The sequence below is a fragment of the Numenius arquata genome, chromosome 6, assembly GCF_964106895.1.
Source record: "Numenius arquata chromosome 6, bNumArq3.hap1.1, whole genome shotgun sequence".
NCBI lineage: Eukaryota > Metazoa > Chordata > Aves > Charadriiformes > Scolopacidae > Numenius > Numenius arquata.
In genome coordinates this window covers 27,404,106-27,548,284 of record NC_133581.1, presented here as the reverse complement: position 1 = coordinate 27,548,284, position 144,179 = coordinate 27,404,106, and the positions used below count along the sequence as shown (strand labels likewise).

Below are 144,179 nucleotides of genomic sequence, written 5' to 3'. Positions count from 1 at the left end.
AAGTATAATTAAATTCTTCAAAGATCATAAAAACAAGCAGTGATCTATTATAGCAGTAAGTTATATGAATTTCATTATTCAACACATTATTATTACAGCTACTGGGCTCAGGATTGATTTTGGAACAGAAACCATCCAAGCACATTGACACTTTCTGGAATTAACATACCTTTCATTTGAAATGAGACAGAACTATTTATTGCCACATCATCATGTTAATCTCCTATTCAATAATATTTTATTTCAGTCAAAAATTATGATATAGAATAAATTCTACCCTATTTAAATCTCATCACCACTGTTGAATAACAGCCAGAGAGCTTTTACTCTTGCTGCTGAATAGGAGCAGTTTGCTGAACTCTTCGACGGCTTGTTTGTGCTCAGACCTAAGGCTTAAACATTATTTATGCCAATATATGGCATTTAGTAATTTGGGCTGAAGGGAAGTCAGAAGAAGGTGACTTTTATTTTAGGTCACCTTTCCATTCCTGTAAAGAGGTAAAGCAGGCAGCAATTTAATGATTTTTTTTGAAAAATAACTTGAATAAATAGCTGTTACATGCAATGACAGTCTTTTTGTGCATATATGTAATCAACAATATTATTTTCACATCATTCAACAGTAGGACTCTTCTGAGTGGCTTTTTCAGACCCATCCTGTAATCTTACATGTTTGTACATACGTACATATGTGTGTATATATATATTAAGTATAGGATCCATCTGTGCTGTTAGCACAGACCTGTGTGTGGATTCATCACAACTTTGATACTTTTTTTTTTGGTCCAGTAATAACGACTTTAAACTTAGATCTGACTATAAACACAGTCTTAAAAACACCAATGAATCTGGAACTAAGAAAAGTAGATTTTACATAGCTTCAAATTTTGGACTGTTTTACACCACAAACAACCAATTTCTGAATAACCCAGGGAAAGGCTTAGCTTTTGGAAAAGGAAGCCTGGAAATAAAAGTTTTCTATCTTGTAAAATTGATGGTACTGAAATACATGAATATTTGCCCATATCTGCATCATTCTTTTTGTATCTTATATGTTTTATGCACATTAAGGAACCAAAGCTTGTGAGGCGACCAAAGTGACAGCTGTTTTGGTTATTGTGAGACTCCCTGATAGAAGCAAAGAACTTTGTTTCTTAATTTCATGCTGTGGCGTATGCTAATGCTGTGAGCAAAGCAAAGCAACTTTCTACATCAGGGAACTTAACTGGCTGTAGGATAGTGTAAATGCTAACTCGGGGTTGGACAAAGATCTTCTGGTTTTGTTTTTTTCATCTAGAAATAGTGTTTTCTGAAGCACACCGGGCGTGAGAACCTCTCATCTTTGCCGTGCAGCATGTTTGTGGTTGCTATTGCCCACTTTTCTGTAACAGCCTGCCTGCTCTATAAATATGAATGAGCTACTTTAGAATATTGCATTTGAGTTCATAAGTAAAGATAATGCCATATAAAAGTTGTATAAAACAAAATCTACATGAAGACCTCTGCTTTAGACGTAGTGGGTGGAGATAAATAGACATTTCCTATGGAGTAATTCTTCCCGATGCGGAATATAAAGAAGATCAGAATTTGGAGATACAGGAGGAGTACCCCAAGCACAAAATATTACTTCTGCTATGAAAACTTTGTTACACATATCCAGGTAAAATAGGCTCAACTCATATGTCTCAATAAAGTTACTTTAGTAACAATTTATGATCAGCTCAAGCAGATCACATAACAGATGGCTTTGGGGTTTTTTTTAGCTTTTACTCTTTTTTTTCTAATTGTTGCACCTTATTTTTATAATTGTTATATACTACTTGCTTCATGCTTCTGAAATAGCTTTTCCATTAATGGGATCTGATAAAGCTCTAAAAAACTTTGTTCTGCTAAGATGATTTAAATGAAGCAAAAGACGGGTGCTTAGTGGAAGGGCTTCCTGAAGAGGAATTTGCTGATAATATCCACACAGCACTTTATTGTATTTTGTTCATTATTAGGAGATACAGTGCGGAATTCGGAGCACTTGGGGACCTCCTGAAGTTACACCACACCCGTCTGCTATTTTGAGTTTGCATAACATTCATCTCGGTGTGAAGGTTTAATCACCTGTCCCGTAGGGATGCTACCATATGCATGTGTCTCTGCAGTGCTTCACACAGAGTTTTGAAAGCTGGAAAATTCATCTTCCACTTAACTGTATGCTTTAGCAGCCTAGTGTGACAACGAAAATAAGATATTGTGTGTGCGCGGAGAGATTGTGACGCTAGGTTTCAGAGAGTGGCTCACTCTTAGAGACTTTGCTGGCTGAGCAGTAATCGAGCTTGCTTTTATTTTTCTATAAAGAGATTGATTTTGGGCGTGTCCCATCAAACAAAAAAATCAGCACGTGATACAAGCGACTTAGCATTCTAAAAGAGGTTTACTAATTTCTCAAAAAAAGAAGTTAATATAATTATACAAGGGGCTAGAAGTTTCATAGCAATGGAAACAGATGAAATGCAGCCCTGTGTGTCTGGGATATTCAATAGCATTACTATGATCTAAGAAAACCCTGCAGGGATGATCCTAAATGTTCTGGTATATCATTTACGCAAAGACGTTTCCTTGGTAGACGTATAGTTCACACCAAAGGGTATTTGAGAGTTTTCCTAAGGCAGTGGGATAATACGGAAGAAAACTCACTGCCAGGAAAAATTAACTCTTCTTGAAATCCTACACGTTATAGTGCTGTATTCCAGTGTTTAAACCTGTATTTTCACTCAGTGCGCTGGAGCTAACTAACCAGACAGCTGAATAGGTGGTTTGTCTTTGGCTTACGTGCAGCTCGAGCATCCCGGCTGGCCTGCTTGTTGATGCCAAGGGAAACATTTTTTGCCTTGGACTCTGCCAAGTACTATTTGCACCCACAAGTGCCGTGGGACAGTGGTGCACAATTTGCCACTGTAGCGATGACCTCTGAGAGCTTGGGTTAAGTTGGATTCTGTTGAAGTAAGCAATAATGAAACATGATTTTATTGAAGTGTAACTTGTTTGCTAGTTTTTACTTGAAAATTTTCCTAAAGCCAATATCAAGAACATGTTTGCTCTATCAACTCTAACTACTCTTACAAATGTCTTTTAGAAGGGTTTAAGCAACATATAAAGAATGTCACATAAACATATATATATGTATGTACGTACGTATATAGACTCTACACAAGATTCTTATTTTGAGTAATGCAGGGAGGAAAATGCACATGTCCTTTGTGCCTCCCTGAAAGGACACTGTACCCGGGGAGCAGCGGCAAGGGGAGTGCAGGCTGTTGACCTGTCCTGGCATTGAAAAACACAAATGCAACCACCACAGTTCAGTGCACACCCAGTATGGGAGGACTTTCTTTTAAAGTATATAGATGTATAAATATTTTTTTTAGATTCAAATCTTGATGGCAAAATTAAAGAAATCATGAAACTGGGAGAATTATAGATGTAAACCATTTCTCAGCATGCCCTCCTTTAGTTGGAAACACAAAGGTTAAGAATTCACATTTCTGGCCACTTTTTTTGCTGTTCTAATTGGGATTCTTTCTCTGAGCGTCATTATAATGTCATTTCTTCTGGAAGCTTTGTTATAGTTTCATGAGCCTGCCTATGGGTTTCAGAGGTTCAAATTACTGTCAAAGTATGTACCAGCGTATGCCAACATAACTTTAAAGGAGTCCATAATACAAGTATAAGTCACCACTGTTTCTTATCAGAGCAAAATAAGTTCTCACACACCCCTTTTCCCAAGGATGCCAAGCCATTTTGTAAGGCATTTGCACCAACTGACCAGAGTCAACAGTACTTTTCTCTCTCAGTAGGTGTATTTGTTGGTGTTGGGGGGAGAAATCATATAAAAGTTTAGGAATTAGTTACTGGTTCCCAACACATTTGCTGAAGAGTCCCTCGGGTGTCTCTCAATATCTCACTCAGTGCAGTACACACTGGGCATTCATTTTGTGGCTTATCTGAGCATCCTGAACCCTTTTCCCATCCCTATTACAAATTTCCTTTGCTGTATAGTTTATAAAATGGGATCACTGTTTTTTTCCACCATGTCCATTTGGTAACTATGATGTCAAGAAACCTACTACCAGGCGTTCTCCTCCACCTCTTTTAAGGCTCTACCATGGCCATGCAGGTATTTTGGAGCTCCTTGTCGATGTGCTCATGTTTGAGTTCCTTTGCTTTCTCGGAATTATACTCCTTCTAGCTTGTGGAATTTCTGTGCTGTCCTTTACTGTAAGCACTCGGTGTACAGTTTACATGCTGCTAAATGTTTATCTTCTCTTTGGAAGAGCTCTTCAACATCTCTCAGTTGTTCCTTGGAACCAAATTAATTTCTTATTAATTTTCTGTACTGAGACCAGTTCCTCTTTGTCTAAGGCAAAGCTGGACAATGCAGTGAAACTTCCTATTTGATTATCAGTTGAACCCTCCTACTTTTTGCACTTCTTCCCTTCAAAAATGTACTGAAGCTTTTTACTAGCTGTGTGTTTGTAGCTCACATCAAGTGTATAACAGGAAATAATATAGAAATCATCTATAGCAGATCTACATCTATTCTTTTTTCCTACTAATGTAAGTTTAGCATTTGGACTCACTTTATTATAACCCATTGCATCATTTTTCATAATGTTTATCATGACTAGAGACTTTCTTTCACAGCTTCACTAGAAGTTTATCTTACAGTTGAATCTGTTTCTTGTATACATGATATGAAAACTGCTCAGAGACTTGTATGACAGTCATTTAATTATTTTTTAGACCATTAATAATTTATTCTGTTTATGTGCTTGTATAACAGTGTCTGAGTTTCATGAATACCTCCAAAATTTTAAAAGCTGGAAAAATAACAGGTCCATAGGGAAGCTTTGTGAATAGCAGGCTTTTTCCTAGCCTGCTATTTAGATATGTCAAATCAAATTGGGGACCCAAATTTCACCACCCACATTTGAAAATGGTGTGTATTAAAAATATTCATATTTCTACTGAGGTAGTAGAGGAGCAAATCTGCAGAGTGAGGCCATGGGTGCTGAGGACATGATGTTAAAATGGGTATGCACTTGGCAGGGGATTTACTCTTGTCTGATTATGAGTTCTGATATGGAGTTTGCCGTACTATTAATTTTCTCCTCTAGACAATTCTCTTGCTAAGATCCCCAGGGACTAATCAGGCGTTAGTGCTGCTGCAGAGTAGCGTTACATGGTGGGGCTGGGGCAGAGGAGAGGAGGGGACGCCCCACCACCTGGGGACAGGGCAGAGGGGAGTGCCCGCAGGGCTGCCAGCCTCCCCAGTCCTCTTACTGGAGTGAGTCTGCGAGTCCAGTTGGAGCATTAGCAGGTGTCCGTGGATTTGAGGGCTTTGGTGATACTTCAACTTGTTGCAGAGTTTCTAGGTGTGCATCATCTCCCATGCAGCTGGGATTATTCTGGCTGTTCCCAAACCCACCAAAACAGGCACGTGGCTGCTTGGGCTGAGCTTGCGTGGGAGACAGCTGCACACCATCCTAAAAGTTTATAGCTTTTTTTTTTTTTTTTGTCTTGTTACTATTTTCTAACCTGCAATAACTAAAGAGTTTTACTTTCTCAGTGCTATCTTGATAATGAATAACCTACACTATTCTTGTCATGTACGATGCAGTTCTCCTCGCCCCCCACCGCACTGCACACACTCCCATGGGTATATCTAAGCCTACCACAAAATTTTTATTTGGGGTTCCCACCAGCCAAAAAACCTTACGGCCGCTATTGCTAAGGAGCAATGACCTTTGGATAGCAGTCAATTTATCCTGATAGGTTGTACTAATTATAGTTTGCGTTTTGTTTTTCAGAAGGAAAAAATGAACACATTTGATATTAAAGATACAAATTAAATGATGTGCCAAATGCATCCTCCTGTCATAAAGTGTAAGTGTACACATCCAGCAGTTTTTCCATGCCTGTATAGGAATGTCTTCACCTAAGGCAAATTGTTTCCACATACATCTATGTCAGTTTTACATTCATTCAACCAGAGAAGTTTAGGTAATGAACTTTACAATATGTAGGTGAAAGGTAATATCTAAAATATCTGGGGCAAATTATTTTTTTTAAGACACACTGATGTAAATCTGGAGTTATCTTAATGTCATAAACATCCATCTGATATTAAATATTGTAATTAATTGTATTTATAAGTAGCTGAAATTTACTCCAGCTTTTCCTGTCCTTTTACTTTAAACTGCAGTCTTCATAAATATGGTTAAAATTCCACAAATTAGAATTTTAATCCCCCCCCCCCCCCAACATGGATTTCCCTTCTTCGTTTTATGAAAAGTTTAGAAACAGATATTTTTCCCTTCAGCTTACCAAGGGATTAATAATATAAAACTTGGCAAGGAAATTGCCGTCTGCAAACTGGAGTGAATATTACTTGATGTAATCCAGATATAACAGTTCCTTGTGCAAGCTGTACCTTTTGCAGCATAAAGAACATAGGAATGGTTTAGTGGCCTGTGTAAATAAAGAGGAAGCAGCTTTAGTTTGTAGGCATGAAGGAGGTTTGGGGTTTTTTTCTCTGCTTTAGGCAAATTATATTTAACACTGAGAAAACAGGATTTAAAAATAGTTCAAGTTTGGGAAAAAAAACTCCACTTGAAAGAATACAAAATTTGGGGTTGGGTTATGTGTTTGGTGGGTTTCTTTTTTTTTTTTTTGCTGATGCCTTCCAAATTTATGTTTGCTCTGGACTGAGATGATTCAGATTTCCATGGCTGCCATGCCTGTTTGAGTGAAAATAAAGTTAGCAGTTTTGGACTATGCCTGCAGTGAAAGCACAGCAGTTGCAGCCGAAATCGAGAGGTAGACAAGATCTAGAAAGATCCACCACATCCCTTGCTTATAAGTACGCTTGAGCGGGGAGCAGGGGGAGAAGCTGTCACCATGCTTTATATCAAAATGCTGTCAGTGTGAAGTGTGAGTTCAGAGTGCAATTTTGAGCTCCGTCATCTTGTGTTTCCCTGGAAATGCAGTCCTAACATGGAGGCGTCGCTCCCTTGCACGCTCACTTGGGCTGCTCACAAGAAATATATGTCCTTGTAGTCCCAAAGGTACTTCCTCAGCTGGGGTATGCAAGAGGGTTGTCTACTACATGGTTGTTTATCTACCATCTTTTTAATCTAAACTTATCTTCCCTAATCTAAAGTTCATTTTCCCTATATGCACTAAATCACCTTTCTGAGGCTTTATATATATATATATATATGCTGATGCATCTGTACTTTCTTGTCTACACAGTCAGTGATGATGTGCACGGTCATTTGAATTTGATCCACGGAGCTCAAGCTCTGGTTTATACATCACTCATTTGTAGCAGCCAATATCTGCAAGGGGGGAGAAATGGATCAGATACTTACCTCTGGCTAAAGTCTTGGGTTTACATTTTTCTGGTGCTTAGCAGTCATTAATACAGGTGAAGAAATTCATCTCATCACAGCAAACTGCTTACCTCAGGGTGCTTGAGCAGCGGATACGAACCGCTACACAATGCAGTTGTGATCTCACCTCCAAAAGTTGACATTAAATCACTGCCTCTGAACCAAAGATGTGACTGTGTAAAAATTGTTTGATGCCTTCCCACAAGCACATTGCTCCAACGCCTTTGACCAGAAGCTGCCAGATGTGTGTTTTACAAACAGAAACCAATTCTCTGAAATGCATTCGCTTGCTTGCCCAGCAAGGACAATCTCCTTCATTCATGTGCACGATATAAATAAATAAAAAAGAGCAGCAGAAAGTAGTAAAATCAGCCAGACAAAAAAAAAAAAAAAAGAGGAGACCATGTTCCAGTTCTATCACTTCATAAAGCACAGATAGCCAAAAATGAAGAAAAGGGGTGCGCAAGGTTTTTTACAGGCTTTGGAGAATTTTGCTGTAATTTGCCAACAGATTTTGTAGGTTTTATGTTCACAAACACTCATCTATTCACCGAAACACGTATGCACTTTGGCAACGGGTACATCACCACATGATGTGCACCTTCCGTTGAGGTTTTTGGGTGCTGCCTTTAATAAAAGTTAACAGCAGCCACAGATAATGCTAACTGCTGCACTGCCTAAAATTGTAGATGTTATGTATGTATATACATTAGTTTCCTTTTTTCTACAAATAAGTCAAGTAGATGTTTAATGCTGCAATAAAACAGAAACAAAAAAATAGTCCTTGATTACACTCAGAGAGATAAATGGGAGCATATTTAAAATACTTTAAAATCAATTTAAGATTATTTAAGACTGAGCCCATAGGTAATAGAACTTTATAAGGATGTCATTCTGTGCTAAATACTAAAAGTTATTTTGAAATTTCTTTAATTCTCATTGATTATTATATGCTACACATTACTGGAACTCACAGTACATGATTTCTTGACACCTCTTCCATTAAATGCTACACTAAAAAACGTACTTCTTAAATTATAATTTCTCTTCTTTCACTAATTTGTTAAAATGTTCATGTGTTTAACAGGATGAAACAGATTTTTCTTTACATATATATATATCAATGGTTATAGTAAATCTAGTGTAAAAACTATTATAGCACATATACTGTGTTATTTATAGTATGTATAGTGTGTGAGTATATATATATAGTTATTCCAAAAATTTTGAGTTTCAAGAGGCAATGGGATCTTTTTTGTAGGTGTTTTTAACCATTTATACAGCAAAACTTTATAGTGTGGAAATCTCTTGAAGAGGATATCAGGAGGAGATATTTTCTATTAAATTCTCTAGGCTTTTTCTGGCACTTATTTGAACTATTAGATTTTGGGGTTTTTTTTAAGTCAAAACTGTAGAGTTGATTTTGGGCTAAACTTTCTCCAAATGCTATGTATAGTGGCAAATTCACCAAAGTATTTTAGTACATGCCCATGCCCACTTCCCATACCATTTCAACCACTGCTTCACTTGGACCCCTTCTATTCCTTATGCAATTAGTATACTCTGGTACCACAGTCGCACGCGTGCTTGCATCCATTTTGCTCTGACTACCCCTCTCCAAAAGGGAGTGCTCCACACTTTAGGAAACACTGAACTGAATACTAATTTTTATGTCCACAGCATGCAGAAGGAGGAAAAACAAACATTCCTAGCAGCGTGGGGGCCTAACTTTCCATCTCGGTGTCAGAGGGAGTGCTCTCCTATGTATAATTAAACATGCATCTGTCTTTGTAATGTGTTTCAAATGTGGTTGTATTGAAAGTGGGTTTTTTTTGCAGAGGGGTAATACCTCCAAAGTTAGGCAGAAAGACTTTGTTTATCCGAATGCGTTCTGCAGCCATTACACCTCGCTGTCCTTTCAAGCAGCTGTCTTTCCTCCTAAAGCATTTTCTTCTGCTGAGTATTGCTATTTTCTTTCTTTGGCACTTATGCTTGGTACTTGATCCATTCATTGTTGTTATTATTTGCAAAAGTAGCCTCTTCCACCTAAATTTTATCATCATCATCATAATCAAAACAAAGCATATGCATTTCCATAACTTACAACCGCTGTGCTTAATGCTCATTTTTCACTCATTGTTTGTTTAGTTTTTGTGTTGGCAGTTTGCATCCTCAGGCCTTTTTTATGAGTGGGCTGATAAATGTCCTGTGTGCTTGGGACAGTGGCTGCCTGAAAGTAATCTGGCAATAACCGCATAGCTGTGACTCTGTCTTAAAAAACCTACAAGAACTCTTTTTTCACCCTTCAGTTACATTTCTTTAAAAAACACAGCAGAAATACAAGGACTTGTGGTCAGATCTGGCATGATGGGTGGTTGTCGCTGCACTTTTAAGGCTGCCACTGTTAGAGGCAAGTTGGTGACCATGCTTATAACATGACCTTGGAAGACCTTCCATGGCGGAGAGATATGGATGCAGGCTGAAACCCTTCTGTTGTTTTGAATTTTTTTTTTCGTTTAGTTATTTTTGCTCTAATAAATAGGGAAAATTTTTGGTGGTGGAGAATTTTACAGGTCCAACAGCAATGAAATGAAAAGCAATGTCTTAAACTGCTCATGCAAAGCTCAGGATCGCATTTTGCCAAGACTGCGAGGCTGTTTGTGTCATTAGAAAAATTACAAGTGTGTAACTGAAGGAGGATAATCACACATATAAATTTGCTTATATATTTGAAAAGTGGTTTGTGTTGATAGTTATAACCATTTCTCGGGCTTAAAACTCCTCATGCTCTATCATAGAATCATAGAATGGTTAGAGTTGGAAGGGACCTTAAAGATCATCTACCTCCAACTCCCCTGCCATTGGCAGGGACACCTTCCACTAGACCAGGTTTCTCAAAGCCCCATCCAACCTGACATTAGATTTACAAGCTGAGGTTTTTGCCATATTGATGCAAAGTTTCTGAATAATAATTAAAAATATATGAAAATCCATTTTATTTACATTTAATAAATTCTCTTCTATTCTGTTTTTATGAAATCATATTGCTATATGTGACACAGGGTATTTGTAATGGAATGGCAAGTGTAAGATTTCACCACGTGTTAGCACAAGTAAGATAACTGTCTCCTACTTGTATCAGGGGTGTTGAGGGTGATCAGAGCTTTAAAGGAATTGACCTATGTGGAACCCAAAACTGCCTTTTTGTGCCTTCTTGTGTGATTTGAAAGAAACCTTGCTGGTCTCAGAGAGGGGAGGTATTATTCATTGGTTCATATATGCCAAAAATGTGATTTTGTCCTCCTGGGCTGAAAAACTTGTGTTGGTTAAATCTGTCTTGTCTTCCCTCCTACTCAAATATGTAAAGTAGTACGAGCTGAAAGGAAGGTCACTGCAGCCCAGTGAATTCCTTTAGTGAGTTAAATGAGCTTTGAATTAGGTCCTGTGGCAATCATAACGTGAATAGCAGCAGTTGCGTTGCTCACTGTTTGGTAACAAAGATGTGGTTCACTTTGTGGTCAAAACACCAGACTCCAAACCAGTCTGCAACCTGGATTGGGTAATTTAATAATTTTTCAGATATTTATTTGTTCAAAAGCTATACTTAAGTGCATGTGCCTGGGGGGGTTACATAAAATAGACTATGTCTACATTAGCGAGTAATATAGTGCAATAAATGAGCAGGCTGAAGTGGTCAGTGCAAAGGCTCCTAGAACTACACCATCAGCAATTTGTGTGTCAAGGCCTGGGCTGTTCCTAACTAAAATGCGGGTACAACCACGACAGAATTTTCATTAGATCCCCTCTGGAAACAAATGAAAAGGTTTTTATTTCAGGAGCACTTCTGTCCTTTTTGATTTGTTAGAGAGCTCTTCACAAATGCAAGGAGACCATTAGAATTAATTTTATATTATTTACAAACAAACTGAGCATCTTGAGGCTAGAATAAAATTTCTTTCAGGGTGGAAATGCCTAATATGTTGTGGGTGTAACAGGAAACAAATAACAAAAAGTGTTGATTATGATGGGAGAAACGTCCCCAGGGCATGTACACATCATTCTGCTCCTGGAGGTCAGTTAGCTGGAACAGAGGTAACAGAAAAAGCAAACCCAGATGTTTTCTAAAATGATTAAAAACTTCTGCTACTCTCCACTTCTTCATGCATCCTCTCACAATCATATTTCCTCTTAAAATGTCTGATACTAACTCTTTGACAGGGACTGTATTAGCCTTCCTGATTATCACTTTTTCTTCCTTTGCTTCAATCTGTTAAAAATTGCCACCAATTTTACCTCCCTCCCTGCTAAATCCACTATGCTTCATACTTCTGCAAACTTCTGCATTATTAATATGCAAATTTAAACTTATCATTTCCCTGTCGGCTTAGTACAACTGGTTTCTCGCCCTCGAGACCTTTGGTTGGTTTCTCTACTGTGCCATTACAGTAAGTGCGACATGGATGGCTCTAAACTACCTCTCATCTTCCCCGGCTTCAGGACCATAGTAATTCTCATTGAATGAAGGTGTTTGCTTGGCACCCAGAAGAGCTGCTGGTTTATGGCAGATCCAAAGGGACAGAGCAGGACCAGGCACCATCACCTCTTCATGCCACAGCTTGTGTGGAGTGGTACTGCAGTCTCTGGACACAGAACATGCTCTAGTCTTATTATTTTTAATTTACAACCCTTGACATCTTTGATGGGAGACTAAGGATCCCGCTTTTTCTTCTTTTGAAGCCTTCACTCTAAAGCAGTTTTTGCCCGAGAGCAGCCACAGAAAAAACAGAGGAATGTGCTCTGTAAAGCCCAGCAGTAGCCCAACGCAGTTGCCACTGCACAGCAATAATGAGACCTCAAGTTCAGAAACTCCAAAGTGAGTGTTTCCAGTTGCAAAATATTGCAGTCCTGGCACTTGGCCACCAGCCTGTGCTGGGGCTGTTTCCATTTGTGCTGAACGTCAAAAGAATATGAGGGTGTTTATTCCCCTTTTTTTTCCTGAGTGAGCAAGTCCTGCCTGTGGGGCTGCATTGAGGTTAAGTACATCTTTACTTTTTATTCCATAATTAGTGGAGAGTGGATCTGGTAATAAAAGGGGGGAAAGAAGAAAGGGCTGAGCAGTGCACGGTTCGCACGGATTAAATATTTACTTTGGCAGCGTACACAAGCATGACGTGTACTTGCATCACAGGTGTTTTCCCAAAGCATCTCGGCTGCCTAGACAAGATGTAATGGCAGCAACTCATCCGTGTGCTCCCTTTTGCTGGAGTGGGGCCAACATTTTGCTTAACCACAAAATAACTCATTCAGAAAATAAGAAAAAAAAAAAAAAAAAGAAAAACAACAAAAAAAGAAAAACTCCCACCATGCTGTACTCACAATTGTTTCCAATTACAAAAGTGATTCTTGGGGCCAGGATTATTCTGATTTAGGCTGTCAGAGTTCATTCCGTCATCACAGAAAACATAATCCTGAAGCTCAAGTCCAAGGCAGAGGGAGAAGATCCAGGGTCTGCTCTGAGCTTTAAGCGAGTTGCTTTCAACTTTAGCTTCTCCTTTGCAGAACGACTGCTGAGCTCCTGCCTCTCTCTTGTCCTTTTTAGATCATATCTGGGAGCACAACCTTCAGGGCCAGGGGGCATCTTTGACAGAGCCTGCTGTTGGCCAGTCTTCATATTGTTGGGTCTGAATGACCACTTCAATAGCAATCATAAATAGAAAGATTAACAAATGATGTGTGAAACTGAGGACAGTAGTAGGAACTGATGTTGAGGCTCATCATGTTGCTGTAGATGTCTCTAAAATCCTTGAATGCAAATTTGTATGGAAACTTGCATTATGCTGGGAATACTATCTCTGACCTGTAGAAGAAATATAAATGTACTGAGACAGTGCAGTGTGATAAGGTTGCCATATTTTAGCTGAAACAAGCACTTTTTGATTTGTTTGTTGCTCTGAAAGCAAAGTCAAATGCTCTCCTCTGCTGTTGAATGGGACCATTTGTAAATGCCTGACACATTAGTGATTGTTTTCTGAATCTATTCCAGGAATGACATCAATCAACAGTACATGCTTATGCATGAGACTTTAATTTGATTAGTGTTGGTGAACTGGTTTAGTGATGATGGCAGTTTATCAATTATTTGTAACTCATAATCTGATGTTGAAACAATTTTGCATGAGTACCAGGGTGGTTATTTTCTGTGGAGATTTCACAGCTCAATATCTTTAATTAATACGTGTTTACTGCCAAGTGGGAGATGGTTTGGGGCATAACCTTTTATGAAACAACAGAGGAAGTCACAACAGCTGTTAATAACCGAGACTGACAGACAGGGGGCTTTTGTAGAAAGTCAATATACCTATTTTCAATGGTTTGGATTTTTTTTAATTATTATTATGATGCTGTGATCCTCAAAGAGGCTGACAACTAAAATTAATTACTATCGCCATCTTTACTGTTTAGTATGCGTGTATCTACAATACACTCATCCAAATCAAACACAGAACAAAGGCATAATTTAGCACACATTCACTTTAACATAAGCATTCATGGCAATTTATACAGGGGATGATGGGAAGTTGCTGACATTAGATAAAAGGTTTGATTTGCCCCAGAGAAGCTCTGAAGTTGTTGCAGGCTGGCTACCTAATGCAAGCTCTGCCAGCAGCTATGTGGCCCATCCTGTAAAAGATTGAGGAGACTTTCGTTGGGGATCGTTATGCCAAGCTGCTCTACCCAGGGCTCTCTCACTGCAGCAGAGCTGGGATAAATCCAGCCAAGTAACACCAGCAGATCTTGACCACGTTCTGTGGTCCATAAAAAGACATTGGGAATTGCTTGCTCTGTTTTTAATGAATTTAGAAATCTGCACAATTAATTAGGACCTGAAATTGCAAATATATGTGAAATTTTACTCTTGTTGCCCTGCTGGCTTTGGGGAGATGGTTTCGTTAGGAAAGATGATATCAGTGTGCATGCTTATGTTATTGGGACCTTTAACCTTTATTGAATAATTTATGGCAGCCCTGTAGTGATATTAAATTTCATGTCATTACTTGTTCAATGCATTACGGATAACATATAATTGCATTGTCAAGGGGAAACAGTGCTTTGGTATTAGTTTCAGACTTTTGAATTCTGCCTTGCAACCCTAAAAAAGTGAGGTTTATATGTAAGCAGGAGAATAAAAAACAGACTTAGAACTCATTCACTTACATGTTGCAATAATGTTTTGTATGTTCCTGGGGAACTAGCAGTAAGGTCAGTAACTTCCCTGTGCCGTATCTTACAAAACCTAAACAACACTGCTAGAAGTGCTGTGTGTGCAAGATGAGTTTGAAGAAGGGTACATTCAAAAGAAAGGGATCTGCAGGGCTGATCAGACAGCACAACTTTGGCTTGAAATTGAAAGATAAAAGAAAAAGAGGATGGCACATAAACATGGGTTTCGCTTTCAAGTGACAAAGAGCACCAGGAAACTGTAATAAATTCTCCTGCAATATTAGAGAGTGTCAGTCAAAAGCATCTAGCATCTAGGAGGACAAGGCAGCTGTGGGAGCTCTTCTCACTAGACATGAAACAACTTGAAGAGCTGGCAACATTAAGGTCTATGTGCAGTCATCAGTTTAGCTGCTGCTGGGGAAATATCCTCTATGCTTTGGCATCTGGCCCCCGAGGTTGCTGGCCAAATGTAAGAGGATTTACCACTGGAGTGAGGCTGTTCGCCAGATGGATAAGCCCCTCCAAACTGAGCTCAGACTTTCTGACGTCTCCCACTTCTGCCTGTGCTTAGCTAAGAGCTGTGGCTGGGACCTGGTTGAAGGACCCATTAATGGGAACTTGAATAAGGAGAGTGTAGCTGGTACCCAGGGAAAAGCATGCAATGCCCAAGCATCTGCTCGACCTGGCTCCCGGGCAGGATTATGACACTGTCTTGGAGCTGCATACATGCAGCACTTGCAACACGTTCTGTACTCCTGGGCACTTAAGCCTGAACTAATCGCTATCCAATCTGCAAGGGTATTGAAGCCACAATATATTCTCTATAATATTGGGAATCACACATTATTCTCATAGAGAGTTCATACAACATCATGCGTAAACATATATGTATATATACGTATATATATATATTTTGGGGGATTACGACATGTTTCACAATTAATTATTAACATCAATTTACAGAACAAGGAGGAAAGGAAAAATAAAAGAAATCTCCCTCCGTTTTAAAGGAAGTGCTTTGGAATCAGATGCATAATCATACCCTTTACTTTGATAGCTCTAGCTTGTTTGAAAGAGGCATGCAAAACCAATTGCATAATACTGATTTTCTCTTTCCAGAAGGGAGAGTTGACACTCCTGGGATTTCAGCCTATGGTAAGGCTATTATAACCTCGAGGCTTAAATCACAAAGAACCTAATATGCTTCGATATGCTATGCAACTTTACCATCCCAATGGATGGCTAGAGGTTTGCAGCTGAGAATTAGGATGATATGGTTTCTTCTGTTATCCCTGTCATTTATGTATGGTTTCTTTTGCAAGTGTTTTCACTTGTTAAAGCAGCAGGTATTACTCTCCATATCATAAGCTTGGATCTGGATTTGGGCAGGTACTTTCACTCTAAGCACTGCTAGAAGCTTGCAACGTGTGCTTCTGTAGCCCTGCTCATTTTGTAATGTACCTCAAGTGACATCTCTCCTACATTATTCACAGAATCACAGAATGGTAGGTGTTGAAAGGGACCTTTGGAGATCATCTAGTCCAACCCCCCTGCCAAAGCAGGTTCATCTAGAACAGGTTGGGCAGCACATCTAGGCGGGTTTTGAATATCTCCAGAGAATATTGTATGTAATATTACTGTATGCTGCAGACTTGTAATAGACACATGCCAATTATTCTTGCTCCTGGTGCCATCTTACTTGAGAGAAGGAAGGAAGGTCATTCCATCACCATGAGGAATAAGGTATCCTTAAAGGCTAACAGTAAATTTGGGGCTCTGCTGGCATATTTATTCTCATATTCAAAACAGAGAGAAGTGCTAGAGCCAGTTTTTAAATTGTACTTGTTCTTGGCTGTAATGGAAAGCAAATACTCATCAACTCAATACAGAAAGCTATGGAACCAAGGGGGGTTCTCAAGGCTTTATACACAAAGCACTCAATCTGTATCAACTGTATCAGTAAAAAAGGCATATACTTACATTTCTCGTTTTAGGATAAAAATGTAATGTTTTGGAACCTTACCTTGATGCGCCTGCATGCAATTATTTTGATCATTTTATACGGAATTGAGGACCCAGGTCCAAATAAAATTTGAGCAAAATATTAAGTTGGTCTGTATCCTTACCCAATTAGATACTTAAAGGCGGCACAGACCTCACGCTAGGCATTTGATCTTCTCCAAATACTGCGGAGTTGTGCAACAGAAGGAAACAATCTCTTAAGATTGAAGCCTGATGGAGAGGAAAAAAAGAACAAAAAAAAAATTAAAGCTTTTCCATCTGATTTATTTATAACAAACTGTGAAATATCATTGCTCTCACTGCCAGTCACGGTCTTCTTCTAAAACTCTTTTAGGTTGAGACAAGTTATTTGAAGTAAGAATTTTGATTTGGCAGATAATATTAAAATATAATTGCATAGAGGCAAGGCCTATGGGCGTGTTGGCACTTCATGCCTGCTTCTGCACCCGACTGCCGCAACTGACACCACTTAGAAATGTCAAAACAGAGAAGGTTTAGCTTCCTAACCATTCTGCAGTAAAGTTTAATGACTTTAAAATACAAATAGAGCTGTTCTTTGGGCTTTGGGTGGTTGGGTTTTTTTTACGTGAACATAACCCAAAAACTATCCAACATATTACCATAGCTAAAGAGCAACAGCAGAGAGGAAACAACGTGCCAAATTCTGCCTTCTAACTAATGGCAGGAGCACAGTAAATGTGGCAAAGTAAGTGGGATCTGTGAAAACAAATTCAATCTTCCTTGCAACCACCATGAAAGGCTCTTGAAGGGTGATGAAATAAATTAAGTATAAAGAGTATCCCTGGTAAATTTAACCAGAGAGACAAAAGGTTGTAACTCACCACTGTCACTGCAAAGTTTTCACTCATACAGCTGCCATAGACTTAGATAAGACCCATCATGTCAGCATCAACTGAAGCACCTATTGCACAATTTAAGACATGCTATTTGACCACAAATGAAACCATCCGCAGGTCAGACTACACTGGGACTCCATGGGGTGTTAGCGATGCTGTAGGTCTCGCTGCAAGCTCAGAGTTTACAGGGGCAAACTTCTCCTCAGACTTTGAAGCGAACAGAGCTGCTGTCACAAAGGAGTGGAAAGAACATAAAAAGTGAGAAATCAGACAAATTTAGGCCTTGGTTTCTATGCGTTATACGCAGTTTTGTATCACAAGCAATTGGAAGAACACATACGCTGCCAGTGTAGTATAGCCCAAGAGGACGGGTGGTCCCCGAGCATCGCTGCCCTCCCCCTCTGCAGAAACTTAGGGTTACTTCTCAACACATCCTTCCCATGGGCGTCCTTTGGTATCCCAGTGCAGATGAGCCTTCCTGCTCAGCATAAGCAATCGATTCTTTATGCCGTGTGTGTTTTAGATGAGTAGTTCTAAATCTATCATCCATGATTGTTACAGAAGACAGCAACATTTCAAAAATATAAACCTGCATTTTCTGTAGGAGAGTTTTTGTTTGTTTTAGTTAGGTGGCCGTATCTTACAAGTTAGTAGAATAAACAGAAACTTTCTTATTCCTGTAAACAGTCTTGAAGTTTGAAGGCAGGCCAAGAAATGAAGGAATTGCAGTTTCTGTGACAGTCAAAGATGTCTTTAAGCTTGTGTTTATATGGAATCATAGAATCATTTTGGTTGGAAGAGACCTTTAAGATCATCAAGACCAACTGTAATCTGTTAACTCTATTTATATATGTAATTTTTATCTTTTCTACCAAAAAGCTAGTAACTCCAGAGTGGTCCTAGATAAGACCCCAGAGAGGACTTGAAAATAAGAGAGGAGCCTTGGAAAAGAGGAATTTGCTAATAGCGTAGCCCTTGTGTTTAGCTGGATCTCCAGCGAGAGGGGAGAAATCTCCCTCTGTTACTGTGTGCGGAGAGTGGGACGAGCTGTGAACTAGAGGGGCTGCAGGGAAACTGCCTTCACCTTCGTCAAAGGAATACATTATCATTGAAATTAAGGAAAATAAAGGACTCTTGTTTCTAACTGCTTTCCCAGTTCCAGGGGAGGAAGGTTTTATGGCTAGCCTGGAGGGATAAGCTTTCACCCTAAGGGGGAAATTGCCACAGATCTCTCTAGAGGGGGAGAAGATGCTGGAGAGTGGGTGGCTTCAGCAGAGAAAGAGCCGTGTGTTCCTGCATGCCACACATGGGTAGCGTGGGGTTTATGATTTGAAGCAATCTGTAGTATAAGCTTTTGTCTTGAGATTTTGAAAAGCGTTCACACCGATGTAATCACAGTGAGCTAATCTGAGTTACATTATCTTGGGCTGTGACTGAATCTGACCCCAGTGTGTTTTGCTTCCAAGTAGGAAAGGCGTAGGAATGATTAAGTACTCAAGAGTTCTTGTGAATTATGTTTAAAACTAAAGATACTGCTTCTACATAACAACTTACGTGCCTCGTTTTGCAGACATATGGCTCATTCTCCGTGTGTTATATCATGAAAAACGTGGCTTGTAGCTGTGCTGTGAAGCAAGATGTTTGTGATTATAAACACGAATTACTTAATTACATCAGGTTTTATTTTAAAAAATAAACTAAATTGGAGCTATCAAAATATCTTCTGGTTAGCAATGGTAAAGATATTCTGTTTTACATTATATATATAAATGTGTATGTGTACTTGTGTATATATATGTGTATATATGTATGTAGCATTCTCAGACAGCAGGATGCAGCTGGCTCTTCTGAATCCCAAGAGCTGGATGTATATCCTGCAGGCAAGCAAATTTGAGGAGGAGATGATTGGTACGTAGACCTTTTAAGGCTGAAAAATGGACCAGCAGTACAATCAGTTAGTGAAAAAATATTCATAAGAAACAGGTTATCTAAACCACAGCAACAACTCTTAGTGACAGGTATGGTTTCATCGATTTTCCGCATGTTACTCTGAAACCCAAACAAGCCCAGAAGGCTGCTAACGAAACTGATCCCATTTTCCTGGAAAAGTCTGTTCCAGGAGCACTCAGCACTGCCGACATTGGTGTCAGGAGGATCAAGAAGTAGGAAATATTTATTTGTAAGCTTAACCGAACCTTGCATGCTGCAGGAGGGCTGCTTTGGGGACTGGAAGGGTGGTACGACATGGTCCTTTCTCAGGTTAGCAAAAAACGGGTTAGTGGGACCCAGACCTCCTGAGTCTGCGAAAAGACATTAGAAATCTGACAGGAAAGAAACCTGCTGTATTTCATCATCTCGAGTTGCTAGAGAAACCCCAGAGGAACTTCAGCAACTTGGCAGAAAAGGTAGATAAGATGCAGCCAGGTACGTTAGAAGTGGAATGCAGTGCTTGGCCCTGGAGATGGGGGAAGGAATCAGAAAGCAGATATATCATTTCTTCAGATATACTTCACCTCTCTCTCTTTGCGTAATGCCTCACTGAGTATTCACTATGCTGGACATTCTCAGTATCTTGAGGATTAGTTGCCTTTCTCCTTTTCTTGCTAGTGAAACATGCAGTCACGAGTAAAAGGTTGGTTGTTCAGATTACTCTAATAACCAGAAATATTACAGCCCACACTAATGACCTTCAGTGTGAACCATGGTTTTCCAAAAGACTCCTACTGCTACATGAGCTACAGGAGGATCCTAAATAAATATAGGCACCAACAGGACTTTTAGCCTTTTTTGAAGATTTGCAACCCAGCCAATTAAATGCAGTATGTCCATCTGAACAAACTGCTAAGAAACTTGTTAAGACCAAGTTCTAGGACTAAAGTCATTTGATGTCTTTTGCAGTCATATTTTTGATAAAATGTTTTTTGTATTTTAGTCATGAGGTATTGTCCCCAGGCTGTTTAAGTGAGCCCCGGACACTGGAGTAACCGAGGTGAAATCAAAGCACAAAGTTGCAGACTAAAGCAAATCCAGGGTAGTAGTTCTGGTCCCTTCCACAAAGCAAATCAGTTAATACTGAATAAAATATTGTCATAACCTCATATTTTTTTTTCTCTAAGTGAGGGCAAAATCTACAAGGTAAATTACTTTAAGTATTAGATTTGCATTATCATCAATATTTTATTTAAAAATACTTTTTGTAAATATCTTTTAAGCCTGGTTATTTTTGGCAGTACATTTAAGACTGTCTACGCAGAAATACCTGAACCAAAGATTCATCTTATGTTCCATATATTTTGGTGTAATTTTGTTATCTTAGCAGCCAGGAATCTCTTTGCAAGAAATCTAAAGGAAGTGAAGAACTACCGAGAAATGAAACAGATTTGTTCTTCTGACACCAAGAAATAGCTTGACGATTAAATTACTTTTAACTGCAAATTTAAAAAATAAACAAAAACATTCCCTTTACAGAAACAAGAACAATAAAAAGAAATATCAGACTATTTTATTATATTTTCAATGAACAAAACATTGTATAGCAAATTTGTGCTTGGTTCCTGTTGTTTTGTAGTAATAAGGGAATCGGCGTTAAAATCATGGCTTGACTGATCAAACAAGAGCAACTGGAAAAGTTCTTTGGCAGAGATCAGTCTACATAGGAACTTGGCCTGTGTACAGTGAAAATACACTACAGATGTATAAATTACACAGGTTGGGACAGTGCTGGTCAAAACCTTCTATAGTGGAATCATGGGGGAAAGAAAGTCTAGACATCATAGATTAACTTACTTCATCTAAAATCATGCAATCTAGAAATTGCCTAAAACCACATCTGCACAAGTACACATACAGAATTTTGTAACCAGTTACGTTAACCAGACGTTTCAACAGGGCATAACCAAATGATTTTAGCCAATTGGCTCTATTGGTAAAGCTTACAAATAATTTTAGTTACAGTTATAGCTTTTTAAGCAACCAATGAATTAAGCCAACCAGACAGACAAAAACAGTCTACCTTTTATTACAGAAAATAGCTTGCAATAGTGTTAATTGTTACAGTCCTACATTTTCATAGCTGCAAACAAGCTTAATCAAACAAGAATCTGAATACCTAATTATTGGCATGCAAGGCCAAATCAAAATAATTTGATTTATTTAATAATTTTAGCCAACAACATAGGCTTTTCTTCTGGGGAGACAGCCAGGGTGGGAAAGGAGTAATGTAGGATTGTTCGCTCACTGTTGGGAAAGATAGGGAACTGTGTATGGAGCTACAGTCACATGTGTAAGGCAGAAAAATTGGAGAGCTGATGGTGAGATGGGGTTTATATATTATATGTTTCATATAAATCCCTAATGTATTAGCTATATGTTTCTAGCACCTTTGGAGTTAAATTTTCTTAGCTGTGCCCCTTTTGGTGGTTGAGGATAGAGAGTCTGTGAGGTTATGCCATGCCCATGCCCATTGCAGACAGTCAGATCATGACTGTCCTGTTGAAGCTACATGCTCAGTCCCAAGTGGAGATTTCATAGGGTCTAAAGACGTTGCCAAGGAAAAAAGCTCTTCAAGCAACACACAGAGTATAGGGAGAACAGAGTGAGAACTCCCAAATCTGCTCAGAACTCCCACAGGTCTGTCCGTGCTCTGTGTCTGCCCAGGAAAAGACTTACCTGGAGAGCCAGAAACTGGCTTGCATTTGGATATCCTCAAAGAACCACGTATGGACAGCAAGGCTGAAGTGGCTTGGTCAGCAGCCAGCGTGAAAGTACGGTCGATGGGAGCAGTGCCAGCATTAGCTGTATTACAAGGCAGCTATTTAGGAAGATTACAACAACTTTTCCAGGTACCATCTGTTTCCTTCCCTCTGGGTCAAGCCATCTCCCCCTGCCCTCAGCATGTACATTCCTGCTCCAGCACGATCAGCACAGCAGGCACATTGAAGAATACATGTGTTACACTCAGGCCTTCCTTCATAGTCTCAGCTCTTGCCACCAGTGGTGGTGTTACCCACTGCTGTATCCCCTCATCTCGAAGCTTCCCTGGCTGCTTCCAGGCAGCATGGTTTGGCTGTGCCTCGGGTGGCCTTCCCAGCCAAACCCCCACGAGCTGCCCCTGCCATCCCTTCTTCTCAGGGACCTGGCAAGGGACGCACAGTCACCTCCTCAGCTACAACGTCTTCTAAATCTGGGGTCTGAGGTTAATAATAATAGCGATGAGTAGTTACCTTAGTAGTATACTAATAATTAGTTACCTTCTGCTTGCCAGGCCAACATTATCTTTGTTTTACTCAATGCCCTACTGCTCTGGCTGCAGCATGTGGCTCTGGTTGAGGGGGGCCGGGTGTCTGTATTTACCCACTTCAGCAGTGCTCTCAAGATTTCTCAAGTGTTACGAGGAGAGGCTGAGGGAACTGGGGTTGTTCAGCCTGGAGAAAAGGAGGCTGAGGGGAGACCTTATCGCTCTCTACAACTACCTGTAGCAAGGTGGGGGTCGGTCTCTTCTCTGAAGTAACAGGCAACAAGACAAGAGGAAATGGCCTCAAGTTGCACTAGGGGAGGTTTAGGGTGGAAATTAGGAAAAATTTCTTCACCAAAAGGGTTGTCAAGCATTGGAACAGGCTGCCCAGGGAAGTGGATGAGTCACCACCCCTGGAGATACTTATAAGACATGTAGACATGGTACTGAGGGACATGGTTTAGTGGTGGACTTGGCAGTGCTAAGTTAACGGTTGGTCTTGATGATCTTTAAGGTCTCTTCCAACCTAAACGATTCTATGATTCTAAGGTCGATCTTCAGTTCAGATCAGAAGAGAATATTGATACCAGTTCTTCCAAATGTTTTAGTCACTAAATGATTTTGTACTCTAGGTATTCTGTGCTATAATACCTTTGTAATAAAACTCCCTATGCCTTTCAACGATGTTCCCCTGGCACTGACAGCTGTCACAGCACACACCAAATCCAAGGCACTTGACGTGGATTGGATCAAATTGATGCAAACTATGCCCAGCTCTGGACTCCATTCCTGTTGCACTGTAAACACAGAATCTCTCTCAGGTACACATGCAACCTTCAAAAAACAACATGCTACCTGAAAAATAATTTCTTTCACCTTAAAGTATGGTGGGGAAGATGTTTGCCAGGCTCTTTTTGACCAGTTTCCAGCTAATCTGGCCTCCATGAATACAAATATGAAACTGTTTACATGTCTAGACTAAAGCTACATTTTAAATTCAGAGGTTTTACTAGGAGTCATGATGGATGTACCAAATTTTGACCAAACATCTGGAAGAGAACTACAGTAATGCCTGGCTTGCATGGCAAATGAACATAGAAGGCAGCAGAGAAACAGATTCCTCCAGTATTTTTCTACATTTAAAAAAAAAAAAAAAATACCAGGCCATTACTGCTATCAGTTAAATCAGACATCGTACGTTTGTGGTATAGATACTTCAGTTTGATAATGTATGCTGAGGCTCAGTACGGTTTCCTGCAAAGTCAGCCTAAGAAAAAGTACATATAAGTATACAGGAACTGATTTAATAATACTTCAAATGTTTTGAAGCCTTAGTGTTTGGGTTGTTAATGCATCCTTAAATGTAATGTTTGTTCACCTGGAAATGAAGCATTGGTGAGAGGGTTTTCCACAGAAGATGTTGAGGGTTTACAGTTTGATTTTAATTCAGTTGAAGTATAAGAACCTAACTTACAGAATATATTGAAGTGTACAGTGTGAGAAAACTTAGATGTGAATTTTCACGGGCACGTATTTTCAAGATGAAGTCCAGGTTTTGAAGTCAAACAGTTGGAAAATAAGAAACACAAAAATGACAGATGTCATTTTCCAGCTGGTTTTCTAGCTAACTGTAACTCGCCTCCCCGTCCAGGCTCCTCCTGTCCCCTCTGCAGATGCCAGTCTGTGTGATACTATTTGCCCCCAGCATTACGAGGGTATTCAGCAGTATTAACCCTTGCCATTCATCCCCTGTACCGCTCTGGCTTCTCCACATGCCCTGGTGGTCACTGCTCCTCTGATGAGCCATCCGGAGTTGTTATGTTTTGCTGATAGGTTCCTGGGCTTTTCCTCCACTCATCAAAATGAGCCAGATGAGCTCAGCAAGAACCTGGGCCACACTATTCATCAGCCCTCTGGCTCATGGAAACCAGCTCCGTATTATGAAGGATAACCATGGCATAGAATTCTTTTCACGTTGAGTTGCTCAACCTTTGTTTCTGAATTGTTCCAATCCTTGGCCCGTGGTGTTTTACTGGGAGGGTGTTCAAGAACTTTTCTTCTTTGATGGCTCATTTCCATCCAGTTTATGTCTATTTGCTATATGTATGTGTGTATATATAGTCGTTTAGCTTAAATGGTTCTCATATGTTCCTAATGTTTAGCTCATAGTATATTTATGGAAAGCAGCTATATTGCTTCTCAGGCTTCATTTTAGTAGGCTTAATGCAGCTAGTGTCTTCCAGTCTCTGTCATAAGACAAGATTTTTCTGGTTTTATGCTTTTTTTTTAATTTGAAATAATCTTGCTTTAACAGGAGATTTCTGTTAACTCACTTCAAAATGCAATCCAACTAATACTTCAACAATCACAGTAATACTTATTTATTTCTGTCCAAAATATCTTGGTTGAAATACACAAGGCTCCACTCAGACTATTCCGCAGCTGCATTAGAGTGGTTTACTTATCCTGTGATCAACTAATATCCAAAGTTTTTTCTCCTCTTCTGCCATTTAATTTGCTGAGTTCCAAGCTCAAGGCAGAAATTCTTGCTCTCAGTTCCAGAGTACATGTTTTTGCCAAATTTCATTCTATTTCAATGTGCAAGTTATAAATTCTTCTTTATCCTCCTTGTATTGATAATGCCTCCCAGTTTTGGGGCACTATCATATTTTGTTAATATTCTCCAGGTCTTTGTTCCAAAATCACTAATGAAAATATTAAATGAAGTTAGTTCCAAGAACTAACTGGAAGAACTCAATAAATTACCTTGTTCAAGTTGGATATTCTTATTTTATTACAATACAAGCACTTGTGGACCTGCTACTTCACCTAAGCAATGCTTAAGTATTTCTGGAAAAAGAGACTTATCTTGAGTTATATAAAGTTTGTTGATGACTTTAGGGGTAAGATTTTAGCCCTAAAATCATAAATAAGCATTTGCTTAAAAAAATAAATTATAAAATCCTAACAATATAACGTGGGGGGGTTTCAGACAGCTGAGACAGGGTGACTATGCTGGAGACACAAACAAACCAAGAAGAACATCAGTCATCAACAAAAATGTTATTTGTAGTTGAAAACTGTCATACTCATAAGTTTGTTTAGATCCTGCAATACTTAATCTTTTCATTGTGAATCCCAATTTTTTTCCAGTTTTCTAACTCTTCTTAGGGCATGCAAAAGGTTTTTCAGGGATCATGAAGAATTACAATCTTTTGATAAATGTGTGACCAGCAGAAGTAGGGAGATGATTGTCCCCCTCTACTCAGCACTGGTGAGGCCACACCTGGAGTATTGTGTCCAGTTTTGGGCATCTCAATACAAGAGAGATATTGAGGTGCTGGAGCGGGTACAGAGGAGGGCAACGAAGCTGGTGAAGGGCCTGGAGCATAAGTTGTATGAAGAACGATTGAGGGAGCTGGGACTGTTCAGTTTGAGGAAGAGGAGACTGAGGGGTGACCTCATCACTCTCTACAACTACTTGAAAGGACATTGTAGAGAGGTTGGTGCTGGTCTCTTCTCACAAGCAAATAGCGATAGAACAAGAGGGAATGGCTTCAAGTTGCAACAGGGTAGGTTTAGACTGGACATTAGGAAGAAATTCTTCACAGAAAGAGTGAACAGACACTGGAACGGGCTGCCCAGGGAGGTGGTTGAGTCACCATCCTTGGATGAGTTTAAGAGTCATTTAGATGTGGTGTTGGGGGATATGGTGTAGGGAGAAACTTTGTAGAGTAGGGTAGATGGTTGGACTCAATGATCCCAAGGGTCTTTTCCAACCTGAATGATTCTATGATAATTTCATTGGGGTTTGAATTTCAGTTTTCAGGTCAATTGAAACTTCTAACTTAGCTTAAGAGCTAAGGAGAATGAATTCATGAGTGTTTCAACTGCTTGTTTGCCAGTGAAAGTGTGTTCTTTCTTCTTCCCCTTTTTACTGTGAACTGAAATGCACAGTAAAAGGAAAGAGTTTTGACATGTCTTTCTTCATACATTTAATAAGTTAGTGGTCATGCTACCTCCTGCTGAAACGAAGGAGTCAGAGCAATGAACTTTGCAAAAACTGATTTGCATCATCTTAGGACAGAGAGGGAGGGGGCTGCCTTTTTTATGGATGAAGCACATCAGTGATATACCTTTTATCTGTATAGGTAATGAATAAGTAATGAAAAATTAAGAAGTACTTTAGTTTTTACCAGAAAATCATTAATGTATGTTAGAGTATTAAAGACATACGTCACTCTAGCTAAATGGGTCAATACTACATAAAGACCTAACTCAAATCTGAAATGCAATGTTTAACTTTAAAGAATGCCATAGCATGTGAGCTACATATTCCATCTATTTCCAAAGGATGAGCTGCCCCTACTAAACCTTTTTGTTCCAATTCAGTATTTAAATTGTGGTTATGATTTTGTTTTCTGGCAAGTTAGTATTAGATAAAAATATGCATGAACTGTGTAATGTACGTCCAAAGGTGTATATACAAGCTAATGTTTTCTGATTTCTGTACGTTGCTTTCATGACAACTGGCAACCACTACAGTAACACATTTGGGAATGTGGAATAGTCATTACTGGCAGCAGAAGATGCATTTGTAAACCACAAGACCTTCATATTATAGTTTCCCTAACTCACTTTTTAATGTTCTAGATGGCTGTTGGAGCAGCCATAATCAAAGAATGAAATACAGTATAGCAATCTTATCATAGAGATGTAAAAATACTTGATAGTTGAGTAAATTGGTCTGGCTGCTGTATTCATCAGTTTAAGGTGACACTGAGTTTAATTTTCACTCATTTGTAAGATAATGGATTTTTTTATAAACAAATTTTTTTTAGTTGCAATATATGAAGAAAAGTAACAAAAAAAAAAGCCCCAGTCAGAAATTGGAACCGTCAGAATTTCATAAGCAGAAATTTCCAGGTATTTTATCACAAAAGCGCTAAATGAGGTCTAGTTTTCCTCAGGTTAGAAATATTGGAAATGGAAAACCAATGCAACTGAGATGCAGATGGATTTAGTTCAGCTCTAATCCTAACACTTTTAATTGATGGTATCATTGTCTCTAATCTAAAGGGTTTTGCTTTTATGTGCGAGTGTAATCTGATATTTAAGAAACAATTTTTTTGTATACATATTGGATTCTTAGCATGAAATTTGCCCTATGAAGAAGACCAGTGTAAGCATTAGGCAAGACTTCAGTGCCATTTTGGCCTTTGAAAAAGGAAGGTAATTGGTGCCCAGTCCTCAGGGACCAGGGAGAGGCCTGAGCCAGCATGTGGATGTGCTTTAATCAGCAACTCTGTGAACTGACCAAAAACCAGGTTGTCTTGGGAGGGCGGTCTTTTAGTAGACCTGGGTGGGTTTCTTACTATGAATGTTGATTTAATAAAACCTGATCTCCCATAAAATTGTTCATAAGTTGTTTTGAGGTGCCAGTCTTTGATAGCTGTATCCTGCAAAAGAAGGTGTGCAGTCAGGTTATGGAAGGGATGACAGGCTTCAGCCCCTCCAGCAGCCAAGGGCCAGCCACAGGGATCAAAATTCCCTTCTGGAGCTCCCTGAGAAGACAGGTTTCAAGTCTGCAGGAAATTATGTTTTCCTCAACATTTAGCTTGAGTTAAATCAAAACAAATCCAATTCTTTTTTTTAGCAGAGCAGCTTTTCCAGCTGCTCACTGGAGAAGTCATTCTCATACTATTTTTTTGCTAATGAGTAATGTTTTTAATGTCTCAGTCTCATCTGGGAATTAATTGCCATAGCAATGGGGAAACGCTCTTCTGGGGAGCCACGAACCCCTGTCTTGGTTTCAGCAAAATCATTCTGAAAGTGAGGCACTCCAACGATGCACTTCAGGCCCAGTGTTTTACTAGATATTTTTGTCTGATTTTGTTCCTGTGTTCACATGTGTGTTTGAATTCCCATCCGAATTACCCTATTGCTAGTGTAGCATGATGTTGTTTTAACTATTATTCTTTATTTTAATTCCAGTTACATCCAGAAGAATCAACTATGTCCATGAGCTAAGACAGCACTAGAGGTGGTCTATGTCCCAGAAACTGCACTCCATAAGGTGAGACCCCTGTAGTATCTGATCGAGATGTATTTCATCCCATATGGTCTCCTCATACCTTGATACTTATAATCTAAATTTTTACATTAGGGTATGAGTTCCAAAAGCATGAGATAAACTGTATTCCTACAAAAACTTGTCCCATAAGGTGCTAAGGAGCCTTCAAAATATAAATAGTACACAAAATTAAGTGGATTGTACATGGGCATAGAGCAAATCAATTGCCCTGGGTTGAGCGACGCAGGACTAACTTCTCTTCTAATGCTTGGGAGAACCCCAGTTTTGGAAAACTCTAGTGTCTGAATTCATGAAAATATTTACTTTGTAGCCAGCTAGGCTCTGTGGGATTCAAGGTTTCAGTGTTTTCCAGCTTTGTCAGGTGCAGGGATGAGGAGGAGTGAGGCCTGGGCGTTTGACCCAGGCTGGCCAACAGGATTATTTCGTATCATGAATGTCACATTCGATATAAATTAGACAGATCGCTGCGCAGTTCTCTCTCTCCCTTGATGGAGGCCTTCAAGAGAACGCCTTGCCCCAATGCTGGGCCCCTGAGGCCTTCCCTGCCTCCCGGAGCCATTGCACTCGCAGTGTCCGACATTTGCTGTCCACTGCCAGGAGCGCACAGCTTCCCCCGATGGAATTGTCTGAGTATAGTTCTTGTGTGTCTTATATCAGTATCGGGATCAATACTGGCTCTTTATTATTATTGTTAATTATTTAGTCTTATCCTATTATATCTATCTATATTTCAACCCTTATGTTTCCTTGCTTTCCCCGGTTCCTCTTCCCAGGTGGGGAGGGGTCATCTGGTGACAGAATACTTGTCTAAAAAATGTATTGTTGTGGGGTTTCTCAAACGATGATATCAATCAATGGAAATTATATGTCAAGTTAGGGAAAAGTGAGGGATTCCTAACTTGCGCTGTCTCCACCGCTTGCCCTGAGCAGGCCAAACAGGCCCTCAAATTTTTACACCTGCAGACCCCTGTGAAGTCGAGTGAGGGAGACAGCCACTCAGTAAATTATGAATTAATATAAGAATCAAGTAATATAAAATAAACAACTGATTGTCCTATGCAGTATATTTTGGTAGTCTGAGAAGAAGAATAGTCTTTCAGCACCAAAACCAGTATGAATTGGTGACAGCGCACACACACAGAGCTATGGGAATGCAAGATTTTAATCCTTAAAATGAGGAAAACAGCCGTCTCTTTACAAGTAGGGGGGGGGACACAGATGCACGTGGTTGTAGCCTGAGGAAATATTTCACTGTAATCTAAACTAGGACTAATTTAAAAGCAACAATAACAAAAAAGATCAAGAAAAACTGCATGTTATATTAGCACCTTTTTTTTCTCTTCTTTTTTTTTTTTCCAATGCAGTCTGACAGCTGTGTGCGAGCCTGTTTCTGTGGCACATGACACAGTGATAGAAATCTGTGGCTGCTCAGGGTATTAACAGAGATGCTGGCCCCCAGGCCATCTTCACCCCCTGGGCATTGCAGAGCTGCTGCCCCCTTGTCCCAGCGCTGCTGACATGGGCTCCCAGCAGCAGCACCGGGCACAACCTCGTGCCACATCGTTCAGCAGCCAGCATCCCCTCTCCCCTGGGTTCTTGGCCAAAGCAGTCAGTCTAAAGACACTGGAGGTGATTAAGCACGTTCTTGTTTCAGAGGACTAGGAGGAGGAGGAGGCTCCGTAGTGCAGCCTATATGCCTGTGATGCTCAGTGAAGCCAGCAGGGAAGGTGGTGTCGGTAGAAGACATAATGCCATGATTTTCCAGTTCTTTTTAAGTTGCCTTCTGGTAACTTGCAGGATCATTAAGTGTCTTCCTGAGCAATAGGTATTTAGGCAGATCTATACTCAAGCTTAGCGCATGCTTAAAAACCAGGAACTAGGCTGCATACTTTGCTCAGCATTGAGATATCTGGATTTCATCACACCACCTCTGTTTTATTTCTCCTCTGCTATCAGTTCAACGTGGCAGTGAATGCAGAGATGAGAATGCCACTGCAACTTCAGTTATTAATAGTATATAGCAATTAGTATAATAATTTGATAAAATCCCGTCAGCTGCTATTGGGCCTTTTCGTTATGTGGGAACAGTTCTGGATCAGATCTGCCTAAGGCTAGAGTGACACCAGTGGTGTTTTCAACCTGAAGGGCTGCCACAAAATCACTTATCTACATAAAAAGCCATTGCCATCTTCCAGATAATGTTTTCTTTCATTTCAGCTTCATGGCTAAGCTAAAAAGTTAGCCATGGCATGTTAGAAATACAATGAATGCAATTTAGTTTAGACCCTGTGATTAAACTTAATTCACTTCAGAAGAAGCTGCTTACACTGGTTAATTGCTCCAATCTGAAAAGGGAATCAATACCTTCTGGCTGAGGCAAACAAGAAAAAATCTCATGCTCTGTCTGAGGAAGATCAGAAAAAAGGTTATGAACTCTACCACACCTCAGATGTGATTGCACAAGCACGTATTACTCTCACATGGTAATTTTTAATATACTTTTAAAGAAAATTCAGTAATTAAAAGGGATTTTCTTCTTATTTTGCAAAAGCAATTGATACATGTTTGTGCAGTGGGAAAAAAAAAAAAACCACTACAAGAAGAAATAATACCAAGTTTGTGCTTAACTTAGAGCACTTTCTTGGAGTTAAATTCTCAGGTAACCAATTTAGTGAAGGATGGGCCAGACCCATAAAGAAAGAGATCATTTACCGGCTCCTGAAATGCTATTCCATTAGCAACAGATGGTAAACACAAATACAAAAAAAAAATATTTCTGCCAGTACATTCAATACTGCCTCTTTAACGTTTTACAGAACTGCTTCACATGTCAGACTTTCCAGAGGAAAGAGCTAAGCTAGATCAGCAAGTTTGCTAGACAGGCATGCTGTAACTATATATGGATTTAAAAGGAAACTTAAGCCGTGGGAGGCTTGAATAGTAACATTTTGCAGCTATGAATTAGCAAGAACTAATTGAGCTTCTTTCTATGAATTAGTGTGACCAGAGATTTGAGGCAGAATTGGTTTATCCAAGAGGAAATTGAACTTGAGGAGGGTGCCTTGGCTGCCCCACAGCTGGGTGCGTGGGACCTGCCCCTTCCCTGCTCCCCGTGTTTCAGCATTCCCAGCCCCACCGAAAAGAGACCTGTTTAGGAACAGCAGTTGTTTTGCTGATCAACTCTATGGAGCACTGAAAATACATTTTAAAACTAACAGCTCTGAAAGAGATCAGTTGCTTTCTGGAAAAGCTGCAGACTGTTTAGACATATAATTAATGTAGTCTTGCACTTATGGAAACTTGGCCTTTCTGCTCGGGATGGTTTTGGCTAAGGGTGTGTTCTTGCTGCTTTTTTTTTTAAGGAAGGAATGGCTTGTTATTTATTGCTGAGCAAAACGGCAAGCGCTATTAATATTGTAGTGCTGACAGAGAAGGCGTTTTCCCAGTTTGCTGTTCTTTTTTCTCTTTCCCTTGAAATGCTTGTTCTCTTTCCATAAACAGATGCAAACAGACCAAACGTTTCCTGCAAAATAAGGGCAGGGAGTACAAAGTAGCAATAGCAGGGTTATCTTCCTGATGAAAAGACATATTTTATTGTATGTCTGCACACATCAAAGTGTAAAAATTGAACCAAAACGACAAGTTTCTGTGTAAAGGTGTTTGCCTGCAGCCAGTTTTATGCTGTGCTGCATAAAGATGACAGGTATTCAGGCGTGAACTGATGAAGCAGAAAGTTTTTTGACTGCCGTCTCCCCAGCTATGCCATGTAATGCTATTTTTTTGCTCTGAGACTCACAGCTACAAAGCCCTTTTGTGAGTATCGGTTGCAGCCCTGCCCAGAGAGCGAGAGCTCTGCAGGAGATGGGGATGCTCTTCAGGGGCCTGAATAAGATCACTGAGCGTGCATGCACCAAAATTGCTAGAATTTGTCAAGCTTAAGAAAAATATAAGAGTTTGGGGATATATATCTTTAAAGAGGCTTTTAGCCAAATGTCTGATATTGGGCAGACTCCCCTACCCCCAGCATGCTGAACAATGCATACCAAATTTCAGGGCAAACTGAGTTCAAGCCCCTGAAACAGCTGACCTTTAAAGCGAAAATGCTTTGCAATCCCTGAGTAGTCGAAGCTGCCACGACTGAGTCAGAGAGACATGCTGGGAAAACTGAATATGAGGGTTTCTCATTGCTATGAGAAGAATGATTTGATCTCAACCTGATATTTTTCATCCTTTTTTTTTTTTTGTGCTAGATGTTTACTGAAGCTCTGTCCTTCCTAACTGATGCTTTAAATACAGGATTATGTTGCCTAGAGGGTGGTTGGTTTTTTTTTCCCTAATATGAAGAATATGGTAAACAGTCTAGTCTTTATTCCTTCAGTTTATCCTTACCCCAGGAGCACTGGAACTGTGAAACTGCCAGCAGCTACCCAGAGTTGGACAAATATAGGTATGACTGTAACTGCAAGAAGGAAAGGAGACTAGACTGTTACAGGAAAATGCTACCGTAAGCTTGAGAACCTATAGTGAATTATATTATGCAACCAGAGCTCTACAGCTTTATTTCCTGGTCACGTGAGCTTGAAGCCACACTACACTAATTTAAAACATTGGTCAGAGGCAAGAAATGGAAGAAGGAATCATTTGAGGAAACATAATATGTTAGACTAAACTGTTAAACAAGATAAAGTAAGTAGTAGTTTCCTAAAAGAAAAAGAAAACACCTAGAAAAAAAAAAAAAAAGCAGAAATTTTCTCATCCATTGGTGAAATAAACAAAGACCATTTAATTTCTTAGGGTCAAGAAAAATTAATAAATATTTTGGAAGTCTATCTAAAAAAAGAGCACTTTTAGAGCTTAAGAATTTATATGTCCGTCTGGGCAGAGATTGTAATTTTTTGTTGTTTGTCCAGAACTGATTGCTGCAGGGTATTATTCATAAGCAGAGCTTGTTGGTGAAAAATAAATAAGAAACAGCATCAGGGGATAGTAAGAATTGTAACCAACAGCCCTATGGTATGTCAGTCTGTTTTCCCACATTTCATGTTCCCAGCACTTCAGTGTATGCAGGACTTAAACTGGTTTGGACTTCATGCTTTCTTTTGGGCTGGGCAATGGTAAAGCTGTGGTTATGCCACTGACAAAATCCATGACAAGAGGGGATTGCACACCCAGTTAGTAGACGGCTGCAATATCAGAAGCTCAGTGGAAAAAACAAGCAGCATAGGTAAAGCACAAATGGCAAGCTGCTGATAGAAATAAATCCTAGCGAGTTATATTTACAGGTTTCCTGGACACCACTCTTTCCAAATGCAGCAAATCCACTCTGAATGAGTCACTTTATTCCCATGCACAGGATTACACTAACCCCAAAACCTCTTAAGCTATTGCATTCGTAATGCTTAATGATTCTCTTCTCATTTTCCCTACACACAAGTGGAAAATACCAGAGAAATAATCCTGTTCAGGTTTCTCTGCAGTGTATTGGAAAAAGGACATGTGCCTGTTTCTAGATTTGGTCTCAGCTAGTTTGAAGCAGAGAGATGGTTTTCCAGTTGTACCTGCTAGAGCTGTTGTTAACAATTGCCTTGTTCCTCTCAGGTATTTTGTTTCAAAGAGCTTAAAAGCCAAAAGCGCCAGGATTTTGACTGAAAAGGGGGGTTTTTTGGGGGGGTCAGCTTTTCAGTAGCATGATTCTGGCTCAGTGAATTATGTGGGGATTTAATTTTCCTCTGGGCTCCTTGGAAACCTTCTATAAATGGTTTAAATTTACCAGGCTGGTTTCTTTAGTCTGTCTGGTTCCTCGGTGTGTGCTCTCCATAAAGGCTGCCTTGGGTTTTTATCACCTCATCATTGCTCCTGGTTCACTGATAACAGCTGGTGATAAAGGAAATCTCCATGTAGGCTAAAGTCCCCCTGCTCCCTCCTCAGTGCTGCTCTGATACAAACCGTTCAGATTTTTTCCTTCCATAGTGGCTGTCGTTAAAAAAAAATGAACAGATGGAAGATGAAATGCTTAACCTTGCCCTTGTCATCGTCCCCACAGGGTATTTCCAGGGAGGATGCTTTCACCGATTCCAAGCTAGCTTCATACTTTTTTGCCCCATACTGGGGCAGAACTTTGCTTTAAGTTGGCAAAGGCACTTCTAGTTGTATTAATACAGACATAGCTGTGGTAGCTGGCGCAGCCGCAGGAGGTAGCTGTGAACCAGCCAGCTCCATAGCTGTTTATTAGCAGTGTGGCCTTTACGGTCCAGAATTCACCGCAATCTGCAGTGTCATGAGTGAAGCTGGGTAAATACCTGGACATTTATCTTGAGCTGAGATCTGGCTACAAATAGCTGCTATCAGTACCCCCAAGATAAGTCAAGTCTAGAAGCTGGACTTCTATAAGGCAACCCAGTACATTTTGACTGCTGGCAAAGATGGTGGTGATCCCAAGGATTTCCCCGGCACAGACCCTGAATCTCTGAGTTATCAGCTAATGGCTTTCAATCTCCAAGGCTATCATTCTGATAACTCTCCTGAGTTATTCTGATAACTCTCCTGAGGACTAGGATTTATACCTTCAGCAAGCAATTAGGTAGAAGGGCATGTCTAGCTGAACTCTTGATGGCAGTATTTTTTCTCTTTAAACCAACGCGTTTCCTCCCTGATGCCTTCCAGTTTTCAGAAATCACTGGATTCATGCCGCTACAACCATCATTTCAAAATTCAGTTATATGTTTCATTTCAGGCAGCACTCAGGATCTCAGAGAAATTTGCCATATTTACAGAATATATAAGCAATTACAAAACAGCTTCCCACTGCTATTTAGGAAGAGCAAGTGTCCAAGAAAAATACAGCAAGGATAGTACAGCTTGATCTTTGTTAGCTCATATCTTACAAGAGTCACATGGTTGATGTGCAGCAGGCATTTGCACCTAAATAATGATGAGATCCATCAAACTGAGGTCCTGTCTTCTTCTAGGGTCATATGCTAACTGTCCTGGAACAGATAGTGTTATTAAGGAGAATTACAAGATAATCATTTAAGGAAGATAAACAAGTAGAGGGGCAACATCTGTGCATCACGTGCTGCATGTAGTGCAGGGAGAAAAGGACCTACAGAGAAAATAGAAGATGGTAAAAATAGTGAATCTCATCCCGCTCTTGGTTGGAAGCCACTGTGTTTTTTTCTTGGATAAATGTAAAGCAGAAAGGGGAAAGGAGAACTGTTCAGCTCATTTCTCTACGGCCTTTAGCAGTAAACCTTATCTTTGTGAACGCTGACACAGTGCTGAGAAGGACTGTAGCCCTGAACCCCACCTGCCATGCAACAGGCATGAAGGAATGGGCTTTCTGGGCTGCATTTCAATGCCTAATGCTCAGTTCCAAAACCGCAAAGTTTCAGCACCCTTGTTTTCTCCCTGTTGCACAGATACTTGTAGAAAGAGCATTTGTTGGGAACAAAAAAAAAAACAACAAAAACCCTAACTCATTGCAATCTCTTGCACAGGTGACACTGGTGTGGAGAAACAGACCTTTCAAATGGGATGGCCAGTCGCTCTCTGGGTGGTTGTGGGAGCCTCCATTGCAAGGGTTCTTGCAACAGCATCTTCAGCTGGATCAGGTGAGACTCTCCAGGCTGCTGTTCCGCTGCACACATATATCCAGCTAGGCTGTGGTCCTGTGGGACCACTCTGGCAAAGGTACAAGCTCTTTCTGTTGATTCTCTTAAACTGTGAACTAAGCATCTCCTGAGTATATTAGCTATATACGAAAGGCTGTCCTAGGTGAGCATCTGTCAGAGTAGTTTCTGAACATTTGTAATTCCCTGTACATGGTTTGGTGAATTCTGCAGGCAAAAGGGCTTGGGGCAGCTGTTGGGACTGCCAGGTTCTCCACCTGGGCTGTTACTCTGCATGTTGAACATGGAACTAGTGCCTGGCCTCTGCAGGGGGATTTCTGGGCCTTCCTAGACTTCCCCCTGGAGAGGTCCCACAGCAATGAGTGGAGTGTTGTGCTGTGGGTGACTCCCTGTCCCAGGCCAACCCAGACGATGGGTAGAGATCTGGGGAGATCCTGGACCACCCCAGGAGCTGACGGCTGAAGTGCAGTGAGTGTATACACAGGCACTGCCCTGACACCCAGCTGCACTTCAGTTGTAGCTATGGGGCAAACATGAATTTCATGTTATAATTTATTATTATAACTTAAATTTCACAGATCTTGCCACAAGCCTTCTGCGGAGTGTTGCTGTGACAGTATTCATACCACTGCTGAGATTTAGTTTTGTTTGCATTTTTTCTAAAATGGACTTTTCTCTGAGTAGCTCTGGAACTGACTGGCTACAATTATTCATATGGGCCTCAATTTCTTCAGCAAAGCAGTGGACTAAGTGTTTTGATTTGCATCAATAGGAACAAAATTGTTCATCTCAGTGCTTACCTCTAAGCACTTAAGCATTTCAGTGTTTACTTTTAAAGGCCCCCTGTGCTCCCACTCTGATGAAATACATCTCCCACAGAGTAACTCAGAATGGTTTGCAACCATTCTCCATGCTCCTTGTCCAATTTAAGAGCAGGATGTGGCTGCTAAGGATTTGGCTGGTCTATGAAGGCATTTGAGGTTTAGGTCAGCATGGTCCAACCAGATGCCTTGACCACAGGCAAATCTGGCCCCCTGCCCTCCTCCTGGAGGAGACAAGGAACAGCTGCTTGAACTGCAAAAGTGGCTGCTGAAGGCTTCCTCCTGCACCAGCCCAGATGCTGGGTGGTGGGAGTGATGGTTTCAGACTGGCATGGGAGCGCCAGAGCAACACTGCCAGCTTCACGACATGTAGGTGGCAGCTGCCGGGCTGGCACAGAGACACGGGAAAAAAGACTGTGGTTAAAATATGAAACTTTGATGAAACAGAGGCCTGGGGCACCTATCTACCGAGCTTCAAGGCACTCCAGTTGTCAGCCTTGAACTGGCACTGTAAGCCTGGCACTCTGTGTATATATATACACACACACAGAAGAGATTCTGCTATAGAGCATTTCTAGCTGTGTGCATGACTGAGAGTTAGTGCAAGGAACAGATTTGTAGAAAGCGCTGTCTAAACATTTGCTTGTCCTCAGATATTTTAGCAAAATGAAAGGGACTGCATTCAAACAGCAGGGGAAAGTTGACTTTAAAATGAGGAGATGTGTATGGTTTAAATATTCCATAGTGATGTCATGGCAGGAAGTTAAGTCCTTTTTTTTTTTTTTTTTCTGGTTTAAACTTAATGGAAAGGGTAAGACAATATTTCAGCTGTACAGCTACTGCTATGCCTGTAAGTGGTATGCTGCATGGAGCAGCTGGGTCTCTGCATGTGCTGTAATGCACAGTGTATGTCCCCATGCACCCTTGGTGCGGGAGACAGTTCCCCTGCGGTTCGGCGGAATTAGGCTGCCATGATCCCACTGCCAAATACGGTCCACAAAAGTCAAAGTGTACACATAAAAAAACCCACTAACTAATCCAGTAAGGTAAAACACATGGACTGTTATCTATGTTGTACAAGAGGATGAACCAAAAAAGAGAGAATATGTCAGTGACTACTTATAAGATAGTCTTAAAGCCCCCAAACCTATGAATTGCTACTTCCAGCACTTCCCTGGATGTCATGGTGTTTTCTCAAGGAGGTAACCAGCCTCATACGCACTGAGGGCAAACCAAGTTTCTGTGCTAAATATCCCAAACTGCATAATGGATCAGGTTAGGTATTGATGGCAAAATGAAAGACAGTTCCAGAGTATAATATATTGCAGGAATCACACTCAGTCTGATGACAGAAACTGTTCTAAAAGGGGATTTAAACCCAGAGCAAGTGCTGGAAGTCCCTACAGTGAGCCAGGCTGCCAAGGCTGTCTCTCTCCCTCACCCCTCTGTGTGCCCAACAGAGGCTGTGGGTGTGATTTAGCTGAGGGCAAGCATTGCCTGGGATCCGACACTGCAGCAATGATGAGAAGTAGGGAGGAAGAGAAAAGAGGTATTGCTATTCCTACTTACACCTACTTTCGACTCTGCGTGTTTGTATGGGCTTTTAAGCTTTTTATAGTTGGTCCAAGCACAGCAAGAACAAATCAAGCAAGCTGCTGGACAAAGCCTTGGTATTTCTGCCAGCATGGGAGCATCCAAGCTTGCATCCAAGTGGGCCTTGGGATCCAGCAAAGCTTTCAGGAAAGATCTGACACTTTCTTTTTCATGTCTGAGTGGTGTAAGTAGCAGCAACTCTGGATATTGGTTTGTTAGTAGATTACATTACTGAAAGGCAATGTTTTGATTATATTAAATAGCTGTCAGCCTCAGAAGTTGTTCAACAATTTGAACTGTTGATCTTTTACATGGATTTTTTTTCCTGAAAGAAAATATTTACTTAACACTCACCATTAAATCAACGAAAAAATACACTTCCTGCCATATATTCTCTTTGATCTTTGCTAATTTGCAAGCATCTCTGTCCATACTTGTCTTTATCATCTTCATAGTCATTGTGAGAAAATGCTATTTTTACATTTTTTCTGGCTTATACTTGTTTATATTTTTTTCAGATATGGTCAGCTTCTAGTATTACAAGTGGTTTAAATAGAAAAGACATGGTGGTAAAACAAAATTTCTGTGATTATTTTGTGGGTTACCCTTAAATTGACTGGTACAGCTTCAGAAGTATAAAGTGGGAAAAGGGGAAAGGGCTGAGATGCCTGGAAGGGACATATGGTCAACCCATTTTCCAGATGTCCTCTCAGGAGATCGCCCATGGTTTTTGAAACTTGCTGTCTCACCTGGGTGACCCATTGGTAGGGATGGCTGTGCAGAAAACATCTGCTTACTCAGACCCTTCTCTTGTGAGGACTCTGCATACGCTTCACCTTCTGAATATAAATAGCTCTGCTGAGTTTGGTAATACTCTGTAGGTGAATACAGGGATGTAGCCTTCAGCCTTAATTTGTCCAAAAGCGCAGATGGCAAAGCAGGTCCAATTTTTTTCTCCTTCTGAATCTATAGGAATTATCACGTCATAGTGTGCTCCATCACCTCACAGTATGTGGGGATTAACATGGTGTTAACCAGGCACATAAAATACATAACCAACAAATGGAAGGTAGTACAACAGCTTTAGAAGAGCCCCTTAGGGCTGGGAATGTGTCCCAAGTCCTTTTTCTGTCAGTTCAGGAGCCACCAAGAGGTAACTGAAAGGGTCTCCTCACGCGGCAGTCTGCACAGGTGCAATACTGGCCTTTCTAATGTCAGTTCAAGCTTCTGCTTCAGTGTCAACATGGCCAAGATTTAACCTTAAATATTTCTAGTATTTTGGATAGGCACTGCTTATTCTTTTACACACCAAAAAACAAAAAACAAACAAACAAAAAAACCAAAACAACAACAAAAAAAACCCCCACCAGAATTCCCATAGATTCCTTCAGAAAGATCCTACATGCTCCTCTCAAAATGGCATGCTGCCCAAAGTGTTGCTTCCTAAGCCGAAAGACTGCAGGCACATTTGCCTAGCTGGGCAGGTTACAGCTCCAGCCTGACGTTGCCTGTCGGGCTTCTCTCTGCCGCCCTCTTTTTTTAGAGATCCTGGTTTTCACTGCCATGGCTGATTTACAGGTGATGAGTATTGAGGAATTCTTGTTTTGGATTTGTTACAGCGTCACAGAAACCTGTGCTGGCTGCTCTCAAAAGATCTGGTGGCTAAGGCTGTCGGCTTTCAAATCTCCCACAAACACTGGCATCGACTAGCTCTCTCCAAAGATTCACCTTCAAGGTCCAGAGTCTTGGACTTGGCAGGGGAGCCTCCAGTCAACATCTGGTCCAAGCAAGGAGGGGAGGTAGAACTGGAAGGATGCGCCTGTGCTGTCTCTCCCACAGCTGTTGATTCTGATAGTAATGTCCAGAAATGTGAACTTGGGGAAACCACTGAGGACTGCTAAAATTTTGATGCTTCTAGAGGCATTATTTTAAGGTCTTAAAGTCCTGTCTGCTTAGATTAGCACTGGTATCCACATTCAGCACATTAGTATATTCTGTTTATTAACTGTTACGTATTAGCTTCAACAAGTGGGATATGGTTTTCTTCATACAGTCTTACTTCACCTACAAACCCTTCTGCTTCTAATAGACACAGGGAATATGATGAAAGAGAATATTCTGTGCCATTCCAGAGGAGATTAGACACGTTTTTATTTGCTAATGCATTCCACTTCCAACATATTTACTGCTGCAACATCTGGACAAAAAAAAAGATGTTTGGTAACCAGTGAAGTAACTTGGTAAAGTTACAATGTCTGGAGGGGCTTGCTCTTGCATTACTATGTATTAGTCACACACGGCAAGACTACATATCCAGTTAGTTGGAGTCCCAGATTTATATATTTGAAGAGATGAAAATGGAATTTATAATAGGAAAGCAACAGAATAAAAGGGCCTCAGTGAAGATAGTTTAGTCTGCAAATTAGATTTGATTTACTTTTTTATCATTACGGTTGTATGTGTGAGTCAATGAAGTGTTTTATTTGCATTGGTTAAGAAAATGTTTTAATCACTCATCTGTTCCTAATCAAATCACACAGCTAATTGTTTGAAAATGTTTGATAACCAAAACCATTTGTAAATGCCAACACTTTTGTACACCTCAGCAGAAATGAACCTCTGGTGAAAATTTGGGCCAGAAGTATTCTTTGTTGTGATGATTTTTCTCATGCAAAAACTTTGTCTCAAGGCTAGTCATCATGTATCAATAATTAGTACCAAATAGCTGGTGGTCAAGGAGAACTGTTAGAAGCATTATGTCAGCCATAATTTGATTAACAATAGCAAATTCTTTTTTGTAAATCATCTGGAATTAACACAATGAACAATCTAGGAATTACTACTCATATCTGGAAATGCCTAACATTTCTGGAAACTAATGTTTCCAGAAACAACTAATGGTTCCTGTATTATTCACTGTGCCGATTCCCAGATGACTTGCAGCCTAAAAAAAAAAAAAAAAAAAGAAAAGAGAAAAGGCTACTGCCTGCAAGTAATTTGCAAGTGAGCCAAGTGCAAGCAAGCCAGTTACAATATAGAGCAAAATGTTTCCAAGATTCATCTTTGACTCTGTCCTACCAAAGGCAGGGGTAAAGTCCCCATCACTTTCAGAAAGAGTCAGAGAAAACTCGTTTAGAAAATGCAGTCCTCAATGTCTCTTTCTGAGTACCTTGGTTACTATGTTAGTTATTTTCTCCATTTATGCTGAAGGAGCTTTGGACTCTGGATCCCTTTTTGTCACTGCAGCAGAAGCAACATAAGCAGATGTCCAGAAACCCTTTTCAGGCATGTCTTCACATTCTTGAGAGTGAATTAAGACTAAACGGATACCTTTCTAAAAACGAAAAGAGGCAAAATAATACTGATAAATGGAATAAGACAAACAAAAGACTTCATAATGTGCAAATAATACTATTTAAATTATTGCCACTGAATTAGTGGTCCTAGCCATGATTTATAACTTGTAATTCTTCCCAAAAGCTGTAGTATAGTGTTCATTGCTCACTTTAACACTTTTGAAAATCCTGTGCACGCGTTTTCAGGAATGTGAGAAACCACCACAAAACCAGCTTGAGTTTGCAGCCCATTGTTATAGATGTTCCCAGCTGGACTCTTCAGGAGAAAGGTAGGTTAGTTTTAATGTGTGTCTGAGTATGTTTTGGTTAGTGCATCCATCTCAGCAGCTCCTTGTTAGACAAATTATTCAATTTTACAATCATCAAAAGATTAACAAACTACCATCCATGATTATTCAGAGAGTAATGAGAGAGAGCTTGGCCTGAAACTTTGTAGGTTAGATCAATTCAAATGTATAATGTTTTTTTAAAAAATCAGCAACAGGCTAAAATGAGCAAAATTTAGTTCTTTGAAGAAAAATACACAAGAACACATGAGTAAGTAAGTGTAATGGCAATGCCTCTTACAGCGTGGTTGATAAATTCTCAGAATGGTGCCTGGATGGCAGCTTGACTCCGCAGCCCCTCTGAATGAAAGCACGGTTTCCTTGGGTAGGGAAGGTCAAGCACATCTCCAAATTGTACTGTGCACAAGGTGCTTTGGGAGGTAAACATGCAGATAAGTAGAAAATGGGAGAACCTGTTTGGTTTCATTACCCAAAGAAATCTTGGGTGCTATTCCAAGTGTTTTTATTTGTGCTAAACTACTCCTTCATCAAATTTACATTCAAACAACTCCAGTGCAACAGGAGGTTAAGAAAACATAGGATGTTACCCTTTGCCATCATCCTATGTGCAGACTTTCTACAAAAAGGGAGTGATTTTGGAGGTCCAATGCCATACCACTCCAGGAGCATAACCTGCAAAACACATTGTAAGACGACAGAGCAAGAAGTGATTTAGCAGGTTTGAAAACAAGGGTGGAATCCCACCTCCCACCAAAGGTGTGGCACAGTGCCAGGGGCCAGGTTTTACCCGGAGCTTATTGCTAGTATATCACACCATACTACAGGGGAGCCGGAAAAGGGAATATTTATTGCCTTTTTTTTTAAAAAAAAAAAAAAGAAAAGCAATATTTGTGCCTTAAGCTATTTGGAAAATGGGGTGAAAGAGGCCACCCACTCCTGCTATTCCATTGTTGCTGCTACCTGCAGATTTGATGCCAGAAGCTTCATTATGCAGGGTCTTCCCTGGGAGAAGAGCAGGATGGGGAGGCGAGGCAGCCCCGTAGTTGTAGGCAGGCTCCCTCCGCTCTGCAGGCTGCTGGCACCTGAAGGAACAGCACACGTTACTTTAACCCATAGAGGTGTTCTCCCTGTGGGTTGCTCTTGTAGAGAGGATGGGTAGTCCAACCCTGCCTTCCAGACACTTCTTGGTTTTGAATGTACCGTCTTAATTTTCATTTCAAACAGTTGTCACAGCTTTGCCTTGGTTTGGTTGAACCTTTTTAAGGCTCAGAATAGCAAAGTGTTTCGAATGCCTCCGAAGCTGCCTGCTGTGAAACAGAAGCATTTATTCTGTTACCAGAGGGAAGCTGCTCTTCTTTGAGCTTCTCTGGGTTTGGGTGCTGAGATCCTTCAGCAAATTTATACTCAGGCATCTCCTGTCCGACCCTGGAGGAAATCCTCCCAGTGCCACAGCACTACAGCGCTGATGTCTCGGGGCTTCCAACACCCCAGCAAGATCATCCTTATGGAAAAGCAGATTGATCAGCTAGCACAGGCTCTGGGAACATCAAAGCACCAAACCAAAGGCCAATTTGTGACACCAAATGTGGTGTTCAGATACCCTGAATGCCAGCAGCAAGGCTGGGGCTTTCTCATCCAATGCAACCAAGCTGGAAGAGCTGTAATATTTCCTAAGCCTAAGTTAGCCTACAAACTTTATTCGGTCCAGCTTCTATCCATTAAAGCTGATCATATGACTCTGCTTCTTGACCATAAAGGCAGAAAGAGGCAGGTAGTGTTCCTGGACTCCGGTTCACTCTGGTTCAAAGTCAACGGTAGCAAACGGCCGTGCTGGGGCTCCAGGTCGAGCTGTGGAGGCAAGACTTAGCACTGCCCAGCACATCCTCCGCAAAAGGGCCCGCAGAGCCACAAGCAGCTCATCTCGAACGGTGGTTCCTAAGCCATGCCATTCTGAATGAAAGTCATAAATTGTAGTAAGAGGTATAAATTCCCTATCGATGTTCTGCACCAACCTCAGGCATGAGAGAATAACGCAGTGTTAGGGCTGCTGAATGAGTGCTCTGTGTGCACCGAGTCATTAAAAACCTGGGGAACAGTCAACCATGACTGCACAAAAATAAATATAGAGCTGACTGTAAATAGTACCCCTTCACCTGCTTCTTCAAGTAGAATTTTATAAGAATGTTTGTTAAAGGGAATGATTTCTTTTTTTTTAACAGGGAGATTTTGGTATATTTCAATTGAAACCATATGCTTGGTCTTGTGCTGCTCAAATACAAAGTCAGTCTAGTTTTGAATTTAATACACTTTTAAAAACACCTAAATAAAAAATCTGAGTGAATGTGTTAGGATATAAAAAGGACATTTTCCAACTCCTAAAAAACTGATCTGGGAATACAAGTGAATTTTATTATAGAAGCATGTTTTGTTTCATTCTTTATTTGCTACATTAAGAAAGGTATGGGTGAAAGGAGATTAAACCAGTTAAATCCTAGGATATTTTTTGTCATTTTTCCATCTTGTTTCACTTTTAGCTGCACAAAGGATACTATTATAAATATTTCAGTTTATCTGAGGCCAAGAATAGAAAGATTTAGTCATGTTTAACAAAACTACGCGCAGTTAGTTAGCCTGAACATGTAGGCTCCCGCTCTGAAGTCATAAGCAGGGACTTTAAAGGATTGGTGAGCAGAGGAAATTTGATGACTAATCAGTATAAAATGTGTCAGGATCTAGCTTTTATTCAGGAATTCAATCCTGATCTTAATACATAAGATTATGTGTGTAAATCAGAAAGTTCCATCCTTATAAAGGTGGCAAAACTGGAAATTTTATAGTGTAAAATCTGCTTAAATTGCTGGAGAACCGACCTAGAGAATAGGCCTGGTGAAATTCAGCTTTCAGAAAATGTAGATGTTTTCAAGACCCTGCCTCAAATGAATATATTAGATCACAGGACTGCAAATCCTGAGCAATTGTATCAATGGATTAATCCCATTGGAAATGACATCATCATTTCCCCACCAGACTGTCTTATATTTCTTCCAAGGCTTTTACTCAAATTCTTTTCCAATTCTGCCTGAGCAAAACACGTCAGATTTTAAGCTTTTTCTATTTTGTAAGAGAGGGAGAGAAGGAAAGAGAAGAGAAGTTGTGAGTTTTTTTAAAATCCTAAAATAAATCTTATTTTACTTCTAACAGGTTAGAGGCAAGGAGAATGTATTATCATGAATAATTAGTGAACTATGTTTCTGTAACATCTGCAAAGTATATGTTTTCACATACAGCATTTTCACATTCACGTAGAGCATAAATATAACACAGAAAGGACTGAAAATCAAATCAACATTTTAACAGCACAATACGCTGTCTCTGTAACAAACCACATTTACAGAAATGGGAAAACTTCTCCATGTGCTGGCCAATGATGATGCTCTTCAAAGTGTTTTCATTTCCACTGAGGAAGTGTTATTATTTCCACTTCAGGAACCTTGCTGAAGAAATACAAGTGATATCCCTTTTGGGGTTCGAGGTTTTTCATCAACAGACAGAAACCGCGCTAGTATAGTACCAGTAAATATTCATCCCTCGTCATCTCTCTTTTAACCTCTTCCCTTCTGAGGAAGCATCCAGATGCATCACTTTTCTTTTCAAAAATAACCTGAGCACATCCTCAGTTTTCTGCTTTAAGCAAATTATATTTACGTAAACCAGCACCCACTACAGACAGGGGTGTGGTAAAATCTCTTTCTGCATTTTTCTTCCAAGGTTGAGCTCATTTTGGTGTTGGCTAAAATTGAAGTAGATTCAATACTAATTGCATATTATTCTGAGACAACCAGCCTGATAGACTCTTTCCATTAGCTGTATTCACGTTAAGCCTCATAACCAATACTTCCTATAGCTACTCGTGTTTTTTCAGTTTGGTTTTCTGTATTGCTTATCCAAGGAGGGCCAGTGTTAAAGGATTCAGAGGACTATATTCCTAGGCACAGCTGTGGTTTCAGCCTAAAATCTGTCAAGAAGAAAAGGTTTATCAGAATCCACCACCTCTAAACATTTTCTCTACAAATTGGTATTTGAGAAATCTCTTGTTCTTGAATTAAACTCACCTTTCTGAGAAATTCAAAATTTCAGTGTAATCACAGATATGCATGCTGCTCCCGAACATTCAATATGGTTCGTGCTTCAGCATATTCATTCCTAATTTCTTTTGTATTCCAAAGTTATACTGAATGAGTATTAAGTGCTTTATAAAAGTTTCATTCGACAAATCATTTTTTATTGTGCAGAATTTCTGATACATTTTTATGATATTTTTCCTACAAAAAAACCTGGCATTATTCTTTCACGGGATATTTCATGCCCACATAACTTGATGTCATTTGAGCATTTAGTGCTTGTACCCTACAATTAGAAATTACACACACATACTTGTTAGTCTCACTTTTAAACAAGCTATCTTTATGTAAAGCTATAGAACAGTTCACAGCAGGAAAACAGAAGCCAGAACAACATTTATACCCTAAAGCCTGTGGGGCCTTTAGGACCATATAACATATATCTGTTCTCCAAATTAATGGCCATTTACATCTGAAACATTCTGATGCTGCAAAGTTTACTGTCATCTGCGACAGAAATAGCAAGCACGTGTGAGCCAAGAACCAAAGCTGAAGCACTGCTTGCAGAGGAAGACTATGCAAGCCTCGCCTGAAATGCAGTGCTGAGCCGTGCATTTGCCATCAGTTTATAGGCAAGTTCTGGACTGGAGGCTGATTTTGGTGCTAGTGCATAAGAGGTTATGCAAAGTAAATTCTGCAGTTCTTATAGTACTATAAACCTAATGCTCTTCAGTGGAAAAACAATGGCTTTACCACAGCAGAGTATATCATGCCAAGTATTTGTAAAAAGACAGTATCAGTATGCTACTTTATTTTTGTTTCCAGTACTTTTTCCTCATTTTATGCAAAAGGAATTTTTAAATGCTTGAACAGGCACAGAGGGTAAAACACTGTCATGCTGAAATCAATGGGCCTTTTGACAATGCCAGGATTTCAATGAGGGCCTTCATGGGAGCGTGCCACAAGGAGCAGCTGTTTCTTGGATGCATCCCAAAAGCTCCCCAGATATCTGATCTCATACAACTACCCCTATGGGTTCCCAGCAGAAAATGCAACATTCAGCAGAAAGCGGTTTGCTCTCCTCCCTGATTCTCTCCACCCTGCGTTCCTGGTATTCCTGGGAAATTCCCTTCTGTCCTCCCTCGGTTTTATTGCCCCCTGTGCCTTCCAGATAAGGCCCGAAATTACTTTTGAAAATTCTGCGTTGACACTAGTTTTTATGTTGTTATTTCAGCCCTTGCTGTGGTGTTCCCGCTGCTGCCAGCTGGGATGAAAATGTCTGACCCTTCAACCCAGGTCTTGATGGATAAAGGTGATCCATTTTTCAGTGTGTGTCTTTCAAAAAAAAAAAAGAAAAAAATCTGATTTTTCATTTGTATGTACATGGTTTTATGGACAGTTTAAGGGTATTCATATTAGATTATCTCACTGCAGTCTTAAGACTTTTGTCTTTCAGGTGTGATTTTGGAATGGATAATAGCCACCCATGCACAGTATCACTCTGTCATCTTTTCCACTGTTTGATGCTTTTTGGTTAATACTTAGGATTCTGTTGTGTTGTAATCCTGAACCATATAGGTATTGCCTTGGATCAGCCTGTTGTGTATCTTTCAGCAAGTTCAGCTTTTACCAAAGCTTTGCCTACTGAGTCACCCAGGCTGCAGATCCCGTGTTGCAGACTTCCTTCAGAAGCAGACATTCCAAGTGGGTTACTTGGGGAGAGACTATTTTGATGTAAAATTTAAATAAGACTTGGATAATGCATGTTGGATTGAAAACAGCAGTGGCAGGGACTCGGCAGCTGCAGCAGGGAGCAACAGACACCTCTTAGTCTCTTAATGTATGAAGAGACAGAGAAAAACTATTTACTAAGGCTGAAGTTTTACCCACTGTGGCACTGGTGAAAGCATAACCATGCTGACAAAGCTATAGCTGAGTGATTTACAGCGCGGTACTCCCATGAAGAGACCTCAAAAGTGGAGTCCACCACAATCCAAGTATCAGCCAAACCAGTCAACTGGCAGTAACACCAGTTGGGGTGGAAACTTATGTAGATAAAGTACTATGGCTGGCAAAGAATTGGGAACCAAATAAAATATTAGGTGAAAGAAGAGCGTCCTGGGAATAAAATTGTTTGAAAGAGCCCCTGTTGGCAAACACAGACCAAGGACAAATGCCAAGTAGGCTCAGTTGAATAAGCTTTAAACCTTTTATAGAAAGCTGAAGCACAAAAGCTTAGGCTAATCCAACCTATTTATATGAGTGTTTTCTGAACTTAATTACAAATTTAAAATGTTTCCAAATGTGTGGAGTGTTTCTGTTTGGATAGCTTGTCTGGCCTGGGTTCTCAGCAGTGCAAAAGAAGTTGCCTGGACTCTGCAAACATTGCTCGCCTTGAGGTGTATGTGCACATGGTCTTAACTGACTCTGGGGCTTGGAAGGTCTGCTTAAAGCAATTGAATAGGTGAAGGGTTCAGCTATTACCCTTGCTGTCTCTGGGTTAGGCTTTTGTTGGCTGGCTGACTGGTTGGTTTATTTTTTGCTCTTGTTCCTTGGCGTTTGCTAGTCTTATGACCTCCTGCGCTTACGTAAAGCCCTTCAGTAGGCTCTACAGTCAATATTCAGGAACATTGATAGCCCAGGTTATCATTAAGTATTAAAGGCCACGCTGACAGTAAGAACTTGCATACAGTGCTGTTATGTTATACCTTAAAGGGCCTGGCCATGTAACTAAGCCCATCACTGAGCTCTCAAGAGCCCAATGACCTACCTGTTGGTACCGGGGGCACCTGGGAACAGAAGCAGTAGCCAGCTACATGGAGAGAGGGGCCTCGCTGGAGCCTCTCAAGGAACTGCAAGTGAGGAAAGGAGTAGCTTGTGGAGCTCAGCATGCTTGAGCTCAAGAAGAACAGCTGGTCTCCACAGCAGCTATTTGCTTCATGCGTACCCAGAGAAGGGGTACCTTTTGATTACAGAAGGAAGCTGCCATTAGGGAAGGGGCTGGAGACTCTGCATTTAAAATGTAGGTGTCTAAAGTCATGGCAGCATAAAACACAGTAGAGCCAAAGTCCCCTGAGCCCCATAAGGCTCTGATCTACAACGCCCAGCATAATAGTCAAAAAAGTAGAGATACTTCATAATTGTCTGGCCTGTTTCCCAATGAAGTTAACTGTAAATATCATACTTATTTACAACATGCAGAAAGTATCAGGATGACAGTTTAAATATTTACATTAAAGAGGAGATATAAGTATTTTTGCATGCAAAGCCCTCACGAACGGCAGTGGGACTTATAACTCTGTATGACTGCAGGATTTGGTGCAATCTCGGCTAGCTGGTGATGTTTTCCATGAAGGAGGACAGATGATGTGAAAGGAGCTGCTAACTTTACAGACCCTTTCTTTTTGTGATCTCACCTTGACTTAACAACTCAAAAATAGTAAAGACAGATGTATACTAGTTACGTGCAAGGTTCCACCCTGCTGTAACCCAGCTACTGCATTCATGCAGAATATTGTTCTATGAAAGCGAAACGCTTAAAATTTTACATGGTCAGCGCCGTAGGATGAACTGTATTTGGATTTTCCTCAAACAACTGCATTTGGATTTTCCTCAAACACATTTGACTTTTTATTTAAGAACAGAATTTGCATTTCATCTCCCCATCTTTACCCTATCGAGGTTTATTGCACTAGACCTTATATTTTTGCCTGAACCTGCATCTTATTCCCTTTCAAGCTTTTAATTGGTGACAAACCATGCGGCCTGAGCGCTTAAGCATGGTTGCAGCTCTGCCGAAGCCCCTCTGCCCCACACCCTGTGCTTGCTGTGGGGGATGCGGAGCTTCTGTGAAACTCAGATTATCAGCAAAGTAGTCATTTCTAACGGGAAAATGAGCAAAGCCGAGCAATTCCAGGTTTGGGGGGTGGGGGCTGTGAGTGTGTGTTTATTAAGGGGAGAAAGGTGTGCGTTTCTCCCTTCCCTCCCTGCGCTGGACATCTCGAGGGGGGTGATGCCGGGGGCGGGGGGGGGATACCCGGGGGCGGTGCCCGCGGGTCCCGCCGGCCGATGCCCGGGGCGGGGAGCGGCCCGGGGGCCGCTTCCTCCTCCTTGCGGGCTGCCTGGCTTTTAAAGGCGGCGCGCCGGCACCCGGCCCCAGACCGCCGCCGGGGCTCCGCGTCTGCCGCCGCCACCGCCGCCACCCGACCCGACCCGACCCGACCCGCAGCGGAGCCGGCTGCGCCTGCGGGGCGGGGGACGGGGGACTCCCATGGGGGGTGGGCAGCGCGGAGCCCCCCGCCCCTAAGCTGCCCGCCGGCCGCAGCATGCCGGCAGCCCTGCTCTTGCTGTGGTTGGGCTGCCTCTGCAGCCTCTGCCGGGCTTACTTCGAGGGCCCGCTGTACCCCGAGATGTCCAACGGGACCTTGCACCACTACTTCGTCCCCGACGGGGACTACGAGGAGAACGACGACCCCGAGCGCTGCCAGCTGCTCTTCAGGGTGAGCGAGCAGCGGCGGTGCGGCGGTTCGGCGGCGGCGGGCGACGGGCTGAGCCTGCGGGAGGAGCTGACGGTGCTGGGCCGGCAGGTGGAGGACGCGGGCCGGGTGCTGGAGGGCATCGGCAAGAGCATCTCCTACGACCTGGACGGGGAGGAGAGCTACAGCACCTACCTGCGCCGGGAGTCCGCCCAGATCAGCGACGCCTACTCCAGCTCGGACCGGTCGCTGAGCGAGCTGGAGGGCAAGTTCCGTCAGGGGCAGGAGCAAGGGGGCCGGGAGGAAGCCCGCCTGGGCGACAGCTTCTTGGGGTTGCTGCTTCATGCCCGAGCCCTGCTCCGGGAGACCCGCCACATCTCCAGCGGGCTGCGGGACAAGCATGACCTCCTCGCTCTCACCGTCCGCAGCCACGGCGCCCGCCTCAGCCGCCTCAAGAACGACTATCTCCGGGGCTGAGACGGGACCCCCCAGTCCCCTCCACACCCCCAGGTGCAAGGGGCTTCGGACGGGGCCCGTAGCCCTGCCTCCAGCGTGCCAGGTCTGGCTGGAAGGAGCACCTCCTCGCGCAAATGCATCCTTCATCCTGGAGAAACTTATTTATTACGTTTGAATTCCTAAACAAATAGCGCACTTCTATAAACCAGGAGGTTAGAGGTATGTCTAAGTTAATATCCCATATTTAAAGAATAATCCCATGTTATGTCCTTCATCCTTGGTTACAAAGCGAAGTAAGCTTTCTCGTCTCCCGATTCCCTGTCGTCGGTCTATATATCGGCTGTTCTACTACAGCTCACCTGCCGCAAACGTGGATAAAGCGTGGTGCTCACTGGGCTCGCGTGTAGCAGATGCTTAAATTGCTTTTGTTGTTAGTCTCCTTCAGGGTGAAACCTCTGGCCCTCTATTAACTTTCTTAACCTTTTATAATGGTATGTATTCTACGCACGTTAAACATTGTTCTACTACATAACTTGAAGCTGTGATTTCCATTTGTGTTTTGAAAGATGGAAACTATTCTGGCGGGATTTGTACTCTTCCAGGCTTGCTTATCTGTGACTCTAAGCTATCACAACCCCAAGAGCCAGCCAAAAAGGCTTATGTCAGATCCTGAGAATGCTGATGCAGATTTTTATAGTAAGGAGAAGGAGCCCTAGTGGTGATTGTAGTTTCAGATCCCCAATTTGAGAGCCAGATTTCTTAGAGCATGTTTCTAAAGCAGAAAAAAAGGTTTTGTCTGTGCTAGCACAGTGACATGTCTTGTCGGTGCCTTTGTACTTTTGCTAGCTAAGCTATTAATGAAATTATTTGTACTCCTAGACAATAGCAAAAGTGCCCAGTGGGAAGGAGGGGAGGATTGTTTGGGTTTTTAGATTCGTTGCTATTTAATTGTCAATTGGGGGTAATATGGCTACTAAGTTACAGATACTGCAGGAAGAATCACTGTTTGGATGAAAAAAGTTCATATGTTGTTTTAATAAATATTTGAAAACAATGTTAAAGCACTTTTTTTTTCTTTTATTGCTCTGCCTGAGACACTCTCGATTTAAAACATGTTGTAATATGTCTTTTCAGCAAAAATTTTTGTGTGTAGGTTCTGCCAAATGAAATAACTTGCTTTTTAGTAAAAACAAATAAAAATCTACAGACTCAAGAGGTAAGCAAGTTTCGTTAAAAGAAGTGATACAGAAGGGCACGTAGGGTAGATTTTTTGGCATTTGTAAGCTTTTTTAAGAAACTCACAACCTCCTCGTGGCCCTGGAAGAGAAACTACTTGATGCACATCTGAAGTCTGATCTTGTTAACCCTACTTGCATTCAGTTATAGTTTGTTCTGCAGCCCATCCAGTTGGTAAGTTACTCAGCAGTGCAGTGGGTCAACATAAGTCACCTGGGACCAGAGCGCTGAAGACACCAGGACATGTTTGATGAAGGCGCGTTCCTACAGGACCTCTGGACCATCCAGACAGCTCGCTTTCGCTAAAGGCAGTGAGTGAGTTGTGGCTCCTAGCAGGAAACTTTACATGTCAATTTGCATCTTTAGATCCCCAGGATTTTTGAAGATCTGGCTTCAAAAGAAGAAACCATTTTATTCATCGACTTCGGTGGAACTACTCAGTGTAATTTTCAAGTATTTTGTCAAGTTAGAAGGTATGACAGGTTCTAGCTCTTAAAAATTAATTTTCTTGTGATCCTTTCCTTTGCCACTAGGGTTAGATGTAACAACACAGGAGCAAACCATACAGCATTTCTGAGATGGACCAAGCTCTAAAAGTGCCTGAGGGTTTCATTCACATCCAGTCTCTCATTTCTCTCTGAATTTTACCCCTTTAGAAGTAGGTGCCAAAGATGTCCTGTGGTTCCATTTGTGCCCTGATGCTTCTTGGAAGTCCTTTTAGTCTCTGCTTACCCACTTTCTGAGTCATTGGGTAAAATATGAATTGTAAACATCAGTAAAGAAACTAAAGCAGCAGGCCATGCTAGCTTTTCTAGCCATATGACAGCAGTATTCAAATCCTAATAGAAAAATAGTAGTGGTAGTAGTGTAAAACACAGCTTCTTAAATATGCTTGGAGTGCCTTGGCTATTCTACTTGCAGTAGCAAACTTTTAGTCAAGCTCAAACTATCCCAACATACGCAGCATACCAAGAGAGTAAATGTTTGCAGAGCGCTTACTTTTCAAAGTAGATTATGTGACCTGCGGAGATTTATAGTGTAACTCATTCTGCTCAACACCCCTGTCTGTAAGTTGTCACCTAATGAAACAAAACCTGGTTCTTTAAACTCCACACTAATGTTTCATATGATAAATATTAATTTTTGATAAATATCTCCATTGACTTATGTTTCAGAAAAATGAAAACTTTTTTACATTGGAAATTGAAACAAAATCAGAATTCTGCTCTGTGACTTTGATTATAAAAGGTTTTAAATGTTCTCTTTCAAAAAAGAAAATGCGTATATCTGAGTCTGGTCTATGCGTAAGTTCACACGATGAGTAAAAAAGGTCAATCTTACATGGATTTGATCAAGCCAGTATAAAACTCTTTCAGGACATTTAAATCTACTAGAATTTGATTTACAGCATTTTGGCCAGTCTAAGCAAATGTCTATATTAAATATCTATTAAACGTATCAATTTTGAGTCAGAGCTGATACATTAAATAGCCTTTATAAATCTGCAGTTCTTGCAAGAACTGGGTATTTAGTGATATCCAAGCAGTTTAAAGTTTAAAATTCAAAATAGTTCTTTAAAACCTATGAAAACTATATTGCAATCCTCTTTGCAATCATATTTTTTTTTCTGCTTTTGCTTTTTTTACCTGATAAAACTTATTTAATTAGAAGAGATGAAGATCCTCTGGTTTTATACAGCCTATTTCAAATAGTAAAGGCCTTTTTATCATTGAAAACTCAGTAAGGACTTGTAAGCAGAGAGATTTAAAAGGATGATTGTAGCAGCTATTTTGACCCAATAGCTCCTCCTGTTGTGTTTAAATATTGCATCAGTACTGGGCTCTTTATTTTCTTTTCTTTTTCTTTTTCTTTTTCTTTTTTTCTTTTTTCTTTTTTTTTTTTTTTTTTATGTAGAAGTTCAAACTAAGATTAAGCTGACTTGGTCTTTTCTGTAATTTTCTGGAGATTTTCAGACTATGTTTTCTGAATTTATTAAAGACTTGATGGTACTGAAGAGTAGATGACAATGTTTTCAAAAAAAACCTTCAACTAATGCAGCTGGAACAGTCATAGAGAGCTTACTTAATACTTAAGTTTTCTTTGCCACTCAGACTGTGATTTAACTCATCAAGAGTCAAAGAAAGGCATTAAGAGACGCAGGTTACTTTTGAAGGCAGTGCTCTGCTGTGGACATTCTCACGTCTACTGACATATACATAGGGAGGAAGAAGCTCAGAGTGTCTCACATCAGCACTAACAAAAGCTTGGGAAAGAAAAGGCTGTGCTTGCCTCCTGACAAGTCTGTGACTGGGAATTTAAGGAGGGGGGCGGGTGGTGGTGCAAATTGTGGCTTTCTAAATCATAGCTTCCAAAGTTTCACAGGTTGACCTCCCCAGAACCATCCTGAGAAAGAGAGAAGTCGAGTGAAGCTTTCAAAAACATGGTAAGCCTCTTGAAAATCCTGTGCGCGCCAAGCTGGGTGTATGCATTGCCTGAAGCTAAGTTGTTGCTCCCATAGGTTGTCATCTGCTCAGACACAGGTTGCCAAGACGCGTACCTCTGAAGCAAAAAATATACTTACCTTAGTCAATAGAAACAACCTGGTGAGCTACAGAGAAACTATCAGCTCTGGTTATAATCTTACCTTGAAAACGCTTATTTTGAGAAGAAATTCTATTGGGTGCATCTGTTGCTGTTGGTGTAGCTGATTATTTAGATGGGCTTCATGTTGTTTTACTAACTTCTTACTCATGCTTCTCAGTTATCGCTTTTGTGACTGGTAAAGAAGTTTTCAGCTAACACTAAAGTGTTGTTGAGTGAAATGTATTTGACAGCCATTATTGCTGAAGTAACCCTGTATGTTCAAAATTTGGCATTTTTTCTATCTTTTAAAACATATTTTTAGTTAGAGGCCATTGGGGAATTTATTTTCTATTACTTTGATTGTTGGTGAGCCATTAGCAAAAACTGAACAATTTGTGGGTCCATATTTCATTCCTGAAGTATATGAAACTGGCAAAAATATTGAACCCACTACGTGCTTTTTAAAAAAGCTTTTATTAGAATACATACACATAAAAAGACTGTAGCTCTGTGCTTATTTTATTTTCTTCATAAAGTTGTCATCCTACCTACAAGATCAGTTTACAACTGTAAAAGGCAGAACTTAATGACTAATTCTGTAACACGAAAAACATATGGTCTCCATAATCATTACATTTTTAATGATGTGGCTTGGACAGAGTCATTCATGGCTTGTAGAGTCATTCGTCCTTGAAAACTGCCTTACCTTGGGGAGGTATCGCTGACGGTCTCCAACATGCCATTAACATTCTTTCACAAGGAAAGACAATGCAAGTGTATCATATTTTCAGGTGAGAACCTTCCTTAGGATGTATCTACACCTCCTTTAAGTGCTTAGAAACTGCCTATGTAGTAGTAATTGTTTGTGTCTGAACTTTCTTGGGGGGGTAGGGGGAGGGGGGAAGTCCTTGGACAAGGTTGGCTCAGGGAGAGATTCATTATCCAGCGCTAGATATTGGCAAGTGCAGGACAACTGAAAAAGCTATGTACTTGCATCATATTTTCCATGGTTCTTCCACGCTGCAAACATTTTGCTGCAACAGGAGTCACCATTATAAATTAGTTTTAGCATAAATAATCAAGACTTTACTATAGACACACTGTCCAAACTGCAAGATGTTTTTTTCTGTCTACGTACCATCTCTTCTCAAAAATAATGTGACCAAGACTTTCAGTTTAGTGCTAGGTCCAAGCCAGGGGGCCTTTGGTCTTAGGTTCTCAGCTTTTTTACTTAAATTTGTCTAAGAGCTTTTTATGCCTTTACCTGGGTAATGATAAAGAATTCTTTACCATACACTTTCTGTGTTGACAACTCTTTGGTTAGTCAAGAGCAGTCAACTTTTCTTAATAGCAGGCTCTGTCCTTTTTAATGAGTTTGTTTCTAATGTAATATGATTTAACTGAGATTTATATTTAAATTCAGAGTAATATGGGTGCATATGTTAAATATCTTGCAAATTATTTTTATGGTTTTATGCTTTCTTACAAAGTAATATACTTATTAACTCTGGATTCTAACAGAGGCACAGCAAAACACAAGCTAGTTCATAACCAGGTCAGCACACAAGCCAGGATGCTACTAGGTTTGTAATTTTAAATAATATCTTGCACATCCTCTCATTTCAGAAGAGTAACCCTGGAAAAAAAGAGTGAATGAACAAGAGGTAAACTATGCTTAGTTTTTTTTTCCTGATATGAGTGCAGAGGAATAAATCTGACTGTGTATATCAAGAATGAACTGAAGTTCACCCTATGCTGATATACCCTAGAAGCAAATTTGCAATGAGGCCCAGTTTTTGTTTCCGACATTTATACTTCTGTGGCAATTAAGGTTTTCAAAAAGCCAGGCATCCCCCTGTGCTACATATATATTGATTTATAGCTCCTATCCTAATCACCTTTGCGTTGTGTCTGGTTCCGCAACCATATGCAGGTATTTATTTACTTACATAGTCTTACTGAATTTAATATTAATTCCTCTACATCTCTAAGCTACACTTCAGTCCACCCTGCTGCACGGACATCTCAGGCCTGCTGTAAGTTGCTGCTTGTATCTCCTCAGCACACGTGCAGAGCTGAAGCTCACAGGACCAGGAAAACATTATTACTGTCGGTATGTCTGACTCCACTGGGAATACTGGTCTGGTAGCCTTTTACTGTCAGGGTTACAAATTTATTGGAAAATCATCAGAGTTTGCTTCCTAAGGGTGTTCTGCTTCTTCTGCTCTTTTGCACATTAGCCTGTGACTTTAAATTTTGCAATGTCTTTCACCTACCAGTTGCTGCCAACCTTCAATTTATTTGGCAGTAACTTACCACATGGACTAGTAGTCACATGGAAACCTACGGCATAACCCCCCCGGTACCGTACTTCCCCATATGAATGATAGCGACAGAGTAAAGCCCAAAGGGAATCAGGGAACTGAGCTTGCACTACAGGATTCAGCAAAACAACGTTGTGACACTAAAAAGGCACGTAAACGTACTGTAAAGTAAATAAGGTCCAGATTTTCATTATATAGCACTTCTGGCATACCTCTTTTAAAATTCTTTCTTTTATAGCCACTCAGCAAATACAGGCACAACACTAATGATTCATATTTTGCTGAGTTATGTCATCTCGAAGGCAGTTTGGTTTTATTTCCACTTGGATAGGATACTTTTCCACTTGCGTATTATGTCACACTCCTTATAAAAATAGAGACCCAGTCTTGCAAACACCTTGGAGTGCTCCTGGTACGGAATGAGACTCATGACCATTACAATTCTCACACCCTCCTTATTATGCTTATAATACTTCAAAATGTTCCCCTCTTGGCTTGAAAAATATTTCCGTTCTTAGTCTGTGTATAGCTTTTCTTCCTAAATAAGATTTCTTCTGGTTCTTTTTTTTTTCCGCCTGGCGGGGATTTATACGAATGCTTATGTACTTAGTTCACGTTAATAAGAGATTTCACTCATTAAAAACCTCTAAATATATTATTTAGACACACTTTATCTGTTTCTTCATACTTGAAACAAATTGATTCACTTGATTCTTCCTTTAATTAATAAAACTAAGAAAGGAATTATAAACTTACACAATATAAAATGGCTTCTTTCAGCCTGTGTGCATTTAAAAGGATGTGCACTGGTTCTAAAAGAAAACAAAGAAGCAAAAATACTTGAGAAACCTAGAGTTAGTGTAATAGGTTGCCAAACCAATAGCATAAGAGTCAGGAAATTAAAAATTGTGGCTTCTCAAGCAACAATCTACATTCAGCATAGGCAGTGTTCGCCCTGCCCTTTTCAAAGAGCTGTTACTTGCAGATTAGAGATTGACACAGGAAATAAGGTATGTACTCTTTATAAAATATCTGCAGGTACAGAATTATCTTTTTTTTCCTGTTTTTTTTCTGGTTTTTTTCCCCCTTTTTCTTTTTATTTTTTTTTTCAAGGTGTAATGAAGAGTAATTAAAACTCTGGAATAAATAAATAAAGCAATTTGTAAACAGTATATATTCTGTAACCATTATATATGAAATGAACTCAATTATCTGCCAGACATTCAGTCTATCAAACCTTGAAAATAATTTAGAATTTTCAAGCTCCTGGTTTCAAATAACATATTTAAATGGGGGATGGGGGAGATATACATTAGTTACTTATTAAAAAATAAAAAAAACAGGAAGGCAGCCATGACAACCAAGAATATGTGTATTCCATAGAGAAAATGGTGAAAAAACCAAGGCAAAAATGTGGAAGAAAGGTGGGAAACGGATCTGGGGTCTAATTTGAAAGCAACCACTCTTTCCTTAAAAGAAAGTAATGCATCCCACTCTTGTGCATTACAGCACTGCTTTGGCACGTGAAGGTTGTTTTTTACTGAAGATGTTGAATGATAACTACCAACAAAAATATTTAATTTCCTATAAGTTGCAGACTTAGTCTTAGCCCTTTTTAACTGCCAAAAAGCTTAGACAGTCTCTAAACAGTCATTGAATATTTTCACTTCTGCATGTACTCGTTTCCATCCAACTAGCCAACTTTTCATCTTTGTGAATGCTTTACTGTCTGCGAAAAGTGCTGCTTAGGCAACGTTTATGTTGAAGGTTTTCCCTTTATTGGTTATACTGAGACACTAGGACTTTTCTGGGTGCTTTGCAGACCACAGTATGGCCACTGAGCGCCCAATGGAGAAGGTGCCTCTTGCACAGCTGGGAAAAAGCTTCCCATCAGGAGGAAAATAAGGGTTTTCCTTTTCAGTTCAGCTCTTCTTTTTCATGTCAGTCATGCCACCAGCTTATGCACACTGAAGAAGGTGAGGATTCCAGTCCAGTACAAGCTGAAAACTTGAAGACCAACATGGGCCACTCCAGCTGAAAACTGGTAGGTGCTACGTCCCACCATTGCCTTCAACTACACAAGCCCTATTTCTATCTGATAGAACCTCCCTCCCTTCAACCACCAGAAACACAATGTTCAAATAAATGCAGCATTAACATATTTGCCAGCCAGAGGGTATCGGGCACTAAATAATAAGGGTATGTTAATGCTGTTTTTAAATTTATTCCCAGGAAGCTCATCTGCCTGAAGCTTACTGCTCACAAGATTTGTTTGACAGTAAAATCATCTCATAGAATCACAGAATCATTTAGATTGGAAAAGTCCCTTAAGATCATCGAGTCCAACCATTAACTTAGCACTGTCAAGTCCACCACTAAACCATGTCCCTCAGCACCACATCTACCCATCTTTTAAATACCTCCGGGGATGGTGACTCCACCACTACCTAATTTTTCCTAATATCCAATCTAAACCTCCCCTAGTGCAACTTGAGCCCATTTCCTCTTGCCCTATAGCTGGTTAGTTGGGAGAAGAGACTGACCCCACCTCGCTACACCCTCCTTTCAGGTAGTTGTAGAGAGCGATAAGGCCTCCCCTCAGCCTGCTTTTCTCCAGGCTGAACAACCCCAGCTCCCTCAGCCTCTCCTCATAACACTTGTGCTCCAGACCCCTCACCAGCTTCGTTGCTCTTCTCTGGACACGCTCCAGCACCTCGATGCCCCTCCTGTAGCGAGGGGCTGAACTGAACACAGTCTTTGAGGTGCGGCCTCCCCAGTGCCGACTACAGAGGGACGATCACTGCCCTGGTCCTGCTCACCACGCGGTTCCTGGTACAAATCCGCACCATTAACTCGGAGAATACAGACAAGAGCTGCTCCATCAGAAACAGCAAGGTCGTTTTATGCCACAACATAGCTCTGTTTGGCCATAGCCCCACTAAATCTTGCCTGTAAAGGCCATCTCTCATATTAGGTGATGTTTACTGTAGGCTACATCTGACCCCAGTTTGGTTTCCCCTTTCTTTTCCCCTCCCCTTTCCTTTCCCCCCCTTTCCCTTTCCTCCCCACTGCCTCCGCTTTTTTCCCCCTTCCCTTTTCCCCCTTTTCTCTATTTTTTCCCCCTTCCCTCTATTTTTTTCCCCCCTTCCCTCTATTGTTTTTCCCCCCTTCCCTCTTTGCTCTTGTTGTAAGGGCATGTGACCCATGGCACAGGGTGAGGACAGCCAGAACACCCTGTGCTATGTTCCTTCCCAGGTCCTTGCCGTGGTCCCGAGAGCTCTGATCTCTCTCCTCACCTAAAACTGGGAGCCGGAAGCGGCTGGGAATGTTTACCACACACAGGGGAGAAGAAGCCACGGGAAATGATGGCTTTCTCCACCCCTTCATCCCCAAATCAAGGCAAAACGCTTTTTTAAAATCCATCCCTCAGCCAAGCCCGAGGTCAGCGCGGTGCCGAGGAGGAAATAACCGAGCCCAGTTCTCTCCGGTGTGTTTCACGGGGCAGGGGGGAGTGGGGGGGGCTAATTTATGAGCGCTCCCCCTTTAGCCTGAAAGACATTCCCCGAACCCAATTCCCTGGGAAACACCACAGGCGGGTGTTTCCAGCCTTACCCGCCGCTGCCCGCCGGGAGGGCGCGGCGGCGGGGGCTTCCCCGGGGCCGGACCCGAAACCCCCCCCTCGCCGCGATCCGCCGAGCCCCTCTCCATCCGATCGGATCCGAGCCCCGCGGCGGGCGGGCAGGTAAGGGGGAGCCGGGCCGGGGGTCGGGAGAGCGGCCGCGCCGTCCCGGCCCGGTGGCGGGGAGCAGCGGGGGTGCGGGGCGGGCGCTGCTATTCCGCCATCGGCCGGAACATCCCTCCCGGCCCCACTGGGGAGCGCGGGCACGGCCCCCCTTTACTCCAATTACGCTAATTTAGAAGGCTGACGGCGGGCGTGGGACCGAAGCCCGGCAGCCGGACAGGAAGCCCTCTGACGCGGCGCTGTGCGGACGTGAAGTAATGTAAATGTGCGGATTTTCTTCCCTTTATGGTAGATATTTGCTGAGATAACAGCATCAGGCAAACGGCTTCTTGCGGAGGCTTTTTGGTACGCGTGTGTACGAGAGGGTGCAATTCGGCCTCGCAATCAAAGGCGGCAGTGCCTGCTCTAATTAGTCTAGGGTTGTTGTTCTTCTGAAGATTGCGTTGATTTTTGACTCAGGCAGTACTTGTAAGATATAAAACCTCAGTTCAAACAGGGGCCAGTGTGGGCTCTTCCTGCGGTTGTCTAAGTTTTTATGGATCGGTGGTTCCGGTGCAGCTGGCAGCCGTGTTAAACGCTGGTACATCCCACAGGGAGCTGGTTGCGTTGTCCCCCTTCATGACGCAGCAAACTGGTTTTAAGGCATGGCTAAAACTGGGTTGTGACACGATAATTATACCCTTCGTTTCTCGGCAGCTTCTTAACCTTGCGTAAGGAGAGCACGTGTTATTCAGTACCATTAACCACAGCTAAATTTGAAGTGGCTGTGCAGGTAAAGCCAATAAAGGTACTGCTGATGTCAGTGAAGAGCAGAGAGCGGGTGATGTTTGAGGAGGCTGAAGGAGAGATTTTTGAGAAAGAGGATAAGTGAGCATTACCTTTTGACTGGAGAGCTGGGGAAGGCTGAAAGCCTAGCCTCCAGGTGATGGGCATCACCTTAAATTGTAATTGCCTGCCAACATCCAGGCTGACCCTCGTCATGCTGCTGAGGATTGTGAGTGAATAACAACAATGTGGACAGAAAATCCATGAGCCTTGGATGATGTTCACAGGGGACAGTGTGACTAATAGGAGCTATTGGTAGTATTTGTTTTAAGCTATGCAAGCCTGCAGTCTGATAACTGAGAGCAGAGTTACGTGTGGTGTCTTCCAGGTTCATGCAGAAAACAGTAGTCCAGAGACAAGAAATGTGGAGAGCTATGATGCAGACAATTTGCTTTGCGTTATCAGTTGCTCTTTGATTTGACTATGGTTATAAGAATGCTAACTTTAGGCCAACCAGTGAGTTCTGCTTGTAGTTTAGTACACAATGCAATTTCAGGTGTAAAATAGCAGCACAGGGATAAGTGTCTGTCTGAAGATTTTGAGGAGGCAATGGGATAAAAACTCCTGAAACTCTTGCTGGTAATTCTGCTAATTTAGACTCCATTAATTTGAGATTAGCATTCTACTTTTATGTAAAAATTAAAAAAAAAAAAAAAAAAGAAATAACAACGCAAACCTCTAAACTGTCAAGGATTGAAAAACTACACTGAGCACAATAGGAAAATCCATGTTGTGTGATTGATTCCGTTAGAATTACCTGTGTTTTCTGCAGTGGCCTGGTACCATCAGCACTAGGCATTTGGATTTGTTTTTCTTACCAGCAGCTCGGCTCTTGGACTCCAGGTTTTTTGAAACATAAAGTTCTATTTCTCAGGCATTTAGAATCACGTCTTAACACAAAGGTTTTGGGAAAATGGCAGTATCACCCAAATTACTGATCAGGAATGGAAATGGTCATTTTGACCAGTTACACTTTTTCTAGATATGCCTACTAGTAAAGGGGGAAGAATGTTTTCTTTGTCATTGCGTGGGAAGATGTTAGTTGGCTTCTGTGCAGTATGTCTAAGCATGCAATTACAGGATTTTCTGAAGATACCAATAGGAACAGTTCCAAGTTCTTCACTGCCATTTGTGAGCTTACCTTAACGTTCTATACACTCTCAACATAAAGAAAAATCACTTGATTAGAAATCAGGAATAGCACACAATTTCCAGACAAATTCACCCAGTCTGTGGGTTTCTTTCCTTACAACACCCTGGAAACAGGCAGAGCCCTCAGGCTGGGGTTTCTTGTTCATGGGGCGGCTAGGGGCTTGCCAGTGCTACTTGAGGAACGTTTCATCCCAGCTCTCTGCCATCTGTCATCCATTGCTGCAGGAGAGAGAAATGCTGGCGTTGACCTTCTCTTTCAGCAGAAGTTGGTAGTTAATTTCTTGCCCCTTGCTGGTTTGGGGTGCTGGAGGCTGGTGCTCTCTGGGAGGGTCAGGATGGCTGGATGCTGTGTCCTGCGTCTGTGACCTGCAGCTGGATAGCCTGACCACCCAGGTCTTGCACGGTGCAGGTGAGAAAGAGGGAGCTTGGTGTGCCCCCCCCTCACCTGGCACAGAGACCCCAGCTGGGAAGGCTGAACAGGGTAGTAAGAAGTTGTGTGAAATGCCTTATTGGAGTAGTCCAGTGCAGACATTCCGAGTAGCCTCTGTGGAGAATTTGACCCAGAATACTCTAGCACCCCACTGATGCAAACTGGAAAAAAATCCTACTGAAGGGAGAAGTTTCTGCTGTGATGCTGTGCGTATGGGACAAAAAGTAGACTTGCAGATCTATGTAATGTTTGTGTCTAAGAAGAAAAACATCTAAAGGGGATGCTGTAGCAGATATTTTTAATCACTGTCATCTGGGTTTTCATTCTAGTAATGACATCATGATATGACAAACTCAGGGAAAACAATAAACAGGCTTTTTACTGTTACAAGATTTCTCTCGGTAGGTGGCTAACCCGAGAAATTGCTTTGCAGTGAAGACGGAAACAGCAGTTTAATGCAAACACTGCAGTGTATTTAAACAGCAAATGCGTAACTTCACCACAAGGGAAATCTTTTTGCTATAATAATTTTCATGACTTGCTCTTGCATCACCAGCAAAATGAATAGTAGTAGAGCTGGGGGGCCCAATTCTCTCCTATTTAACAGTGGTATTTTGCAGGTACGAGTTCATTGACTTCAGTAAATAGACATAAATGAAAGAGCTGAATATGTCTGGAGTCTTGAGGCAGAGTAACGGCAGACAAAGTAGATAAGCACATTAAAAAAGCTACATATAATGTTTTTTATTAGTATTGCATAGTGTCCAGTGGAATGGTTTCCTACCTTAAACATACCGAAGGCTCCTGCCGCAGCCTGGGAAGGAGATCCTCCCTCTCTTTGCAGGATGCAGTGCTGGTTCAGATTCTGTCTCTTAGGACTGGGAGTATTTCAAGGGAGTGCTTTGTGATGACCAACAGGTTTGACTGATGACACCAAGACCTGAAGTCTCGTGGAACAGGGGTACCACCGACAACAGCGTAGGCTTTCCCTGCGTGGCAGTAATGTTCAGGGCTGCCACTATCCACAATTCTCCCAGCAGGATCGTGTTTAGTGAATTGTATGTAGCAATGGTTGTCTCTAAACAGAAGCATCAGTTAATCATAAAATTAATGCCATGGAAAGTGGTCTTGCTGAATGCAAACACTGCAAAAACATCCATGTTGGAGCTGGTTGCTGAGGCTCTTTCTGTAATTGGTGGAGAGAAATGAGGGTTCAGTTCTTCTCATCCTAAAGCAGGTTTCTGACAAGGTCCACCTAATCATGATCCAGATGTGCCTGTTAGTTAGGAGTGTTGGGGATAGTGCATGTGATGTTCAGGTGTAGGTCACTATGGTACCTGTCTGAAGTTAGGCGAGGTGAACCCTGCTGTACAAGCTTCTCGCATCCGAGCAAAGGTGAAAATTCCCGTTTGGCTTACGACCTTCCCCACTGTAACATAAATTACATGTAACTCATCTCAGTAACTTCCACAAGTTTGGGTTTTTTTTAATTCTTTTTTTAACTAGAAATTGTGTCTGGCAGGATTGGTTGCATCTGGTTTTTTTAGGCTGACCTTTTGTTCCAAAGCATTTACAAAAGTTACTGTCAGAGATTTAGAAGAGATTCTGCTTGACGTGCATTTTGTGTGAGTTATCCATTACCAGGTGAACAAATACCAGTTAAGTGACATCTGTGATAGGAAGACAATAAATTCACCTTAGTTTCTTGGCATAACAGAAAATTCTGATGTGATTTTCTGTTACCAGTAGTGTTATGAGGAGTTTCTTAGAAGCAGGTTCAGATTTCTTAATTGAATGGTAAAATAGATCCCTAGAAGCCCTTTGAATCTGGCAGGGTTCCCGTTGGACTTTAAACTTAGTGATGAATCTTCCCTGAGAGACAGTTGACAGTCAGAAAGTAAAGGCTTAAATATTTTTTCCTGTCCCTTATTTTGCCATTTTGAAGAAAAATATTTATAATAAGTTCATATACAACGTCCAGGTGGTTATAACCTCCATCTTCCCTGAGAGACAGTTGACAGTCAGAAAGTAAAGGCTTAAATATTTTTTCCTGTCCCTTGTTTTGCCATTTTGAAGAAAAATATTTATAATAAGTTCATATACAACGTCCAGGTGGTTATAACCTCCATGCTAAAGTTAAAAGAAAAAGAGCCTTTGTTTAGGTTAAGCTCTAAGCATGTGAATGATACTTAAACTATTTGGTAAGCTACTTAAGTACGATGAGAAAATTGTGTACAAAACCAGTGCATGAGCTACTGGATGGATGAATGTATGAAGTACATTATGGACAAACTATGTAATGAACTATTTAGGTGAGTGTATTATGTTTACCCAGTTGTCAGAATTTCCCCTGCCCCCCTCTGGTAAGCCAGAGGAACTTTCTGGTGGCCTTAAACTTCAGAAGCAAATTCTGTTCTCATGGTCTTGTCTTAAGCAGATACCTACAGAGTACCTACTTATATTCACTGAATTTCACTGAATTTTTTTTAGAGTTGGAAGGGACCATAGAGATCATCTAGTCCAACTCCCCTGCTGAAGCAGGATTGCCTAGAGCATGTTAGAGCATGTTACTCAGGGCTGCACACAGAGAAAAGCATCTGTATCCCTAAAGGAGCTAGGTAGTTGATTCTGGGAAGAGTGCTCTGTGCTTCAATTCCTCATACACTGAAAGGCAGGTGGAATAAATTGATCCGACCATTGATGTTGCTCATATGCTTTCTAGCAGTGTTCTTAAATTGAAGTGGATGTGAGCACCATGCTTTGTGCTGGACAATTCAGATGTCAGGAAGTTTCTGATCTTGCTTACCTTATCGTGCCTTAAAAGTTTTATGGTGTGCAGCTACTTGATCACCAATCTTGGATAAACTGGATTAGGGGTATGTGTGAGGATACTCAGTTCTGTCTGCATCATGCTGACTTTCGATATGGGTCAGGGATTCAGATAACTTCATATGTAGCAGGGCAAGTATCAACAGCTTCTGAGTTGCCTAAGCAATTAGGCAATGATTTTGTGACTTGCTGTCGTGGTTTAGGCTGAACTGGCCAATGACGGATGACAGATGCTCCTGCACCTTAATTGTCCTTATTCCATCTAAACTATATTTTGGTTGCTTAAGCGTATTTACCATCAGGTAATCCACTGCCCTGAACAGAGAACTATCCCGAAACCAGTACAGATGTGGCAAAAGCTTACAATATGTTAAAATGAATTGTTGATGGTTGTCCTGGTGTTTGGTTTTTTTTTTTTTGGAAACCAGATATTCTAAAGTTTCGGTATAGTAGAAACCTTCTTTGTGTTCCAGTACTTGTCTTTTGTTTCAAGGAGATTAGAATAAGTATCCAATTATCACATGTTAAAATCCCTAAATCATACCACATCTTTGCAGTCATACATAATAAAACTTTGTCCAGGAAATTTCAGAGGGAGACTGCAGTCAGTCTTGTGGTATAAATATTTTTACAGTTCGGAGGAAAATTGAGTTACTTGAATAATCCTTTAGAATTAAGGTGGAGATATATATTTACATATGTATGTTTGTGTACTTATATATATGTAGAAGTTTTTATATCTCTCTAGATATAAAAGAGATTTCAGTCTGTACACACAAAACTAGCTGTGGCTTGGCCTGCATTGCAAGTGAGAATTACTGGGTTTTGATGGGACTACTGTGTGCAAGTAAGAGAAAGTAGAAATCAATATTCTGAGTTTTTTTATACTCAGTCAAATGAAAAAAAAATAAAAGGAGACCCAAGGGTCCTGTACAACCTAGTTCTAACATGTAGCAAAGGAAAAAAAATTAAAAAACCTGGCAACTCTTAGTGAGTCAAAATACTGAAACCAATGAGGTTTTTCCTGTGCAAAGATAACTGGGGGGACTTTGGTCCTGGCAGGGTGTCAATATATTGCCCTGTGAGCTTAAGAACAAAAACAACAGAAAAAGATACTGAATAAATACGCAATATTTGAGATGGTTAAACACTCTATTAAAAATATATGTAATGATTTATTGTTTCAGGGGGAGGCCAAGTATGTTTCTGAGTAAGAAAAACATTAGACCAGAACTCTTTTCTAATTTAAGATTTGGATGGATCATCTTTCTGCAGTGCAGAACGCAGCTAGCTTTAAATAAGAGTGTATCTATAGAAAGCAGTTCAGCTGTGAGAGGAGAGAGGAGCTCTTGCAGAACTCTGTTGCTGTAGCTAAAGTCATGTTTACAAGAGATGGATTCTGTGTTCTCTTTTCCATAGTAGCCACCCTAAGAATTAAGGTGTGTGTACTTTAAGGCTTCAGCTTTTGAACATGGTTGGTAGTAACTCACGGAATCACGGAATTGTCAGAGTTGGAAGGGACGTCTAGAGATCATCTAGTCCAACTCCCCTGCTGAAGCAGGATTGCCCAGAGCACATCACTCAGGACTGCATCCAGGCAGGTCTTGAAAATCTCCAGAGAAGGGGACTCCACGACCTCCCTGGGCAGCCTGTTCCAGGGCTCTGTCACCCTCAAAGTAAAGAAGTTTCTCCTCATATTTAAATGGAACTTCCTATGTTCCAGCTTGTGCCCATTGCCCCTCATCCTGTCTCTGGAAACCACTGAAAAGAGTCCAGCTCCATCATCCTTCAACCCACCCTTTAGGTACTCTTGCTTTTGATTTGTGGAACTGATCTTGAGGAGTCTTTTTAAAAGAGGCTATTTGTGCAATATGTAATGAACTGACTGCAGAAACAAAAGATGGCCACAATGATGAAGTAAATTGCTGAACTATGGGAATTTTGAGTAGGTGGGTCTCAATTCATCCTCTGCGCCTCAAAAAGCAACAGATAATGAATGTTTCTAAAGGTCTAGGTAGCAGGAAGGGAGGGGAGAATCATCTTAAAATAGTCTTTCTGCTATACTGACTCCATCAGTATTAAACTGCTCTTCATGGCGTTTTAGGAACTCCAGGAAGGCGTTCTCCCTCCGAGGATTTCATTAAAGAAGCCAAAATGTGGAGGGCGGTGGCTAAGGTCCTGCCGAGGGCCAAAGTCCCCGGAGGCAGGGCGTGCTGCCTGCCGCCGGCGCAGAAGGGCAGGAGCCTGCTCACTGGGACTACTGGCCATCGCCAGCGGGACATCGCTGCTGCGGGGCTCCGCGCCGCCCGGCCGATCAGCATGAACCCGGGGATCCAGAAGGTGGAAGCTTTGGATGCGGGTCATTTTGTCCGGGTGGAGTGGGAGGACGGGAGCGAGAGCCGCTACCCCTGCGTCTGGCTGAGGGACAACTGCCAGTGTCCCCACTGCTTCCTGCAGTCGGCCAGGGCGCGCAGGCTGGTCTTCGAGGACCTGGACGTGGACATCGTGGTGAAGGAAGTCGCCCTGGCAGATAGAAAAAAGGTATTTGAAGCAAACCTCCATTCTGCCTCTCGTGAAACCCGTCTAACAATGCTTGTTAATCTGTAAATTAGAGGCAGTCCCAGGTTATATTTTAATCGCAATTTGTTTGTCCAAACCCCACCCTGTATTTGCAAAGCTTTTAGGAATAATTGCAATTTGGGGAACGCAGATCTTCCCACCTTTATATGAAGCTTCACTTTATAGATGTTACGCAGAGAGCACAGCAAGCCAGGCTTCGGATTTTAGAATATAATTGCGCTTTTTAAAATTCTGCTGTATGCTGCTGCTTCACCAAATGCTCAAAAGAAAATATAGACATTCCCCACACTTTTAATTACACTTTCATGTATGTCTTTTTTTCTCCCTTTACTCTGTAAGTAAATGTCTTGAAAATCAGAAAAGCAAATGGCAAAGTGATGATGACCTTAATCCACAACAAAAATACCAGTTTATTAGCTATTTTCCAATGTGCAAAAGACTTCATCTTAGAGCAAGCACTCAAACCAAAGCTGAACCCGATATTCAGAGTTGACCTAGTTTCTGTGTCTCTATCTGTATCTACCTCATCTCCATTAACATTTGCTCATGAAAAAGAGGGTGTTATTGGGAAAGAGAGGACAGGAACTGCCCTCCCTGTGAATTTTAATCTTTCTTGCCATATGAAAACCTAACAGATCATTCAGATTTTATAGGTTTTATTGAAAACAGTACCTGGCTCCTTTGATATGTGAACTCACTTCCTTCATTTTACAGTTAAAGAAGTTTTAAACACGTTAAAGATGCAGCAGTCAACCCTGCGGCAGCTGGGACAGCCCCGCTGCAGGGCGCGTTTGCAGAGGTTGACCCGTGCCCGAGCACGGCTCGGGGTCTGCATTCAGGAATTCTGGGCTCCCAAGTTGATTGTTTGTTACCAAAATTAATGCTGTGTAAATTCATGCTTTGAGTAGGCAAATGTATCGCGATAGTAGAGGGATTCTCTGCTTCCACTTCTACTCAGGAACTGATGAAAGCGCAGCACTAATCCTAAACCCATCCTGGTGTTTTACCATCATGCGAAAGAGCAGAATTACGTGAAATGGGAACTGATACCTACTCAACAGCTTTGAGAATTCAGCTGAGGGTGTGTGCTGCACTGAATTCTTTTGGTTCATGACAAAGCCTTATGCTTTCTTTCTGTGTTTTTTTCAGGAATTGAAAAAAAATAATGCCTTTTTAAAATTTGTTTGAAAGAGGGCAGCCTTTTTCAAAACTGGGAGAGGGATTTCTCTCCTAGCATTTCTTTTTTGCCTGTCTTTCTTATCCTTTTTCTTTTTTAACAAGCTGTCATTGTTTTGGAAGATATTTTTGCTCTCTTCTGAGTTGTGGTGCAGCACTCTTCCCAGTGATAGATGCCAGCTTCTGTGATTCTCCTCTTTCTGCTAAGCACAGCTCCCGCAGTGAAAGCAGCCCACACAAAATAGCAAATTAGGTCATGGGTTCATGTCAAAATGACCGTATATAAACGGTATCAGAATTTGGATGATGTTCAGGTTGGGATTTCCTTACTTGTTTGCCCTTATGTTCCAGGGAAGGCTTAACTGTGATATTGATCTAAATATTACGATTTCTGGACTCTTCTGTTGTTGTTCTGGGTGATGTTTTTTGAATTTTTTTGTTCTAAAGTCATCTTTCATTTTATATTGGAAGATCTCTATTACGTGGCCTGATGAACACGCAAGCGAATATGAAGCCGAGTGGCTGAAAAAACGATGCTTCTCAGAAGAAGCCAGAGCAGAAATGCGAGAAGATTTATTTTTACCAGGTAGGAATCAGACCCTCTTCTGTTATGCTTGTTTCAAATGTGTGGGGTCTGACACTGACAGCCCCAGCTAGAGGTCCCTGCGTGAGGACCAAGTCAACCCAGCTGGGGCAGTGGCAACCGCTCTTGGTGCCCAGTGCTAGGCTGAACCCATGGTTGCTCTTTCCCTCTTCTTAGTTTAGGAACCCATGGTTGCTCTTTCCCTCTTCTCAGTTCAGGAACCCATGGTTACTCTTTCCCTGGACATGACAGAAGTTCAACTGGTTGGGCTGCGTTTGCTTTCCTAGAAGCCTTTTCTTTCCAGAAAGGGTTAGTAGGTCTCAGAAATGAGCCTTGTGGACCAGCAGTGGCTGTGTGACAATGCAAGTGTGGGCATGTGCTCTTTAAATTATTTACATTTTTATTTTTAGAAGATTATTTAGAATCGGAAGGGAGTTATAACTGAAATAAAATCTTTTCCCTTTCTGTGACCTTCTGTTAAAAAGTAACCGTGCAGCATAGCAGCGTCTCGTGCTGGAGCTCAGGTTGTGTTTGCTCTGCATCCCACACTTAACTGCAGTAGTTGACGGTCTTCTGGTCATGAAGTGTTTTGTGCAACCAGCGGCTTAGCATTTACCCAGTACAAATCACTCACCCTTTCGAGTGAACAGTTAAACCCATGAGGTTTGTCATGATGCACGTCGTCACTTCTCTGGCAGCCTTCCAGATTGTGAGCATGAAACCTGTGAAAACTTGCAAGATTTCTGCTGTTGCTCTTGACAGTGTTCTTGTGAGATCTGCTGTTTCAGAAAGTTGTGGATCTGTGTTTTGAGTGTAGACTGTGTCTGTTAAAACAGGGCATTGCTTTAGAGAAAAGAAGCGAGAGGCAGTCTGATGGTGTGAAACTCGGATTCAGGTATCATTATGCTCCGAGCTCAGGGAAAGGCAAATTCGTGATCAGTTTATGCTCTTTTTTTCAGGGTGTTTTTTATTCTGACAAAGAAAAGAAAGTTTGTTTGGTTGGGTTTTTTTCCCGTGAAAGATGAGAAATGGGAAAATGGTGGCCCTGGGTATCTCCTGCATCTGAGCTTTGTTTGGTACTTCAGGGACAACTGAAGGGGCCAGTTGTCTTTCCCAGTTTCTGCAGGTCCAATATTCCTTAGCTCCTAGCACCTGTCTTCCTAAACAAAAGTCAGCTCTTAAGATTCAGCCGTTTATATCTGGCTTAAAACTTAAGTGATGAGTAATATTTCCATTCATGTCAGTGGATCAAATAGCAGACTCTTCATAGTTCAGAATGGAACTTTTTTCCCCCAGTGATATAAAAGTTTATGTCTACTTTAGCTTTGGCAAGAACAAAGTACACTGTTTACTATTTCAGAGCACTGGGCATGCTACCAGAATGAACGTGATGAAGATGCAAACCTCATTGAGGGAAACTAGACTTGATTTCTCAGGTAGTAGGAATTCTTGTTTGGAAAAATGAAGATGCTGTGGAAGCTAGCAAGATGTGTTGTAGCCTTTGGGGGGATGTAAGTGAATATAAATTGAATGTTGCTCTAATTAATGCCCAAACAAATTAGTCTAGATCTCTGGTTATGTTTATTAGCAAAGGTATCAATAAATGAGGTTTCAGTATTTCAGATGTAATGCTATTCTTTCGCCCCTTGTGAAGCCTAACTGGCTGCGATTTGCCTTCATACTCACCCATTTACATAGTGCTTACTCTCAGAATCTAAATACAATGCCTGTTTCGGAGTTCTCCCCTCTGCTACTGCTGATGTTCAATGAAACCATCTAGGTAAAATATACACCAAAGATATGTTTTATTCTTTGGGCATGCTTTTGAAAATTCTGTTTTCCATGGTAGATCTGAAGAAGCATGCGTATAGAATTGACACTAGATAAGGGCCTGTGTTAACTTTGGCTTTGTTTACTGTCATTTTGCTCTTCCTCATATTCCCAGAGATCTGGCTTATTGCGATGGATGGCTTTTCCCAGCTTTTCTCAGGTTTCAGTTGCAAAACCAGGCTGCAGTTATAAAGCACGTGAGTTTGCTTGCTGGCTCTTTAAGACCTGTTTCTCATTGTGTATTGGGGTAAGTTTAGAATTCACTTCCTTCTGGTCAGGGGAGTTACACACAGCGAATTACATGGCTATAAGTAGCTAATGATATCCCAGCAGGATAGTGTTACAGACCGTGATATGGAATGCCAGCCCTGCATGCTGGTTCGACAAATATAAGAGCAAGCTCACCAGACTGCTGCAGTTAGAGGTTAACCTTCACTGCTGACATTATCACAGCTGTGGCCTTTTTTTTTTTTCCCTTTTTTTTTGGCAAGTGGTTATTTGCTTTTCATGTTGTTTTTATGCTGGTTTTTCGTCATAATTTCTGATTCGAAAAATCAGATGTCAGGCATGTGTCAAACCCGAAAAGAAGAGCAGGTCAAATTTTCACTGCATGATGGAAGTGAGTATAAATAGCTCTATGGCAATACGTCAACATTCCCCTTTTAAAAACACTGCCAGATCCTATCTGTGTAGTATGAAAAGTCTGCTATTTGTGTGTATTGAGGCTTTTTTCAGCCCTGTTTACAAGATACTTTGAAAAGAGCAGCAAAAGTACCATCTTCTACTTCCCCAGTTCTGATGTCTCAAAGGTACTCTTTTTTCCCCTCCTGTTTACTTGTGTTCTCCCCAACAAACGTCACAGGAGTGATTTACCACCTCATGCAGTCTCTCTGTAGCTCAGATTTTGTGTGTGGTAGAGGCAGCTTGTGGGAGGCACTGGGTACGCCAGGCACTTCCCAGTATCCAGCCTCTCGCTGCATTGCATTGCATTTGCTGAGGTTCATTTTCCAAAACACTGGTATCCCAACAACAGGATGGGGAGGGGAGAGGGGGAAGTTAAAAGTTGTTTTTTTGCTAAAAGAGTTCGGTCAATTGGATTTATCCTGTAGTAATAATTAATAAGAGCTGCCCCCATGAGTTAGGCTGCCCTATCCATAATTCACAATGAAGCAAAAAGACATTTGGCCTTCAACAAACAGTAAAATATACACTGTAGACAAAATAATTTTAGATGAAGTAAGCTAATCTATGATGTCTAGACTTTCTTTCTCACATGACTCCTTATAGAAGGTTTCAACCAGCGCTGTCCCAACCTGCATAGTAAATGCTGAATAATTCCAAGTATTTGTTGATGCATGCGCACCATCTGCAGGAACTGGGCAAAGGCCACCTTCTCGTTTTGTGAAAACTACAACGTAGGTTGCTTTTTATGACTAACCTGGTATGATTAAGAAATGGGATTCTTTTTTTCTCTCCTCCTCCTCACCCCCAAAATTATTGTTCTGAAATTGAAAAAGTGACTCATTAATTCTCAAAAGTATTTCATTCTTCCCATTTTGAAAAACGCATAGATCTGGGGTTTTTTTAGTCATAATGTAAATGGTCAAGAAAGACACAAAACGATTTTACAAGACCTTTGTTTTTATCCATTATGAATTGCTCAGCTACCTTTGTAAACATAAAGATTTTTTTATTGGGCAACTGCAACTGTGCTGTGCAAGTCTTAAGTCTCTCTTAAGAGACTTAAGTCTGCCCAGACACTACTGGCTCATTCCTAGCTTTCTTACCTCTTCAGCTTTCCAAGCGTAAGTTCTAGGATTTCTGCTATAGTACGATGGAAACTGTGTTAACCGTGGTTACACGGTGGGGAAAAGCGTGCTATGCTGACATGATAAAATAATGAAGAACTTGAGTGGGATCAACTACCACCAGGAAATACTGTCCCAGTTCAGTGCAGCTTTTTATAGTTTTTCAGGCTGAAGGGTTTTTGTGGATAAAAATGGGAATAAAGTTCCTGTTGTTCAGTATATGGGAGAACAACATGCCCTGTGGGGCACACAATTTTCTAAAACTTTCGTATAGACGTTTAAAAAGAATATTGTTAAGTGGAACAACTTAAATATCTTCACATCACAGGATCTTTTTCGGTTTTATGCTGCATGCTTTCCTGTCCCTTTTCCAAAGAATTATGGATGTGTTAATTTGTCAAATTTTAAATATTGGACAACATACAAGGTTTTTGTCTGGGGCTCAGGAGAAGGAAAACTTTCTAAATACTGCTTATTTTAGTGTGGACCTATTACTTGTCTCTCTCCTACCACTGTTGTGCTTACCTGACTGTGATGGTCTCTGGGGACCAGTGAGGAGAGGAAGTCCTTCACTGCTTTTCATACAAATGTGAGTTGTTTAAAAGTAGTTCATGTGTATATCAGACATAAGTGTTAGAAATTAGACCTTAGATCTATTGCAGCTACTAGAAGGATTAAAGCTGGTGCCAGTATATTTGAATTAAGCTCTAAGATCTTGCTGAAAAAAGCCCCCACCATTACTAATATGTAATATCTAATCAATATTTAAAAGGCTAGGAAATACTGTGTGAAAACGATGAGGAAGTCGCCACATAATCTTCTTTCTGCATCTTACTATATACTCCTGGTGTAAGTAAATATCCAATAGTCAACTGCAGAAAGCCAGTATAATTGTCAGCCAATTTCCTCTTTGCTAATAGTAAAAACATTCGTTACGTGTACAGCCTTGAGCTGGTATGTAAATGCTGCAAGTTTCTCCCCATTTTGTGTGTCTTTGTTGCTGGAAATGAATTGCTTTATTTTAGTCATGGCTTTAAAATTTTTTTTTGCTTCTTTCTCTTCATGGAGATTCTGCCTTTCTAATATTTTGAAAAGTTTACGCGGTGCTGTCAAGGCAGTGGTTTGGCTTGTGCTCCGAGTATGCAAGTTTGTTCTTTGACTGTTTTTCATCATTTCCTTTGGGATATTTATTGTTGAATGAAGTGGCCACATTCATATTCTTAGCATAAAGCATTTGACCCTGTTGCACATGAAATTTTCATGAATGTGCTAAGGAAATGTGTCATCATTAAAAAGCAGTCAAAGAGTAGTAGCTGTAATGGTTTACCATCAAGACAGAATGATATATCAAGATGGGCTTTGCGAAGGTTTGTGCTTAATGCAATACTGTTCCTTATTTTTGTCCATGACTATGATGGAAAGGAATAGCCACATTAAATTTGCAGATGACACCAATCAGGGGTTGACTGGAACCAGGCTGAAGGACCAGGGTTACAATTCTAAATGACCTTGACAAATAGGAGAAAAGGTAAAAACATTAAAAAATGCTTTAACGGGTCAGCTGACTAGTTCATCTAGCCTAACACTCCAGCAGCAACGTAGTAAAAGCATGTGAGCCAAGCCACTCTCAGCAGTCCATTTCCTTCATATTTTTTCAGCATCCATGGTCATTGCATCAGGGTTTCCCGTGGGATGCTGCAGCTCGGCAGCCGTTTGAGTGCAAGGTAGGGAGATAACCACCCAGATCAGGTGGGGTTGGTACTGATCACAGGCTGAATGTGAGCCCATGCTGGCAGACTGGGTTGGGGTCAAGGCAAACATTGCTTTCAGCTGAGTCCGAAGAGATGAAGTAGTCCTTCTGCTCCATTTGGTGGAGTAAGGCTTCCATAGAGTGTATCATACCTGAGCACCACGCATCAAGAAAAGACTCCAGCGTGCTCACTGGAAAGCACTGTATGTAATTAGTGGTCTAGCAGCGTCTAAGAAAGCAAGTGCTGGGAGCAGAGAGGGGAGAGAGAGAAGGAACCTTTTGGTTTCCACGTTCATGGCAGGTACCTCACTATACAAATGCACATGTACATATGTGAACAGATTTTCTTAATGCTGTTCAGAATAGGTAAAAATTTGAGCTCAGAAAAACTATAAAAAGTTTCAAATTATAAGGAAGATTTTAAGTTGTGAAGCGAGGGCATGTTTTTAATAGCAATAATTTTACAAGCTGCACTGGATTTTTTTCCTCCCAGATACCAACCGCTGCTGCGTTCCATACGTTTCCCAAGATTAATAGTAGTTGGAGCTGTGCACAATGCATTTTCGGCTTTTGGCATATTTACCACAGCGTCATTACAGAGTACATTGGCAAATGTCAGGGGGGAAAGGTTACTTCTGCCATAGCTCAAAGACTAAGCTCTTGGCTGCATCAAGATGCCACTTAAGGGCTGGGAACTTGGAGCCTTTCTTCTCTGAAACATGAGGTAGGATTTATAAGCCTTTGTGCACCAGCCCTGCACCTTAAGAAAGAAAAACAAACCCAAACCACTAAGGATACTGGCTGCACTTGTCACTGGAAGTGAATTCATGTGAGCGAAATGGAGCTTCAAGGACAGAGTTTATAGCCTCGCCAGGCAGGTTTTAACTATATTTACCACTTTCTGGTTTTGTTTGGTTTTTAGTGGGTTTTTTTTTAATACAAAGTAGCTAAACATAAAAAAGAAAATAGCCTAAGAAACTGCTTTACTTGTACCATTTTTCAGTTTTAGTAGCTGCCTGGAGAGTATCAGTGAACAGTTCAGTTTCCTTGAAATTTTGTGATTTCCACATCATAGGGGTACTGTAAAGGTTAAACATCTCTTCAGACAGTCGGCGGTGTTGACTCTGAATGCACTGCAGAGTCTGGGAAGGGATAAATTCCCAGTACCTTAGTGGGATTCACATTATTAATAGTTTTTAGACTGAGAAAAGGTTGCTCTTTCAGATTACTAACAGAAGCATTTTGAATTCAGCTTTTGTCTCCCCTGGCTCCATAGAGTTGGAGATGTGAGGCCAGATGACTGCCTCCACTGCCAGTTGGGAGGAAGACCAAACGGGTTGGTGTTCTTTGAATGTTCTCCACATTTGTTACATCAAAATCAAGGACAGTCCCAGACAGGTATGCTGAGCGTGCACTGTTTTGCAGTGCTGTGGCAAAGCAGGTGTTTGCAACAAAAGCCAAAACCACCCCAAAACCCAACAAGACAGTCCACGTCCATTGGCTGCAGAAGGGGCATCCTGTATTAGGTGGAACTTAAGCAAGCACAGTAGGAATTGGGAATTCAAGTAAGAAGCCTTTACAGTCCGTGTACTCAGGTAAGTCTGGGGCTCTTGGGGCTGCAGTTGAATTCCAAGTGCATATATTTATTTCCCAAAGTGGGGAAAAATCTGTTGGTATATTCTTTGAAATACTGATATTACTCTATGCCTTGTTTTATAGAAGGAAAATTTGGAAAAAATTTATTAGCAAGAAAGACTGGGAAGGAAAAATTGAAACTTAAATATTTCACTAATTTTCACATGGTTATTTACCTACACCAACACTGAAGCTTATATTTGTCTTTCAGAGCATGTTCTTGGCAGTTCATGCACCATACCTAAAGCTATTTTAATTTTGTAACTTTTAATAGAGCAAAAGGAAAACATTCATATATTATTTTTTCCCCATCTTTCAAATGTGTGAAAGGATGTATATTGAGTTAAACACACTGGAGCAGTGAGTAGCAGGCCATGGAGTGGTCTCAAAAAGGAACGTAATGAGGTGAGATTATATCCCTCCTCAAGGACTTAGCTTTTTTGATTTTATGGACATGTTGTGAAATTCAACAGCTTGTCAATCATTCTACAGCTTCTTGGAACACAGGGTAGAGTATAAAAGATGGTCTATGTGAACAGCTTATATTTGGGTATGTTCATTGTGTTTCTTGGACAGTCTTTAACCGGCCGTAGCCAAAGGAGGGGGGAATACTCGTGGTTGGAAATTTGCAGACTTTGCAACTGTTGAAAAATGTTGTAACTATGTAGTGTCTGGGTACAGTTTTTTATGAGCACCTTGCATTTTATACCGGGGCGGGGGGGGGAAACCACAAATAAAGCAACCCAGTCCTGGCCCTTTACATCTTTTTCGAGTGCAACGTGTCCCTCAGTCACCAGGTGAAATTCCCCAGAGCTCTCATTCGGAAAGCTGGTTGGAATATGTAATAGTTTTTATTGGTCCTGCCTGTTGAAGGCATGTTGGAGTAAAGAGAGTTGTGTTTTTAAAATGGTGCCATCTGCATTTTTCCAATGTTTATGGTCTTATTTCTAGTACGTAATCTCTGTGATTGGACAATCAATCACATTGGTGATTGAATATTAGCTAAAATTCCAAGTAAACTAGATGTGATCTAAACAAAACAGTTCTACTATGGAATAGCTAAAATCTTTTCATGCTTTATTGTGCGCTCTCTAAAGAATAAATGGCTTCAGACGAAATACATCAAAGCAAGGGAAGCCAATTATGTCTTTACTGTAAGAATAAGAGCTCTGATTCAGTGCTTGACTTAAAACTAATGTTTAGAGTTTTGCAAAAGACTAGAAGCAATGCAAAATGTATACAAAACAAAATATAAGAAATGGCATTTTTGTCCTGTTTACCCATTATTTTGCAATGTCTTTGATTTGAACATGTGTTTGTTTATTTGTGCATACTAATTGGTAAACTGGCAAATTTATGAGATACTTCACGTAGAAATTAGTGAGATGAGAGCAAGGAAGCAGACAGTGCAATATTCGGGGAGTATAAATCTGAAATAGGCCTTCTGTACGGGAGAGAGAGAAATTACCCCACAGCTACTTCTGTACATTACAGTAACTTTGAAGGGCAGATGTATATGTCTAGATGGTCTTTTGCTTTTCAGATAGAGTGAGCAGATCATACCTCAGTTCCTTGTTTTGCAAGTTGTGTACCATTACTAATACCTCACAAGGAAGTCTGAAATATATAAGACCCAAAATTGCTACCAAAGAGCATGGGGAATCGCAGCCACTGGGGTTATTTTGCTTTTGAAATGAGCTGAGCCATGGCTGTTGGCATCTCTGGTCACCCGCTGCCACTTCACGGTACCTCAGCCACCCCATCTGAAATCGGTGGAGAGGACGGCGTGCTGTCATGGCGGGGGGTATAAAGGCTTGGATGCTCTCTGTTCAAGGATAAAGTGATTTTTTTTCCTGTGAGTTAGAGTTGAATACACTGTGTGAAGGTTTCGTGTGGGAGCAGGGGCTGTGAGAGGAGGTGGCAGCAGGGCAGAGGTCCATCCAGTGGCTGGCGCTGGAGGTACGGCTGTGCAGAGCCCAGGATCTTGGCAGCTTGTGGCTCTCTGGGCCTGGGCCATGCCTCCCCTCAGCACCTTCTATTCTGGCCACCCCTCAGGAAATAAATTACACGGCTCCCCGGGCAGAGTGTTGTCACCCCAGAGGCTACATAGCAACAGGAGAGGCTGCTGATAGTGCCTCCGTGCAAGGCACCTGCCGGCAGTTTCTGGCCACTTATACAAAAGGGGAAAAAAATGTTTAGGGCCTGATTACTTAGTTAGAAGAGCCTCAGTGTTTTCTGGAGCTCTGTCACTTTGCTTTCAGCTCCCCAGCTGCCACGTTGAGGTACCCCAGATCCCCTTATTCGGCTCCAGCTTCTTCTGCAGCCCACAGCAGTTTTCTCTCAGTCTCCAGACTCACCTTTTTTCTACCACCCAGTGTGGCGGTGTGCTCTCCCTGTTCCCCCCGGCTCCTGGCTCAGGCCATGGCCATCGTGGCCATCACAACATCAGTTGTGATAACTTGCACCTGGACTTTGGGGGATGGCTGGCAACACAGCCAAAACACTGTCTGGAGTCGGGACCTAGAAATTTTCTTCCCATGAGAATATGACTATAGGTCAATTATCTTACTGTATAAATAGTGGACAGCCCAAGAGCCCTTTGAGCTCTCCTGTACGGCAGCGGGCTGCACGCCAGGATCTCCCCTTTTGTGAGGATGCTCACTTAAGGTTCTGCTCCTCGAGGTTGAGAGATTCCTTGCCACAACGGATTCTCGGTAAGTGACTAATAGCATGCTAAACTTTGAAATCTTAGCTAAGTAATATAAAGGGTTGATTGCGCATATATCATCCTTTAGACATAAACCGTTGACCAAGTCTGGGACTAGGATTGGATCCAGCCGCACCTAGACTCCTCTCTGAGAAGGAGTTTAGAAAGCAAGGGGGTCCTTTCTGAACCTCGTGACTCAACGGGAGGGTCTCCCTGACAGCTTGTTTGACCCTGTCCTCTATGCAGTAAATTATAATAGAGTGTACCTTGACATCGAATCTCGTAAAACACTATCGCATTTACCACTGGTTTTATCGCACTTACTACTGATTTTGTTAAATCACTGTTTCACCTTAATAAACATTTCACTACTTCACTCTAACTAGTGAAGTTGATCACTCTGTCTGCAACACCCAGTCCCTACTTCAGTTTCCCTGAGTTTTTCCCCAGGTAATGCATCTCTTTCTCCTCCCTGACAGCTGTCCCCACCCTTCATCTCACATCTTTCCTGCTCTGGGTTCCAGAAGAGAGCCTGTAACAGAAAGCATGGGAATGGCTCAGTTTATGGAATCACAGAATAGTTTGGGTTGGAAGGGACATTTAAAGGTCATCTAGTCCAACCTCCCTGCAATGACCAGGGACATCTTCGACTAGATCAGGTTGCTTAAAGCCTCATCCAGCCTGACCTTTAATGTTTCCAGGGATGGGGCATCTACCACCTCTCTGGGTAACCTGTGCCAGCGTTTCACCACCCTCAGCATAAAAAGTATCTTCCTTGTATCTAGTCTAAATCTACCCTCTTTTAGTTTAAAACCATTACCCCTTGTCTTATCACTACAGGCCCTACTAAAAAGTCTGTCCCCGTCTTTCTTATAAGCCCCCTTTAAGTACTGAAAGGCCACAATAAGGTCTCCCTGGACCCTTCTGTTCTCCAGGCTGAACTCTCTCAGCCTTCTTTCCTTCTTGTCCCTCTCCATAGCTTGCTGCATCCATGGGTGACCTCCTGCAGTGGGTAATCGGTTGCGTGGGCAGCACAGTGGTGGGGATGCTTTCAGCTGCGAAGCTGTAGGAAGGGCTGTTACCCAGTCTCCTCATGGACTTTTACCTCAACAAGCTTGGGAGGGGTGAGGGACTCACCAAAATGTATTTCTGATGTAGCCCCAGTCACCAAAACTAGAGGAATTAGAGCCTTTGCTGGAAGATTTTCAAACATGAGCAAAAAATGTACTCCTGTGCTCAGTTTTCTTCTAAGAAACCAGCTGATCTTCTTGACTGGTGGTTCTTGTCATAAATTCAATATAAGGGGAAAAAAAAAATCAGCCCAAAAGATTGTATTATGCTGAAGTTACAAGTGATTAAAAACAGAGTTTTACAATAGAAAAAAATATTTCTGAGGAAATGTTAGTACCACATTACTGACAACTCTCAATATTATAGCTGCTGGTATGTGTGGTGTGTGTATGTGCTGTCATAAATATACAGAGAGAAGAGGATTACTGATGATGCTTTCTAGCAAGGCAGCTTAATAAAAGTTGTATCTTTACCCAAGATTCATCTACGCTACTAAACCTGTAGTCGTTTCAGTTTTAATGTGCTAACAATGCTTACAAATGCAATTTGTAATAAAATCTCTACCAAGCCCCTGTAGCAACTTGCTTTCAGGTGCATGGGCAACCATTTCACTTGGCTTTAAACCCTGTACTCTTTTAAAATCCCCCTGAATAAACAAATAAACAAAAGACCAGGATGGATTCAGTGGTCCAGGGACACCATGTGTTATTTTAAGATGTTCTTCTCAAGAGTTCTGTCAGTTGCAGAAGAAAATCACTATTAGTTGTGAAGTACCAAACGTGCCCCACAATTGTGGGTTCCAGCGTCCTCTGCCAGTAGCACAAATTAAATTAAAGTTAACTGCATTAACAACTGGCAGACTCCAGAAAGTGTCCTGGTGAGAAGCTGTGCTCCATGATTAATTTCCTGCCTTTTCGCTTTCTGTCTGCTTTACCATTCCCTTGAGTTCTTGGCTGAATGTAGTAGAGCCATTACAACTTAGGTGCTATCTGGTTTAGTGTTGTCTAGAAATAGTGTTGACTAATCCTGGCAGGATTAGTCGGGGGCGGGGGGGGGAGTGGGTGAGGGTGTGTGTGGAAATGTAGGGGGGAACAAAAAAAAAAAAAAATCTTAATTATTTTAACAAAATTATCTTGGCCTATGAATATTGCAACCACAATAAAGAATCACGGGGTTTAGTTGTTGTTATGTGTTTTTTTCCTGCACTAATGAACAGCTACAGCGCATTGCCTTTTATTGAAGGAAATGAATTTGATTTTTGCAAGTGTCTCTGAAAAAAATCTTAAAATACACCTGACTGGAGTAGTTTTAAACAGTTGGTTAACAAAGAGGTTCTTCCTGCAGCGTCCTGATTTGTCCTAGATCCTTCACATGGACAAATGACTCCATCAGTAGTATTTTTCTAAATCTCTTATATCTCTGGTATAATATGAACATGATTTGAATTATGTGGGGAATAACGGAAACTATGAATATTGACCTGATGTTCATTATACATGAGTTTGGGGAAGTCAGGGCCGCGCCCCATCACTTGAGGAAGAACAGTCATATTATTATATCTCTTCAAACTTCAGAATATTCTGAAATCAACAGGTGAGAGAAGTTCCAGGGGAATGGATGGTTGAGATTAGAATTACACAATTTTGGAAGCACATGGATGGTGCTACATTTGGCCTTGGTTCCTGTGAGACTGCTAATTTTACGTGGGCTCATATGGGCTTTACAATGGTCCTGCTATATCCCTCATCCAAGCCCTGGAGCGTACTCAGTGTGAAAGGAAAAGTTGGACAATTTCACTGCCAAACTGAAAAAAATGGTTGTGGAGCATCTGCAAAGTGATATTTTTCCAAAGCATTTGCCAAACTTGACACTTGGAAGAATGAAAGCCCTAAAACTTCTCTGCTAAGCCAATTTAGAAATTTTGACTTAGCAACACTACTCATTTTTCACTGCTCTAGGCTTTTGATCCATTTTTGTTGTCGTTGAAGCTCTCCCAAAATTATTTTTAGCACATACTGCCATGGAAAAACCTCAGCCCAAATGGTTAAAGTTTACCAAAGTTACAAGTAAGTGAAACACTCCTGGAGAGGTGTGAGGCAGCTTCAGTGGTAGAGAGCTCCACCATCTCTCTGATGGAAAATGTTTCGTGGACATGGGCAAGAGAAACTGAAATTGTTGAGTGATCTTCTTCAGAGAGCTCTGCCAGAAGTTTTAATTGTCAAACATTTTCCTCTAACATATTCTGTATGTTTGATGCACATTTTTTGAGCCATATGGGCCAGGATTGTGATAGTGAAAGATGATGGAGGAGAAATCCATAGTTGTTCGTTGAAGACATTCTGGATCTCTCTAGTCACAGTCTCAGAGAACCATTTGGCACTCAGCCATGCAGAGAGCCATAACCTTCGTTCTTCTCTGTATACATCTTTCTTTGGCCGTTAAAATAGAACGGCCTTGGTTTCAGAAGGGGCAACCTTTTGGTACGAGTGAAAAATCAATTTTTGCAGGGAAAAAGCTTCACATAATTCACCGCTCTCATGAATTTTTTTTTTAAAACCTGACTCTCTTATTCTTCATAGTAGTACATAGAGAATTTATTAGCATTCTTAGCCCCGGTCTGCTTTCCACCAAAATGGATGGGTTTTCATGGGATGATGCTGATTATGATGTTCCACAATCTAGTTCTGGGAGCTGAGGGTGAAAGGCAAGTCAGAGTATGTCACAAATCCTACAGCTTATAGCTGAAAGGCTGACAGTTTTGAATGGCTGGATGAAAGCTCCACACAGAGAAGACACCTTATTTATTTGCATTAAAAAGAATGGAAATATTAAATCATAAATAAATAAAAAAAAAAAAAAAATCAGTACAAATAGTAAAAGCATTCCTAGGGAGAAGGCATCAGAAAACAAACTACAGTGAGCAGCACAGGCAGCACTGGATTGTTCTGGTGAAGAACAACAAATAAACAAACAACAAAAAAAAAATCCCCAACCTAAAATCATACACATTGATACTGGATATGTTTGAAAAGACCATGCCTGATAAACTCACTTGGGCACACGTGGGATTATACTGCAACCCCATCATAAATAGTTGTGAAAAGTTTAATGACTTAGACAATTGGGTGACCATAAATGACACCAGTGGACCCCAGAGAGGGCACTTGACCTCAAGTGACTCTGGGGCTAATTGGGTGACCTCAGATGACCCCAGTGGTCCCTCCAAGTATGAGTTTGACCTCAAGTGACCCGGGGGGCTAATTGGGTGACCTCAGATGACCCCCAAAGTGGTCCCCAAGTATGAGTTTGACCTCAAGTGACCCCGGGGGGCTAATTGGGTGACCTCAAATGACCCCAAAGTGGTCCGTCCAAGCATGAGTTTGACCTCAAGTAACCCCGGGGGCTAATTGGGTGACCTCAGATGACCCAAACATGGTCCGTCCAAGTATGAGTTTGACCTCAAGTAACCCCGGGAGCTAATTGGGTGACCTCAGATGACCCCAAAGTGGTCCCCCAAGTATGAGTTTGACCTCAAGTGACCCCGGGGGGGCTAACTGGGTGACCTCAAATGACCCCAAAGTGGTCCGTCCAAGCATGAGTTTGACCTCAAGTAACCCCGAGGCCTGAGGTCATCTGAGGTCACCCAATTAGCCCCCGGGGTTACTTGAGGTCAAACTCATACTTGGGGGACCACTTTGGGGTCATCTGAGGTCACCCAATTAGCCCCCGGGGTTACTTGAGGTCAAACTCATACTTGGGGGACCACGTTGGGGTCATTTGAGGTCACCCAATTAGCCCAAGAGGTTACTTGAGGTCAAACTCATACTTGGGGGACCACGTTGGGGTCATTTGAGGTCACCCAATTAGCCCCCCGGGGTCACTTGAGGTCAAACTCATACTTGGGGGACCACTTTGGGGTCATCTGAGGTCACCCAATTAGCCCCCGGGATCACTTGAGGTCAAACTCATACTTGGGGGACCACTTTGGGGTCATCTGAGGTCACCCAATTAGCCCCCGGGATCACTTGAGGTCAAACTCATACTTGGGGGACCACTTTGGGGTCATCTGAGGTCACCCAATTAGCCCCAGAGTCACTTGAGGTCAAGTGCCCTCTCTGGGGTCCACTGGTGTCATTTATGGTCACCCAATTGTCTAAAGTCATTAAACTTTTCACAACTATTTATGATGGGGTTGCAGTATAATCCCACGTGTGCCCAAGTGAGTTTATCAGGCATGGTCTTTTCAAACATATCCAGTATCAATGTGTATGATTTTAGGTTGGGGATTTTTTTTTTGTTGTTTGTTTATTTGTTGTTCTTCACCAGAACAATCCAGTGCTGCCTGTGCTGCTCACTGTAGTTTGTTTTCTGATGCCTTCTCCCTAGGAATGCTTTTACTATTTGTACTGATTTTTTTTTTTTATTTATGATTTAATATATTAATATATTTGGGGGACCACACTGGGGTCATCTGAGGTCACCCAATTAGCCCTCCCCCCCCCCGGGGTAACTTGAGGTGAAATGCGTACTTGGGGGATCTCAAACTCTGTCAGGTACCACTGAATCTGTGTACGTTGGGCCATACATATATTTTTTTTTTACATATTACAGTTACAGATTTTGTGATATATTTAAAAAGGCATCAGCACAGTCTGACACTTCCAAACAACACTTTACTGGATTGACATTTATTAACAGCACACATCACTGAAGATTAGTCCTTTAACACCATCAACACACAGGTAAACAATTAGTCCTTAACAATCTTGTCCTAATCAGCCATGACTATAAACCAGTAGAGAGCTGGTGGGCTTGGTTGAGCTGTTGTGCCTTGGAACTGGTGCTGTGGTTTGTACCCCTTTCAAGGTGAGGGGGGGAGAGTATTTTTGGTGAAGGAAACCAGAACTAAGTAGAATATCTTCTTTTTTTCCTTGTTTGGTTGGTTTTTTTATTATTCCTTGGTGGTGTTTTATTCTTCCCCTTCTTCCTTTGAAAGGATGGGAGACAGCACATCTCCTTGACTGAGTTGTTTCATTTTTTCAACTGGGACTTTCTCTGTAGGGCTTTTTTTTTTCCCAGCATATTCCCATTGTCCTGTGGGATTACTTTGGTTTCACTAATTATCTTCTCTACCTCCTTTTCTCTCTTTCAAACTTCAGTTATACTTGTTCTCTATATTTCACGTGTGCATTTGTCTTCCTCTTTGTGCTTAATTATTCTGTTTTTTCTCAGCTATTTCAGAAAATGCCTGTTGCTGATTTTGCTATTACGATTTATACCGTGCTATAAAATGCTTCCACACAGTTGCTGGTTCCATTAGCTCAGTGTGTCCATGCCTGTGTTTAAAACCAAGCCTTATATCTTGCTTAACTTGCTTCTACTTCTTGTGCGCAACAGGCACCACCACTTTGGCTACCTCACTCTGCAGTGGGTGGCCGTTCAATCACAGTGGTGAACGTCCCTATTGGAGTCCTCTTGAAGGACTATATGTTTACTTGAGGGGAAAAAGTCAAGGAAAAAACATCTTGGGGAGGTTCCCAAGGGGTTCCCAAGACTTTCTCTAGGTATGCATGCCCTCAGATATGAGTAACTAGAGAGGCTTTCCCCCAGCAGGTTCCAGAGACTTACTTCAGTTATGTATGTCCTCGGACATGGAGAATTGGACATGCTTTCCCCCATTAGCTGCCATCTGCTGTTGTGGATCACAAAGTGGAGAGCAGCTGTTGTCTTTTCCTGAGCCCTCTCTGAAAGGAGAGCTCCAGCAGTACTGTGGGCCTGAAGGGCTGCTCTCCTGCTTAATGATTCCCTCTGGGCCAGAGCCCAAATGCCTCTGCAGGCATCGCAGGAGCCGGTGAGGCCTGGGCTGGAAGAAGAGGTTGACTGCCCATCTCTCCTGGCTGCACTTCTGAACTCCTAGGGCAGTGTTGAGACTTGGCTCACTCTTGGGTGAGTGTGGGCGTGTTCTCTCACCGTTTACCATGAGCCATCCAAAGTCCTGAAAATGAAGAACAATGAGAGACAAGGACTACATTCCTCATCTTTGTGTCTGTATCTCACCTGTAGAAAGCTGAAGGTTGCCTGAAATTGGGAGGAACGAAGTGAGAGGTGTGGGACTTCTGTCCTGTGACAGAAAGGGGGCAGGAAAGGAAAAGCTATTTTTAGGTGTATGTGAAGGGACTTCATAGCTTTGTAAACATTTGGGCCACTCTTGTGGCTCACACTGGAATGGAGTGCCTACAACAAAGGCTAAGGCAACCCACACCATACAAGAAGACTCTTCATTAGACCCACTGATTGTAATTCCTTCTTACCTGTGTATTCAAGATCTTATGAGAAAAGAAAAAATTCCAGTCTTAACGTCTCCACTCGAGTCAAGCTCTCAAAATCCAAGTTTGCCTTAGAGAAGGAAAGAAAGGACACAAAATAAACCAAGAAGAAAAATAAAAGCAAGAAATAATAAATAACTGCACAGCCCAGAATGTGAGTAGGGGCAGCCAGAATCCAGGTGCACTCACACCTTAATGCCCAGACACAGGGTTTTTAGCAAAGCAGAGCAAAAATACCTGCTTCTGGGAAGACAGGGCTAGCTAGCTTCAGCTGGGTTCCTCTCCCTCTGCCTGTGGGAGTTGTCCTCTTCATATCTCCTGCAGCAGTTTAGAGGATGCTGATTTTGGTTGTCAGCTCACACTCAAGTGATCTGTAGTGAGACACCAGGAGTTAGAGGCAGCGTGTGCTCCTGGAGATCAGGAGACCACCAAGGGCTTTGCACTAAGACCTTGTCTCAAAGAGCTGAAGTTATGGCTAAAGCTTTACCTTGCCTTCAATGGTGATCAGGAGCCAAGAGGAGTTGTGTATTTTCTCCTGGGGAAGCCTAATCAGGTGAGGGATATATGGTGGCACTTGAAGTAGGACTTCAGGCTGTGAAGTAGGACTTCAGGCTGCGAGCAGTCACTGCGCCTTCCCACGGCGTGCCTGGGGGCTTCCTGCCCATCTGCCTGGCAACACTTAACAGGCCTTTCCTTTTCCAGGTGCAGCCTCCAGCACTGTAATCCAGATCAAAAATTTAAGTGTGTACAGTTTTGTTGAAAGCAGAAAACTTTAGATATAATTTTCAGAAATTCCTCATGTTGGAAGATGAGATTTGGATCACGTATCCCTTCATAAAATGAAAAATCTGCCTAGATTTCACAATTATATCTAATTATTACTTTGTCAGTGTATGTTTATGGCTGTCTCTTCTGTAGAGTATCTTTACAAATGGATAGAAGGCCATGTTGTCTGACACCAGAGTACATTCTTCCTCAGAAAATACTACAGTTAAGAGAAAATAATTGGTTTTCTTTCTAGTTATGACCCAGTATTTTAGTATTCCTCTCTGTATTAGGTGACTTACCTATTTAAGAACTCTCCAACTCAGCCAGAATGTGATTGCTTTAGGATAGGTTATGAGATTTTTAAAAAGCATTATTAAATCAAATCAAATAACCATTATAGATACTAGAAAATAGTAGTAGGAATTGGTCACACATTAAAAATCCCCATCTGTAGATACAGGTATAGCTACACTGTTAGTGAAAGATACAGATTTAGCAGTATTTGGGCAGCTGTAAATACATAAAAGGATGAGGTTAAGCAGCATTTACTTTTAAAGCTGCACAGATTTTCGCTACTTCTAAAGCTCTGGGTGATGTGCTGTGCAGCTGTCGCTGACTTGAGGGGACAAAAAGAAAGAAGAGGGGAGCAGCAAAACATCTGAAGGAAAGCCAGGCTCAAAAGCCCTTTCCATTCTGCCCGCAAGTCTATACCTGCCTCTAGCAAATGGCTGCTGGTTCCCACCTTTCATATCACAAGGCCTATTCGGCAAGCGAACACCCGATTCCGGTAGAGCAGTTCTAACACTCTTCTATTGTCATACGCTCTTGTAATCAATTTTGCTTGAGAATAGGCATGACATAGCTACATAACTTCTTACTCACCACTCAATCTTTCCATCATTTTCTTCACCCTGGATTTGTTCAGATCTTGGGCTCTCCTTTGCATCTTCCTGAAATAAGATAAATGCTCACAAAAAAAGTCTGCAGAGGAAAAGACAAGGAATTACACTGTCCTGCAGAATGTAACACAACTACATATAGTTTCATAAAGATAAATCTACAAAAGAAAATTGATTGGTCATTTATGCCATTGAGGTAGTTACTCTGCTTCTAAGCTGTTATATTGATGTGTGTTTTCTCCTGTTCCTTCATCAGGAATATAATCTTTTCATTATGATATATCCATACGATAATACCTCTGAGGGAGATGTCAGGGTGCTTCATGGTACTTTACCTAGACAAGCAAGTTTCAAAGCAGGCTTAGCTTCAAATTTTCACTCTTGTGGTTCACCAGTACAGACAGAAAAATGAATATGCACAGTTCTGATCTACTGTTAACAAAAAATACCCCTTTCAAAAGGTCTTTCATTCAACTTCTGAGTTAAAATTTCTTTATTATAATGTTTTGTTGAATTTCATCATAAATATTGCTTGTTATCTGTGCAAACTCAGGGGCCCAGTTTCAGGTGGCTGACTGCAGGACTGAGGGCACGTTTACAAATGCACAGAAATCCCACTGACTTCATACTTCGACTATGTCCTGAGCTTTGGTGCTAAAACAGCTAAGTGCTTGTCTCTGTATTTCTTCCCTTTCAGAACGCCAGTACTGGGGCTCAGACCTGCAGCTTCCCAAAATACCTTTTGAAGAAGTCATGTACAATGATGAGAGTGCTTTCAAGTGGCTGTGCGCCCTAAAGAAAGTAGGAATCGTGCTACTAACAGGAGCTGCTGCTAGGCAGGGAGAGTTGGTTAAACTTGGCCACCGGATTGGGTTCCTGCGTCTGACTTTCTATGGGTGAGTTTGGTTTTTAATATCCTTGCTTTGCTGGCTATGTAATTACCTCTAACGTATTTCACTTCAGCTTGCTGGACCTCTTTTGTGGATTAATTTACTAAAACAAGGTGACGTTTTTTTCTTCTGTGCATGTTAGAAAACGTGGTGCCAATTAATATTCTCTATGAGAGGGTTGCTTTGCTATCACAGGCAGGGTATGTAAAGACCAGCAGCTATAACATCAACTGCCGAGAGAAGGAAAAATGCCTGAAAACAGATGATTTCAAATAAAAGCCACAAGATCACTCTACTTAACTATACCATGGACAAAATCAAAAATCCCTAATCTAGTCTCCTTCTGAATAGAGGAAGTTACCTGTACTGAATCTTTTTCTTAGCCTGATTTTGAGTCATGGAAATAGGTAAGACTTAGATGATGTTATTGTGTCTCACATCACTGAGAAGATGAGGAGAGTACCCATTTCACTGCTTTCAGCTGAGTCTGCTCTGGAAAGCCACAACCAGTCCCAGCAAGCATTTTTTTTAGACTGCTTTTTTTGTAAAAGTAAGAGCTCAGCCTGCAGGAGTGCAAGCCGGAACTTGTAAATCATCTTTTTGATGGCAAGAGGTGGTAAGCTGAACCTCTACCTCCTCAAGCGCCTACTAGGTGAGTAAACAAGTGATGGTGGTTGCTGAGCTGTGTCAGTGACCTCCATCTAGCTAAGTAAAGGAGCAATGTCATTAGCTAACTTACTGCCCCATCCTTCATCCCGAGCTGTTGGTATAACTTCTTACAATATCTGTAAAAAACCCTATTCCTTGTATGTGTGCTTATTCTTTAAAAAAAAAGCAATTCACAGAAATAGTGAATTTAAACATAGTAACATTTAAATATAGTTGTGATTTCTTGGTGCCTGAATAACCACCAAAACCAGAAACACTCAGGGTTTCCCATTTGAAAAGGTCCCTTCTCCCCCATAATAGAATAAAAGATTGGCTAGAGTTCTTCTTCACTTGGATTTACCTCTAGTTCAGAGAATAATCAAACAAACCATATGGGCCATGTCTCCACGTGTCTCCTCCTTTGTCTAAAAAAAATAGAAAATAAATAGAAGTGGGGAAAAAAATCCAACCTTGGCCAGAAAGACCACATTCCCTCAAGACTACAAATCAGAAGGGAAGATTTTTCTGCTTCTTAACACTCCTGTGAGCCCTGCTGGAATATGCAATGCAGGTGAGGTTGGTAAGAGCAGCACTGCGATACCAGGAGAAATACATTAACTCAGAATGTTAACTGGGGGGAGAGAGAGAGGTGAGCAAAAGGTCCCTTCTTCAAGCTATAATGCTTATTAAGACTTTTTGTTACATCTTCATTTTGCAAGTGTTTTTCCATCATTAGCTAATGATGTCATTGATGGCACTGGCTTTTAGATTTAGTGAGTAATTTCAAGAGGCAGAGAAATAGCTATTATGATATACTAGCAACTTCTAGCAGTGTATATGTTGCTTCTTACCCAATCTCCATCCTTCATTTTTGTTTCATTTATGTTGAAAGTCAACCTGTTTGTGCTGAATTTTTTCTTGCACTTCAAATCAGGAAAGCTGGCTCAAGAAATCTTCTAGAAATTAGCAGAAACTGAAGTGAACTCATAGCATGTAGAACAGCTTGTGAGAACGGCATTTTAATTTTTTTTCTATTGTCTTCCCAAAGGAGGGGATGGAGAGAATAACTGCTTCAAAATACCATAATATTATGAAGCTTTTTTGTCAATTCTAGCAGCCATGATAAATATTTGTAAAGATTTAAAGGGAGTAATGTATAAATATACTAGGGTAGTTAAGATAATGTACTTTCATTAAGGTGTGGTTTCCCCTTTCCGCCTACTGTGCCAGAAGGAAAAGTGGTTTTCAAAGTTAACTGGGATTCAGTCAGGTTAATTGTACAGAAATAAATAGGAGCAGAACCCCCTGCTTGACTTGGAAACCTCATCCAGTGTTACGAAACATTTTCTACTGTTAAAAGCATTCCTAATCATAGAATCATTTGGGTTGGAAGGGACCTTAAAGATCATCGAGTTCCAGCCCCCTGTCCTGAGCAGAGAGACCTCCCACTAGAGCAGGTTGCTCAAAGCCCCATCCAGCCTGACCTTGAACACCTCCAGGGATGGGGCATCCACAGCTTCTCTGGGCAACCTGTTCCAGTGCCTCACCACCTTCAATGTTAAGCACTTCTATGTTTGGCAGTCTACCATGGTCTCAATTTAAAGCTTGCGTCATTATGCAAATACTACTGCTTTCTACTTCTGTTTTGACATGATCCTAATAACAGATATAAGGGGATACTTAGGTTTCACGCCCTCACCGAGCTTTCCTTGATGTCTGAAGGCTGAAACATTCATTCTGTTTGTACCCAGAGAGCTGCATAACCATCTTGAGTTAGGAACGAATATAGCAAGCCCCACATAACAACAAAAAATGTTGGTTCTTTGTTAAAGCATACCACTGAAAGAAAATATATATTATCTCCAAAATACCTCTGGGGTGGGGCGCGGGGAGACACCAAAACAACAAACAACAAAAAAAACCAACCCATACAGCCCCTTCAACAGATAGCATGGATTTGTGCATGGGTTACAACAGAACCTTTAGCTGCTTTCCTAAATTTCAGGGATGAGGAACTGCATCTAGAAGAAGTTCCTAGATCCTAAAACTGGAAATGATCTTTTTGACTAATGTTCTTGACATGGCTGCCCACTCTTTTTCACCTTTTGTCCATCTGCTGTGCCTTACAACATGTTTTTCACTGAAGCATTCAAAAGTTTTTGATATTTAACTCAGCAGCACTGTAAGATAAAAGAATCTACCATTCTGCCTGGTGCTCTGCCTCAGCTCTTAATTGTCCTTGTGGTTTAAAATCACTGCCAACTGTCTGCAACATCCAGCATATGATAACTCTGCTATGTGTAAGAGACTGAAAAGTCCCTTACTGTATAAATGTGCATTACCTGTTAGCATATACTTTCCTTGTCTAAGCTCAGCTAGCAAGAGATTGAGACTGCCCTAGGGACACTTACCAGTTTATCAGTTGTGTCATCAGAATGGGTTTTTTCCCAATTAAAAAAAAAGTTATCTTGCCCCTCACTGACTCTTCCCTAATATGATCATAAGCAGTAATGATTGTTGAATGCTTCAGGTTGTTTAAAGTCAGTTTAAATTTGATGGTTGGACTAGATGATCTTAAAGGTCCCCTCCAACCTAGACAATTCTCTGATTCTATGCTTCTAAATTAATGTTTACTCTCTTTAAAGATGGTTTCAATAAAAGTAATTTGTCAGGATGAGTTCCAAGTCTTTTGGATATATATAGATATATATACACACACATACAAATATATTTAAAAGCGTTTTAATACATCCTACAAAGAACCTCCCACCCATTAATGTTTCATACGAGATCAAGGTTGAAAATGTGACCTTGGTCTACACCGTTTGAGCAAGTAATGATTTTAGCTCCTTTCACTGTTTAAATCAGACTTACTATTGGTGTTGATTAAACCTTATTTTTATGTTTTCTTAAGTAATAGGGGTTCACAATAAAGGAACAATAAAAGACTGTAAGTCTCCTTGCTTTTCCAGAACCTATTTGCTAATTCTTGTATTTATTAGGCTGCAGAAAGAAGGTTTCAAATTTTCCAATAGACTACAAATTCTGCATTTAAAAGAAAACGTAATGAGTTAGAATATTTAGTTTAGTTGAGTTTGGGTTTTTTCCTTTTTGCTTTTTAAACACAACTGTAGCATTTGAGAATCTTGAAGTCTGGTTTACATCATGCCGATTGAGCCACTATGGTTAGATTTACTCTAGGTCATTTGACAGTTGCTAATTATGTTTCTGTGTATGATTAGGTTGATTTTGCAATATTAAATTGAAATCTGAAGAGGATAAGGTCAAAGAGAGCCTGACATCCAAAGACCAGTTTCGCAGACTAGTCTGGATTTCAAGTAACAAAAACCAGCCCTGCCCCAGGGAGAAGTCCACAAGCTGCCTGCAGACCAAGGTCCAGCTCTGAGAAATGATGTCTGCTCTGGCACTGAAGGAAAGGCACAGTTCAAAAAGGGGTAGAGTGTGGACGGTACAATGTGTGTGTTAGCAGAGCCGAGACTTCCCCAGGGGAGAACCAAAGCTGTTGAGCACAGTTTGTTTTTCAGAATACGTTGCCAACTTGCAAGGAGAGAAAGTAACTGCGCCCACAAAGGCAGCCTGCCCCGGGGTCCTGAGCCAGACTCGATGAGCTGATGTGGGGCAGGTGTGCTACTCCTTATGTCTCGGCTTTCAGTTCTGCAGTTCAGGGGTCAGACACTGTTTATGATCTTACCCCTCTGCTGAAGAGGGGCTTCTTTAATTGTAAAGGCTGTAAATAGAAAGGGGGGTTGCAAAATACTAAACCTGCTCGAAAGGGTTGCTCTCCATCCTCCTGCACGGCTACCCACCAGCTCTCCTCCCTCCCTGGGCATGAGCACACACACAGAGCACGTCTTCAGCGATGTTCAGCTGCTCTTTGCCATACTGATGACGTTTGTGGTTAATGCTTCAGAAAAAAAAGATTTAAATGACTCTTTAGATCATGTATTTTCCTTAAGAGCTCTGTGTAAAAAAAAAAATAACAATAGGGAGGAATTCCTCAAGTGCTGGATAATACAACCAGTATCATGCATAAACTTTCTATCATTATGTGTAGTGGCTTAAGAAATTATCCATAAAGTATTTTTTAAAAATTAAGTCACAAAACTAGTTTCATATGTTTTAATATAGATGTGTATGAAGTGGTAACATGCAAAACTTACCAGAAAAAAAGTTACAGAACTGTATTCAAAGAGTTTAATAACCCAGTGTTTGTTAAATGTGTAATTCATCACATCAAGTCTTGAAAAAGACTTTAATGGTTCTGGTTTATTTTTGAATATTTGGCGGGGCGTGGGGTGGGTACGTGTTTTATAAGGAACAAATTTCTTATTTTTTTTACCATCTATAGCTGGAACCCAGCCTAAAAACTTTATGTAGAAGAAAAGACTTCTTTCCCTATAGTATCTTTTTTCCTAATTTAACCTGTTGCATTTTCAGCTATAGTTACTGTAGTGTAGTTGTTGTAGTCCTGTTGCTTTTACATATTTCTCGTGGTAGCAGAAACGCCATTGAGTTTTCAGTCTTAACAAACAGAGCAGCATTTTACAGTCCATCTCTTCACCTCTAAAACAGAATTTCATTTCTTACTGGCATCCAATTCTGAGGTGGCTTTTACAACTGTAATAAAATAATAACTTTGGGTAGTTCCCTTGCTGTTTCACTAGCAGCCAAATACAAGGCCTACCAGATATTATGAATAAAAGGATAAATTTGGAATTGGCAAGCTTGCCAAATAAAACATTACCTCAACAGGGCCATGAATTTTAAACTGAAATGTAACAGCAATGAATCTAACTCTGACACATGGGAAAACAAAAGCCTTTTTTCTCGTCTAGATGTCTCTTTGGTACATGCTACCTAAAACGTCATTACTGAAAAAAGTGGAAACATTCTCTGTATGTAACAACATCAGGGGATTCCACATTTTTAAATTAACCATTTTCTTTATGTTGTAGAGGCACAACTCCATTAACAAGGTCTCCAGTCACGCCACAAGTCGTTTCTCCAGCTTCTCATGCCCTAGACCTTGTGCTCCTCCCCTGTTCTGAAGCCTTCTCCAGGGCTTTGGGTGGCACAAAGGGCTTGCTTCACGGCCCTTGCGCTCCCACTGAAATAACCAAACCATCTGCACCTCCCAGAGGGCTTCAGCTGCAAGAGAAGGACATGGGTCCCAGACGACTTATGAATGAGACTTAGATTTTTAATAAAGTGCAAGACCAGATGATTCAAGTGTGGCTTCAGTTCCTACTAGTGCAGCAGTTTTGCAAGACTAAGGATGTAACAGACAGGCTAATTTTCTGCTCAGGGAGACTGAGCTCACATTGCCACTTAACGCAAAAAATTGCTACACCTGCCTGGTGCCAAATTTCCTCCTCTGTCAAACAGCCCCAGCAATTGATGTTGAAATCTGACCCTAATTACTAAACCATAAACCATTCCAACCCACTTTGCTCTCCCTAAGGGCCAAGAGTCCTCTGACATTACCCACATTTTCGTCCTTTTGTTCTCTGGTGCTCTCCCCGTGACTGAGTTGGTGCTTCAGCTCAGTTGAGACTTTGACAAAGTAAGGTTGATTTTTTTCACATTCAATGCTGAGCTCCCTATTAGCATCACTTTGTCTTTTTAATCATCGCTGACTTCAAGTCGGTAACTTGAGCTTTGACCGAAGCTCCTTGCATGGAAGGAAGTCTCCCAGGGACCAGCTTCCATCGCCAAGCATAGCAGCACAGAAGCACTGATTGCTTTTGCAAAGCTTTACAATGATTTTAGGAGGTACTACCATTCCGGCAATTGTATATATTGCATATAAGACAATTAAAATGTGTTAAATTGTTTTAGATCCATCAAGTGACACTGGAGCCTTTAAAATTGAAGATGTAGTGAACCTAGCTACCTTCAACACTAATGACAGGGATGATATAATGTGCTATTTTTTGGCTGTAAAATTGGGAACTAGGGAAGTGTGGCTGAAGTTAGCATACTTGAGTGCTGAAGTCATGTACTGATGAGTGTGTGCTGTACCAAATAATAAAAGGTTTTTTTCTCAGCCAGTTAAACACATTTGCAAATATTCAAGGGGATTTTCCCTCTAGCAATTTCAGAAATTTAGTTTTAGCATTTTGCAAAGTTCCTATAATAAATATCAGTTCTAGAACAAACATGTTTGTATATTATATATAAACCATTTTTGGTCTGTACATTCTTTAGCCTATTTTCTTTTTAAACTATTATTAAGAAGTAATGCTAGACACCATCTGAAACATAATATATTTGGTCTGTAGTATTTCACAAGGGAAAATTAGTTTCATATTTTCTTTTAAATCACTTATGCTCCTGTGATTACATGGACTGCATATGGTGACTTACACTTTTCCAGACAAATGTCTGGATCTGCGACATGCATCTGCTGAGGACTGTCTTCAGTCATGTGAACTCTACAAACAAAATCAGTGGTTCTTGGTCTTAAGTTCTCCTGCATGGTGTCTCACTCAAAACAGATTTTGATTGTGCTGGGAGTCTTTGTAACCATTGCTTTTGCTGGTATCAGTAAACTTCCCTACCGAATTTTGTCAAATTTGAAGACAGAAAGTATGTAACAAAATAAGTGGGGTTAGTTCTCAGAAAGAGAGTCAGAGAAAGGGAAGAAGTTACAAGTCTTTCATCAAGACATCTTCCTGGAGCAGCAAGCCTTCAAGTTACAGGAAAGTCCCCCTTCAAAGGATTCTCTGTATGTTCTAAGATCATAAAGCTTTTAAAATAATTTTGGGGGAAAGTTACATAGCCTTTAACAATTTCATATTTCATTCATAATGTGCTCCACCCGACAGGGAAAAATTGAAGGTTGATAAAAAGAAATAGGCCAACTTTGACTCTTTTATCTCTGAAGCCTCAGTATTAAGATGATGATTTATCCTAACAGCTGCCTCTCAGTTAGTGGCTTCAACTGATCTTTGCATCCAGCAAAGTACCACCACTGGAAAAAGTGCCATCATTCTTCTAGATGCTACACTGGGCCCAGACATCCCTCTGCATGTTAAAGTTTCTAGCTTGAAATAAGCCTTTTCTGGTGTGGGGCAACACTGCTAAATCATTATTTCCTTACCATTTTACAATATTTTCATGTTCAAAGATGAAATGACTCTTTTGTCCTGTGATTGCACAGTTTCAGTGTGTACTGTCTGGCACGCTGGCTGGCTGTTTTAACATGTTTTCCCTTTTCCCTTTCATTCTAAAGACCAACTTGGCAAGTGCAAGACAAAGCAGATGCTAACAATGTGGCTTACACAACTGGGAAACTATGCTTTCACACCGATTACCCTGTTCTGCAGCATCCACCTGGGGTAAGGTGAGCCTTTTTCACAAAACAAAAGGGGAAAGGGAAATATTCCTATACTGTGAAATATGGTTAGCATTGTGACTCTGAATTTTGTCTTAAAAGGGCGATGTAAAAATAACTATAGTAATCTGCATAACAATCTATACACACATGGGTATGCGATATACACATTATAATGTAAGTTCTGCATAACAAGCCCATTATCTATGCTGTAATTCTTAAATGGAAATTCACAAAGAATTGAGAATATTTTCATATGAGAAAGCATTAGGGTCCTGTATGTGCTTCTGATATGGCTTTCATCACATTGAAGAAGTTGGGCGTCTAAATGCTGTAGCGAAGTTTTGACATTTTAGGAGACATCTGTTCACCTCAGGAGGAGAATTTATTAGAAGAAATATGATTAGGATGTTGTTTTCTATGAATTTAGACAGTTATTCACCCCTTTATAGTAAACAAAAAAGGGTCACTTTGTAAAGATGAACAACCACCACAGGAGATACATTTTCACCTAATCCCTGTCGTATCAAAGCCTAATCATAGAATTCACCAGAGAACTGGAAAGTAGTAGGAACAGGTACAAAGGAACAAAAGTAATCCTGGAAAAGTTTGCGTCTGTAAGCTTCATACCTACAATTTCCCTTTCTCATATTTTAGAGTACTTTGTGTCAGTTGTTTCTATAATGAAACAAAAACCAATGTGATAGGAAATGCCAAATACTTCACAGTAACATCACCTATTAAAATCATTTAGTTGCTGTTCATTAATGTGGAGTGAGAATGGAACAGGGCTTCATTAATAGAGAGCAGATGTGAATTAGCTCACTGTCTTGTCTGTGCCAAAGCTCACACTCTGCTATGAAACACTAGAAAAAGAGCATAACCTTTTTCATTCAAATGTGCTTGCAAGAAATAAAAGTATTAAAGCACATTGAATTATGTTTGAACATTGTCCTGAATGTGCACTTTTCTTTATTTATCTAGTTATTACACAATATTTGAGCTCTTAAGACATATTTACTACAAATATTTGAAGAAGTGTTTTTAAATGGATGATGATTAGTTTCAGAGCCATCCTGTAAAAATATTTTTAGGATTTCCTAGGTTTTGATCTGGCAACTATTTTTCCAGGAGATATCCTGATTAAACTAAAAAAAAAAAAAAAAACACAACACCCCCCACCGCGAAAAGCCAAACAACCGAAAAAGCCAAAACATACCAAGAACCCACCATAAGACTGATTATATAAATCTAGCAGAAATATTAGCTCTCTAGAATATTAACCTAAGCTCTCATTTGAACTAAATTCTCCCTTTGAACTTTTCCAGAGTCGTTTACCATGCAGTACACTATTGCAGCCCTCCTTGCTTACACTACGTGTGCAAGGCCGGCTGTGACCACAAAAGAAAAGAGCTGGTTGCCTTGTGCTCCCTTCAATGGGAGCCCCGAGTCCTCCCTCCCTCCCCACAGCTTGGTGGCTGAAAGGAGCATGGCAGGAGGGCAGAAAGCTGCTTCATCTAATGAACGAACTCGCTCGCATCCTTTCCACAGAAGTCTCTCTCCTGCAGTCTTATTTCAGTTTCCCCCTTCATCACCACCATCAAGGTCTGCAGGTCCAGCGGCCGAGGATATTCTGGGGCAAACCCTGGTCTCTGCTCCTCTTTCTCCTCCTGGCTTTTTTTGTTTTGTTTGTTTTTTTCCTCCTCGTGGTCTCAGAAGTAATGCACCATCATGGAAGGGAAAGGTGGACACTGTTACCATCGGTGTGACAGATGTATTTTATGTCGTTTGGCTGAGGTGAATGGTTACACTTTGTGTGGTGCTGGGCTCTCTAATGCCGCGGGGAGTTTTACTGCCTGTGGCAGCAGCTCAGACTGACCCTGGTGCACCCAGGAGCCCAGGTTAGGCTTTCTGCTCCGTCTTACACCTCAGCACTTTCGCTGTGAAATGAAATTCTTAATCCCACTTTATGATAGAGACGCTGGGCCTGTGGCTTTCTACGAGAGCCACCTTTTCCCCTCTCTGAGCAGATAATTGACAGTAAGTTTTGTTTCTGCAAGAGAAAACTAATCCTCCTTGTTGAGATAAGACCACAGTGTATTTAAAATTATATGACTGCCACAAAGAGGGACTCAAAGGAAAGAAGCGAGAGCAGAGCTTTGCAGTTCACTCGCATGTTGCAAGCGTTAGAAGATATCCCAAACGGGACGGAATTATGAACATGCTACTTTAATTTTCTGCCTGTGTGACAGTGGTGGCAGAGCACTGTGAAGCTGCAGTAGTGGGAACTCAGTCTTTTGCTGAAAAAAACCAAAACAAAACAAAAAACCAGAACCACAGATATGAGGGAACTGATACTAATGAGCTGTTAAATAGGCAAGCTAATTCTTCTCGTAATGAGATGTTAATTCATTCCAGGTTCAGCTTCTCCATTGTATAAAGCAAACAGCTGCAGGAGGAGAAAGTGAAGTTGTGGATGGATTTAACGTATCCAACAAGCTGAAGAAACAGAATCCTCAGGCGTATCAGATCCTGTCCTCTACTGCTGTAGACTATACAGATGTTGGGGTGGACTACTGTGACTTTGCTGTGCAATGTAAACAAAAGATTATAGAGTGAGTCGTTTCAACAACGTCGAAAACTAAAATCCCTGTTGTATGGTGGGTTACATGTTGATAGGAGAAGGTCTGCTCCTGCCACCTTGTGGGGAAAGACTGATTTAACTTGGTCTGTAGTTATTTGGGCGGTTTGGAAGGGTTTGGGGAGGGGTGTTTGCCAGTGTATGGCTTGTTCTGTGCTTTGTACCACCACACCATAGTTTTCCTTATTTTGTTTTGCCACACACCAGCAAGAAGTGGTGGGAATTAGAGCAACTCCCAGGTACAGACCCACCTTAACAGCAGCTGGGTCTGTTACTGAATTCCAGCCGATGTACACCTGATTCGTGCCAAAGACAGGTCATGATTTGAAGCATTTAGATTAAAAACTATATATTCATAATCTCTTCTGAATTTAAAGAATCTACAGTTCTACAGTTAAAGTGTATACAATATTGATGTTTGAGGAAATCAAGCGTCTACACTTTCTCCTCATCCTCCCTTTTCCTAGTTAGGCTTAATTATCAAAATCCAACCTAATAACAATCTGAATTAATTAGAACATCTAATTACATCCAATTAGAACAATCTAATAAATCCAATTAGAACAATCTAATAACAATCGCCGTAGAAACATACTGAAATTCCAGCAGGAGAGTTCAGTTGTTGTTTAACCATCTTAAAATGTTTCAGTAAGAACATACTACATTCCTTTTCCTTTCCTTCTCTGTTTCACAGTGTGGATTCCAGAGGCCAAGCAGTTCGCATCAATTATAATAACGCAACAAGAGACACAGTGTTTGACATACCAGCTGAAAACGTGAGGCCGTTTTATGCAGCTCTAAAGGAATTTAATGATTTATTAAACAACGCTGAACACAAGTTTACTTACAAGCTGAAACCAGGTCAGTAAGTTGCTTCTCCTTGCAATGATTTTTCACGTGTTTTTCCTAACAGTCAAAACACTTAAACATTGTTAGCACTGGTAGGGAGAGGAAACTTCAGACCTTCTATCACCTATTTTATTTCATACTGCATCCTCACATTCATCTCAGATTTATTTTGCCATCGTTACACCATAAAGGAAAAAAAAAGGCGGGGGAAATAGAGTCTATTAACTAGGCCAATGTAGCTTGATATTACATCAAAACCCCGTACCATGTAGGAAATTGTAACTTGTCGTATCAATAGCACCACAGTTGTGACATGCCATGTGTAAGAGTGCTGTGCCATCCCACTTCAGCATCTGTTCATTAAATGATACGCCATCACATACTTTCTTCCTCTGCTTCATTTGATGCTTTGGGCTTGATACCAGTATTAGTGGGGCACCTTCCCAATGGCTGCAGGAGTTGCAGAACATCTGGAAGGTGATACAGACGCATAGTGTGCATAACGCTGAAGGAGGCTGAACAGCACCGTGGGGAATTCAGTTATCGTCTCCGCTTACACACCGAACGCCAGCGTAAATGCATGGATGAATTACCGCAGGCCACTGCTGCTGTGCTGCTTTTTCTGGGTGGCCTGTGCAAGGCATACGGAGGCAGGTTTGCAGAAGCGCTAAAGGCTCTAAACTTCATCTAGAGTTGTACAGGGCTGTGCTTTGAACATAAAACACGCTGCAAAAAATGCCCTTTACTCTTTAAAAGTCAGTCCATGCATATATTTAACTACTTTGGCCTTAATCTCTGTTCTTTCATTCCCCAGCTATAAAATAAAGATATGAATAGTCCCTCATCTCTCAAGAGATGTTACAAAAGTAAATTCATTAGCGTATCTGCCTCATGTACCATGATACTAGTGTCCTTAAAATGTCTATGAGGAAATGAATGTCTCTCTATTGGGAATGTGCAATAAAATAATTTATAAGACCACATAATAAATGGTAAGACAAAGTACCTGACATTACATTAGTACCATCCATCCCATCAATTAACACACCAAAATGGTGGTAGAGGGGAGGGGGAGAAGGAAAGAAAGACTAGAAGGTTATTTAATTAGAGATTTATCATAATGGTGGCACACAAGGGAGAAGAATTAAAATGGCATGCTAGCCTTAATTACGTGATCTCCTAACTTTCAATGGCTTGACTTTGTTTTCATAAAATTCTCTTAACAGGGGTAGTAATGCAGAATGTGTATACTACGAATAGTACCAGTCTGATCAAATAAAAATCATCCTAGTGGCTTTCCCCGTCTTTATCCTTCCAGTGAATTTGCTGTAGTCACCTTTCCCTTCAAGGCCTGCTTTTTTCATCGTGGACTCTCCTACCACTCTGCTTTTTAATTCCTGGTTATACAAAAAAAGCAGCAGAGGTCTAAAGGGACCTGCCCTCTCTGGTTGAGAATGACCAGCTAAATTAAAATTACTGTGTCATTGCTGTGTATCTCCAGCCGAGCTACATGAAAGTATTGCTCCCTAACTGTTGATATACATCTACCTCCATGCTATCTGTTTGAAGGAATCAACTGTAATGTACCAAATATTAAACTTTGTGAAATCTCTCTACAGGAGACATAGTGACGTTTGATAACTGGCGCGTGCTTCATGGTCGCCAAAGCTACCCGTCGGGATCAGAAGTGACTCGTCACCTGGAAGGTGCCTATGCAGACTGGGATGTGGTCATGTCAAGGCTCCGGCTCCTCAGGAAGAGGGTCCTGAATAGCGACTGAGCTTTCTGCTAATTAAGATGAGCCAAACCTAGATTGTCTAACCTCAAAAAAAAAAAAAAAAAAAAACAAACCCCTTAAAAATAGTATTTTCTTTTCAGAAACTAACATCACAAATATATTTTTGAGTTCCATAAACTAGGAAACCTCTTGTTCATAACAACTTATCTGTGCCCTGATCTTTAAATCTATAAAATGCCTTGCTACCTCTGTCAGTGTATTTGCTTTTTAAAATCAGTGTGCAAAATGGCTTGAAAGATTATCACTCTACTGGACTGACTGGGAATCACAATTCCTTAATTTTCCTCTACAAATATACCTGCCCTCCTGAGAAAGCTTGAAAGGGAGCATCAAAAAAGGGCTTGTAAGTATTACTTACTTAAGATTTGTTACGAACAGCACCTTCCTCTATTTTAAGGGAGGCATTCTTTATTGCATAAATCATAACTAAAATTCATTATCAAAATAAGCAACCACTGCTGCAGAGTGTTTTTATATACACACATAGGTAGAACTCCACTTTAAAACAAGATCTCACTCAACAGACGCTGTGTTCTGTATATCCCGCTGTACTTGTGATGCCTATCACAGCCACAAATAATTTTTCCTACATTTCTAAGTCCATAAGCTCAGAAACCATAAAGCTACCAGAGAATGTGTCCTATTAATTTTCCTCTGCATTAGGAATAGAAATAAATCCCAGTGTAGAGGTCGCAGATAGGGTCAGAAATCCCATCAGATGCTGTGCACAGGTGAAATTAAGATCTGCAGGGCAGACAGACTTTTGAATTAAGTCAGGAAGAGGAACGCTGTTGCTGCTCTGCAGCTAGAAATCACAAAGCACAAGAAGTGTTCATTGACTCTGCACCTGACAGAGAAGTGGTGACTGATCTCAGATCCTGTTTTGTTGCACCAAATACAAGAGCATGCCTCCAAAGGACTTGGTCTGCAGGGTGTTTTCCTCTAGATTGTGTTCTGAATAGAGATCACACTATGTAAAAATTACTGTAGCTCAAGTAGTGTTTTTTCCCCTATATTCAGGTGCCAAATTGAAAGAGAAAAAAATCTAAAATGCTTGTTTTTATACCCAACAATATGTCCACCGAGTTTATTTTTCACTGTCCTTCTAGCTGCAGAGTTAGCAGGGTGCTCTCATCTGTGCTGAGTCTGGCAAAATATCCACACCTCCTCCCCCAGATCTGCTCTGTTCAGCTCTTTATTTTCAAACTATTCCCTGAAAGTCAAATAAAACCTAGTCTCTTCCTAGTAGGCGAAAATAGTAGAACTACAACTACAGAATTAAATAACTGTAGAATTAAATTTGTTAACACAAAATAACCCAACATCAGTGATACCCAAACATCGGCTCGGAAACACCTCCATAGTTTCTACTCATCATTTACAGTCAACAGATCTCTCAGCTAAATAATCAAATAAAATTAAATTAGGCTTTGGACATGACCTGGCATAGTGTGCTTCGAATCCATTCCTCTTTAGCAAGTAGTGAAATGTTCTTATCAAAGTTCTGACATTAAGATGTAGCATAACAAAACTGGCTTTTAGCGGCGATTTGATTTCTCAGTGCCTCCTTTAATTTTGGAAACATGAGAGTAATTTTTGCCTTTGCTATAAAAGGAGGAAAAGATGAGGAAAGGTTGATACCCATATTCTGTAAGACACCAGCAGTACTGTGCTTTAACTGTGATATATTCCATATAACAATTTAGTGACGATTGCAATTTGTAACATTAAAACAAGGTATCTTGGAATTTATACCAATGGTTAATAAGGAAGAGATATTTTCTGCTTTTATTCTGTGCTTTTCTAAAAACTGTTTATTCAAAATTCTGTTTATTAAAAGCCATTATGGATCTGATTACTGTTTTGGGTTCATATCTAATCTCACACAAAATGTCTTGTATGCAGATATGAAGTCATTATTGTTTTAAAATATTTGGAAATATGATTAGAGCTGGATTCTTTCAGGTTTGTCCCATATACTTAACATATAAAGTGCAGATAAATCCGTAGATTTGAACAGATGCAGGGAAAACAAAACAAAACAAAACAAAACACAAAATCAAAACTAATGAAGCTCTCAATGGATCTAGTTTTGCACTGCTGGGATTTTTTGTCAGTGAAATACGCCCAATTAAAAACTCACACAAGAGATCTCTGGAGTTCGTAACTATATGCCTGAGATATGTTGTACTTTACATACCCGCACCTCCTTGAACTGTCCACATTTCCCTAAAATATCTAGTATTGATGTTAAATAAGTAACAATTATTTTTTTAAAGGCAGCTTTGCAGATTGCAGGCGCATGCCACATACATAGACGAGATGGGTGGGTGTAGGAGTCCTGTGGCTCCAGGTTCCCAACAGCACAATCACTTTGCTTGCATGCAATTTGCAGCTTATAAATCCTTTAGGATTACATATAAACATGATTCAAGCTAATATATATTCAGCAAAATATATGGATGCAGAATGGAGTACAAATAACAATAAAAGCCCTGGAACTGTGAAATCCTGCACAAACCAAATCTAATCCCTGCAACACCTTTGTGAGCCATGCCATGATGTCCAGTTTAACTGGGAAAGGGTCAGGCTACCAACCCAAACCTGATGCACTACCAAATCTTATGTTTCTGGCTGCAAACCCTCTGCTCAATTTCTAGCATCCAGCTACTATCTATATCACAAATTTTAATTCTAAACACCTTTGCATATTACTGTAGTTGGAAAAGAGAGTATTTCCGTAACTGTCTGCAAAGTAGATCATCTCCTGATGACTATACTGATACCTGGTCAGGCTAAATAATGGAAGAAGCCCAAGATGGGTTTATTTCCCCTTCACCTCCAAATCCACACCAAAGAATGACATCGCAGAGCTTTCAGATAGATCTGGCTTTGATCTGCCTGCAATACTGACACACACGGGTCACCCCGCACATGTTGCCTTTGTGCTGTTCGTGATATATCTCTTAACCAGCCTGTGGTCAGCAACTGGCTGCATCTAGTGGGCTCACAGCACAGCTGGAGAAACAGAAAAAAATACACATCCATTTTATTATTTGCAAATGCCTTTTCTCTTTTGTCCTAGCAATGGCTGTTGGATCCAATCCCATGGCATTGTTTTCATGTATAATTTTTTAAATATGTTTTTATATATGCTGAAAGCAGGTAGCACCTTGGGCATATCAGTACTCACATCTCTGGGGATCACTTCAGCACAGCTCCTCTTTAGCCACTGCTGAGCTACCTGCAGCACGTGCCAGCTTCTTTTGGCTGAGTGGACAGAAAACCCTAGTCCGGAGAGACTTCCAAAATGCCTATTGTCAGAAGAAAGCTGGATTAGCTGCCCAGCTTTGCAAGTTGAAATGTATCGCTGTATATATGTCCAGCAAATTAAATGCAGCCTCTCATCACATATGCGATATATTACTCCTGGAAAATATGTATTTATTCTTACTGTGTTTTTCTCTGACACAAATCAGAGAAGGTGATCAGAGAATTCATGCTAGAATTTTGAAATCACTTTTGGTAAAAGCTAACGTAATAAATATGTTTTATGCACACATTTTAAACTTACAGCAGAAGATCCCCCCACCCTGTTACGCCAGTCCAGTAGCACAAAAAAAAAAAAAGATGGTAAAGACTGAGAGGCAGAAAGAGCACAAAAAATCCCCTTTAAAACACAAACAACCCAAACAACCAAAAAAATCCAACCCATACCAAAATAAAAAGGAAAATAAATCACAACTGCTTGTAAGAAACCTACTTTTCAACACAACATCTGATTGAAGTCTAGAAGAGGAAATTGTCAAAGCCAGGGAACCAGCTACATCACCTCTAGAAAATGGCCATAGTATCAAATTTTAATTAAGCGTAGACATGGTTGAAACCAATCTCAATATCGGAGACAGGATGAGATCTAAGAGAAGTGAGCAAGGGCATTTTGAAGCCACCTGGTGCTGGACCAAGGTATGGACAGGAGGCTGGTATTCCTCCTCCCAGGGGCACGAGGGAGGGGACAGGCCCATCTCCTAGCCTCCTGCATGGCAAAAAGGAAGAATTGCTGGAGCAACCAACAAGCTACTAGTTTTCCTGGCTACTTAAAAGGATTTTTGGCAGAGCCACAGCAATTCAGAGTGGCCCCAAGGTTTTTTCCAAATTTTGTCAAGGGCAAACCAAAGGATTAGGAGCTGCTGTTGGGGTGTTTTGTGGGATATGAGCTGGTTTAGTTAGCAAAATATATTTAAATCCAAATGTTCTATGTATTTTTAATGACTTTTCTTTAATATGTAAAAGCATCTAATAACTTCAAAGCAGGCAGAGGAATTTCTTTGTTGCCACGTCATGATACGTGTCTTTCCCCATTAGCTCAAGCAAAATGAGACAGGAGGTCTGAACATGTGGATAGCAGAGCACGGCTCCTCTATCTTCCTTTCTTTCCCAGCAGTCTTTAGATCAACAACTACTCATGTTGGCAATAATCGAGCTATACATCTCTTTCAAGTTATTTCTGGAACCATTCAAAGCAGCAAAGTTCACAAAGCAATGGACATGGAGAAGATACAGCAATTTTCAGAGTATGTCATACTGAATTTCTGAAATCTTGGCCTGCTTTTTTTCTTTATTCAAACGGGAAAGTTGTTATGAAAATGTGCTAAAGGCCGGCCATATAATGCCTTTGAAAGGAAGCAGGCGAGGAGCAGGCTGCTGCAGCGAGCTCTGTGGTAGCCACCTTTGAAACACTGCTTGTGACGGAGGAGCTGGTTAAATCTCCACAGCACATCTGGAAATCAGCAGGACACAACTCTCTCCCTCCTACCCACCCAAGTCTGTAGCTGTCTCTAGTTCTTTGCTGTCTTCAATACTGTGCTCACAATTAATTTTTCCCATACTGCCCCCGGCGCCACTTTGTTTTCACTTGGACAAGGAAGCACACTAGACCAGGGCAGGTAGGAGGAAAACCCTACCCATTCATTTTCTTGACTCCTCTACAAGCTTGCCGAGAAAAACAAATGCTACACAGCCAGATCACATGATTTTTTGGCAACAGCAAAGATTTAGAAAGAGCCTTTCCTCATCCTTTCCTGTTTCCCCAGTGCCACGTGGTGGCAGCTCTCTTGCAGGCATGCCCTGCAAGGAAACAGAGGCACTTTTGTGCCTTGTGTTTGCAGCTTCTCCTTGACTTCATCACTCCCTTGCCCTCACAATGCCGTCCCTTTGCCCAGAGGCATGCAATCAGCTAGGATCTTTAACTCTGGATATTATTGTTTATAGGTTATATGCTTTCTGTACTATTTACTTTTTATCCATTGCCATTATTTCCATCATTATTAATTTTAAAAGTGCAATTTAATTGTTTTTTTCATAATAAGCAGCTATCAAAGCTAAAGTAACCATCTGTGTCAGAAGGCAAAACATTGTCTCCTCCAGTGCACTTCACTCATATCCAGAGCTAAGGATTTACTTCTGACTTTATGGGGTTTTTAGTCAGATTAATTCTTTTTGAGTAAGAAGATGCAGCAGAGGGGTAACCCCCCATATTTCAGAGTCCACTTCTGGCTACACGTGCTGTGGGAAAAGGTCCTTTCCCACTCTGTGAGATTCAACCAGCCTAGCAGGTTTCCTCTTGGGTGGTTGAACTTCTTTCCCTGGACTCAGCATTTGCAACCTCATAGCAGCAGCGACACAAACATAAGCTGAAGCACAAAGCCATCTTCTTTGTACAGAAACTATGTGAAGGCCAAAAGCTAATGTGCAGGACTACGCTTGCAGTTAAACTGGGGCCTTGCGTATCAGCTGTTCACTTGCTTTTATGAGAATTTAGATTAAATTTATGGAAACGTAATGAGATCAACCTCTTGTGAGAGGTCCACCAAGGTCCAGCGAGAATAAGTATGGCTGGTGAGATTACAGCCTTACCCTAGCCAGAGGAAGACACTAAATCATAGAATCATAGAATCTTTAGCCTGGAGAAGAGAAGGCTGAGGGGAGACCTTATCAATACTTATAAGTATCTAAAGGGTGGGTTGAAGGAGGAGGAAGCCAGACTCTTTTCAGTGGTTCCCAGTGAGAGGACGAGGGGCAACGGGCACAAGCTGGAACATAGGAGGTTCCACTCAAATATGAGACGAAACTTCTTTCCGGTGAGGGTGACAGAGCCCTGGAACAGGCTGCCCAGGGAGGTTGTGGAGCCCCCGTCTCTGGAGATTTTCAAGACCCGCCTGGATGCAGTCCTGAGTAACATGCTCTGACATGCTCTGGGCAATCCTGCTTTGGCAGGGGAGTTGGACTAGATGATCTTTATGGTCCCTTCCAACTCTAAAAAATTCAGTGAAATTCAGTGAAAATAGAATGGTTTGGGTTGGAAGGGACCTTAAAGACCATCAAGTTCCAACCCCCCTGCCATGGGCAGGGACACCTCCCACTAGACCAGGTTGCTCAAAGCCCCATCCAGCCTGGTCTTGAACCTGTTCCAGTGTCTCACCATCCTCATAGTGAAAAATTGCTTCCCAATATCCAATCTAAATCCTACCCTTTTCCAGTTTGAAGCCATTACACCTTGTCCTATCACTACACGCTCTTGTAAAAAGTCCCTCTCCATCTCTCTTGTAGGCCCCCTTCAGATACTGGAAGGCCGCTATAAGGTCTTTCCAGAGCCTTCTCTTCTCCTGGCTGAACAACACTGTTCCTTTTTTGGATACAACCCACAACCCAATTCAAGTTGAGCCAAGTTAAATTCTCATAACTGAAGCTTAATCTTCAGATTCCTCCAAGGCTGGAAGCCATGCACCAGCCCTGCCTCCTCCCGGCCAGTGACCGCAGCAGCCCTTGGTCTGCTCACCGTCCCTGCCATGGTGTACGGAATGGAGGGCGTTCAGCTGGGAAGCACAGCAGCCAAGGGGAACCCAGGGTTCAGGGGAACTTGATCTCCATCAGACGAGTAAGGTAAACCAATACGATAGGAAAAACAGAGCACGTTGTTGCTGCAGCCCGGACAGATGTCTGCTGTCAGATGCATCGCACATTGTACAGCCACATCTGCTGGAAAAGCACTTTACAGATGATTTATCACATTACTGTGCCAAGGAGCTGAAAAGCCCCCTGAAAGTTTTCCACTTAATGCTAACATTCCCAGCTCAGTAATCCTCCCTGACATTTTCTATGTTACTGTTCAAAGCAGTCCATGGAGGGGGGGAAACCCTCACCATCCCCCTGCTTGCCAGCAGTACCCTCACAGACAGACTCAGGATGTCTCAGGGAGCCAGTACACCAAGCAAAATTTCGCACAGATTTGTTGCATTCCTTTCGGGTTTTTCCATTTATGGCCGTGTCAATGGGGAAGGGATAGTTTATCCCGGCTGGAAACGTAGGTATCCTCTGCAGAGCCTCCGAGCTGAACACCACAGCAATGCAGCTCCTGAGGTGCTCGCAGGATCCCGCCTTCTGCAGGCCAGCCAGTCTCCCGGCATCGCCTGCCATTGCAAGGACAGATCTAAGCAGGAGAACTGCAAAATTAACAACCTCCCCACTTCTGCCTATACAGGAGGGCGCCCAGACTCACAACGCACCCATCCCAAGGTACACACTCCCAGGTTCAGCTCCCCTGGCATGCCCAGGACTGCTTTTGCCTGCACCCCTGGCATCTCTCCCCACCTAACCCGCCAGCATCCCAGAGTTGAGTAGTGTGGTATCAGCACCACCCCAGGGGCCAAAACCAGCAGACACCTCCCCAGCAGCTCGGTGCACAGCAGGCACCCACACAGATGTTCAAAGCACCATCCACACCTGTGGCTGCCTCCCCAGAAGGGAGAAGAAACCCATGCTAGGCACTAACTGTCTCTCATTAAACATGGGGGGAGCTCTGGCATCTATCTGCTCTTGGTGCCTCTCAGCCACACAGAACTCTGGTCCCCGCTGCAGGGCACCCAAAAGCCCAGAGCTGACGAAGGTGCTGGTAACCTGGTGTGTACTAGCACTGGCTTAGATAGGTTAGAAATGGGGTTTCCAAGTCGTGGACCCGACTTGAAAAAAATCACTGTAGTGCAGGCTAAGGATTAGCAAGCATTGTCATAATCTTCTCTGACATTTTGACCTCCTACAGGAGGCTTCACCAGGGTTATGGACTGACTAATGGGTTTGATCTGCAGCCCAGATCTCCTGGAGATTAGACAGCACGTAGGGTGAGTTTGGCTCTGCAACTGCCTCTCCCTATCAGATCAAATGTCTAATCTGAGTAAACACATTTCTAATCTTTTTTTACCCATAGGTTTATTTGTCCAGAATAAGGTGAAGAATCAATAATCCCTGAAAGCTTCCTTTTTCCTTCCAAGTATTTTCACTTAGTACACATGGCCTATAAATCTGAAAGCATTCTGAACAGAGCCATAGTTCCAGTCAGCTTTTACGTGGCCAAGGAGACGTATTCTATGTTTTGCAGCGAGTGATTTTGGCAGTATTTTTAGGCTTTTGTTTAGGAAAGGGGAGACAGGATGAGCTCTGATTTTCTGCTGCCCCGCATGACCATCCTCGTTCATAAACACATCTCTCACCACTCATTCTGGAGGGGGAAAAATTCAGGCTCGAAAACGGTTGTTGAACGTAGAAGTGACATGAGGTCATGGATTCCTTTCCTTCACAGGGCATGTTTCAGAACATATATATATTTAAAAAAAAAAAAAGAGACAAATGACAAGAAAGATCTGAACCAGCAAGGCCACCTCTCACCGTTTGAGATCCCCTGCATGCTCTTGCCCACAGGTGCTGACCCAAGGACTTGTGCAAGGGCCACAACACTGCTCAGTAAAGGGCAAGGGAAACATCACCAACCACAAACCTGTGCGAGAGGTGGCTATCACTCAAACTGGGAATGAAAAACTTGGCATTCAAAACTCAGCGCTGTTGCAGCTGCCATATCAATTTGTGTACACCAGTGAGCGGAGTGTGGAGGAACCTGGATGAACTCCAGTTCCTTTCTGGGTCAGCATAACCTCTGGCATCAGGGTACCAGCACAACCCTGAAGGTGGCTAGATATGCAGATAAGTGCTCACTAAAACTTGCTTAGATTTTACTAATCCCAGTGATCACCACTGCAAGGAACACGAGCATACAGTATATTCGAGGACAGGGAAAGCTGCAGCGGCTTTGTGCTGCTGCCTGAGCAATAGGTGTACCTGTGAGAGGACACCCCTCTCACCAGGAGGTCAATGCTAGAGGAGGAACCCTTAGCTCCAGGAGCCAGAGCTCAGCAGGGTTAAAGCCAAAGGGTGGTCAGCTCTTGGTCCAGCTGATGCTCAGAGCTGGCACCCTCCCTCTGGGGCTATGGGGAGCAGGGGCAGTGAAGTCAATGCTCCCCAGGAAAGACAAAGAGACCTCCAGGGATGACACCGCCTGAAAGCTTTGCCCCATGTCTCCGTCAGAGCCAGGCCCTGGACAGGGTTATTGGGACAAAACAAGGCAAATATTCCTGGGTTTTACTACTTTCACTACTTGACTCAGCCCAGCCAGATCAGGCTGATGGCGCAGTGACTTCACACGAGGCTTTCTGAAGAAACTAACTGCGGTGCTTGATCTCAAATGAGTAATGGTGTTGACCGCCACTTCTCTTGTTAAACACGACTCTCCCAGCAGATATGTACCTTTTCCTCCGAGTACCACTGTGTCAACACGAGCTCACGTTTTCCTCTTAGCCTGACACCCTGTCAATACTCACAAGCACACACAAGGTAATATTGACTGATGAAGTTTGAGAACATGAGTTTTCAACAGGAAAGTCAACAGGAATTGCTTTTTGGGCACTTGTATTATTTGAGTTGTGCCGAATGAACAAGCTGTTATAGCTCGTGTTTGATAATTGAAAACTTAATGTTCAGCTGCAACCTATGAGCATGAAATCGGCTCTATCAGAGCATCCTGTGAAGAACATTTTTGCTTATAACGTCTAATGTGATAGCCTTCAACAGCAGACAAATATCATTTGGATCAAGGTGGAAATTGCCTTTGGAAATTAATCTGAAGAAAGCAGAAAGATATTTTTTTCTCTAACTGAGGATCTTTTCTGCTCTTGAATTGACAATAACATTATTTGTCTTCATATACTTTTATGTGTGTGTTGTAAGTGTTCATAATACTGGCCTCAAAGAAAAAAAATTATTTAAAAAAAACATCATTTTTTTGCTCCAATTAGGTCCACACAACACTTATTTTATCTAACTAATTATTTTTATCTAACTATATTTTATATAGTTATATATATAATATATAGTTATATAATATATTATATATATAATATATATATTATCTAACTAATATTTTATCAACTTTGCTAAGTCATTTAAATCAAAAGAAGGATAACCAGTGCTTTTAATTAATATCTCTGGTATTTCTTTTATTTGATCCAATAGATTATTGCATTTCCTAGAATAAAATAAAAGATGTCTTTTTACATTTGCTTGTTGAATTGAGCAAAATTTATGAAGAAGTGTAAAATCAATGATCTGCCAACATCAGGAAGGAAAGCAGACCTCTTAGTGCATTTGAGAACTAGCATAAATAATATGAACACTATTACTCTCTTTCCTATAGTTATTTTAAGTGTAATCCTCATGCTTAAATAGTAAACCCCTATGTAGCTGCTTATACAGAGGCGCCCAAGGAGATGTGGGAACTGCTAAATAACTTGTACGAAGCTTATATAGCAAACCAGCCACAGTTTGCAAGAGACTCATCCATCTCACAGGAACGCTTGCATCAGTTTCTGATCTCACTCTTTCCTGGGCCGTCACCAAATGATGATGAACCCAGAAAATTCTTTCTGGAAAGAAAGTATTTCCAGAGACAACATCCAGGGTCATTTAAAGTACAAATGACTTCTTTCACCTGTGCCGATATTCATCCAGCATGTGCAGCACAGCTTGATGTCTTTTCCAAAAGGGCAGCCTCTCTATCACCCAAAAATATTACTTTAGAGCTCAGGGTACCTTCTTTTTGTTTAGAAGGAGGATTTGCTTTACGTGTTGCAAATAATGTTATCAAAGACAACTGAAAAGGCCTTGATCAAGACCATTGTCTTCCCACCACAGAGCAACCAAGCGTGGGGCCAGACCGGGCATGGCAAAGAGCAACCAAAGAGAAAAGATTCGCATCAGCCCTTTCCGAGATGAACATTTCCAGATTATTTGTAAGAGCTGTGCTTCACATGGCCATAAAAACCCACGCACTGCTTAATGTTGTTTTTAAAGATGCTCATGGTGCTGTGATTTCCAGATGTTTAAACTCTGGGGCAACTCAGAGTGAAAATATGCTGGGCAGGACTCCGCCCTTGATGCCAATTTTCAACTTGCAGGCTACCAGCCTAAACCGGGAGTAGGCTGGGCACTGGATGCCTGGCTGTCAAAACAAGCTAAAACATGGAACAAGAAAAAGCCCCCAGCAACAGACAGCGTGATCAGATTGATGCATTCCCGTACGTGAACCTGGGATGTGGGAACAATAGAGCTAACTGCTTAGGGGTCCACCTTCTCTAAAGAACCCACAGATAAACGTTTGTCCTAAGACAACACTGAAGTATTATGGACTTTTGGATATAAACGTGGCTGTTTGCCCCTGCTGCACATGCCCTGCAGTTCCTCGGTCCTGGGACACCAGGAGGTGTCTGCAGGCCAGGGAAGCCATTTCAACAGACAGGTACAACACAGCACTGTGGTGGCATTCAAGCTCTTCTTGGGGTTTTGGCTTATGGTTATAAAAGCTTCTTGTTTGTTTGTAAACCTGTTCTGAGTTTGGAAAATAGAGTAATCAAGCACATTTCCACGCCACACCTCTTTATTATGAGAAGATTATTCCATAACAAATATGGAATTAGTCTGCAGCATATTTGATGCCCTCTAAATGATATCTTCACATTATAAACCAGCAAGAAATACTTTAATCGCTCTGACCCACAAATATGCCTGGACACATTATGACAGTATTGTTTAAAAAACAAGAACACAAACAAAAACAACAGAGAAAAAACCACCACCACTTGCATGAAACCTCGCTGTGCAAGAGATTCATGTATTCAAACCCCAAAATTCCCCTTCTCCCCATCTCTGCCTGGTGATTGCAGCATGCTGGATGCCATCGCCCCTTCTGCTACAATGCTGCAGGCAAACACAACTGCATCAGCAGGCAGCTCACGAAGCCGGACAGTGCAATTATGTGATCTTCACCGACGCAAGTTTTTTAGTAAAAGCATCCTGAGGTCCACTGCCTTATATAAAAGTAACTATTGCCAAAGATTTTGACCAAGATTTAGCACTTTGCTGTGTGCTGTGGTGGACTGCAAGACCAGAGAAAAGGATGCTCACGTATACTGTACCACTATGCTGTCAGTGGGCGCATCTATAAATTAAAATTGAATTATATACACCAATTCCATAACAATTATGGAAAACAAACTGAACTGATTTATTTCCCTATTTTCTGCCACTGGAGGGCATTCATTGCCCTTACAAAACTTTTCTCTTGCAGTTTGCAAGCAGCAGAGTTGCTGCAGAAAGGCACACGCCGGGTCTGTGTTGTTCTGTCCTACCCCACACAACGCTAACACACACCCACACGTCCTCTCCGGCATTTCCCCAAGGGAGCTCCCAAGGAAATCGGGACTCTTCTGCATCAAGGTATTTGAGCATGCATTTCATCTGTGTGCTCAGAACAACCTCGCTGGAGTCAGGAGACTTATTCAACAGCTTAAAACTAGACATCAGTTGAAGAGGCACAGTGCTGAGAATGGTTGAGGAGCAGCATTTGGCCCCTGTCTCGGGAGGAGATGGGGTCCATCCTTTGGCACCTGCATTTCTGAAGCTCTGGCCCAGCAGCTGCACGATCCTACCACTTGGATGTGTCATTATTCTCTCAGATGCAACCCAAGTTGACAGAGCTGTTGAACATCTCACATCGTACATTTTATTAAGCAGGAGCAAAGAAGTGAATTTTTTCCATTGGGGAAAGTTCAGATAAGCCTCTACACAGCTCCCATCACCGAGGTGGCTGAGCGCCAGCGCTCCCATGTTTCAGGGAGCAGCAGAAACTGGATTTCTCTCCGAGTTACTCAGGCCAGTGTCACATCTCTGAGGAGTTATTTATTATAAGAAAATTTCTTCAGGCTCAAGACAGAGCAGCTGGTCCTTTAATTTACCAGCATTGCATTTAGTATGATAGAAGCACTAACGGCGTTGCCAAAATTGAGACTATACTTGCTCCAAAGATCTTGCCAGGTCTGAAGTAAGCTTACCAGTAACACCATGAGTCTCAGGGCAAAGCTTTTGCTTTCTTAAACCTTTTTTTTTATTTGTACCTAAGATTCATAAAAGGCTTCTAGTTTCCATGGCGAAAGTTTTGTAAGGATAAAAAAATTAAGGGGGAGGAAGGAAACCAACTATAAATAACCTAGCTGGTTTCACCCAGTGTATATATAGAAGGAAGACACTTGCATATCAGTTAAAGATATAAAACTGGTGTGTTGGCACCTCGAGCGGGCCTGGAGTTTCTGCAGCCAGGCGTGAGAGCGAGGACATGTGAAATGACGGTACAGCTTCACATCACTGCACTGGGTTTTACCTATTTATTAGCAGCCTGACCCTCGCACAGCCGTGTTGCTCCTTCCATTGACCAACACGTACAATTGCTGTACATCGTTCTGCCATCCCTCTGTCCACCCTAAGCAGCAGGAAAACTTGAAGCAACTCACTCCCAGCCTTGCTGGATCCTGCCCACAAGAGCCTCAACTACAGAAACACATGCTGATGGGGATTACGCAGGGAGCTAAATATCTTTTCAAGTAATTGCCCAAAGGGTGTGTGAATAGTATGAGGTTTTGACTGGGCAGGGGAGGAAAAAACATATTTCACGAGCACTTGTTTAGACAGTCTACTGCTCAATGTTCCCTCCCTGGAAAATCGTGTTGGCATCAAATGACAGCCCTCTATAACAGTCTGCAGCCCCCTGGGAGGGTGTTTTATTATCATGTTTTCTTTAAATGGACTTATTCTGCTTGACATATTGCATAATGTGGGTTTTTTTAAAAAAAAAAAAAAAAAAGACACACACCAACAAGTACTAGTTGAGGCTTAAATGGGCACACAAACTATAATCATTCATTCTTTCAACTGATTAATAAATTTAAAAAACTGTACTTGGACTCAAGTGCAAACAGTTTTTCCCTTCATTGCAGAGTAACACACGAAAGTGTAGAAGACAGCCTTTAATCAATAGCCAGGCTGAGAGAAAACAAACAATTTGTGTTATCCTCAGATTTTGGGTGTAGATGAGGAGGCTTGGGAATGTAGAACTCCAAATTTTACATTAGTTCAGTTCTCGTCTCCAAAAAAACTAAGGGCTGCAGCTTGCAAAACACTGAACTAACCCTGAAGGTGAGAAGGACAACAGCCTGCAGAAAGAGGGCATGGCTTAGGCTTTCTCTTACTTTTAAGTCCCCTTTCCCATCTGAGCACTCTGCAAACTGACCGTGAACAGTGCACGAGTTAATCATGTTACTTATTTACTAGAAAGATTTTCTTCAGCTCTTACCATCTTGTTCGCAGGTGGAAAGTATGAGGAGGAAGACACAGTTATACCGTTTGCTTGGTTCCCACCACAGACTCGGGGTTAAACTGTCCATCCAGAAACCTGACTGAAGCCTAAATCTGAGGTGCCATTTGGGTCTCTGCAACCACGTCTGCCTTTAAGTAACTTTATCATCAGAACAGGAGATAGCAGTCAGCAGCATGGGCGCAGATACGTATTACGTATATGACACTTAGTTGTCATCAGAATACAAAACTGTACCTGGGAGGTTGCTACAGCGGAGAGTAACTTGTCCAGTACCTTTCAGTAACATTTATTATGCTTTTACTTGGGTGGTAATAATTATATATTGCAACTTCCATGTGTTAATGACTTACTAGAACTCTTCCATAAATTTAAATCATGTGTGTAAATATATCTCTCTATATATATACAGCATACATATATAGATAAATATAAAAATATATGTATCTTATCTGTTGGAAAATTAAATACACCAAGGAGCAACAAACATAATTGAGTTTAATTAAACATTATTAAAATTTATGATGGTTCCCGGTTGGGTAAACATAGTTTCAAACAACTGTTGTAATAAAGCAGAATTCCAATGGAGTTAGTTTAATAACTTGCTTTTCACAACCATCAAAACTTTCTTGGGACTTAGTATGCTAAATGTAGATGATAGAACCATATATTTTCAGCAATAAGATCATTAAAACAGCCTCAGTGTTTTTACTTAAAGTTCCCTGAAACAGTAACAGTTAACTGGCTCTCCCGTGAAATATTTTGGGGGTATTTGGGGGAAAGAGGTGCTTTAGCTTAAAAAAAAAAAAAAAATTAAAAAATAAATATCAGTCTGTAGATTCAAGGATGTGGGGATTTTTCTTCTGGGTTTTCAAGCAGATAAAATACTTCAAGGGTCTCTTTCTAAAGATTTGGTTTAAGTTGATTTATTTTCTGAGACCTTTTTTTTTATCTAAATGGCTAATGCTAACACGTGAGAACAGATCTTGAAGTTCTTTGCTGGCAGGGATGTTACTTTTCATGTTTGGCACAATGATAATGTAAACTGCTATGTCTTAGTATCAGGAGAGATGAGAAACAGTGTCAGAGGAGGTCCTCAGAAGTTTTCAACTGCAGTTATCATGCAGGTTTCTGCCTGAAACCTTCTTTCACTTGACATTAGGATGTTATCTTTTTTAAAAGAGTGAAATGCATTTGCAGGCAATTGAACTTAGCAATCAATTTCCTTGCCATGCTTAAGGACGCAGTGCAAAGAGAAGTTCAGACATACTACACTTTTTCACATCCATTTTCAAGCAAGAAAAGCAACAGAAAAACTTTGGCACATTTGATTACGCCATGCCCAGAAGGAAGGTATCACCTACAGAGATCACTGAGAAATTGTTTTTTAAATCATCCTTTAAAATCAAATATATCTTGCTGGTTTCACAGCTGGCCTACATCATTCCAAACACGACTATTTTCCATCTGACCATGCAACAGCGTTAGTGTTCCTTCATTTCAGATGAGTTCGATGTGACAATGAGGAGACCTGGGGATGGGCAAATATAATAAATACTTTCTGATCTTGATTAAAAAAGATCCTGCCTTCTAAATGCACATTAATTACTGTACATAGTACAACATGAAAACATCTTAAATGCTTTATAGCCCTGGAATGACAACTGTCAATGCTCTAATACCCTGAACAGACCTGAATGTTGTATGTCTCGAAACAGTTAGAAATATATTCAAAGTATTTCTTTTCAAACACTGTCCTAGAAACTAGCATGCTGAATGGAACACAACTCACTTAAATACAAGAACTTGACCAAATACAAGAATTTGGCTAAGCAATCTGGAACAAAATATTGCAAATCTTCATCTAAGATGTACCCGTTAGTGAATGAAGAACCAGCAGTTGCTAAACAATTCATTCCTTCTGACTTGGAGGAGAATGTGCTACCTCAGAGATGCAGATTTGGTTACACTTGAAAGGCACATGCTCACCTCTAAATCAAAGAGATTATTAATCCCCACCCAGACAAATGAAAATCCAGAAATTAGTTCAGTGCTAAAGAACGATCAAAAGAACAGAAGTTCATCAACTTACTCTCACGAAATCTTTATTACAGGTCTCTTGAGCAGGTTTGTCCAAGAGCATAAGCTTAGATATATAATTATTAATTTTCATATAGTATAAGAAGAACTTGTGATTAAGAAAAAATTGAAACTAATTTCAATACCTTGCATTTGGTCCCTAAGTTTTTCTTCTGTTTCACATCCCAAGTAAGCGAAACTCTACCAAAAGCATCTTATTTGCAGATATGTCAACTAAACAGTCAAAGGTCAAGAGGCCATCTAAAACATAAGCCAGACTAGCAGGGCTGACAATTGACTCAGTGACAAGTAAGGGACAAACACATAAGATAAGGGACAAGGTACTTGGGCTCTCATTCCTGCGTGTGGAGGAGGCTAAACACAATGTAAAGACCGCATGCTATTCATTCCTGACATAGGGCATGCACCATATTGCAAACTCCAAACTCCCATGTACGCTGGGGCAGACGCAAAGATTAATGGGTCACCAGAAACCCCACCCTTAACTTCAGAGTTTTAACTGCAGCTTCTGGGGTTTAATCTGGTCTCCCAAATCTCACTGCTTTTGTGATTGCTATAAACTATTTACGGAGCTTGACATAACAGCAAGAATATTTTCGTCCAAAAATCAGTTGCTCTGTCAAACACAACGTATTTTAAGTGAACGTTAGTGGCACTATACATTAATTTCAGGATGAAATGCAACAGCATTTAATGAAGACAGATGAAAAATTAGGTCGATGATATGTTAATCTGAATGCTAGGATAATAAGAAGCTTTGATGAAAGAGTAGTAACATGAAAGAAGTTCTCAAGATTTCTGCTTGACACATCCTCTCCAAAACAGCCACTACAGAATACTGATGCTTTCTGGAGAGTATGACTTCAGTTCTGACTACTTAAGTAAAATCCTGAAAAACAGATTACCCAGGTCCATGTTCTTACCTCACTCAAGTTGTAGGGGTGTGAATTATGAAACAAAGCTAATAAAAAACAGAAGTCAGTATCTCCCAAAGACCCAAATATTGGATTTCAACTGTAATTCCCAGTCTTCGTTGCTTTCAGGCACTGACCAGCACCTGGCATGAAAAAGGGCAGTCCACAGACCAACCTACTCTGCACCAGGTGTCATAGGGCCCAAGGGGACACAACAATTATCCAAAATAAAGTGGAGTACTGGATATGTCCCCATTATCCAAAATAAGCAACCAAGAGTCATATAGCACAGAGCTGCCATGTTTGCTGCACCCTGCCTGGGGATTCCCTGACCCACGACAGTTGTCCTGGTAGGCAGTACACTAAGTCGAATCGCCCCATCCAGCTGCCCCAGTGCAGTAGGTCAAAACTGGCAATGTAGAAGTGAGGGGTAACCACATCCCCAAACATGAAGGGGAAAGGGGGAAGGGAGAGGGGGGAGAGAGAAAGCTACACAGATACCACTACTAAAGAACTGAGATTTGCGATGGAGATACTACCACTTTGCTGGCCTACCATAACAGCAATTTTGTGTGTATTTGAACATTGCATTCACTAACAACTACAAAAAAGAAAAAAAAAAAAAAGAATCTGAATTTTCCCACAAAAACACATCTTACCAAAAGCATAGGTCAGAAAAATAGTAAATCCTGTATCTCCTCAGATATCTAGACAGCCAAAGAGTCTCATTTCCAACTTCCACCCTCTCTAATGCACTGCTAATGTAAGCAAAGCAAAATTGATCTTCAGATACATCCCCCTTCTTCTGACACTTAGCTTTTCCTTGGAAAAAATCCTTATAGTGTTTTCAATGCCTGCCCCTTGACCATCACCGCACACCTTTAGCAAACAAGGTGGTGACAACCGAGAGTGCAGTTTTAACTTCCCTTGTGCTTTCTTCTATTATCAAACTACGTTGCCATGTCTCAGCAGGACTTGCAACCCAGGTATTTGAAGGTCAAAGGTTAATGAAGGAAAACAGAATCTGATAACTATATTACAGACAATCTCAGGGCTTGCAGCTCGGTCAGTCCCTGCTGTGGTTGCATCTTCATGAGACTACTGTAGGAAAGTTACAGGGGCTGCCCTTTTGGTTTTAGGCTATTCTGAAACCATACTGAGGAAAAAAGTGGTAAAGTTCTTGTTGAATGTACTCACTTGTGCTACCTTTTATACCCAAGATTCAAAAGTCTGCTTCTTGCACTAATAAGCATTCAAAATCAAATGCATCTCTTTGAGTGTATGAATTCTTATGAAAAAACTTGGTGCAAATCACTTGGAGATTTGTTTTTACCACGAAGTTCTGTCCTACCACGTGGAGATCATATTTTGAGGTGTTATACCTCCCAGCTGAAAAAAAAAATGCAGTAGGAAGCCAAGACAACCAATATGGTGCATTACAGAGCCTGTAGCCAAGTTTCTCAGACCGTGTTACACTACAAGTTCACTTAAAGGGGGAAGAAATTTGACTTTGTATCACAGACACACAGTTCTTTGTCTTAGTTTAAGATTATCCACTTTCTCTGCTCAGCTGAAGATTATCCACTTTCTCTCACCTGTCCTACAGCTTCCTTTCCACCAGCCTTGCTTCCCAGCAATTACAAAATGACACTGCCTACGGGTCACATTCCGATCTGTGCATAATAACTATCCATCCCTGCCATTTCAATTCACTTCGGAAACTCAGCTTTCTACCAGTCCTTCAAGCAAAAGGAATACCAAGTCTAGAAAGAGATAGTACAGGTATAATCTTTATGTGGTTAAGCCATAGACAATCAGATTCTTACCATAGTCTCTCGTGACTTCCATTAACTTGCATTCAAAAAGAAAAAAAAAAAAGCAAATGCTAGTTTGAGCAGAAGTTCTCTGTAGCTCTTGGATTAGTTAATACCACCTTAATAAATCACTCTTAAAGAGGCAGCGAATGCCCCCTGAATATGGTGACAGTACCCTACAAAAACTCAGAAAAAGGAGAAAGGTTTGTAAGAATTTGGTTTTGCAATAAAGGTCACTTAAGGGTTCATTGCAGTTTCGTATATCACTAGATGCAGCATCACACTGGAAGACAGAGAACTGTTTTCTAGTCCTACTGCAGATACCCTGCGTGATCCCAGGTCAGCCAGATAACCTCTTCACACTTCACATGCAAACCACAAATTGCTATTTTGAGCCCTTTCTGGGAGAACAAATAAACCACATTTCACACGCTCAGTCTCCTCCTACATCTCACAGCAGCCTATGTTAAAAGCCAATTCTGTTACAAACTAAAAACACTTCTGGAGGCTCTCAACAACCTGGAAAGTCCTATAATACACAAACTTTCTTAATACATTGAAGCCAACAAACATTTAATGCTTACTTTAAATAGGCAGGATCTTCCTCCACTAACTATAACAGGAATAGCCATACTCTCTAAGTGTCTTTGTTTCCAGACCAAAAACAAAAACCAGTCAGCAAACCTTCATTCAGATTAACAGCAAACACAAACCTGATCAATTAAGAAACATAAGGAGCAACTACTTCAGATTCTTAAATTTCAAGATGCAGATAAAGGAAGTGTACTTACTTCCTGATGAAAGGAAGGCTGCAATTTCCCTGGCACAGAGCTGAGAGCTCCCCAACAGCCATGTACTCCTCCAAGTTCTGCCCGGGCGAGGCCAGCATACAGGAGTCGGGGGAGAGCACCCAGGTGCCCCTGAGAACTGTGATTGGAAATTGCAGCTGTGTGAACAAAAATAGGCTTAATTAGAAGCAAATGGGCCTGGGTACATTGAAGAGATAAGAAACTAGACTTTTGTGCTTAACTTTGTTTTATTCCCAGTTAGAGCACCTTCTATCAACAGATGCTCCCATTTCATCAAGTGGCGTGACTTAGAGTTGTGGCTCCAGCTACCCACAACGATATTGTTCCTGTGCTCTCCAGAAGTGTGTATAGTCCAAAGCTACAATTTAGCAAACACTTATTATCGAATTTAACCTCACACATAATTCTATTGACATCAGTGTGCGAGTAAAGTTAAACAACCCTGAGAGTCCAAGACCAAAGCTAGGCTTGCCTGAATTCTCCAGCCCAAGCTGAGGCAGCAAAGGACTACACCTCCCGCGGTCAACCTGCCTTCACTCTGCCCTTTTTTTCTTATTCCTAGTAGTCTGGCCTGCACTTTAACCCAGACACTTTCCCTTAAATCCAATATGTCAATCTTGCCAAGTTTAATCATGACAAAAATCATAAAGGTTGCCTCAGTCTATGCAGCAATGGATGTTCTTTAATGTGCCTTGAAAGCCTGGAACAGAACATGGGGGTAGCTTCTGGGAGCAAACACACCTTAGGAACATGAAGGATGACCACCAAGGTCATTTCTTCATTGAAAGAGGATGTGGATGGCAGAAAGAGGAAAGTTCATAAATGTGATGCTCCAGAACTGCTCAGAACATATTGCTTCCTAGCTGAAATAGTAATTGACCAATACCTTCACTTTTGCATGTGTAAGGCAAGTTCTGTACAGAATTCAAAATAACTTTCTTGTTGTAGAAACAGACTAGAAACACATAGATCAACTTCTCTTGTTAAGCCTTCCAAGTAAAACCACATGCAGATTTTAGTTTGTATGCATTTCCTTGAGCCATTCCAAGGGAAAAAAAATTATGGGGTAAAGGGAAACTTAAAAACATGAGTCCAGCTGCATAACTCACAGAAATTATCAACTCAAATGAACTGACCATGTCATAGACTAACCCTCCAGAGGTGCTTAGTCACACTGCTGAAGAAGATGAAATGGAAAATACAGCAGGGCTGGAAGACACCCAAAGAAAAATAAGACAGGAGCTATATTCTGAAAGACGGTGGGTCAAGAAGCAGATGAAGACACTCTGTGCTTCACAAAGACAGATGCTTTTCTTGAATTGCTTACAGCTTGATTTAGGCAAACATCCACAAAAGTCAAGACACCAGAATCCATCCAGACTTAAAGCTTGACCTTGTCTAGTTTGTCTGCCCAGAAGTATAGAGGGAGAAGTGTTGAGAAAGGACATTTAACAGCAAGTTTTAAGTGAGGAATATCCTTTGTGAATACATCATTTTTTGAGAAATAATTTCACCACAGAAGTCAGAACATTTTGTCCTGAAAAGTCAGGACATTTCATTTTGAAATTGCTATTTTGAATTGATTTAAACTAAAAAATTGAGAAAAAATTATATAAAGGGGTAAAATAATACTGACAAGATAATGAAATACCTAGCAGCAGGTTAAACAGACATTTCGATCATGAGAACTGAGGCTAAGGGATGACTTTGGGGTGTCCAGACCTGTCTTTAAGTGTAGCACTCTAGTACTGCCCCAGGACCAGACAGTGACCATAGCTTCAAGGCTTGGAGATGTCTTCTTGTGGAGACATCACGGTCACCTTTTAAGAGTGTCCTCATCTTGCCACCAGCGCTGATGACCTGGGGAGTGCTGGGGAGTGCTGTTGACCTTGCAAGGAGCCTGGCGGTCCCTTGGTTGGGCTCTGGAGGCCATGCAGGTGGAGGTGCTGGCAGTGTGGTGGCTGCTCTTGGGATGCTGGAAGACAATCCACTCCCACTGGGAAGCGGCCTGACTGGCTGTGCCAACGCCACACACTGCTGCTGTAAAAGAAAACAAGCCAAAGCCACTTAACTTGAAAAGACAGACAAATATTTTTCACACCAACTTCAGCACAGGTCATGCCGCTGATGTCCACACCAAGCACTGCAAGGATAAAGACAGCCACAGCTCCTGAGAGGCTCTGTCTCTGAATTGCTGGCAGAGGAGGGACACACACCAGGGTGTTTTACAGCAGCACCAGGGAAATTCACTCTTTAAACTGATGTCTCCCTGCTGAAGATCAGGAGAGCTTAACCAAGCTGTAGGTAGTTGGGTGCCATCCATGAACAGAACCTGCCTATGTTAAAATCAGACCAAGCTAGGACTGGAGGAAGGACAGGAGGCTGCTGCAGGACAGGAGTGCTGTCTGAAGCCAGGGATCCCTCGCTATAGGTACAGGACAAGCTGGAGCAAGAACCATCAGGGAGGAGTCCTCCGTGGTCAGGGATCAAAGCACCACCAAATATCCCCGAGCAGCCGGGGTGTTCTGGTCAGCCACAGGCAGGCAAGCTGGCCAAGCTCACAGGCCAGCCCTTGTCTTCAGCAGAGCGGCTGCAGTCAGGCAGCTAGTTATATCTTCTTGCCTCACCGCGATCAAATGGGGCCTGACACCTCATCACAGATACCAACGTGCCGACACACTGTCCCGAGAGAGCAGAGGCTTAAGAGGAAAAAACAAGTGGGCAAAGAGCAAGCGCGCATGTGCGAGGCTGGCTGGTCTGAAGGGAGCGGTGGGCATGGGAAGGAAGAGTGCCTCGTCCCAAGCCCTGAAAGAACAAGAGAGGCTCCTGTCTCTTGCTCCCTGCTCCCTGGATGCAAAGGTTGAGGGAGACACAGGGTGCCTGAATACTACATGGGTGCCAATACGTGCATCGCTGAGCTTCAAAGTGTGTGTTGCCAGAACACCCCACAGGGGAATATGTAGGCAACCACTAACAGGAAAAGGGGAATTTAACAAGGTGGAATAAGAACTGATAAGGAAATGGGAAGCCATTGCAAGTAAGGAGTATAGCATGATAAAAGAGGAAAAGGAAGCATTTATAGCACAGGGAGGCCTGCAAAGCACAGGATAAAAGCAAGCAAACCAGCCACATACAATTGCAGAGCCCTGAAAGTGACAGTTTGGGCACAAATTCGCAGAGGGACTTCTGCAGGGTGGATCCAGAGAGATGCCTGCAATTAAATTCCCTTGAAACTGGGCAAGGGGCGGCATGTGGAAGGCACTAAGCTAGCAAGCAGGAAATGCAGAAGAGAGAAATGTCTCTGAAATAATCTTTCCCAGACTGAGAGCCATCAGAGCCATAAGTGATGTAGGTGTGAGACCCAGATTATCATGAGCTCTGAACAGCTTCCTGCACTGAAGTGCCTATGATCTGTAGTTGATCAATTAATTTATTTTTTTCTTTTAAAACATGGTTCATATGATGGACTGATGGTTCTTACATGAGTTGAAGTTGTGGAACACCAAAGTTACAGGCCTCCTGTGGTTCGACCCTGCTCCCTAGCAAGTACTTCAATGGGTAAATTGCAAGCAGGCACTCCCCTCCCTGGACATCCTTTCCTCGCAGAACAACAGACTCGTGCTTTTACCCGTTTCTTCTCCTGCTCTAGGCATGCCCTCTCTAAAGGGTGACCCAATTTGAGAAGTAGGGTTGAGGAACAACTCTACTCCCTCTTTCTTTTCTTGTGGAGAAAGTATGCTTCCAGGCAATGTGAATTTAAGCCCCTTAGACTAATAAGTAGCACACCAGGCTCCGGGGTTAACGTCCTACTCCCTCAGCCGTTATGCAGAGGACAGGCACAATTCAGTTGTAGAGTTTTTTGGCTCACACTCAAGTGCAGTTGCTTGGCTTCCTAACCCCAATATAACTTGCTCCTTGTTCTTGATGTAAAACAAGAAGAAAGAGAAAGCAAGAGAAATCACTAGAACAGCAGGGCAGAAGACAAGTACTGATGGGACAGAAAAGGGCACCAGAAGAACAGTTGCCTTAGCCAACGGGGAAGTCCAAAGGTGTAGATGATAGAGAGCATTGATGAAAAAAAAAAAAAAAAAAGACAGATGTTATGCACAACTCATAAGAAAGAATTAACAGAATTTCACAATATTGTTAACTCCATTCATTTAGAATAGGTTATGTTCCATTTTCATGCTAGATCAGTCACTCTTTGCCAAACCTCTGCTTCCCATAGGGCTATCTGCTGGTTGGGTCAGTTAATTGTTTACTCAGATATTTGGGTTACCCAGAGCCAGTGGAGAGATCTGGAAATCACCCTTTTTACATTTAAAGAAGGAATACAAAAGCTGCTGTTGATTAGTTCACAATCTGACTGTGCATTTTTATACCCAACTTGATATGCTGAATGCTCTCAGCATGATTCATCCAGAAAAATAGCAATTTAATGTACAACAGCATGTTGGAGCAGGCAGAAACATTTCAGGGAAACATAGATTCAGCAAGAGGTTTTGAATATCAACATACAAAAAGTTATATGGCTTTGTCTGAAGAGTACTTTTACAGGCTAGGACTCTCAAAAGGAGCCAAAGGGAGGTAGGCACCCAAATCTCACTGAATTTTTTCAAAGCTCTTTTAAAATCCCGTCATGAATATGACTCTCAGACTAATGGATCTGATACAAATGCATATAAGTGAGCGTAGCCTCAATGTGTAATCACGGAAAAAATAGGGAAAGAAAATACTTGATGAAGTCATCTGGTTTATCCCCCTGTCCCAGGCAGGATCTTCTATACCTATATCATTGTGACACATGTTTGTCTAACATGTTTTTAAGATCTCCAAAGACAGGAACTCCAATATTTCATTATCCCCACCATTAGGAAGCTTTTCCCTATTGTTTAACCTACACCTTTCTTCCTGTGGTGTAAGTTTGAAAATTCCTATCAAATAAAACATGGGATTTTAGGAAAGACTATTTCTGTCCTTTTTACAGTTTGATTCTACCTTCTGCATACTTGAGGATTATCCCTGCGTTGCCCAAAGTTTTTTCTTCTAAAAGCTGAACCATGTAACTTGATTAGCTCTTATCTCCTTAGTCATATCCAGGGCCTCTAATTAAGCTCAATGCTCCTCTTCGGGCTCTTTCCAACTGGTCCACATCCTCTTGAACTGCAATACCAGAGAAGCCCAGCTGAGGTTTTTCCAATGCTGAGAAGAGCAGAAAGATTACTGTATACATCAAGCAGGCTACACTCTTCCTTGTGCATTTTGGTATTCAGCATTGCACTCCATCCTTTTCACAAGAGTATGACTTGGTTGACTCATTCAACTTCTAGATGAAAACCTTTCCCAACTTACTGAGTTCCCTCCTTCCTTCTTATGTCCCACTTATCCCAGCTGTCCACCTCCTAAAGCAATTTTCCTTTTATAAGACCTCTTACTTCAGATCCTAATTAGCAAATTCAAATTGACTGATTATTTAAAGCAGATTTAGCTCCTATAGAGCTTGTTCATCTGCTAGTGTGATGCTGCTGAACAGAACAGTTAGCAGTTATAGAAATGAACCCCTATGTTTCATAGAATCATAGAATGGTTCGGGTTGGAAGGGACCTTAAAGATCATCAAGTTCCAACACCACTGCCATGGGACACCTCACACTAGACCAGGTTACCCATCCAGCCTGGCCTTGAACACCTCCAGGGATGGGGCACCCACAACTTCTCTGGGCAACCTGTTCCAGTGTCTCACCACCCTCACTGTAAAGGATTTCTTCCTAAGATCTAATCTAAATCTCCCCTCTTTCCGTTTAAAACCATTACCCCTCATCCTATTGCTCCACGCACTGATAAAGAGTCCCTCCCCATCTCTCCTGCAGGCCCCCTTCAGGTACTGGAAGGCTGTTATAAGGTCTCCCCAGAGCCTTCTCTTCTCCAGGCTGAACAACCCAACTCTCTCAGCTGGTCTTCATAGCATAGGTGCTCCAGCCCTCTGATCATCTTCATGGCCCTCTGCTGGACCCATTCCAATAGGTAAATGTCCTTCCTGTGCTGAGGACTCCAGAGCTGGACACAGTACTCCAGATGGGGTCTCACCAGAGTGGAGTAGAGGGGGTGAATCATCTCCCTGGACCCGCTGACCACGCTGCTTTTGATGCAGCCCAGGATGCAGTTGGCTTTCCGGGCTGTGAGCGCACATTGCCGGCTCATGTTTTGCTTCTCGTCCACGAACACTCCCAGGTCCTTCTCCTCAGGGCTGCTCTCAATCCATTATCTGCCCAACCTCTATTTGTACCTGGGATTGCTGTGACCCAGGTGCAGACCTTGCACTTGGCCTGGTTGAACTTCATGAGGTTTGCACAGGCCCGCTTCTCGAGCCTGTCCAGGTCCCTCTGGATGGCATCCCTTCCCTCCAGCATTTCAACCGCTCCACACAGCTTGGTGTCATTGGCAAACTTGCTGAGGGTGCACTCAATCCCACTGTCATGTCTCCGACAAAGATGTTGAACAGCACTGGTCCCAGTACTAACCCCTGAGGAATGCCACTCGTCACTGGCTTCCACTTGGACATTGAGCCGTTGACTGTAACCCTTGGAGTGCGGCCATCCAGCCAGTTCCTTATCCACCGAGTGGTCCATCCATCAAATCCATGCCTTTCCAATTTAGAGACCAGGATGTCATGCAGGACAGTGTCAAATGCTTTGCATAAGTTTCCTTCCAGCTTGTGCAATTTGTTTTAAAAAACAAAACAAACACTACAGCATGACAATAACCTTAACTAGACTATGTAAAACATCACCCAATCTCTCTTGTTCGTTATAAGCATGACTGGCTTGTAAGATTTCAGAGAAGATCATGTCAACTATGTGCAACACTTGCAGTTATTATTCTTAATTTGCAAACCTGGTTATCAGCTGAAAACACAGAAACTGATTTTTAGCTGAAAAAACATTGCAATGAAATTCTCCTGCTAAATAGTCTGCAAAGAGATATGTTTTCAGCATATGCTATGTTTAAGACTGCCATTCATATTACCAGTAATTGTGCTTGCAGTACAGCATATGCAGATCCTGTATTTACAGGGCTCTGTGAATGGCACAGTGCAGAGAGAGCGGCCCTTAAGGCTGTGAACCTGGGACACGTGGGCTGCAAGTCAGTATCAACATCCTGGACAAATTAAAACTGGCTAACTTGTTACGACTGCAATGGCCTCTATTACAGATTCAACAGTTTCACTTACCAGAACACAACATCCAAGTTTCTGCATATATTTCCTAGTGTATACAGCTATATAGACATGTATACGTGTACAGACATGTATTTTCTACTTTCTAAATGCAGTGCATTCCCAAAGCCTACTCTAAAAGAATATAAATGTTATAAAATCAGAAACTATAAACTGTGAGAAGTTTGTCTGGGAAGACTGGAGAAGGTGTCTTTGTGCTCATACATCATAAAAGAGTGTGTTTTTCTACAGCACCTCTGTCCCTTTCATGGTGGGCTTTTCTGGACCTGTTGGATGCAAAATTTTTTTCCTTCATGTTTTACACTGCCCAAAATACAAATCATGTGTGAAAAACATTAATTTCCTCATGGATATTTCCAGTGTGCATCCACCACAAGATCAGAGACTGACTTTCTGAAGGCATTCGGACACCTAGGTCACCAGGAAACCAAGAGAAGCTGGACATAAGCATCCCTGAGACCTAGGGCACACAGTCTGCATGAGAAACCAGCGAAGTCCAGATACACCAGACCGCAGGGATACCACCCGCCTCCTGGCGCTACTGCTACCACTGGGCAGGGGTTGCACTGAGTACACAAAGCACCAAGCAAACAACCAACGGAACTCCATCACTGTAGGTCTTCCTGGTTTGCATTTGGAGCTTTTCAATACCAAAGCCATGAACGGTGCTCCCTGGGGTAGACTTGGACTAGCACAGCCTTCCTGCATTGCACTGAAGAAAGCTGAGCTCTGCCAGCTTGGCATGCATAAGACCCCAGAGATGGTGGTATCACAGGTAGTGGTCAGGGCAGCAGGACTGGAGCCAGTGGGACCAGGCACAAAGGCTTTGAGCAGAGCTTGCTAGAGACACCTCCTCCCTTCTTTCCAGGCGCTGGTTCCCATGCTAACAGTCGTAACACCCCTGCAAGGACGGTGCCACTCTGTACCCTGGGAAAGACTCAGGAACTACACAGACAAGTAGGAATTTATACTGCCAAACACTGCTTTGCTGGAAGTCATTCTAGCAAGTGATCTCACCATCCTAACTGTTGTGATAGACGTCAGCAACGGGGCGGAGGCACGTTAACCTTTTTGTTTCTAAAGTGTGCTTGTTCCCTCCCTATGAGAATATCCTGAGTATCTGAGTTTCCAGCTGCAGGAGCTGTACTTAACTTCCACAAAAAAAGGCTTGTTATTGAGCTTAAAACAAACCGAATGCCCCAGTCAGTTCCACGCTACCAGGCACGCTTATTCGCCTACTACTTTTCAGTAAAGTCTATCCGACTTGCACTAAACTGGAATTTCAGCTCAGTTGTCCCTCCAACACTCTCAAGTCAAGCAGGCTTTTACTGAGCACTTATGCACGGTCCCAGGCTCCTGCCCAGCCTTATGCGTGCAGCACTGCTGGAGTCCTCAGCAACACTCTCTGGGCAGCATTAGATAAGACACAAGATTTTGCCTGCATGAGTCAACCACCTCACCCTGTTTCTTTGTTCGTGACTTTAAGACCTTGTCTCTACTTGAAACATATACCTATAAAACAATAATGTACATGAGATGGAGCTTAGACCAGTGCCCAAAATAGAGTTATAACATGAAAACCTTTTTTTTTTTTTACCAATTCAACCATGTTCACAAGCATAGCTACAACATCCCAAGAACTGTACCCCATGACCAGCATAATTCAGCAAACATTTCAGTGTTGATCAGGTCAATTGTGAGCCCAAGCTGTGAAGTCCAAAGAGACATCTATACAATAATTTGTCCCGTTTACATTAACAAAGGCTTGCATCCTGTAAGAGAGTATCTCACTGAGCTTCCAAGGTCACTACTGAGTTGACTGATGAGTTACGATCCAATTGAAAAACGAATCTCTATTCCTTGCCATTCTGCCCTAAGATTACACAGTTAGGATTGAACATCAAACATTTTCCAAGTCACACTTCCAAATTACAGTTACCAGCCTCTTCTGACTTCTTGGAGACCCATAAAAGTTTTAAGAAGATTAAAAGAGTTGGGGGATGGGGAGGAGGGGGGGTGGCTCTTTCTTTTTTTTTTTTTTTTTTTTAAATGTATTTTTAAACATTTTTCAGTAGAACTGTGTTGTGGTTTCAGGACAAACTGTCACCAGGGTGTTTCAGAAGTCCAGCTATTGTGATGATTGCAATGCCTGAAGACAGTGAAAGTCCTGTACTTCATTTTTATCTGATTATATATTTCAAAATTAGAGAAGTCTTGTCGCGTGAGCCTTCAGGCCATCCATAGAGAAAGGAGGATGAACAGATACTCCTATGAGTCCCTAGAGAGATTCATACTCCACAGGTACTTACTACCCTTTTTGATACTTATTACAATGGGATCTTAAAGCTTCAAAAAGGGCCTGGTAAAATTTTACAAATGACAAACTGAGTCACAGGAGCCAGAGACACATAGGAAGCCTGCAGCTAATCAGAGAGCTAAACACCATCCCTGCAGTCTGGATGTCAAGGCTGCTGGGCAATATTGTTTTCTAATGCAACCAGCATTTTCCTGTTGTCTTATATTCGCAAGTGTGTTGCCTCAGTGTGGCTCAAAGAGCAAACAAGATACACTGTCCGTTGTGTTGCACATTTAGACAAGCATTTTCCCGGTTTTGCTTTGCATCACTGTGCTCCCTTGCAATAGATGCATTGAAATCATCATCCTAGATGATTCTATGAAAATATGAGTATTCAGATGGTTTAATTGGAAATCCCTAATGTCCCACTTCTTGTGGCTATATCTTTGATTCAGAAGTGATGTGCAGACCTCTAGGTCTTGAATACGTTGCTTGTTGTATCTATTTTTCTTTCCTCTTAAGACATGAATTTTAGGAATTTGCTGTTGTCTTATTACAGATTATTCTGACCAGACTCATTATATCATAGTAAATGTTTGAATATCTGATCTGGACTTTCTTTTTTTTTTTTTTTTTTAAAGTTTTTTTTTTTTATTTGCCACCAGGAGGTGCAAATGATCTTCTCACCAGCACCACTTTGACCTTCATTATAATCACCAGCTATATTCCGAGGCAGAAATGGCTTGCTTTATTCTTTTACCAGTATTTTTTCCCTTATTGTTACCCCTTCAATCTTTCTACTTGCTGGTCATGAGGGCTTTCAAAGCCCTTACCAAATGCGGTGCTTTCTCTGGGAGTCAGCTCCACGTTGCTGTTGCTGCTGGCAGAAATATTTGGTAGTGCTTACACCTTGGAAAACTGCACGTAAAACACCATGGCGTTACTACAGCTGAGTTCCATGGGTGTTTTGTTATCAGCCTGCAAACAGCTTGGCCAAGTCTGGACGAGAACTGACTGCAAGCCACACAGTGAAAGCCAAGGACCCACTGAATGCCTACAACCCACTTCTTCAAGGACTGAGCAGCCAGGGCGAGTCACAGCCCTGGAATGAGGAGCAGGTAGAAGGGGAAAAGAGAGCCCTGTCCTTCCCACCCCATGCAGAGGTGAAAACGTTATGGATGGGTGGGGTTTCTGTCCCATGCATGTTCAAACCCAAATGTAAATTTAGCCCTCGTGAGAACTGGCATCTGAACTGAACCCAAATCTAAGAGGAGGCATTTCTTCCATGCGGGAGCAGCCAAGTCTGTAAGATATAATCACAGGGTGATGGCAGGCTCTCAAGATTAAGTGGTCTCACTGGACTTTTAGTGAAGATAGCAGAAGTTTTATCAGATTTAGCTAGTTTCCACACTTCTGACTCCAGAATCTGATAGCAGCAGCTCAGACCTGAACCTGGGAAGCTCCCTAACACTAACAGGTTCCCAAACAATCTTCTCTCTACCCTTCACACACACAAACATGCTATCAGTAGGCAGCATGATGTTGTTACAGCATGACTGTAATACCAAGTATGCAAGACACTCACCACTACTGAAACAGCCATTTCCAATACCATCAGGAAATACAGTATCCACAGCACCAACCTGTGTCCCATCCCATCTGAGCAGCCTCACTGCTAACCTCCTCTGCCCCTTCTCTCCACGAAAGTGGGCAGGGTTACTGGACAGCCCCCCTGCTTTAGGAGTAAAGTAACAGTCAGAAACAGACCAAACTTCTCTCCATGACCCAGGGAGCACCATACCTTGCAGAGCTGCTGTGCTTATGCTCCCTACAAAAGGGGGGCCGCCAGGAGGAGGTCCAAGGTCTCAGGGTCTTGCAAACCACATGCTGCAGCCTCTAAGGTCAGATCCTGGCCTTGTCAAGAGACCAGATCAGATGCAGAGTGCTCTACCGGACACCCCCCTTCCCATTTACAGACCTCACAACTCTGTTAAACTGTTTCCAAGGGCTTATTAGCGCAATGATATCTTGCTATATTGTGATACCTTCTTTTGTTATCAGCGCGATGAAAGATGTGCCCATCAATAAGATACACACTAATACCTTCAATATATAACTACAAACACATGTAGGGGCTTTACTGATTTCCCCTGGATCAACCTTTAACATTTATTTTAAGCTTGGACTCTGTTAGAGCCAAGTGTGAGTATTCTTGCAATAAAACTGCTGTGAAGCTTTTATAAGTTTCAACCATATTTGGAAATTTGACAAAAAGTGAGTGTGTGGTGAAGGAAAAAAAATATTAGAGAGGTCAGAAGTTTATATGTATTTCTATAGAGAACATAGTCTCTAGAGGATTATAGATAGATATACATCCTCACAGAGGATTAGCTTGCATTGAAAAAATTGCAGGTTTTTGGTTCGTTGTTGTTTTTTGTTTACTTTTTAAACTTTTTTTAAAATTTTTTTTTTTTTAATTATCATTCTGAAAGTCAGGTGCATATTTTCTCTACAATTTAGAAACTGGCCAAGCAAGGCAACATTTGAAATTTCTCTCTTTGTCTCTCTCAAAAATACCAAACTGAAAAATCCAGCAAAGATTCTAGGTCTAGTTCTAGGCCTAAATGAGCAGAAGACTTGACTTGGGTTAAAATTACACTATTAAAGTTAGATTCCACAGCAATTCAGCAGTATGCTAACGGCTATGGCAGCCCAGTCTCTACAAACAGCACCGTACACAGTCTTGTAGCCAGCAATCTGGTCTTCGTTTTTGAACGTGGCATATGATCCATGTCAACATGTCAGAGCGTGCTCACAATTAGCGAGAAGGCATGGATTCAGAAGAAAGTCAGAAAATACTAAGGAGATAATTAGCTTACTGTATCTAGACAAGTATAGCTCCAATATTTTCAACTAGCTCTATACTAACCATCCAAAGGATCTAAAAACTGTCAGCCACTGATGACTTCCACCTTAGTTGCATCTACCGTGTGTGCTCATGCCCTTCTAACTCAAGAGTAACCTGCTGACATGCTGAGTGACCCGTTTTGCAGAGAGCAAGAAATACGGAGGTGACCAAGGAAGGGAGGAGGTTCCCACAGCTGCCTTTTAGAGAAGGCTACAGCAGGCCCTAACGTGGGGAAAGGGAGTATAGCCAGAGGTACTGATGGAGGAGGAAAGTGAGGTGAAGTCCAGGTGAGGTGGAAAATGAAGGTTCATAGTTTGGTATTCAGGAGGAGAAAAAAAGAAGGGAGAATGAAGAGGGAGAGAATAGGGGAGAAGAAAATACTACAAACATCCCCCAGGTCCTCTGGACTGTGGCAGATGTGAAAACTGCGGAGGGAGTGAACAAGGAGAAAAGAAGGATCGAGGAGCTCCAAGGGTTTATGGTGTGCACAGCCTGGAGGCACGGCAGCACAGGGAATGCTGAGGGTTTATCTGCTTCACAGATGCCAGTTGCCAAGGCCAAGGACAAACTAGAAAATTGCAAACTGACAAAAAGCTTAATTCGCTCTTCATTAACAGGCAAAAGCTCTGGCACCAAAGCATGCATCTCATTATCTCCACAGTTATTTTAGCAGTAAATCTTGAGCTATCAGAAGGAAAGTATGACTGCATCATCAAGTATAAAGAAATCTAAATTCACTTATTTGCACCCTCCAGCAGATTGCAAGTACAAAATTGCGGTTTTGGGTTTTTCTCTAAACATGACCTCTAATAGGAAAAAAAAAAAAAAAGATTATTTTGTAGTAACGAAATTATTTTCTAGTGCTGAGATTATTGTCTAGTGCTCAGCTGGGAAGGAATTAAATAGAATCTGAAAAATAGCTAATTAGAAGGGCATGCTGCAGTTACTGGTGGTTCTGGTTCCTTTTTATCTGAGTTTTACAGCCATACTGTGAAACAGAAACATCAAGAACTGTTGTTTTTTTACCCAGTGAGCTATATTCTGAGATTGCTAAAGTCAAGGGGATTTTTCTCACCGACTCCAAAGGTAAATCACATAAACACACTGGGGTATTTAACTAACATACACGAGTTGCAGAACACAGGAACATTGCAAGCATCATTAAGTGGCACAAAAATAATTTAAATGGAGGTCGCTTTTCTCTTTGCTTTTCTTGTTTAAAGTGCGTTGTCGGACCTCCCTCGTCAAAGGGCACAGAAGCAATACAGCAGTACAGGAAGGCAACCAGGACACATGCCACTGGCTGACCCGTCACTAGAGCAACCATAGTAATAGAAGTGCTACAGCTAAAACATCAGTGACAAATTTACACCTGGCCAGACTTCTGTCTGAGAAAGTACAGAGAGAATAATGTCTAGCAAGAATTTTCATGTCAGTGAGGACAAATACAGCACAAACGTATATTATTTTATACTGGATGAATGAAGCAATATCAAGATTCATCCTTCTAATTCTGGGACAGATCTGCTCATTTAGCCAACTGCATGTAATACAGCAGGGACTGTTTTTTGCATCCCAAAAAGAAACATGAACTCGTAACAAAAGCCAAGGCTAAGTCTCATCTCAACGTAGAAGAAATGACACTGCAAAGTGCCTGTGTGGCCATTTTCACTTGCACTCTAACCCTAAGACAGACTTTTGCCTGTAGCTGAGCTGAGGAAGCACGTCTACCCCAAAGGACATATGCAACCCTGGCAGCATTTAAAATAATGGTATACTTGCAAGCGAACCTCTTTTCCAGACCAGGAACAAAATAAAACCTTGAAACCCAGTATCCATATATTTTGGGAGAAGACAGCAGCAACTTGACAGAAGGCTTAACTTGAACCACTTGTAACTGCACAGATAAAGCTAGAAAATACTTAGAAAAATATTGTGCTGGAAAAAAATATCTAAACATTTAAAGAAGCTGGTGACCACAATGATGGGTGCAGTTTAAAGACCAGAATAAAATACAATGGAGTGCATTTGGCTCTTTTCATAACAAACAGCATGTTTCTAATCACCAGCATCAGAGTCAAGCTAAACATTTCAAACCACACCACCAAAGACAATAAAACTGTATATGCTGATGTGTCCTACCCAGCAGGCTGTATTATTGCTTTATGCCCACCTCATCCGTTGTCACGCCAACTTTTTTACTTGTTAACAGCTCCTTTTGCTTGTTTGCAACTTTTATTTTAAGCACTGTGTTTTTAAAATCACTCAGCAACTCACATTTAGATAACTGCTCAGATTTCCTAAAGGATTTTGTTCCCATTAGAGAACTCAGTGAAGCAGGCAGTTATTCTGGAGAGCTTAACACCACACAACTCCCTCTGAAATATCATTTGGGGAAATTCAGTTTGAAAACTCTGTACCTAACCAGCTTTCTTAAAGAAGAGGCAGTTTAGCAATTTCACAGTATTCCCATCTTTCTTCTCTTTTCTTCAATATATAGCTAGCAAGAAGAGTGATGAATATCAACGGCTGGCTCTACTGACCTGTCTGTTTTTCTCATTAAGAAAAACAGAGGAACGTCTGTTAATCTCAGGAGAATATAAAATACAAAGTTGCTGCTGTCCGATAGGCTGGCAGTCTGTCTGCCTCCAAAAGCTATTAATTCATACAACATTTACGTGTGGTAATATTAATAATTTTTGCTTTTAGTATGCAGTTATGTGGAGCGAACGCAGGAAATTCTGATAGATGGCTGGCAAAGACTCATCTAGTTGGGTCTCATTAACGAGGGCCATAAAAACAGCAACAAGTGAAAATGAGTCAGACTGTAGATGTATTAGGGCCTGCCGTATTTTCAGTGTTCAATTCAATGATTTTCCACTAAGGCCAGGGAGGAGACTCTGCAGATGAGGCCTTTGGAGGTCATTCAGAAATGATTCCTGGCTCTTCCCCAAACTCCCTGTGTGATCTTGTCTCAGCAAGTTTATTCTTCCCTACCTCAACCCTCTGTCTAGCCGCAAAACGCACCCTAAGTCTCTCTTGGCAAAACAAAATACTGCACTTAGGTAGGATTAATCGGCTACACAAATTCAAAATAGGGAGTGATTAGCCAGGGTTAGGCCTGTTATTTTTCATAACGGGTCTTGGAGGTTGTAATGGATCACCAGCTGAGCACGAATCAACCATGTAATCCATTACGAAAAAAGCAAACACCTCACCGGGACACAAAGAGGAGCGGAGCCTATGGGTCACACGGGAGTCCTCCACCGCCTGGTAGTGCCCCAGCTGAAGAGCAGCATCCTGCTTTGAGCACACATCAGGGAAGACAAACTACTAAGAAGAATTCTGAGACAGACGAGAGAGGGAGATCAGAGGCCCAGAGCAGCCAAGACACAAGCAGAGCCTCAATTAATTGCTGTCATCTAGCCAAAAAGGAAAAGGAGACTGAGGAAGGGAGGACTAAAATAACAGTGGTCAAGGCTGCTGCAAAACAGAGCGAATAATCTCTTTTCCAATATCTGCCGTGGCTAGGAAAAGAAATAAAAGAGCTTAAACTGCAATAAGAGAAATTTATGTTAAATATGATGGAACAAGTTCTCTAACAGGAAGGATAGTAAAGCACTAGAATAAATTGGCCTGGGAAGCTGTGGAGTGTCCATCCTTGGAGGCCTTCAAGAATGACTTAGACAAACATCTTTCAGGATTAAGACAGGGATAGTTAATCTTGCCTTGGGGCCATGTGATAAACTCTGATCTCTCGAAATCCATTCAGCCTGTGATTCTGTGATAACATCCATCCAGATGCCATGTGTTTGTACAGCACCTTGCCCATCAGAGCCCTTTTCTTTCTTCCTGAAGGACAAACAGTAATTAGTAACTATAACTAGTTTTATAATCACTGTATTTCAAAACACATGGGGTTTATGCCACATACATATTATCCAAACTGTAACTTCAATTTAAAAAAAAATTAAAACAGTTCATTCCTTATAGTTTTATATATATATATATATATATTTCAACTGCTATTTAGACTCATCTTATATATGCAGATGACACTGTCATCAGAATTGGTCACTTCGCAAGTTACTGACAAAAGTTATCTTCTCTGCTCAGGTCTGTTAATGCTGTATTTTCTTTCTTTCCAGCCTGACTTCGTGTGCATGTAGAGGCAAACCCCCTAACTGAAGCAAAAATGATTCAATAATACTGAAGAGTAGTCATGTTGCTAACGGGAAAACGTAATGGCCATGTTACTTTCCCCTCACACACATTACTAGTACTTTCTATTTAGTTCAGCACTTCATTATTAAGTTGACACCAAAGCCCCACTAGGCAATAACAAAATTTAACCAGTGTTTCACTTGTAGTCTCAGACACAACCTTATGCCTGGCAGCAAAGGATGGGATTCACTTCAACTCTCATCTTTTAGAATGCTGTACTGCATGTTGATGTATACCCAATGAATCAAAAACAGCAGAGCCCACCTCTGCTTCAGTGTAAATCTGACTTAGGGGAATTGAATCCTATCAGGTTTCAAAATTGACACACCACACACATTTTCTAAGCAATGCAATTTGACACAGTGATCCACCATCACTGCATGAAGAACAATAAACAAATAGCGTGTCAGCTATACAATTGTTTTCCAGATATTAAGTTGGTTTACATGTATTTAGCTACCTTCCTACATTGTGTAGCAAATGTTACAAATTGTCTCTTTTTTTTCCATTAATATTGATAAATTTGATATTTTAAGGCTTGGCTCCTATATACATTATTAGTTCAGCTTTCATTAAGAAAAGAATTATATTTTTACTATCCTAAAGGATGCAAAGGAGTCCCTATAAAGTGGTATCTCATGTCATATTAAGTACAGTAGCAGCCTGAGGAATTATAGGGGAAAGATTTGTCCACTAAGCCAATAAGGATCTATTGATGGATAGTATTGAGAAGACCGAAGTATTTAAAGCTTTTTTTATACACTAAAATTCAGAGGTAAATCACAATCAAATAGCAATTTTAGACAACACTAAGAAGCACAAACACGGAAAGAACAGGTTAGAGAGTACTTAGGTAAGTTAAATACTTTCAACTCAGGCTAAGATATACAAAACCCCGAGGGAGACTGACAAAATTGCAGAGGCCCCTGGCAGTTGCTTATCTATGGAAATCTATGGAGGATTAATAACATACCAGAAAACTGCAGAAGAGTGAAAATGGTGATTATTCTTACAAAGGAGCAAAAAACACAGCAGCTGGGAATTTGCGGGCCTGACAGCATACTTCATTTATCAAAACAAACTGGCACATATAATTAAACAATCTATTTGTAAGCACTGAAAAGAAAAGAGCTCCACGAGCGGCAGTCAGTGTGAACCTATGCTGAGGGTAAATAATGTCAAACTATTCCAGTTTCCATCTATATGGTATCAGGTCTTGTGGCTATGAAGAAGAGAATATATCACATAGTTTTACTTTAGTAAAGCTTTTCATATTTTCTTATAATCACACCAACCAACCATGTCCTAATTAAAATTTAATAGGTCAAGTACAAAACTGGTAGAAAAAGAGATTATTTATCAGCATTTAATGTAAATGGAAGGTAGGATCCTCCAGGGACCGCCACAGGATTCTTGCTATGAACATATGATGAGGAGCAGGTAGGCAATAGTCAGGGGATGGGAACAATGAGGTTATTAATTGATGAATGATGTGAAGATAAGGTGGGGCAACCAAAAAGTTGGAGGGCAGACTGTAAAGAGGATGCTATTCCATAAGGACAAGTGCAAGGTGGTATGAGTACACAGCCTTACAAATACCAACCAGGGAACTATGGGCTTGACAAAAGGATGCAATAACGTGGTCAGCCTGAGTCAGCAGGTCATCTCCTAGAGGAGGTGAATGTCACAATGGCATGTATAGCCATCTGTTGGGCTCAGGTGGGAAGTGTCACTTCCAGCCTGCTCAGACAGAGCTCAATGTCTAATTTTGGGGCACTGCATTTCAGGAAAGAAGAGGAGCTATTGGAACTGGATGAAAGTTGGATGAAAGCCAGGACATAACTTGGACTTCTTAGCCTGCAGATGAGAGTGCAGAGGTAGGTAGAATATTTAATAAAAGGATGTTGCAGAAAGGAAATTAAATCTATTCTCAAGATGTGTGATGAATAGAAGTAATGGGGATCACAATTCATCATGAAGACACAAGAATTAAGAAAATTAATGAAAAAAAAATTTCACATTTGGGATAGTAGAAGTCAAGAATGCATTGCCTGGAGAGACTACAGTGCGTCCATCATTGCAGATGTCTAAGAATAAGCAGGAAAACATCTGTGAAGACCCTCATAAATATGGGCTGCCTGGCCTTGCACTGGGGAAGAAATTACAGGATCTGTTGAGGTCGCATTTAGCCCTATGTTTCTATGTCATTCAACGTTGAAACAAAAAACATGAAGACAAGAAAAGAACTCAAAATTCCAGTTCCACAAATCTCAAGTAAGGGGTGATATAATTCACTTTTTTTACACTCGGAGTTAGTCATCTTGTATAGTGCATGTCTAGGTACTACAAGGAAAGAAAAAGGAAGAAACAAAAACCAATAGGACATTTCTCTGCAGGACAGTGATATTTTTCTTTTAGTGGTAAGGGACCACAAAAAGCCTACAGAAGAAAAAAACCCTGCACATCAGTCTCCCAGATTCCTGGTGACTATCCTATTGGCTTGACTACCCTTTGAATATGCCCTACCACAGTTCTACTCCAGAACTACCTTCTACTGAGATAGGTCTGGCTTGCCTCAAATTCACTGGCATGTTTCAGTGGCTGGCTGTAAGCTGGAGTGGGGTAAAATGGTTTAGGGGCAACCTAAACCATTTCTGTTACCAGTGAGCTAAACCACCGGAAAGCAAGTGGAAGGTATTGGCAATCTCCTTCAGCCATGTTTTAGGAGAAACATAGCTGGAAAAGGTGTTTGAAGGCATCTTTCTGTCCAGATATGAATTATTCAGCAACAGTGGCATTACTGGATTCAAGAGGCCTTCACACCGAGAACAGCGTCCTGCCCAGGAAGCAAGCCTCCACTCAGACCACAAGCAGAAGCAGCAATGATTTCTAATTTCTTCAGTGAACTAACTTGGGGAAAAGAAAAAGAAAAAAAATGGGAAAAAAAAAAAAAAGAAACCAACCCAGCAACAGAAACAAAGCAGGAAAGCAGTCCTGAAAGACAGGAGACACAAGGAGAGAGCAAGACAGACAGGAACGGCGACCCAAGGGAGCTAAGACAGCAAGGTGAGGCAAAGTGGAAAGCCAATGGGAAGACAAACAATGTGTTTTTACTAAAGCTGTTAATTCACTCTTCACGTCTCCCACTCAAGTCATCCATCACAACATAAACTAAATAGAGCTCAGAGCACAGCTGCCTGCCTGCCACTGTAAATGAACCTTCTGTATACAGAGCACTGCTCTGGCGA

The 144,179-nt window shown here is 41.4% G+C and overlaps 2 protein-coding genes across 4 annotated transcripts; both read left to right on the top strand.

Moving 5' to 3' along the window:
• The first annotated feature begins 51,000 nt into the window (after nt 1–51,000).
• FIBIN (fin bud initiation factor homolog) lies at nt 51,001–51,627 on the top strand. The gene has a single exon (XM_074149851.1). It carries the CDS (start codon nt 51,001–51,003, stop codon nt 51,625–51,627), a length of 627 nt encoding a protein of 208 aa, XP_074005952.1.
• A 9,347-nt stretch (nt 51,628–60,974) lies between these two features.
• BBOX1 (gamma-butyrobetaine hydroxylase 1) lies at nt 60,975–105,896 on the top strand. 3 transcript variants are annotated; one of them, XM_074149109.1, is made up of 8 exons: nt 60,975–61,236; nt 68,832–69,268; nt 70,955–71,069; nt 90,558–90,756; nt 98,654–98,759; nt 101,174–101,370; nt 102,091–102,257; nt 103,865–105,896. In XM_074149109.1, the coding sequence occupies exons 2-8, from the start codon at nt 68,882–68,884 to the stop codon at nt 104,023–104,025; spliced, it is 1,332 nt and encodes a 443-aa protein (XP_074005210.1). In that variant the 5' UTR covers nt 60,975–61,236; nt 68,832–68,881; the 3' UTR covers nt 104,026–105,896. The 3 variants fall into 3 exon arrangements, with proteins under 3 accessions (XP_074005210.1, XP_074005211.1, XP_074005212.1); XM_074149110.1 differs by lacking the exon at nt 60,975–61,236 and adding an exon at nt 61,239–61,491; XM_074149111.1 differs by lacking the exon at nt 60,975–61,236 and adding an exon at nt 61,686–61,756.
• The last annotated feature ends 38,283 nt before the right edge of the window (nt 105,897–144,179 follow it).

What these genes read in the sequence shown, in the direction of transcription:
- FIBIN (XM_074149851.1), top strand. Translation starts at nt 51,001, where the DNA reads ATGCCGGCAGCCCTGCTCTTGCTGTGGTTGGGCTGCCTCTGCAGCCTC.
- BBOX1 (XM_074149109.1), top strand. Translation starts at nt 68,882, where the DNA reads ATGTGGAGGGCGGTGGCTAAGGTCCTGCCGAGGGCCAAAGTCCCCGGA. An exon ending in AGAAGATTTATTTTTACCAG is followed by an intron (nt 71,070 to 90,557) that starts GTAGGAATCAGA and finishes CTTCCCTTTCAG; the next exon opens with AACGCCAGTACTGGGGCTCA. An exon ending in TGTAAACAAAAGATTATAGA is followed by an intron (nt 101,371 to 102,090) that starts GTGAGTCGTTTC and finishes TCTGTTTCACAG; the next exon opens with TGTGGATTCCAGAGGCCAAG.